The following is a 121,896-nucleotide window of genomic DNA, read 5'->3' as shown; positions in this document are numbered from 1 at the left end:
GCTCTAGTAAAAGACACAACTGACCATAAGTTGCAGGCAGATGTCAGGACCTGAGGTGTTTCTGGTCATGAGTAGAACTTTAGGCATCTAGTTGATTTCACAAGCATCCAGGCAGGCCCATGCAGATGCTTAGAGTAAATGACATGTATTTCTAGGGTGCCCTCAGAATTAAAGCACCATTTTTCAGATTGTAGCACTGGTGAAGTTAGCAGGATAATATGGAAAAGTGGCGTACATCTGAAACTGCCCCAAATTATCAAATGATCTCCCTCAGTGCAACTTGTTAAGTCTGTCATGCACTGCATCTGTTTTTATTTAAATATTGAAGGTAAATGAGAGAAGAACTGACAAGAAAGCAGGAAGAAGATTCACAAGTATCTGAACATTTGTGGTATTTTCCCAAGTGATCTACTTACTGAAGGGATGCTCTGCTTTGACTTGGAACTGTACTGACAGAAAGTTGACCCTGGCAGCCTACCAAATTAAAAAACTAAAGGGAGCCTTGATGTTGGCAATGCTTGACTGCTAAGTCCCAGTATATACAGATCTATATGCAAATATAGAACATTTAATTAAGTAACAGAAAAAATATTTTACTTTAGACACATGATACTGATTCATGCTGGGAAAAATCCTGGTGGCTTTCTCAAATGATTCTGATATTTGAACTGTGCTGATAATTTGTGTTTGAAGAATGAAACAGCAACAGCACCTTTGACAGCTGCAGCATCTTGTGCTCTGTAATCATGTTTACTCTTCATCAAAGCTTAAAGACAGTCAACACACATGAGGCTTTTAACGTTTTGTTACTCAACAGCTATGTTTTACATATTCCAGTGGAGACCATCTAACATATGTTCATTACACCTGTAGCAATCAAACAATGGAGTCGGAAGCATAGCTATTGAACATGATGGTCCTTTTATGATCTGTTCTTAATTGGTGACATTGACAACATGATCATCATCATCATCAGCCACACACGTTAATGAACAAGCCCAGGCATCAGTACTATGCTGGTGGCCACCAAGCTAGAATGCAGCTTGGCAAAAAAGGGCCAGGGGGTCCTGCCAGACACCAAGTTGAATGTGAGGCAGCAATGGGTGTAATGGGCCAAGGGCCTCCTGGGCTGCATCAGGCAAAGTAATGGCACCATGTCAAGGGATGAGATCAGTCCTTCCCCTCTGCTCAGCACTGGTGTGGTCACACTCAGAGTGCTGTGTTCAGTTCTGGGGTCCTCAGTACAAGACAGACATGGACGTATTGGAGAGTCCAAGAAAGGGCCACAAGGATGATTAACAGACTGGAACAACTCTACTATGAGAAAAGGCTGAAAGAGCTGGGACTTTTTAGCCTAGCATCCTGGAGAGGAAGGCTCAGGGGGGTCTTAACAACACATATGAGCACCTGGAGGGACGGTTAAAAAAATAATGGAGCCAGACTCTTTTCAGTGGTGCTCAGTGCCAGGACCAGACAGTGGCCACAAACAGAAACACAGGAAGTTCCCTCTGAACATCAGCAAGAACTTTTTTACTGTGAGGATGACCGAGCCCTGGCACACACTGCCCAGGGAGGCTGTGTAGTCTCCCTTTGTGGAGAGATGTTCAAAAGCTGACTGGACAGGTCCAGGTGGCTTGAGCAGAGGTGTGGACGAGGTTCTTCCAACCTTTATCACTCTGTGGTTCTGTGATCCTATGAAATGCCATGGAAAATCAGCCTCTGGACCTCCTTCCAAAAGACTTGTCATGATAAAAAAGGCAGGCTGTCCCACACATAGCTAGGAGATGTTACAAAACCGTCCCTGATGCAACACACACGAAACTAATTCCTTCTAAAGAAATGCAAATATAAGAGTCTCCCAGCCTGTCAACTGCATTTTTTTAAGTTGATGACCATTAAGATCCTGACATTATAACAGCACCTTAGGACATTCAGTGCTTGGTATTTGTACCAATAAAAAGCAAAAATAGGAATCTTGGAAATGGGCCATTACAGACCAGAATGCTGAGCCTAAGCTACCTGTGTGAAAGGAAGCTCACAACTGTGACCAAGGACTTGGAAAGAGGTAGAGATATATGCAGGTTTTCATGTCAGTGAGGAAACGTCAGGAGTGACTGCTTTTTGACACGCACATAAGCAACATGCTGCCCAGGCTCTAATGAAATGCAGATGCCTTGTGCATATTCGAGGTGATTTAAAGATATGCTGGTAGAAGCCAGTGACATCAATCTTGGAGCAAAGCCAATCATTTGCCAATCAGACCAGACCAGAGTCCACAGGTGGGTGGCAACAAAATTGAGGTCTACCAGTGGCTCATTAAAACATCATGCAAAGTAATTGCCCTGTATCTTAGCACCTGAGTGAAAGTTAAATACAAACGGCTATAAAAAGCAGTAGAAAAAGATGTAGGCAGGAAGGTTTTTGGTACTTTTGTATGTTTGTTGTTCTGGTGTCATCATATGTAAATGACCACAGAAAGGGGACATTTATGACAAAAAAAACATGAAATGGCTTCTCTGCAAGGGGAGGTCGAATGGACTGACTCTTCAACATGGAGACAAGATTGGAAAGAGTAGGGCAGTGATGGCTAAAGCACACAATGACCTGCAGAAGCTCAATGCAGCGATTATCTTTACAAAACTAGGGCCTGTCAGAGGGCTGCAGGCACCAGGCTCAAAAACCTTTTGGCACAATTCACAAGCGCCAAGAGGCCCCTCCAGCAGCGGGGACCTGCGGGAGGGCAGGCCCTGCTGGCGGAGGAGGAGGGGCTCTGGTATTTTCACAGAATCACAGAATCCTAGGGGTTGGAAGGGAATCATCCAGTCCAACTCCCCTGCCAGAGCAGGATCACCCAGAGCGCATCACACAGGAACGTGTCCAGGTGGGGTTTGAATGTCTCCAGAGAAGGAGACTCCACAACCTCTCTGGGCAGCCTGTCCCAGGGCTCTGTCACTCTCACAGGAAATAAGTTTTTTCTGATGTTTACATGGAACCTCCTGTGCTCCAGTTTGCACCCATTGCCCCTTGTCCTATCACTGGACACCACTGAAAAAAGCCTGGCTCTGTCCTCCTGACACTCGCCCTTAACGTATTTGTAAACATTGATGAGGTCACCCCTCAGTCTCCTTTTCTCCAAACTAGAGACCCAGCTCCCTCAGCCTTTCCTCATCAGGGAGATGTTCCACTCCCTTCATCATCTTTGTGGCTCTGCCCTGGACTCTTTCCAGCAGTTCCCTGTCCTTCTGGAGCTGAGGGGCCCAGAACTGGACACAATACTCCAGATGCGGCCTCACCAATGCAGAATAGAGGCGAGGAGACGTTTCAAGGCGGGTGCCCAGCGGGGCAGCGGCACGCGCGGGACAGGCCCCCGGCCCGCGCCGCCTCCTCTCGCCGGCAGGTACCGATGGTCGCTCCCGCGCGCCGCGGGCCCGTGCGCATGCGCAGTGCCTGGCCGCGCCGGCCGGCTCCACCTCGGCGGAAGGGCGAAGGCAGAGCCGGCGGGGCGATGGACGGCGGCGGCCGGGAGGAGCTGGGTGAGGCCCGCTGGGCGGCCCGGCGGCGGCAGCGGCGGCGGGGCGGTGGCTCGCCGCGGGGCAGGGAACGGGGGAGGCTGGGTCTGAGGAGCGGCCGGCTAACTCCCGCCCCCCTCCCGTGCGGGCGGAATGGTTCGGCCCGCGGGGGACGCGCTGCAGCGCTCAGCGCGATGAGGCGGGCGGGACGAACCATCCCAGCCGGGAGGGGGGGTGGGGCTGGTCCTGCCGCCCCGCGGCTGCGGGCCGGGTCTGGCCGCGGCGGGTGGGCAGGGCCGAGGCCCCGGGGCGGCCGGCGGGGCCGAGCGGAGCGGGGCGGGGGCTGCGCGGGGAGCGAGGCCGGGCCCGGGGCTGTCACGGCGGGGCCGGCGGGCTGAGGGCGGGCAGCGGCTCCGCCCCGCAGGGAGAGCCTCGGCTCGGGGCGGCAGGGCCGGGTGTGCGAGGTGTCAGTTCGCCCGGGTGCTCCTTGGTGTCACTGGGGACTCACGGGCTTGTTCAGGAGATAATTCTTCTTTGCATCTCGTCGATGCTTTTATCTACGATGAAACGCTGTGGGGTTTTACTTTGTGTGTGCTGATTGCAAATTGCTCTTCGGGCGTTTTACATCTGGGTGCGTGAGAGCACGTACGTGTTTGCTGCTCGCTGTATCTGTGCGTAGATGGACAAGAGACAACTCGCAGCAGGCTCAGTTGTAAAGTGTAGCTGATTCTGGGCAGACTGAAAGTCTCGTCGCAAAACCGTGTTCCACTGTAATCTGAAGCATTTGTCGTGCCTAGCGGTGATGATGGGAAGCAGGAGGCGTGTTTCAGGTGCTGCTGTCCCAGAGGCTGATCCATCCTGCAGCCGGAGATTGCTGCCACCGAGCAAAGGTGGCAGGAATTTTTGGTTTTTTTTTGCTAAGGCTTACAGATCTTGCAGAATTCTTCTGTCAGAACCTTTAGAAACATAATTTTTTTTAATGGAACTAACTGTTTAGAAGTGCAGGTCAACACCTGATAAGATTTCAGAAGTTGTTTTATGTTGTTTGACCTTATTGAGTACCTAAAATTTAAATCTTACCAATGTATCATCACTTAAAGGTGTGTTAATAATGTAAAAATGTGTAGCTTGGTCTAGACAGAACAGTGAATTATTTAAGACTAACATCTTTCCAAATAAATGTTCCATTGAGGGTTGGGGTAAATGCACTCCTCTGAGCATGTATAATAAACTGTGGAGACCTGTGTATGCTTTGGTTTAATAACTGAACTGTGTCATTTTATTAGTGTTCTGGGTTTGACAGTTATGATGCAAAAGCAAACAGTTACTCCTGCTTACTGAGTGGCATTATTGACTTTCAGCATTTGTTTAGCAATAACCATTCTCAGGATTAATAAGTTCTATTTATAAGGCAGAATAAATCTACTTTATTAAGTTACAGCTTGTAATGGAGAGAAATAAATGACACAAAGATATATTTTCCAAAGAAAAAAACAATACAGTTCTAGGGCCTCCAATGTAAGAAGGAGGTGGAGCTGCTGGAGCGAGTCCAGAGTAGAGGTCCATGAAGATGATCAAAGGCCTGGAGCACTTCTCCTATGAAGACAGGCTGAGAGAGTTGGAGCTTTTCATCCTGGGGAAGAGACGGGCCCAGGGAGACCGTAGAGCACTTTTCAGTACTTGAAGGGGCTACAGGAAAGCTGGGAGGGGCTTTTTACAAGGGGGTAATGGCTTTAATCTGGAAGTGGGTAGATTTAGGTTAGATGTTAAAAGAAATTCTTCACTGTGAGGGTGGTGAGACACTGAAACAGGCTGCCCAGAGAGGCTGTGGATGCCCCCTCACTGGAAGTGTTCAAGGCCGGGTTGGATGGGGCTTTGAGCAATCTGGTCTGGTGGGAGGTGTCCCTGCCCATGCAAGGGAATTGGAACTCGATCTTTAACGTCTCTTCCAACCCAAACCATTCTGTGATTCTATGAAGCTGAGTATCTACAAAACCGCCTTTGCCCACTGCGGTTTTGCCAAGCATTTAATATACATGTGAAGTGGTGCTCCAGCAGGACCTGTATATTCCTTCTCCCATAAATAAGTAAAAACAGCTGATATAGACAATTATAAGCTATATGCTGTTCCTCAAAACTTTTTATGCTTCTTTGTCAAATCCAGTTCTTTCTGTTTGATGGTACTGACTTAAAAATCCTCAAGAAAAAAAAACAACACAACAAACAACAAACCCAAGGCCAAACATGATACAGCTAAACTGGATTTGGAAAAGGAAATTTAGATAGGAGTTTGTCTGGGAGGTGACCTTCTCTGTAAGAAAAGTAGGAGATCATATTTGGCTTTGTTCTTAATAGCTCCTTTGCCTGGAATTTGCTGTGCACCTCTGGCAAACTGCTTCATCCTTTTGCCTGTGTTTCACCCATAAAATTAAAATGTTGGAATTTAGTTTTATCCCTTGTGGTGCAAAGGGGTTCAGTTAGTTATGGAAGTGTTAATGGCCTGAGGATTATAGAAAAATTAACTGAAGTTCTCAGTGAAAATTCATTTATTTGCAGAGCTTTTGAACCAAAGGATTAATTGAGTGTGCTATAAAAACTTTAGAATTAAGTATATTTAGTAACATTTGAAAGGTTTCTTTGGCTGTGTGTCCATAAATGTTGGCAAGATGCTGGCAAATTCTAGCAGATGATAAACTACACTGGAAGATACAGAACTGGAAATACTGATTTAAGCACTATAGACTTTATCTCAGACTAGTGATTGCATCCTCAAAGACCTCGTAAGAATTTCCTTGTTGACATTTATGCATGATTATAGTGTGATGTGTTGCTGTGATGAATCATTGGTTTCCCTCTTCAGTGGGTTAAGGAATCAGTTTAACATTGCAGTGGTAATTCTGGGAGAAGTTGAAGTGTGCTTTGTGTTGCCTTGCTTGATAGAAGCAGTACTTGCAGAGCTTTTTGGCATCCTGCTTACATGAGTGTTCGCTAAAGAAAGCAGGAACAATGGCAAACTTTTGAATAACTGTGAAAGACACTGAAGACAGCATTTGATCTCAAAAGATTTTTGTGATGACACAAGGAGAAAAGAAATTCATACTAGCTGAAGGAAAGACAGGGCTGAAAACTGCTGGTACTTTGGCTAAATGAAAACAGAAGGCTGTGTAGAAATGAATTTCGTCATTCTTAGTTGTGCTGAACAACGATTATGCAGAATTCTCAGTGGGTCTTGTGACTGAGCACTGGATTAGATGATTAATAGCATACAGTGCCAATCTGATTGTGCTGTTCTTTGTTGACAAAGAAGTAGGTAACTTCTTTGGTGTCTAGTGGAATACCGGTAACTAAGAAAACTAGAGTTGTACTTGAACTTCTTTGAAAGTTTCTAACTATCATTAAATTTTTTTGCTGGTAAAGATTTTGCTACTGAAATCTTGATCTGCAGTATGATATTTTTTTGTGTGTTTGAAGATGTTTCTAGTGTGAACTACATCTACCAGTTATTGCACATATATGTATCTTACCTTGGGCTTATTTGGAGTAATGTTTCCTTTACACTTGTGGAAGGTACTGAAATAATAGGGACTATTACTTAAATAGATGACAGAATAAACCATAAAAAACACTCAAAAGTAATCTTGTTTAAGGGCAGCTTACTCTGAAGCAGCCCTTCAGTAAGCTACAAAACCATAGGAAAAGTTAAAAATGTCATATGGTTTTAAAAAAATAACACAGGTGAACTGAGGATGATTAGATGGTAAACTCTCCAGGGCAGAGGCTGTTTTTCTTTAAGTTTCTGCAGAGTAGTGAGTTGCTTAGCACTTCTAGACACAACTGTAAGTTAAGTAATTTTTAGAGCTGGGATAGTAATAACAATAACCCTTCGATGACTAGATGGCTTTAGACATGGGCAAATGAATTTTTGAGGGAAAAAATAGCTTGTCTTAGAAAAATTCTTCTTAAAAAATGAGAGGAGTGCTTGAGTATGTGTAAATCCATTCTTAAGGGACTACCTGTGTGATCAGAAGAAGGGTCAGGAATTGGCAGAGAAGTAAAATGGAATGTCTGTAAAATTCAGTCTTTAGAGTGTGATCTGGTTGTGTGGTAAACAGTGTGGATGGGTGTATATATTGAGTGTTTCAATGTCAGGTTGCAATGAAAGGAAGAAGAGCAATTCACTTTTCTCCCTTGACTGAAAAGCTGCTGATACTCCCCAGTGCTGTTGGTCCGAAGTGTCATACCGGTCCCCACATACTGCTAAAGAGGAGCCTCATTTCCTGCATCCTGCAAAATGTGATGGAGTCAAAACTGGAAAAGTAGTTTAACAATTATTTGGGTCAGTTCATCACACATTATCTCTGGTGCTGCTTCCTCCCCCTCTTTCCCTTGCACTAGCCTGGGGTCTCTCCCAGGAGAGACAGTTTCTGTGAGCTTCTCGAACATCAGTCCTTCCCACAGGTTGCAGTTTTGCACAAACTGCTCCAGCATGGATCCCTTGCGTGGGGTGCAGTCCTTCAGCAACAGACTGCTCCAGCGTGGGTCCCCCATGGGGTCACAAGCCCTGTCAGCAAACCTGCTTCAGCATGGGCTCCTCTCTCCATGGGGCCACAGGTCCTGCCAGGAGCCTGCTCCAACATGAGCTTGCCATGGGGTCATTGCCTCCTTCAGGCACAGCCACCTGCTCCCTCAGGGATCTCCATGGGCTGTAGGAGGACAGCCTGCATCACCATGGTCTGCACCAGGGGCTGTGTCGCAGGCTGCATGGGAATCTCTGCTCCAGTGCCTGAAGGACCTCCTGCCCCTCCTTCTTCACTGGCCTTGGTCTGTGCAGGGTTGTTCCTCTCACATATTCTTGCTCCTATCTCCTGGTGCTGTTGCACAGCAGTTTTTTCCTCTTCTTAAATGTTTTCTCATGGAGGTGCTACCACTGTCACTGATGGGCTCGGCCTTGGTCAGTGGCAGGTCCATCTTGGAGCCAACTGGCATTGGCACTACTGGACATGGGGGAAGCATCTAGCAGCTTTCCACAGAAGCCACCTTTGTAGCTCACCTGCTGCCAAAACCTTGCCAGACAAATCCAACACAATGGCTAATGTTCTATATGTCCTGTATGGTTTTGTGCATGTGTCTTGTTTTCAAATTAGGTAGTAATTTTGATCAGATTGAGCATGACAGCTCTCCAGAATAAAACTGGTATTTGACAGGTTCATAAGCCACTATGTACTTTAAAGATGTTGTTTGTCCATATCTTCTTTTAAATGCTTCTGCAATCTCACTGGCATTATGTACTTCACAGATATTCAGTTAGCATGTATATTTTTCTTACAAAATAAATAAGCTTAATATGATCCAGGTATTTAATGTTCACTCAGTCTTTGAAATATTTTTGCTTCCTGAATAATGAAGCATGTTTTAATGTAGCCAACGTCTTTTATGGTATTCTTCAGTGTTTTCAGTTCTTTAAATAGTGATAATTCTGCAAGGTGTGCTCTTCCACACTTGGAAATACTCAGTAATTTATTTTTTTTAATAAAAAATGTGACAACCACAGGGATTTCTTTTGGTGAAAATGATGGAAGTTGTGACATCCCACATGTTTTACGAATGGATGCTGTGGTAGGCAAGTGTAAGGTAAATGATCTTTTTGCTCTTGGCAGGATTTGTTTTGCTCAACTCTAGTAATTTAAGAATGGTTATAATTTAATCAACATTAATCTGGTGTGAGTTATTAGTTGTGCCTGCAGTGCAGTTCTGTTCCCTGCTGACTGTTGCTCCCTGAAGTGATTTAGCTGGATGCTGGAACTGCATTTGTTGAATGTGGTGGCAGTTTAGGCAACTTGAAAGCTGACACTGCAGCTTTCTAAGCGTGCAGCGTAATTTATTTATCTTGGTTGATACGAGTGACTGGAGACATCTTCTCTGGTACCTGTTTTACCTATCCATTTTAGGATGAGATGACTCTGGTGAGTGCCCTTGCTCTCCACTGGCAATAGTAGACAAAATGCTTACTTTTGCAGTAGCCGATGGTCGATAAGATGAATCCTGTGTTTTTGTAGCAATGGGTGACTTTTCTGGTTTTCTTTATGTTGCATTAGCTTGCAAAATGACCTAAACCATCAACATTTTGATGATTAAGAGTTGTTTTTCCTAATGAAAAGCAGTAATGTTTGGCCATAATGATGATGATAATGGGATTGTGTGCCACTTAAAAGAGAATTTCTTGTGCAAAGCTGTTGTGTGTGTATCTTATCTGCCTACATCAGCTTTACAGTGAGGAACACACATAAACCTCATGGCATGGGAAGTTTAAATCATGTTTTACTTCTAAACTGCAAGTTTGTTTCTAATGCTAATGCATGTCTGTTGTCCAGACATGGAAGTAATGAAGCCTTTAATTGATGAACAAAATTTAGATGGCATCTCAGATGAAGAGCATGAAGATAATTTCCTGCCAGCTGAGAAGCATTACCAGCTTGATAACGAAGGTGGCATCACGTATGTATCGCTCTTCAGTGGCAGCTTGTTAGAATTTGTTGCTTCTGACTTCTCACGAGTAGTTTACTGAGCTTTTGTGGTTATATATCAGGACTTTGCATAGCCCAGCCAAAAAGCAGCCCATTTTGAGTAGGGTCTCTATTCTTTGGAAGTGAACAAAGTACCGCCTATAAAATATTCTAAGGTGCCCATTTGTAAAGTGATTGGGTCACTCAAAACCCAAGCACTGTTTAGAGAAGTTCTTGTTTGATATATTCATTAAAAAAAGGTCAGACTTTGGAAATAATCTGTTTGTTAAAGTTTAATTAAAAGAGCTTGAAAATGTTTTTTTCTTTTCATAAAGCCTTGGCTGTCAGATTTGTGATTTGCAGCTGGTAATTGTTTTGAATGTTAATAATTCTAAAATAGCACTGATGATACTTGGTAATTAAGACTCTGAGACAAAAAGAAAATAAAATTGCATGGAAAATCACCTTTCACAAGCTGGAGGAAAGAACTGAAGATCAGAATTATATGTTCTAGTTGAGGAAACTCAAAGTTTAATATTTTTTTAATGTCCTGACATACTTTAAAGTATTTAAACCACCTTAAAGTAGCTGAAGCTCACAATTTATCCCTTTGTTAATACATGACAGAGGGTGTGGTTTTGATATTTTTACTTTCTTTCCCCCACCCCTACCAATCTCAGTGTACTTCTAATGTGACTTAATATTTCTGTCCTCAGGTTTGCACAAACACTTACACACCTCCTCAAGGGAAACATTGGAACTGGGCTTCTTGGTCTTCCACTTGCAATAAAAAATGCTGGCATCGTGGTAAGAATTCAGTTATTTTGTGTAGATTATAAAAGTTATCTCAAAGATCTACAGGTATGTGTATGAGCCTGAAAAACTAAAATCCCTTTTCTGTGTCACTACCAACTTCAACAGTTATGTTCTATTTTTCCTCTTTAGTCTGGTGAAGTTAGTATAGAAGATTTGAGATTTTTTTATTTTTATTTTTAAAAGTTACTGCTTCACCATGGAGACTTAATAGAATGTGTTCTATTTGTGCTTAGCAAAAGTGATTTTCTGGTGAAAACAAACTTTATCAGAAAAAGAGATTTTCATTCACTCAGATTGCTATGATGTCTCATGGGAATTGTTATTATGAGGTTGTCTTGTCTTTGTCCAGACTTCTCTACAGCCAGATTTTATGTCCTAGGATGCAGCGTTGGCTTATTAAATCAATCTTGTGTTTGTGGAGAAACATAGTATAACACAGCTTGTTTATATCGGGTAACCAACACTGCATTTCCTAAGAAAGGCTGAATTTAACCATGTGAAATTTTCATCTTACCAATAAATGATTCTGTCATTCTTTAAATAGAGGATGTTCAGTTTAGGAATGGGAGTTCCATGTAAAAGCAGTTGCCTTCTATGAAAACTTTTGGTTAAGCTTTGATTCTGAAAGAAATTATTTAATTTGAGAATTATCTGTAACTTGTAATAGTAGAAGTTATCAGTTGTGCTCTTTTTTTTTTTATGCTGCACATGATCAAGCCTACTAATGTAAGGGAAATAAACTTTTATTGTTATTCTCACATTAAAGTGGTTCAAAACACTGTTTAGAATTGTGCAGTAATTGCAGTCTTCTCTCCTGACAAATTTTTTAGGTAAAAATGAAGCTGTTAGGGGAGTGAAGTTGTTCACACCCATTTATGGCTTGATTGCCCCTGAGTAGCTTTTTTATTATGTAATGAACTAAAAGTAAGGAATGGCATAAAACATCAGATCCCCCTTTGAGAGAGGGAAAAAAAATCTAGATGCATAACATTTTTAATACTTAATTTATTTACTATGATAAATTTGTGCATGTAGAGATTTCCTCCCTGCATATTTTAATGAAAATTTCTGTTTATCTCCCATGTTCTCCCTCTTTTTTTCCCATACCAGATTGGACCAGTAAGCCTTGTGTTCATTGGAGTTATATCTGCTCATTGTATGCACACCTTGGTACGTTGCAGCCACTGTTTATGTCAGAGGTAAATGTGGAACTACTTATTCTATGCTGAGTTTGAGTATTATTTTTTTCTTCTATTTCTGCTTTTTGGCCTACAGAATGTCCTGATGCTGTAGCAGTTTGTTTAGTGTCTTGCACTTCAGGGAAACAACACTCAAATTCTTACCATGTAACTATAAGTGATAGCTATGCTTTGTGCAACACTGCTTTAGTGCATTGAAAAAATTGCTTGTTCCCTGCTCATACACAAAATGAAGTTGGTTTAACTTGTGTTGCCCAGTATCCTGGTCCCTCTCTGCCTTTGCTGGCAAGTAATCAGGTCTTTCTCATTGCAGTTTTAATTGCTTAGCTTCAGTCCATTACTCCTTCTTCATAGCTTTCTAAATAGCTTCTAAATCTTCATAGCTTTGAAAAGTGTCCAGTTTATAAATAGTCAGTTTATAAGTACTTTATAGGAATAAAAGACAATCTAAGAATTGCTGTTAATGTCTTTCATGATTAGAAGTGAGCTCTTTCACTTGGATTGTGACAACTTAATTCTTTGAAATTGTAGTGCTGAAGGAATGTGTTAAAATGATGCTAGTGAGCAGCTAAACACTAGATACTCCTCCAAGTGAGATGTACAATACTGAGGGGAAGCAGTTATTCAAATTTGACTGATAAAGTATTTTGATTAATAATGACTTTTATAAAACATTGTTATCTTACTGTCAGGTGTTAAAGTCAGTGGGAGGATATTGTATTAAAAAAGTACAGCGAAGTTTTTGATGTGAATAGAAACACAAAACTATTCATGTCCCTATAGCTGGAAAAGCTATCTTACATGTTTAATGTAATACTGTACTGTGAAGGGATCACAGAATCGCCGAATCTTAGGGGTTGGAAAGGACCTCAAAAGATCATCCAGTCCAACCCCCCTGCTAGAGAAGGATCACCTACAGCACATCACACAGGAACGTGTCCAGGCGGGTTTTGAATGTCTCCAGAGAAGGAGACTCCACAACCTCTCTGGGCAGCCTGTTCCAGTGCTCTGTCACTCTCACAGTAAATAAGTTTTTTCTGATATTCACATGGAACCTCCTATGTTCCAGTTTGCACACATTGCCCCTTGTCCTATCACTGGACATCACTGAAATAAGCCTGGCTCCATCCTCCTGACACTCACCCTTAACGTATTTGTAAACATTGATGAGGTCGCCCCTCAGTCTCCTCTTCTCCAAGCTAAAGAGACCCAGCTCCCTCAGCCTTTCCTCATCAGGGAGATGTTCCACTCCCTTCATCATCTTTGTGGCTGTGTGCTGGACTCTTTCAAGCAGTTCCTTGTCCTTCTGGAGCTGAGGGGTCCAGAACCGGACAGAATACTCCAGATGCAGCCTCACCAGGGCAGAATAGAGGGGGAGGAGAACCTCCCTTGACCTACTAAACACCCCCTTTCTAATACACCCCAGGATGCCACTGGCTTTCTTGGCTACAAGGGCACATTGCTGGCTCATGGTCATCCTCCTGTCCACCAGGACCCCCAGGTCCCTTTCTCCTACACTGCTCTCCAGCAGGTCAGCCCCCAACCTGTACTGGTCCATGGGGTTGTTCTTCCCCAGATGCAAGACTCTATGCTTGCCATTACAGGCATCCTGTAATTCCTGAATTCTTTGCTTTTTTCTCTGTATTTGGGAGTAGTCTTTGAAGATGTACATTAAACTAAGATTACTGGAACATCTGGGATTGCTTGCTTGTCCAGAAAATTCTCTTGAATCCTCTTGGAGTTCTTTGTGACTTTTAGGTTTGAGATGAATTTCTTAAGCCAGTATTATAAGCATCTGGTTTTGGTTTAATTTATTAAGAAAGTTGTTCTGTAAGACACTGATTTAGTACTGTTGAACTAGGGGGAAGCAGAACTGTGGTTCACATGCTTGTTGGGTGCTGAATAGCCCTTCTTGGGGGAAAGAAACCCAAACTGTGCCTCTGGAATTCAACAGCTGCAGGATGGTGCCACAGATTATTTTAATACTGGGAGGCCAGAAGTGTTTTAAAGGTAGGAATCTAGGCCCTCATAGTTTCTTCACTCTTTGATTTCAGGATGAAAAAATCCTCACTGGGGTACAGTGATACAGTTAGTTGTGCCATGGAAGTGGGACCCCTGACTGCCCTTCAGAAACGAGCTTCTTGGGGAAGGTAAATTTGCATTAGAATTTAATTTTAAAACTTTGTTATTAAAAACTAGTGGCTGCACTTGGAATGATTAAGAGATTTCCTCTTTGCTGAGATGTTACCTGCTTTAAGAATGTGTTCTCTGTGCTTGAAATAATTTTATTCAGTGTTATTTGTATTCTGCTGCCAGCTAGTAGTTAGTTTTTCTTTGCTGTTTGTTGCTGTAAAGCTACTTATGGAGCATATGCTATCACTACACAGTAGTGAAACTCAAAAACGCAGATATGTCTTTCAACCTTAGTGTTGGGGGTTCTTTTGTCACTTGAGAAAGAAATTTTTTTGGTCCTGTATTTTCAAGGATGCTGCATATTGCATCATGTGTTTTGGCTATCACTTTGCTTCAAATAGGAAAAAGGTGAGCTAGTCTTTGAAGGTCTTTTTTGATGACTTCATAAGACTGGACTAGAGCTCAATTAGAGGGAAAATTGGTTTGTAGTGAAATATAATGACAATTCTACATTGCACCAGAGTTACAAGCCACAAATGGCAGTTTGATTTCATTGAATCACAGAATGGTTAACGTTGGAAGGGATATTAAAGATCATCAGGTTCCAACTTCCATGCCATGAGCAGGGACACCTCTCACTAGACCAGGCTGTCCCAGGGACATGACTGCAAGAGATCCTCTCTGAGGCAGATCTCTGCTGTATGCCTGAATCTAGCAGAGTTTCATTACAGCATGTCTCCAGGCCACCATTGTGTACAACATTTTCCAAAAACAATCTGACCATAGTTTAGAGTGTTTTTTCAATGAAATAGAGTGTCTGAATGTGCATTTGAATACATTGGTAGACACCCACTTAGTAAGATGTGAAATGTTTGTTACCTTGAATTGCTGAAACTTAGAGAACTCAGACCATATGAGACATTTAAATTCTCATCCTGGTGGAAAACTGCTGTCAGGGGCTAACAAACTCCAGCAGAAATTATATATGCTCTGAATATGTATGTCTGTTGTTTATATTTCTACTACATTGTTAAGTCTTTGAATTTCATTTTATGACATTTTAAAATACCTGAATACCTTCTTTTTTTTTTTTTAAATTGCAATGTTACCTTAAAAAACAAACATACAAAACCATTGTACCATAGGAGGAACCTGCACTGCAGTGCTTGGGAGCTTAATGTGGCATTTGAATCTAGTTTGATTGCTGTAAGAAGAGCAGTAATTGCATATTAGATAGAAATGGGTTAATTGTTTGGATCCTAAGTATAATGCATGTTTGTTTTTTCTTCCTCAGGTGTATTGTGGACTTCTTTCTAGTGATAACACAGCTGGGATTTTGTAGTGTTTATTTTGTGTTCTTGGCAGAAAATGTGAAACAAGTGAGTAGTGTTGCTGTATGGAAACAGTTATAGTTATAGATTTTTTTTCCTCACTATTATTTTCTATCCTTATAAAGTCCAGCAGGACTATTTGTAAAATGTGAAGTTGGGAGATGCACAGAATGAGTTCTACCATGGTTGCCACAAAGACCTTTTAATAAAAAAGGAGCAGTGTGTAAAGTGAACTAACTGAATTCAGATCTTGTGCAAGTGTTTGTGGCTTCATTGCCCTCTGATTTGTTTGTTGAATTTAATAATTAGTTGCGGAAGTGATAGAAAATAAGGCTAAAAGTAGTCTAGGAACCAGTTGTCCCTGTTGTTTGGTTTTGGGTTTTTTTGTTTTTTTTTTTTTTCCCCAGGCCTTCTGCTGTCTTCTTTTTCCCTTGTAATGTCACTGAAATCTTTCTTAGGTTCTTGTTTAGTCTCTTTCCTTTTCTCAAATAATCTAATATGCCACAGAATCGGTTGTATCTAAACCAGCCCTGATTTTTGTTCTTAAAGATGCTGGACATTGAAATGTCCACAGCCTCCTCAGTAGTCAGTGCTTTCTTATATGTTAGACAGTGACTTCTTTGTGGAAGCTTAAAATTTCTTATCATTTTTTAAAGTAATTTATTTCAGATTCTAGCTATAACTAATTGTTCTTTTCTGTTTTTGAGTACCTTTTATATTCTCCAATGTTGTTATGTCTCCCCTCTAATAGATGATAGAATCATAGACATGATAGAATCTCATACTTCTTGCTTTTCTGTGAATGCTCTGCAATTAGTCACAGCTCTTTTTTTTTTTTTTTTTTTTAATGTTTTAACCCTGAAGTTGATTATGCTACTGTAGTTGAAGCTTTGCTTGTGACAAGTAGAGCTGAAGGGTTATTTCATGGGTCTTACAGATCAAATTCCAGACTTGACACTTCAATATAATGGTTATTTTGCAGGAGCATGTCTCACAACTGACTTGTGATCCACTGTGATCTCTTGATCCTTTATTGCAGAGCTGCATTCTAGACAATTCTTCTCATACTTCTGTCTGTACAGATGGTTTCTGCTTACCTATGTAATCCTTAATTTTTCCTTACTGGATTGATTTTTAACAGTTCTCAAGGTTGTATTTTAATCCTGTTCTTTAATATTCTTTCACTTTCCATCTGATACAGATGTTTAAACAGTGCTTACTACATCATCTGTGTTGTTATTGAAAGTATTAAATAGTATTGCTTATGTTTTACTGTAAATACACATAAAAATATAATAAACCCACAAATAACATGTAATAAAACTACATATAAAATGTAGCATTAAGCATATGCGAACATATTTAAATACATTATAGATTTTTTTAATAGGTTTGCTATTAATTATTAGATAAATAATATGAAGCATTTATGCAAGTTGATTTATTTATGCATGTCTAAAAGTCAGTTATTTCATCATGGCATATTTATGAAAGTCTCTGTTTAGTGGTCAGGGTGAACCAAAACACAGAGGACTGAATTGCTCTCTCTTACTCCCCCCCCACCTTCCCAGGGGAAGATAAAAAGGGAGTAAGAAAGAGAGGCTTAAAGGTTGAAAAACTAGAACAGGTTTAATAGAACAGGGGAGGGATGGTAGCATGTGAGATAATAATGAAATATATACAAATATTTACAAAACCTGCTTTCAGTGGTCACTGATATAAGTGTCTGAAAGTCCCTCATGGCAGAGCTGATGCGGGAAGAGGGGCCAGGGCCCTTCCCAGCACCCACTGGAGTCGGACTCTGCAGAGCACATGGCAAGCTGAAGACCAAGAGCCTCTTTCCTAAATGTTGGACAAGGGAAGGGAGGAAGGAAAGCAGGGGCTGACTTTCCTGCGTTAGCTTTTATAGGGTATGACAGGAAATAAGGAGTACTGACCCCTCTCTGTTCTGCCCCCTTAGATCCACCAGGGTTCTGAACAATGCCCTTTTTCAAAGTCCTCATATTGATACCATGAAATTAGCCTGTGCCTCCTCAAACCAGAACAATAAAGTAAATTAAAAATTGCAAATGCATCACCACAACCGCAAATGCCTGTACATCTCCCAAGCAACCCTTAAAACTTTCAATAAAACATAACTATCCCTTTTTTCCCTCACAACTAGCCATCACTGACAAAAGGAACAGACCTTTGTCTATCTCTTTCATAGCAGGTTCTCCTGCTTTTCTTCATGTTTCTTGTGTCTCATTCTCCAGCCCTTCTAAGCTCTCCTTTTTCCATTGAGATTTTTCTGTTGACAGGGTCCCTGCTATCTGCTGGTCCTTTCTCTTTGCACACTTGGACTTGCAGTCAGCAGAGTCTGCTTTTGAGCTGGTGGCCCACGGGACAACAGCCAGCACAGGTTGGCTGCTCAGATAGGAGGAGCCCCTGGTGCTTCAAGCTTGTGCTCTCTCCTCCTTGGCCTAATTAAGATGCCAGGACTCCACCAGTGTACTCTGCTGTTTTTCTGCTCATAAGTTTATGGTTAGTTACTTGACATAAAGCTAATGAGGATGAATCTGAGCCTGTATCTAAATGTGTGCTGCTCTAATTAGTGAAGTTGGTGAGGAATAAAGTATGGCAGGCTACTGAGAATTAATCATACGTATGGCCTCTTTTTCTACCCAAAAGGTAGAAAAAAGGCATTTGGCATAGCTTAACTTATTTTAATGAGGAAGAAGAGTGTCTCCTTGGGCAGTTAGTACATAGAAGATACTATGGCTCTTTTCCTCCCCTTATGCATGAGAATTTATAATTGTGTTCAAAAAGTGTTGCAAGTTATATAAATGAAGAGCTTGTGAAGATGAGGCAAATTTGTGTATTTGGCAGCTGAGTACTCTGTAGTTTGTGTCTTGGGAGAGAAAAAAATCAACCAAGTTTAAAGATTACAGTCCCACTGTCACAATCTATCTCAATACCTAAAAATCTTATTTTTACATCTGATGTCCTTTTGCTGTTTTTTTTATTGCATCCTTTGTAATGTAAGCTGGAATTAAAAGCTTTCCTATCAGGTACATATCTAATCAACCAGTTGTATATGTGTTTTGACCTTAAGCAAAAGGAAGACTGAACACTTACTGACTTCAGCTTTTGTAGATTTTTGAAGAAAAGAAAACCTTGACATGAATCCAGTTGCTGCTTTCTTGAAAAAGGGGTCGAAAGATCTTACGGAAAAGCAACCTCTGCAAAAGCAGTGGCTGCAGAGACCCCAGACACGTACCTTGTGGAAGAACAGGAGTCCTCAGCAATTCAGAAGTCCCACTTCCCAGTCTATTTGATTCAGATGGCCTTGTGCTCTTTCCTCTGGGAGGGAGAAGGATGTTGTTTCTTCCTGGCAGCTTCATGTTGCAGAAATCTGTCCCATAGAGGGCACCAAAGAACACAGATTGTTACTGCGTTAAATCTAATCTTTTGCCGTATTGGAAGGATGAGCCGGGTGAATAGAGGAAGCGGGCTGGGGAACTAAGGTAAATGAGGAACACAGTAATAATGCTACTAGTACCGCTCCCTGACCAATACCTCTGTATTATGTTCCATACTCTTCTGATGATGTTTATGTGTTGCTGTGTGCAAATTCAGGCCACTGGAACCAGTAGGAATTTCCATTGAGATATTTTCTTTGATACTCTTAGTTAAAAGGTAGTACCAGTCCAAATTTACCAGTCTCTTACTTCCCTTTATTTACTATTTCAGATAACTAAGATAAGGCAAAGAACTTTACCATGGTTCTGGCACCTGAATGAAATATTCATGAGTCCAGATTACTTTGAAGTGAATATTTAGTTAGGCACACACTGGTGCACATGAGTCTAAATATTTATTTAATCTGTTGAATTCTGCAAAATGTTTGATATATACTTCTCATTGATGTATATAGATTCTGGTGCTAAATCTTTTCTAATTAGTGTTTGTGGGTTTATAACAATGTTGACTGCATAACATTAACACTTTCCAGACAGTTTGTGCTACAAGACCCTATTTCTAGTTATATCAAATTTCAAATGAAGCTTTTCCTAAGGAGTATTTTCCTGGGGCACTGAAGAAACAGAGGTTGCTGGTGAGAGTTCTGGTTAAGTCTGGCAGCATGCAAGTAAGGGGCTTACAGGTGAAGGTGTCTGAAGCTGGAGAAGAATGGTGAAACTGGAACCAACAGGTGGAGGCTGACTGCAGCAAGACTGGAGCAGGAATCCACTGGGATAGAAAAAAGAATCTGTACCCATAAGAGCATGGTCCCCTTTCATGTCATGCTTTTCCTGCTGGAGCAATAAAAGACCTTAAGCCAAGGGTTTTATCATTTGTCAGCTTGCTGGTGAATATTTGCTTAGTTATCTGGAAAAGTGTCCTTTTCTCATTTTTTGCTGATGAAGCTAAAAAAAAATGAAAACCTATTCTTGCTGTGTGGGAGCTTTTTATTAGATCTTTAGCACTTTGAAAATGACCCATCAGTGGGATGCTAAATAATGGATTTTTTTTTATTTTGTTTTTGTAAAAATGGAAAAAAAATACCCCAAAACTTAGGAAACTCCACTTAGACACGGAAGTGTTAATATTGCAAAGTTGAGTACTGAGTAATAATGAAATACCAGGATTAAATGAACTGTGAAGCATTTATTTGGCCTTTTCATGCTAAATTTTAGTATTACAATATAGTCTTCATCTGCCTGACAACATACTGGTTTTGTGCCAGATCTGGCCTTGTCTGTTGTGCTGGGTGTTGCTCCAAGTTCAATAAAGAGGAATTAGAAAGAACCAATGAGCTCAAAGGCTACTGTTTAGATCCCACTAGATGTTGGAAGTTCCTTAGACTGTGTGACAGAAGAGAGAGAGAATTATTTCTTGCTTGTGAGGTAGTTCTTCTAAGGAGTGTGTTTATCAGTTGAACTGAATTTTCTGCAGTTACTAATTGTGTATTAGTCATTTTCCTGGTGTCTGACATCAGGAATCTGATAACCAAGTGTTTGATCTTCATGGATACAGATGAAGTTGGTGAATGCTAAGCTTGGGTTGTGTAAATGAGATATTAGGTGAAGCACTTCTGTAAAGAAAGCTGCTTGAGACATCACACCATCATGTAAGTTAATGCTTGAATAACTGAAGTGACTTCTGGTGAAGTCACATTATGACAGGGGACATAACTAGCCTTCATAGTCATTATGCCTAGTGACTTGAATCGCTGTATATGTCCCTTTTTAAAACCATAAAATGTTTCCTCATGTGGTTTAGGGAAGTATTTCTGGAATTCCCAGATATAGTTATGATAAGCACAGAAAAAAATGTAGATAATGTGTGTTCAGATGGGAAGTTGAACAGTATTCACTGGGATTTGTGACATACACAGAAGAATGTGTACATATACATCTGTCAAGAACAGATCCATTGGATAGATAAGTGAAAAGATTTGTTTGAATTGTCTGATGTTCTGATGATATGTCAGATTATGTTGCTTTGTTTAGGAAAAAGACAGAATGTCTGCTCTTCTTGGCCTGGCATGACTGCTGTGTGGAGTGATAGACTAGCAGAGAGCAGCAAGAGGTCGAAAGTGATAGTTGTCCAGAATGGGGATCTGAGAGTAATATTTAGGAGACTATGTTAGACAAACAGTGAGTCACAGTCTGCCCTAACACAATCAGCAGTAAACTTGCGCTGAGCTAAATGGCATATGAAAGAGTTCAAAAAACAAACCAAAACGAACAAAAAAACCCTCCTGCTGCTCTGTATTTTGTTCTTTCTTAAAACAGTTTTACGTGTTATCTGATTTATTTATTTTTTTTAAATCTAGTAAAACACTTTCAGTGTGATGGTAAAGTTAGCCTGCACCTGAACAAATTGGTACAATCTCATCTTCATTAGAGTTTTCCTCCGCTGCTCTTTACTGTCAAATCTCCCACAACCAATTGCTCCACTGAGAGACAATAGTGATCCTTACTGTTTATAATTTTTGCATTTTACTTTCCAACTCAGCTTTCTTCCATCTGTCAGTCACTGTTGCCTGTTTGTTTAGCTCTCCCATAAGAATAACTTTTGCTGGATCTTTTCTGGTCGGCCGCTTCTGAATCAATGTGCAGAACCACTATTCCGTCATGTCTCAAAATGCCCCTCTGTGTTATGGCTATTTCCTGTGGTCTTGCCTGAACTTGTCAGTGGTACTGCCCTCACTGACATTAAGGCTGCTTTATTGATACCGAGTTGATTTAATATATATATTCAAAAAAGGGAATAAATTGTCCTGTGCTGTTGTATTACTATAACTGTGTCTGAAACATGAGTTATACAGTATATGCATGTGTGGGTATGTGTACATAAAATTCAAGGCCAAAATGTTTTAGTAATTCAAAAAGCTGTACATAATGGATGTAATGAAACCAACTTTAGAGTCAACAGTTGAATTTAAACTTTAAGAAAGTTTCTTTTTTAAAAAATAAATTGCAATATTAATTTTGAAGTAATGGGTTTTACGTTTTGCTGCATACAATAGCTAGTAAAGAATAAATTTCAGAAACCTCCTCCTCACCCAGACAACACTGCTGTCTTTAGTAGTGATACAGTTCAGAGTAACCTCTTAATCTGTTGGCAAGTTCATCTCTAAAATACTCTGCCTGGAGTAAGTGTGTGCACTTTATGCACTTATTAGGGGATAAGTGGACCCTAACTAAGCATTTGACATGTTTTTTCTCTATACAAAACTGTAATTCTCCATAGGGTAGACTTCAGGAAACAGGGCTGTTTCATGTAGAGCTCTAATTTCCTTTTTTTATTTGTCTAAACACTTACAGCAGAATAATCCTCTGAGGTTTTTGCATGGCGTAATGGAGAAGACTTGAGAATACAGCGTTTTCTGTAGTAGATGGGAGACTTGACAAGTGTCTCAAATGAGAGACAGTATGGAAGAGAGGAAGGGACATCAGGAAGACTGAATTTTGTGGAACTGACACTTATTCCAGACCTAGAATTGCAGCTCTTGGGTTAAAAAACATACAAGAGGCTGGTGCTTTTCATAGCTGAGTTTGACAGCTGTGATTGCAAATCTAGATTACTCAAAATATTTATCTACGTTTAACAGATTCGGAATGTAATCTTTTTTCTTTTTTTTCCCCACCTAGCTAGAATATCTTTGCCCTTTCTTCTTTCTTTAAAGTGCATTTCAAGAAACAGGATCTGATGCAGGCTGCTGCAAGTCAACACATTTTTGAGAATCTCTTTGGCCTTCATTTCCTTCCTCTGGTGAATACTGGGGCGAGTAAGAGTGTGGGAAGAAGGGGAACATGCCTACAGTATTGTAAAGCAGGCTACAGTGTTGTGGTTTACTGTAGGATTATCACTCATACCTTGAATGTATAGGTGGGAGATGGGAAACTAGGGTCAGGGAGTCACAGTCTGATGGATTTAGTTGGCTGTGTTTTGCCAATTCTGCATCAATATTCATCTCATGATGGTTGTGGAGAGTCTGTGTGCAGCTGTAGTGTGTTCTGTGCTTTCCTCATTTTTCTGAAAATAAAAGGCAGATAACAATAAAGGCTATTTTGAATGACCACTTTTACTTAACACATTATGGAGGGTTATCTGATCTTAAGCCCATCATTAGGGTAGCTGATCCCAGTTGACCTAATCTTGAATAGAATTATACAGAGTATGGTTATACTACATTGTCCAGTCATATTAGCCAGTAAACTACAGTGGAATGTCTTGTTGAAATTTGGTGATGTTAATAGGAAAAAAAATGGAATATTTTTTCTTTTATTTGGGTTCGTGTATAAAAATAAAGTCTTAAGTGAAAACTGAAGTGGTTAAATGCTGGAAATTAAATTTGAGAAGAAGCTGGTGTATACTGTAGTGTTTTAAAAATATATTTTAGAACCAGAACTGTATCATGCCTACACTAATTTTTTTTGGAATTTTTTTTAATTGCCCATCAAGCTTATAGACATTTCTAGAAATTGAAGTCACATTAGGTTAAATATTTATTGTAGCTGAGGTTTTCAACGGGACTTACATGCTCAAATCACACTGTAATTCTTGGAAAACCCTCTTTATGTGTCCTTTTTTGCACAGTAGCTCTGGCTACCTATGAATCAAAGCAAGTAAACACCGGACTATTCTTAAAGTTCAGGGCTGTTTAAGTGTTTGCTCTGTATTTCTCTTCTATGTATGCTGGAAAAGCAGGAGGCTTCTTCAGAGAGCTTTACTTTATGTGCCATTAGGGAAGTAATTTGGTTAAGTGTTTGATGTATTGCTTGGCAAAACTGAGTTATTTTAGCTGTGTGAATTCACTGGAATTCAGCTTTAAATGTATTTAGCTCTTTATCCTAGCTTTCTGACACTGAAGATTCTAGCAAGGTGGAAACGCTCAGTGTTTCTGTAGTGACTGATGTCCTTGGTTTTAATTTAAAGTGAAATTTCTGCAAGATGCGTGATTACAGAATTGTATATTTTATCTTTCCCTTTTTCATAATGAAAAGTGCTTTTAGTTACAGAAAATAATTTAAAGTTAATTCTGTGTTCCTGAGTTTATGGATTGTTTGAAACTATGAAATAAAGTGAATTGTCAGATTTTTTTTTTCTCCTAGACTTGTAAAGTCTGAGTTTTGGCAAACTTGCCAATTTGAATGACTTGGTTTGCATACACTTGGATTCAAATTACCAACTAATGTCCTCTAACTTACGAAGTCTCCTAGTCCCAATAAATAAAGCCATGTATGCTGCTGTGATGTGGATGTAAAAGGTATAAGGTTATTAGGAACTGAGCTCAGGTACACACTAGCTGTTGGTCATCTAACCCACTTACTCTCCTTAGGAAAATCCAAACTCTAATATTAATGCCTAGCTCTATCTCGCTTGCATTCATTTTATCAAACTCCCTTTCTGAAAGAAATCTGATCTAAACTGCTCTTGGCTTTCTTCTTCAGTCAGTGGTGGGATAAAGACTCAGATGTTTGAGGTCATGATTTCATAATTTGTCTGAAGGATGAAACACTTGCTAAAAATGCCTTGTCTTCCCCTCTGTGCTGAGAGGACAGGGGTCCTGAAAGGCCTGACACTTGGCATGTAAAACAGAGGGACAAATTCCCCTATAGAAAAACACTTCTGTATGTACAGAGACTCAACGCTGCCACTGTTTAACACATTTTGTTTTTTTCTTCAGGTCCATGAAGGATTCTTGGAAAACAAGACTGCCCCCATAAATGTCAGTGCCACCAACAGTTCTTCTGAAAAAAGGAGCACTGATTTACGAATATATATGCTGTATTTCCTGCCATTCATGATCCTCCTGGTATTTATTCGTGACCTTAAGAGCCTGTCCTTCCTTTCATTGCTTGCCAATGTGTCCATGGCTGTCAGCCTTGTCATAATTTACCAGTATATTGTTAGAGTGAGTATAAAAAAAGTTTATTATTTTTTTTTTCAGTGTGGCAAGTTGTATTTGTTGCATGTGGCAGCTGGTCTCTGATAGATACTGCCAATTTCTGGAAGGCAGAATTGTATTTAATTGAGGTATCTTAACGTAAGGTCGTGCCTTGAAATTTGAGATAGGCTTTAAACATGGACTTTTATAGTACTTTTTGAAAGAAAGGTGAATATTGCTGTACTTTAGATAACAAAAATAGGTATTGTAACAACTTGGAGCCCTTGAGTGGAAGAATATGTAAATTTTTATGGGTTGCACACAGAGTTTGCAAGGTTTTAACCTGTGGTCAGTCTTTTTGTTGTAACAGAGAAACAATTTCAACAGCAACGTTTCTTTCTGGTGTTTCTCCAATACAGTCAGGAAAAAAATAAGATTTAGCCTTTAAGAATACATGTTACAGACTTCTGTCTCCTGAGAAGTTGAACAGTTGCTGCAGTTCTGGGTTGCTGCTGTTTTTCATATTTGGAGGCATTTCATAATGGAACAAATTAAATTGATGGCTGAAAAAAAAATATGTAGAAACCTCTACATTTTTCTTTCTTAGGTTTTTTAAAAAGTGGTGGTAGACACTGTTGCGCACATGGTATAGTGATAAGTGGTAGGTGCCATTATTGTTTGAGAAGGATTTCACATGACTGTTAAGGCATGAGGGGTGATCAGAGGATGGAGAGGAAGGCAGAAACTCCAGTGAGAGGTGCTGGCTAGGAAAGGAGGCATGAGAAGTTACGTAGAAGAGATTAGAGGAAGTAGAGAATAATTTTGCTGCGGGAGCTCAGTTTGTATTAAAATATTTTATTTTTACTGCTTCTTATGGTTATGAAGAATATCTGTGCAGTATGAAACAGATTAGAAAATGCAACACTCTTGGAAAGTTTGGAGAAGATGAAGCTTGAGGTGTGAGCTTTCCCTGTTGTTTTAGTTGATGCTCATTCATATACACCACAGTGATACTTTAAATGTGAAAATTTCTAGTGTCAATAATATGAACCTAGAATAATTATATCTGCAAGTGTGTGTGTGTGGGAAGATGGCTCTAAATGTGTGAAAGGAATAGGTCTGGGAAGAAAACCAGGGATTGTAAATAGCACTGTATATACTGTCCACACGTACTGAGTTTTCTTTCCTACAGCATAACACATTAATGAAAAATTGTAGGAACACCTAACATGCTTTACGTAGTATCGTTTTGCTTTGTTTTCTTCAGGATACACTAGATCCTCGAAAACTGCCTCATGTGGTTGGCTGGAAGAAATACCCACTGTTCTTTGGGACTGCAGTATTTGCTTTTGAGGGAATTGGTGTGGTAAGTGCTTTTTACTAACTCTTCAAAATGCCTGAGTCTGCTAGATGATGTGATACAGGCAGTTTTACTCCTTTTGTTGTTTCATTGGTTTTGTTAAAGCACTAATCTCCTATGTTGATAAGGCAAAAGTTTAGGACACAACATCCCCATCAAAGGAGAGTTTGTTGCTTACTGATGGCTACTTGAACACTTAGCACCTTCCCAAATTACTAGAATGTCTTTAATTCCAAATAGATTGAGGCAATAGTGTGATAATCACTAGTGACACAGTATGCTATATAATAATATAGTATTCTTCTAATAGTATGATGATACTATAATTGTGAGGATTCTGCAGCTTAGTTTTAGGTGATGAGTGTGTAAAAACAGAAGAGCATTCAGCATCCTTCTTTTCCATTGGGATCACAGAGGACAAACAGATTTATTGGAAATGTATTATTATTCCTGCTTCAAAGTTGTCTGTAGATGTGACTTGGTAGAGATGAAGATGATAAGAAAAAGGATAGAAATTTCAGAATATTTGTTTTATTTGTGGCCTGCTGACAGTGAACTTCAGTTCCTCATTATTTCCTGAAAGTTGTCAGTTAAATAGATTGGTCACTCTGAAAATTTGTTTTTAAAAATGCATTTTTAAATCTTTTATTCACTTATTACTGTTTCTGAGGGTTTTCTTACTGCATCTCACACTAGCAAAGCTTGCAAATTAGTAAGTACTTTTGTTCCACATGGCATATTTTAAAAAATAACTGAAGAGGCTTCTGGGAATGGTAGGTCATAATGTCTTTGAACTGTTGGGAAATACAGCTGTATACACTTTATTTGTTACTAACATAATGACATGCTTCAACAAGTGTTACTGTGTACTTAAAAGTAAAAACAAATCATCAACTTCCCCTTTTTCCCCAAACTTGCATGCAGTTAATCTGAAATGATTGGCTGTCATTGACATGACACAGAAGACTTTTCAAATCTCTTTTCTTTTCTGCAGTTCTCAGCTCTGACTTAAATCAGAATATTTTACTTCACTGCTGTTTTATCACTGCCAGCAAAGCCAAACAGCAAAAGCTTAAACTGTTATGTTGCTGTCACAGAGGGAGAGAAGGATCACTGTCTAAGATATTAGAGACCTGATTTTAATGTGAATCTGTAAAAGTGAAACTTAACAGAGTTCAATGGCAAGATTCACTCTGTTACTTACTATGTGGAAAGAATATACAAAGGTTGGAATTGAATTGGAGTGATTTACAAGGGAATCGGGAGAAATAATATCTAAAGAGATAGGGGAAATTGAGTCAGGAGTGGTTTGGAGTGTTCTATACAGACATTGAGGAAAAAGGATGAAGAATGCTCTCCAGTTGAGTCATGAGGTTCAAAGTGGGGCCCCTTGCTTTCTAAACCTCTTCTCAGAGAGGAGCTTAGGTGCAGCTGGATCCCAGACTTAGTCCCACACTTGGTCAGCTGTTCATGTCTAAAGGGATTAAGCATAGGGATTTCTGTGTAGTGGTTCAACATGTGATTATGGGTCTTGTGTAACTTGAGGATAGCAGCACCGTGACATTCATTAGTATTATTATAACAAATCACAAAATTTAATTATATAATTTTCTAGCAACACTTAGTATATCAATAATCAACAATTTGTTATCAACAGACACAATGATTTAAAGATTTAACAACATTTCCTAAGTCAAATTGCGTACACACACATACATGTGAGATAGAGGTTAACCTATGATTAAGATGTTTCTTTCTCTGCAGATAATGATAAATTTTGGTACCAAATAATCTTTGAACATGGTGCTATTGAATGATAGTGAATTACTCACTCTTCCTCAGTCAGTGTTAATCTTGTGTTGAGAAATACAGGGTAGCAGGCTGCTGCAATCCTGGAGAGCTGTAAAGGACTATTGACTTCTGATGTGAACCTTCAAAGAGCTGCCCAGAGCATTGTGCTTGATTGAATCCCTTGTTGTTACTAATGACATCTTTAAGAACTCCAAACTTTTCCTTCTTTTATTTGTGAGCATATAATGTAGGGTTCATTCAGGTTGTACCTTTGAAACATAAAAATGCTGCTTGATATTATTAGATATTAGCTTTATACAGTTATTGCATGTATTTCCATATAGGTTGTCTCAATTTCTTACTTGATCATAATTCACCTATTCTTCAAAGCAAATGAAGACTGAATTTTAGTTTTTTTCACTGTGTTACTGTTATTTACAAACTAATTAAATGTTTATGTTCATTATGGTTTCATGTACTTTGTGTGTGTACTTTACACAAGACCATTAAAATGACATGGCTGCCTTTATAAATTAAAATTAATGTAAAAGTGAAAATCTAGAGCTTAATCTTTATTCCTTATATTCAAAATTATATTAATATGTCTGTACTTCTCAGGGGTATTATGAACATGCAGAATATTTGCTGTACATTCCTATTCTGTAATTGCTTGCACCATTGAGAAGATTTGAAGAAAAACATTATTTTATGGACTTGAATAATCAGAAGTAAACAAAATTACTGAAACATGAATTAAAAAAGATGGGTGAAGCAAAGTGAAACAGACATTTCTGCTTTACATAGTTAGTATTTCATATTTCATACAATTCTTGGTGCTTCCTTTAATTGATAACTAGTTATTTCAGGTCAGTAAGTTACCATCATAGACTGAACTGTGATATATCTCTCTGTGCATTTGAGTCCTCTTGCAAATGTGAAGTGAAACATGTTAGTTTAAAATTCTGTCATTGTTATATAAGATAATGTGTTTTAACTCACATTACAATGGATTAAGAGTACTCCCATAGTCAGCTGCTGTTGTACAGCTGATGTATGATAACTTGTCATTCCCTTATCCATGTGCTTGAATTGTTCTGGTAAGGAAAATACTCCAGCATTTAATTAGATTGGCTCCTTAGTCTTTCTCTGCCTGCCAGCACTCAAAATGGATTTACCTGATCTTGGTCTTGTTGTTAGAGACTTGATTTTTTATTTTATTCTGGAAAGTCTTGCAAATAATGCTTATTACTGTGAAGTTATCTGAATATTGCATTATAAACTGAAGCTTTAAGTTCAACTCAGAAAAGTTGATTTTTGTTAATTACTCTATGCGATAAGTTGGCCTTAAACACTTATGAGGCTGCATTTTTCCTTTCCAAATGTACATTCTGCTAATTCTCATCTGAGAGCTGCCAGATTACTGAATGTTATGAACAGGGACAGCAAATGGAATTTTGAGTTTTTTGGGCTGGTTAAGTCATCTTAAACAGAACCTAACAAAAGAGGAAAAATGCCCTCAGCGTGGTTTGTGTACCACCATTGCTCTGTGTAAAATGATACTTCCTACTAGGAATATTTAATGATCAACAATTTGAGTAGAGGAATAAGTGATCTATAAAGCACATTATAAAACAGTACACATTAGCCATAGCAGTCAGGAGGATCTATTTTCAAAGATGCTTAGTTGATTTTGGCTTTATTAACAAAGGGGGTGGCTAATGTAGACAGAAAATAATGGGCAGTCCATAATGCTGTGCTCAGTATGGAAACATCTGTTATTCTGCTGTCTTTGAACCAAACAACAGGCTGCGGTGGAGATACTCTAGCACTGATCTTCTTTCATCCCATAGTTCCAAGAAGCTTTTTTATATTGATTTTTTTTTTTCCTTTTCTTTTGGTTTAGCAGTTGTCATCACCTAAAGTATGCCCGTATTTCTTCAGTAACTCTGTTTCAATTAATGAGACTAATTGAACAGGGGAGTTTAAAGTTCTGTTCACTGGGAAATGTGATTCAGGGAAGTGCAGTGATGCAGCAGATTCCTAGTAGGATTTTCTTGACCATGAAGAGAGTGTGTTTGTTGTTTTGATGGTAACAAACATGAGTTTTGGTTAAAATCTGTCATGAGCTTAGGACTGATTATCTGTCCCTGTGTAATAAGAGAATCACCAGGATGAAAGTAATTTGAGTATTGTTGCTTTGGCTATAGCTGATCCCTAGCTAAATAGACTTTAAGAACTTTTATTTTACTGACTCGTGTCTGTAATAACTCAGAGGCAGTGTAGCCTATTTGTAATTGAAATATAGACTCTCAAATAAACCAAACAGTGCCTAGAAGCCAGTACTTGTGTGATACTAAGAGCTTGTTAAACATTTCATTGGCCAGTGTTACAATTTTTTGAGATATTTTAATAAAAATAATTAATATGATGAATTGATTATATTAATATAATTAATGAGCTGTTCATATTTCTCTGCAAATTCAATCAAAACTCATTTGATGACAGTTGTTCGTTTGTTGCTACAACTACTACAGCAGAAACAAGGTTAGTGCTGTCAAAGGGCTGGTTAATGTTAATGCATGCTAAGTGATACTTGTAACAGGATTCAAAAGTGCTGCAGTCTGTTGCTGGTAGTGTTCATTTCTTTGCTCCCTGTTTTGAGGTCACCGCTGCAAATTGTGGATGTCTTGGCAGAGAGATGGTAATCATTGCTGGGTACTAACAGGAGGAACTGGCAGCAGGGGTACCCTGTGGTCCCTTAATACCAAGTTAGTAAACACCTACTGGGAGCAGCACTGTCAGTCTGGTGGTTATCATTCATAGTGTAGAGAGTTGTTTTAGAATTTCAACACTTGTAATTTAAGATTTTGAGATCCTCAGGGTGAGCTTGTGTAAATTGCATTGACTGGTGGCATCAATACATTTTGGGGAACAGTTGTAGCAGCAGAAATGCAGTATTCCTATGAGGATATGACAGACTGTTTAAGATGCTCCATTTTGCTTTAAAGGGAAGATTTTTGGTTCAGAAGGTAGTAATATGTTGATTTGGAGACGGAGAAAATGTATACAGCCCTTTTTGAGGACAAGGCTCTGCTGGGGATGGGAGAATTTGCAGCTGCTTCTTTCCCTCTGTGATTTAGCTTGTCCCTGTCAGTGGGTTCCCTGTGCCAGATGATGAATCACGGGGCTGGTGTTCGGGCCACAGAAAAGAGAGTATCAACACTACTTGAACACAGGAGCTGCAGCTGATAAAGTGGAGTGAATGTGTCTTTCACAGAACATGTAATATTATTTTGTAAGAACTATTTGAGAGCCTCATTTGTATTCTAAAGGGGGGACTTAGGTCTGTTATTATAATGAACATGACATTTTTGTTCAGACTTGGCTCTTGAGTATGACCAAAATGTTGTTAAACCTCTTGAACAATGCTTTTCAGAAGAGTAAAACCAAAGCCTTCAGGTTTGGATATGTCTGTACCATTACCAAATGCTGGTAAGAGCTTTGCATAATGTTATGCTTATATAATAGCAGCTACACGTAATGAATATTTTGCAGTGAAATTCTGGTTGGCTTTCTTGGTTGAGATACAAAAACTAAATCCAAATATGGAAGTGGTGTTTTAGTATAACCTTCAGGAGTTACTTTCCAACATTATTTTCATGTGTTGAAAAATAAGGCTTCTAGCCTATTACTTGAAGATGTCTATTCAAAGTGCTTTTCAATTTGGATATCACAGCTTTGCAGTAGAAAGTAGAGTGGTATTTGTATACCAAAAGACAGGCTCTGGAGTCACATTAGGCAGCAGCTAACCAATTCCAGGAGATTTAAAAACAGAGAAAAGTAAGTGGATTATAATTTTAAAGTGTCATTACTTGGATTTTGAAAGTGGATGTAGATCAGCTTGTTAAGCCTGTGGCTTTGAGATAGAAGCATCTCATTGTCAAAAATTATTTTGCCAGGTTTGTATTATCATATAAAAAAATTAAACACATTGGCACTCTTCTGTTGTCTTCTAGACCAGACTGGATTTGTCAGAAACAGACATTTAGCAGGTAACACAACATTATCTAAATCTGCTTGCTGTATCTCGGGCCTAGGATGTATCCATTATATTGGCATTCTTTTGAGATGATGCAAAGGCTTGTATCATCAAAATATGAAAGGTGTGAGCTCTCAGAGGATGTTTTTACATTTGGACAAACCAGGTGTAGGTAACTGGATCTCATGACTGGAGATGACCTACTCGTAAATGTACACGGTAAATGTGGACTTTAAATGTCTTGTCAGCAAGAGACATGCAGTAGCTACTGTGCAAAATCACTGGATTTGGATGTCTTATGAAGATGATTAATGTAAGAGAGGAGGAAGAGGATTACTGTAGAATCATAGAATGCTTTGGGCTGGAAGCAACTTCAAAGATCATCTAGTTCCAACCCCCTGCATGGGCAGGCACATCTCCCACTGCACCGGCTTGCTGAAAGTCCCTTGAGCACTTGAGCACTTCCAGGGAGGGGGCATCTGTAACTGCCCTGGACAACCTGTTCTAGTGTCTCACCACTATCACAGGAAATAATTTCTTCCTAATAGTTTATCTAAATCTACCCTTTTCCAGCTTAAAACCATTGTTCCTTGTCCTCTTGCTATAAACCCTTGTTTGTAAAAAGCCCCTCTGCAGCTTTCCTGTAGAGTCACAGAATCTTAGGGATTGGAAGGGACCTCGAAAGATCACCTAGTCCAACCCCCTGCCAGAGCAGGATCACCCAGAGCACATCACACAGGAATGAGTCCAGGTGGGTTTTGAGTGTCTCCAGTGAAGGAGACTCCACAACCTCTCTGGGCAGCATGTTCCAGGGCACTGTCACTCTCTCTGTAGGCCCCCTTCAGGTACTGGAAGGCTGCTCTAAGATCTGCTCGGAGCTCTCTCTTCTCCGGGCTGAACAACCCTGATTCTTTCAGCCTGTCCTTGTAGGAGAGGTGCTGCAGCCCTTTCATCATCTTTGTGGCCCTTCTCTGGACTCACTTCAACAGTTCCATGTCCATGTGTTGGGAGCTCCAGAACTGGACACAGTACTGCATGTGGGGTCTTAAGAGAGTGGAGCAGAGGAGGAGTATACCCTCTCTTGGCCTGCTGGCCACACACTTCTTTCAATGCAGCCCAGGACACAATTGGCTTTCTGGGCTGCAAGTGCATTTTGCCAGCTCGTGTGGAATGTCTTATCAACCAACAACCCCAGGTCCTTCTCATCAAGGCTGTTCTCAATCCGTTCTCTCCCAGCTGGTATATGTGCTTGGGATTGCCCTGGACCCATGTGCAGGACCTTGCTTTTGGCCTTATTGAACTTCATGTGGTTTGCACAGTCCTGCTTCTCAAGCCTGTCAGGGTCCCTCTGGGTGGCATCCCATCACTCCAGCGTGTCAATAACTGCACACAGCCTGGTGTCATGGGGAAACTTCCTGAGGGTGCACTCAATCCCACTGTACACGTTACTGATAAAGATGTTAATACAGCACATGTCCTACTACTGGTCCCTGAAGAACACCACTCGTCACTCGTCTCCACTTGGACATTAAGCTGTTGACCACAACTCTTGGAGTGCAACCATCCAGCTAATTTCTTATCCACCCAGTAGTCCATCCATCAAGTCCATGTCTCTCCAATTTAGAGACAAGGATGTTGTGCTTGGCATGAGTCCACATAGATGACAACAGTTGCTCTTTCCTTATCAGCCAACATGGTAACCCTGTCATAGAAGGCCACCAAATTTGTCATGCACTTCCTAAGTGTGGAGAAAATTCCTTTTACTCTGGAGAACCATTTGTTTGTGCGTATTCTAACTTTAATGCTTCTTATATGTAAGGCTAATCTTCCTAACACAAACAGAAGACTCCTGAATATAACTTTATTTCAGGTGTCATCTCGTATCTGGTGTTTGCAACATTCAAATGTTTCTTTTTCCTTAGAAGACCTAAGGTACATGTGCATTTACACAAGTAAGAAAATAAAGGCATTTAAGTTTACTGCTGTCTCACCTGAAACTTTTTTTAATCATTATGTGAGTCTGTGACTTTGGAGAAATTGAAAAGAGCAACAGTAACAGTGTGCCAAACTGTCATGTGTTCTGCTTTGCCAGCTTGTGGCAGGTGGGATTCAGGGTCTGATACGTCTGGCTTGAGTGAGGCACAAAAGCTGTTTCTTCTCTTGACATGTGACCCTGTCTTAGATGGAAAACTCTTATATCTTAAGTATATGTGCAGCAGAGCCAGTGTGAGATATACTCTTCTTATACTTCTTGTAATTAAGCAGCATAGTTAAATAATTTCAAGTAGAAATATTTATGTAGTTTCTTTGCTTTTTTTTTTTGGTCAGATTTTTTCCTTCTCCCCAGATCATCATCCTATAATCCTTCTAAGCTGCTGTTCTTTTGCCCTTACTTGTAATGGTTCAGGTAAGATTTCCTCCTCCTTTCCAATCTATTCTAAGTACTTCTCTACAGTGTATGGAATTGTCTAAGTAATATTTAAATATGAGTTTTCATGACTTTTGAATACAGCTGTGAAGGTGCAAAATCATAGTAACTTTTCCTGGAGAGAACAGCTAATTAGAATAAATGCTTTCATCCTTAGTTTTAGGCTTTCATATTTGTTGTTTAATTGGCAGCATCTGAATTTCAACATCTGTAGTAGGTTTTTCCCCCCTCTCTGAACAGTCTTTTTACTGATGAAGGTAGCATTGCAGCATGTGTGTGTATATACATCACAATAAATGAGGTTAAAGTTCTAGTTTACCTCTTAAATATAGTTTTGCCAACACATTTTATTTGTAAATTAAATCTACTGCATGTCATAGAATAATTTGCATTTCTATGATCAAATATGATGGAGACAACAGATTTAAAAAAAAAAAAGACAGTTTTATTGAATGGCTCAAATTGCTAGATATTAATAGACCTATGATTTTTGTCAAAAGACTTTTAAACTCCATAATCTTCTTTAGTGTTCACTGAAGGAATAGTGTTCCTAAGCAAATAAAAAATTTATGAATACGTGTTCTCCTGGATTTGAAAGAGCCCTAATCATGCGCTGTTTGAACGCTTCCTCAAGCAGCAGCAGCTCCCTAATAACCATTGCGGCTTAAAAATCATGTTGATTTGTCAAGAAAGAAAATCCTAAAGGAAATGGGAGAGGTGGAAAGTAAAAATGTTGTAATTGCCACAGCTTGAGAAAGAAGATGATTACAGTAGGAAGTGGAATGTTGTGCATTCTCCAGCTTTTTGTATATTCCTCAACTTGTGCTCGAGATGTTTGAGTGCTGCACAGAAAAAGCGATGAGTGGTTCAGTTGTCAAGGTGCTGTGCTCTCATGTCAAACAAGTGTATGAAACTTTCTGTTTTTCTATGAAAAACAAAGACAGTCTTCAGTGTCTTCCTTCCCTTCTGTTTTGGGTGGATTGATCTTTTTTGGTAGGATGTTAAAAAGCAAGATGTGAATTGCAAAACCCTTTCAATTGCTAGTCCTGTTGGTTTTTAATTGTCTTGGTCCGGAAGTGTGCATGGCTCATTTCAATGTTCCTTATCCCAGGACAGAGAAATTTGTGTATTTAGAGTTACAAAACTTCGTAGGATCCTTAATCCTGTTTATTTCCTGGAGTACTCATTAATCGCAAGAGGAAACATTGTTAATTATTTTTTTCAGGTTTTCTGTTGTAGAGTTTGCTCAGCCCTGTGCAGGACCTTGCAATGAATGCATTCTTTGTCTGGTGTCACCTCAGAAGCTAAAGCAACTTATGGGTGGAAAAGCATTTTGGATAAAATTGAAAGACCTTTTGGGAGGACTGTTTATTTTGAACCATTTGTATTAAAATGGGTTAAAGTTCCTAAATTGTTTTACTCCAATCTACAAAGAAGCAGATACAGATAAGTGAGAGCTTTGTGATCATTATAACTTATTTTAAGGTGGTTTAAATTTTATGTGGGTATGATCCCTGGCGAGCATACAGGTGGTGTTGTTGCAGCTTTGGGAAAGTTAACTTGTGAACCACAGAGTCCAGAAAATTCTTGATGATGTCTTAAACCTCTGTGTATCACTGCAGTGAAATACACTCTTCAGTAACACTTGCTGTGTTTCTATCTCATGGTTTTTTTAATCACCTTATAGAAATTTTGAGAGTAGCATCAATTACAGAGGATATGTTAGAATATAGTATTGTGTGGTCTGTAGGCTACAGCTCCAAATGCAGTGGGGTGGGGAGAGTAAAACTAAATAGTGTGGCTGGAATTGTCTGATTAATTAGGAACATAGTTTGTTGGCTTCTATCTTTTGCTGGATAAAATTGCATAGTGATGTAAAGGACAGCAAAGCATATAATAATACTTCAATGATTTTGACATGACACTTTAAAATACTAGTGACAGAACTATGATGCTGCTTTTTAATGTTCAGTTTGGATTGTAGAGAAGTGTTTTAGATTTCATTAATGAATAACGTAAAATAAGACATTATAGTACACAAACTTGTGTGGCTTCTGTTAAATTCCAGAGTAAGCTAGAGAGTAAATCAATGTCATACTGGAGTGATAAATAAGCTCGTAAGCATAAAAAAGTAAAAAGGAAAAAAGAACCTGTGGAGAAAATGCCAGCTTCAGACGGCAAGCTAAGTAGGATTTATATTTCTTTCAAGGTCATCAGAATTGGACAATAGGTCAGGGTTGTTTTTTGTGGCTATGAGTAGTTATTTTTCCTGGTGAAACAGCTAGAAATCTGCTTTATGGGAATCTGAAAAGGTTGATTTTTTGAGTTACTGGAATTGCTCTGCAAATTTCATAAGGTAGTGTTCTGTAATGAGGACTTGCCTTCTGGGTTTATTTATTTTGTATAAATCTTTTACTATTAAAAAATATGTACAGTCACCATGTGGCTTGCATCTTTCCTTGGGTAATAGTAGCCATCCTTTTATTTGTAGTCATGAGGGATCTGTTAAGGAAAATAAAATTGTTTACTGCACTTGTTACAAAATAGTGATGTTCTGTATCTTCCTCAAGAGAGCGAGTTTAAAAATGGATCTAGAAGTGATGGAATAAAAGCTTGGTGCTCAAAATATTGCATAAGACTCTTTTTCTGCACAGTGAAAGGAGATGGACAAGGACAAGCAAGCAAAACATAGCAATGTAATAGATGTGTGTTATGATAATTAATTGATGTGGAGAAAACATACTTTTTCTGCAGACAGTTCTCCCAGGATGAGGAAGGGTTGTGGATCCACCTTTCAGTGAACAAATCAATTACTTGGTGTCTTTTGCACAAAAGATGGAATGGGTCAGGCCTGAGCTGCACTGGTTTATTAAGAATTCAGTCTTCTGTCTTTTGAGGTTAGGTAGTACAGAATTGATGTTTACATGCCTTTGATACCTTCCTCAGCTTTTTTTTTGCTTTGAATCACATGCAGAATCACGCAATCATCAAGGTTGGAAAGGACCTCTGAGAGCTCTTTGAGTCCAGCCATCAACTCACAGAAAACCCACCAAAATTAAAAAAACCCCAAACTAACCAAACTAAAAACCCCCAACCTCAGCCCATAAGAGCATGCCCTGAAGTGCCATATCTCCACGTTTCTTGAGTACCTCCAAGGATGGTGACTCCACCACCTCACTGGGTAGGCTTTTCCAGTGCCTGACCACTCTTTCAGTAAAGAAGTTCTTCCTGATGTCCAATGTAAACCTCCCCTGGTGCAACTTCAGGCCATTTCGTCTGGTCCTGTGGTTATTTACTTGGGAGAAGAGGCCAGCACCCACCTCCCTACAAACTCTTTACATGCAGTTGTAGAGGGCAATGAAGTCTCCCCTCAGCCTCCTGAACAGCTTTATTTTGTTGTTGTAGGACACAGAATCATAGAATGGTTTGGGTTGGAAGGGACGTTGAAGATCATCTAGTTCCAACCCCCCTGCATCGGCAGGGACACCTCTCACTAGACCAGGTTGCTCAAAGCCCCTGGTCTTGAACACTTCCAGCCTGTTCTTGAACACTTCCAGGAATGGGGCATCCACAGCTTCCCTGGACAACCTGTTCCAGTGTCTCACCACCCTTACACTAAATAATTTCTTCCTATTGTCCAACCAAAATCTGCCTTCTTCCAGTTAAAAGCAGTGATCACACATGGATAATAGGTTTTTTTCTGAGCAAATGTTGATGAATGTGGTGGTTTTAATTTTCCAAAATTCTTGAGTTTTCTCAAGAAAACATATGTGTATCTGTCTGTTCCACCTGAAATATCTAGTTTAAAAGTGTAAAGGATGGAGGATTGTTTCATTGTTGCCATTTTAGAGGTATTTCCTGGAAAAGGGAAAGATGACCTCGTGTCTTTAGACATAAGACATGTCTACTACTAAGCTGTCCATTATAAGGTTAGATTTTAGTGGCCATGACAATTATCTGATTATCTGCAGGCTGAATTGTTTTCTGGGTTTTTTTGGTCCAGTCATATGAAATGTACAGTAGAGATTTCTGGTTAGAATTGGATAGTCCCCTGCAGCTTAGCTCTAGAAAAACTTGAGTGTAGCAGGATAGTCAAGGCAAGGGATGAGGAGGCAATGTATTCCTGGAGAATGTTTGTACCTACTGCATACAGCTTGAAATGAAAGTGAACATACTTTGCATAATGGGTGATGACAGATTAGCCATTTTATTTCAAAGATCTGATTATGCTTCTTTGTCAGTAAATTATGGGTACTTTTGAGTTTATTTGGTGGATGAAAGGAAGATGTATTATGCTTGTTTAGTAAATTAAGAAGCCAAATTTTCAGGAAGGTAGTAGCAACATGTCCCAGTGTCTCAAAAATGACAGAAAGATCTCCATGAAGAAGACAGAGAAAAAGATGAAGAATTTATTCAACTGAGGAAGGAGGAAAATTATAGAAAACCAGAAAATACAGAAAGGATTAGTTTTGTCTAAAATACCAGATTTCATAGGTGTTTAGGGCTATGACAGGGGACTAGTGTGAACTTGGAGGGAAAGAGCATGAATGACAGAGAGCATGGGAATCAGAAGCAGGGTAAAGACTCTTTAGAAAAAAAATTAATTAAAAAAATCTTCAGAACTGTGAAACTTATCTCATGGATCTCAGAGTTTTCTTGCCTTCAGCATTCTGCCCCTGTGACCTTATTTGAGAGAGAAGTCCCCATAGTTTTCCCTGACCATAGTACTTCCCATCACTAGATTGTGCAGTGATTGTGTATGTGGTGATAAGTTATAGGTCTGAAGAGCATGGGAGGTGTAGGACCAGATTAATTGTACTGCCTTTTGAAGCAGAAATGGTTCTTTGAACACAAGTGTGGAGCAACAATGAAGTGTGAGATACTGAACTGATGCAACATTCATTTTGAGAGAAGATATTATGATGCAAATATTGGACAAAAAGAATTGGAGGTATGCCTTTTTTTCCCGCCAGACCTATTCAGTCATCTAGGTAGGGTGTGAGCTTTTTAAGAAAATAATGTAAAAGTATTGAAGAGTGAAATTAATTTCTGCCTCCAGAAAAAAATGACAAGAAAGCATGTTCAGCTTCATTGAAGCAACAGAGCTTCAGTGTTCCGAAAAGGAAGAAGTAAAACCAAAACTGAAAAGCATGTGTGAAAAGAACATTATCTCTTTTGAATTCAGTTAAAATATGAGTCTTTTCTAAGTTGCTGCAACACAGACTATATAGGGACTGCAAAGAAATTTAGAGTGAGAATCTATCCAGCAGCTGCCAAAGTGTCAAAGTGTCAGAACAAACACTGGCTTGTGTCATACCTCCTGTCAGCCTCTGTCTCCTTATGAACACTTTGCCAATCTTTTGGATCCTGATGGAATTTAGCAGTTTAGGGAGCAGGGAGTTTGTGTAATTGGTTGTTAATTGGCTTACAGAACTTTTCAGCTTGTCTGGAATAGGTGACACTGTATAAAACCTGGCTCAAGTTTGTTGTGTAATTTCTATGAGGATCAATTCTGCCAAGGGAAGCATTTCCTGCAGTGACAAAAACTGGCTTGAAATGCTTCAAGCTGCTCAGAGTTCCTGACCAGGGGCAGGCTTGCTGCTGAGGCTGGGAGGGGACACTCCCACCTGGACTGAGTGATGCAGGGAAGGCTGCATTGGCTTTCTCATCTGTGCAGTCTGGAGGTGAATCTAGTCCTGATACTAACTCAAGGCTAAGAATGGAGAAATTAGCATTTAAAAAATGTGATTTCTCATGGCTGCAAAAACCAATGCTGACTAAAAGCGTGGAAAACTGTATTGCTTGGTAACTTGGCACCATTCCCCACCTAAACCAACAGAGCTACTTGTTAGCTTGGAGTGTGCTGCATGCTTCAGGATATAAATGTTTTCATGTTTAGTTATCCTGTATTTCTTTTTGCAGATAATTTCCTTAAATTCAGTATAAATGAAGGCTGTAATGTTAAAGGGAGGTTGATGATGTGAGAACATGTTTAGTATAGTATGTTTTATTTTGATTTATTCATTATTGTATATGAAGTGACATCATTGATTTTTAAGATTAAACTTTAGCAAATAGATAGTTTAAAAGCAAGAGCTAATATGCTTAAGAGAACTGTCCTGTAGTGTTTTAATTTTTTTTTAATTTAAAATTTTTTAATTAATTTAAGTTTTTTAATTTTTAATTCTTTGATTTGTTGGAGATATGTGGGTCTTCAGACTGACTGGGTTTTTACATGCAAAAGCTAAAAGACTGCAGTACAGGTAGAAAGTAAAAAAGAATTATATTTCCATGCTTCCTCTGGAGTAAAGCACATTGAACATAGTATTGTCACTTCTCCTTTGTTTTCCTTTATGAACTAAGTTTCAGATAGACAATTGTGTGATAATTTTGTCTGCCTGTGAAAAGAAACTTGTTCAAATATAAAAAGATAAAATAAAATAAAATAAAAATAAAATCCAAATAGCTGTTAATAGAACAGTAGCTGTAGACATAAAAGGATCTGTTATGCTGATGAAATTCAGGGTGGGAAGAGCAGCATGTGAGCTTGTTACTCGGTATTTTGCCTGTAAATACTGAAGTTGGGACTTACTAAGTGTGTGGGAGGTGTCCCTGCCCATGCAGGGGTTTGGAACTAGATGATCTTTGAGGTCCCTTCCAACCCAACCCATTCTATGATTCTATGATATGCTGCATAGTACATGTAAAAGGCAATCTGCATGCAGGAATGGTTGTAATGCCTTTATCTTCACTTTGAAGTAATGACAAACCCAGCAAGGTCACCTGGCTCCACCTGAGGCTCAAAGCACTTTGTTTAGGGAAAAACAGTGTGCCTGGCCCTACCTCTGTCAGCAGAATGAAGAGCATGGTTCTGTCTTCTGGTAGTCATGGACCTCAGCTTCTCTTCCAGGGAGAGCTGAGGCTAACTGCTGAACATGGGCTTGCTTGTCAGCCATGTGCATGGGAGGTTTTGTCTGTGATGGAGACTGACAGCACAGATATGCCTAATAAAAATAGGAGATTTACCCTTGGATTCTGAACCATTCTGTTACAAAAAAAAAATAATGTTACTCGTTGCCTGTGTGTTTTCATCCAGGCATGGTAAATTTCTCTGGTCAGGTTTTCTAACCTATAGATACTGATTTATGTTTCCACACAGATGCTGTTTTCCAGCCAAGATAGGTGCTTCTCAGTAATTTATTTCTATTTGGTGCATAAAATATTGTGATCTTCCAGACTATAAAGCATTATTGTAGAGTAATCTCATTTATTGATAGAATCACCTAAATTTTGGAAATGGGCTTTGAAACAGGGGAAAAGTAGTAGTTTTAATATGAGAACATAACATTTAATTGATTCTCTATTTCCAGGTACTCCCACTGGAAAACAGAATGAAGGACACTGCACGTTTCCCACAGGCTCTGAACATTGGCATGGGAATAGTCATGACCTTGTACATCTCATTAGCCACTCTAGGATATCTGCGCTTTGGGGATGAAATAAAAGCCAGCATAACTTTAAACCTGCCAGAAGATAAATTGTAAGTGCAAAAATGTTGCAAAGTTTGTTCCATGCCTCTGTGCTGTCATGCTTCTAAGGGATTTGTGCTCAAAACTCTTTTAAAAGTGTACTGCATAAGTTGTGTCTGTGCCTTCTACAGCTGAGCTGTGATCCTAGTCAGCAGCATTTTGCATAGTAAAAGGAATTGCATGTGGAAACAGATTAATGAGCTTTACAGCAAATTTCCAGCTCTAGCGAGGCCCAGTTTCCAGTGTATTGCAGGAGTGAATATGTGGTTTGTAACCAGCTATTTTGTAGTACTGAAGCCAGCTAGTTTTAACTTGGGGATCTTGGTAATGTAGTGGCCCTTTTTAGTAGAGTCACTGACTTAAGCAGGCAAGCAACTGGAATAGAAGACAATAAAGCTGAATAGGTTTGTAATTTAGATGCAAGTCTATGGATAAATCATAATGATGGCTTCCTATCAGGAAAATGAGACTAAAGTTCTTCAATATGCAGGTGATGGGTCACTGGGACAGGTTTCCTAGTGAGGTCGTAGGGGCCCCATCCCTGAAGACTTTCAAGGTCAGGCTTAATGGGACTCTGAGCAATATGTTCTAGTGTGAGATGTCCCTGCTTATTGTAGGGGGGTTGGACTAGATGACCTTTATAGGTCCCTTGCAACCCAAGACATTCTATGATTTTATGCATGCCAGTGTCTCAGGGTATTATAATTTTTATTTAGAGATCTTTTTTTAATGCTATGAGAGCTACACATGTCACATGCTGAAGAAGCACTGAAAACTATTTCAGCTGGTGGGAGTTGAAGAGTATTTCAACAGAGAATGGAAGCAAGGTCAGGTAGCTTGGGGGGAGTACAAAGAAATTGTCTGCGCAGCCAGGAATCAGGTCAGGAAAGCTAACGTCCAGATAGAATTAAATCTGGCCAGGGACACTAAGGGTAACAAGAAAAGTTTCTATAGGTACATCATGATAAAAAGAAGACTAGGGACAATGTGAACCCTCTCCAGGAGGAAACGGGAGACCTGGTCATGTGGGATATGGAGAAGGCTGAGGTGGTCAATGAATTTTTGCCTCATTCGTCACTGGCAAGGGCTTTGGCTACACTGTACAAGTCACAGAAGACAAAGAAAGGGACTGGCAGAAGGAAGTTCTGCCCACGGTAGGGGCAGATAAGGTTCAAGACCATCTCAGGAACCTGAAAGTGCACAAGTCCATGGGACCTGAGGAGATGCATCTGTGGGTCCTGAAGGAACTGGTGGATGAACTTGCAAAGCCATTTTCCATCATATATGAGAAATTGTGAGAGTCTGGTGATGTTCCCACTAACTTGGAAGAAGAGAAACATAACCTCCATTTCCAAAAAGAGAGAAAAGGAAGACCTAGGGAACTACAGGCCAGTCAGTCTCACCTCTGTGCCTGGCAAGGTCATGGAGGAGCAGATCCTTCTGAAGGGTCTGCTAAGGTGCATGGAAAATGTTGGACAAGGGGAGAGCAAGTGATATTACCTACCTGGATTTGTGCAAAGAGTTTGACACTATCCTGCATGACATCCTGGTCTCTAAATTGGAGAGATAAAAATTTGATGGATGGGCCACTCAGTGGATAAAGAGTTGGCTGGCTGGTCACACTCAGAGAGTAGTGGTCAAAGGCTTGATGTCCAAATGGAGACCAGTGACGAGTGGTGTTCCTCAAGGGTTGATGCTGGGACTTGTGCTGTTTAACATCTACATCAGTGACGTGGACATGGCATTGAGTGCACCCTCAGCAAGTTTTCTGATGACACCAAACTGTGTATTGAGTTCGACACACTGGAGGGAAGGGATACCATCCAGAGGGACCTCGACAGGCTTTTGAGAGGTGGGCTCATGCCAACCTCATTAAGTCCAATAAGGCCAAGTGCAAGGTCTTGCACATGGTCCAGGGCAATCCCAAGCACAGTTACAGGCTGGGCGGAGAATGGATTGAGAACACTCCTGAGGCACTGGGGCTATTTAGTCTGAAGAAAAGGAGGCTGAGGGGAAACCCCATTGCCCTCTACAGCTACCTGAAAGGAAGTTGTGAAGAGGTAGGCACTGGTCTCTTCTCACAAGTAACTGGTGATAGAACAAGAGGAAATGGCCTCAAACAGCACCAGAGGAGATTTAGACATTAGGAAGAACTTTTTCACTGAAAGGGTTGTCAGGCATTGGAACAGGCTGCCTGGGGAGGTGGTTGAGTCACCATCCTTGGATGTGTTTAAAAGTCATCTAGGTGTGATGCTTGGGAATATGGCTTAGTGCTGGACTTGGTAGAGTGGGGTTCATGGTTGGACTTGATGATCTTAAAGGTCTTTTCCAACCTAAGTGGTTTAATGATTCTGTGATCAGGGGGCTGAAGGACCTCTCCTATGAAGACAGGCTGAGTGAGTTGGAGTTGTTCGGCCTGGAGAAGAAAAGGCTCTGGGGAGACCTTAGATGGGACTTCCAGTATCTGAAGGGCTGCAGGAAATCTGAGGAGAGACTTTTTGCAAGGGTGCATGAAGTGATAGGAAAAAGGGGAATGGTTTTAAGCTGAAAGAGGGTAGATTTAGGTTAGATATAGGAGAAAATTCTTTAGTGTGAGGGTGGTGAGACACTGGCACAAGTTGCCCAGGGAGGTTGAAGATGCCTCCTCCCTGGAAGTGTTTCAAGGCCAGGATGGATGGGGCATTGAGCAGCCTGGTCTAGTGGAAGGTGTCCCTGCCCATGCAGGGGGGTTGGAACTAGATTATATTTAAGTTCCCTTCTAATTTAAAGAGTTCTATGATTTCTCTGGTGCATTGTTAGGTCTGAATCTATCTGTGGATAGATACGTACTCTAACTATTAATTTAAAGATTATTTTTTTTTATTGTACTACTTTTCTAGCTAGTGGGTCTAAAACCAGGTGTATCAGCAATGCACAAGTGTAAAAGCTGAAACATATTTTAATGTTTTCCTTCTATGTCTTTCATACGTGTTGTAAGCTTGCTCCTCCTTTTTGTTCAGTATCTGTTGTGGTAGGATATTGAGGTAGTGAAATCTCAAACTGTTTATGTCAAACAAAAACTTTGCTGAACTGAATACTGACCCCTTTTTTTTATTCTTTGAAAATGAGAAGAACATATTTAAAGAATGTTCTTAATTTTCAAGTGCTACTTTTTAATTATCTTTTTTCATTTTCCTTTCTTGGGGCCAGTGTGAGTTATGCATGTATAACAGTTTTAAAAAGCTTTGTTTAATTGTCTGGCTGATTGCAATGATAAATATATGAAATGATACTAAACTATTTCTTGAAAGAGGATTGTTTTTTTTTAAATAGAATTTTCACTTACCTGGTGTTGCAGATTTGCTTGTTTTGTTTTTGTACTGCTATTGTAAAAATGGAAATTTGGGGCCAAATTTTTTCCTGCTTTTGTGGCAGGTTTTTCTATTTTTTATTCTTGTTCTGATTTTTGGGGCATACTGTTGATAATACTTATTTAATTTTGTCCTTTTGTTAGACATAATCCATACTTAAAAAAAAAAACAACATAAGTCTTCAAAGACTTGCTGTATCAATTTCTGTCAATATCATGTGTCTGAAAGGGAACATGCTTCTATTGGTAATTCGACATGGTATTGCTCATTGTTGATATGATTAATGAAAAGTTCATTATAAATGGTAGATCTGGGTTTAATTGTGTCTTAAGAGAAGGGGTATTAAAAGATGAGGAGGGAGAGGAATAAAGAATTGAAAGTAAGGTTGTTCACTCACTCTGTTGCTTTTCATTGTCCTCAGGCAAGCAAGAGGATGAATTTTATTCTGCTGTAATATTCTGCTTTATTCTGCAGCCCTGCTGACTAACAGGACTGTCCAAATAAGGGTTTTCAAATAGCTTTTGGCTCCAGTGCAGATGTGATGATAATACTTATCCTGATGGCTTTAATGACCTAATGCAAAGAAAGAGATAATAGAAGAGATGGAAACTGGTGTTCTGTAAGGTGGAGAACTGGCATTAAAAGTTTAATAACCTCAGAGCTGCTCATGGCACATATGCAGAGATAACAAAGTAATCTGTTTTCATCTTACCCTGCATAGGATCCCAGAGCACCAAACAATAGGAGAAGCAGCTCAGTGGTCCACCCATGGGCTGTGATGTATGATGCTGTTGCTGTGCAGTACTGTGGCTCTACCTGCTACTGTACTGATGAGCAAATGCCTGCAATTAACTGTGCCAGCAAAACAAATTGCCAGTGACCTGTATGATAATTTTGTGTTGCTTGGTCCTCACATAAAAAGCCAGGAAGTAGCTGGATTGAACTAGAGAAATGCAAGGAGTGGACAGGTTTTTATAAGCAACCTGTCATGTGGAAGAGCCTGGAATGTAGCTAAGCAGTGAGACTTGGCTTATGTGTTTAATTCCAGCTCGACAATCCCTGTCCTTAAAATAATCCTTTACTGTGTTAAGTCACATGAGAACGTGAACGTGATACCTGAAAACCTTATACTGAAAACCTGTTATTTTTTATGTAAAATTTGGCAAGGTAGTACCAATATATGGTTATTTTCCAATATATGTAAGGAAGCAAGATGCAGAAGCCCATGCAAAATTATATGGAAGTTAGGCTGCCAACCCATTCAGGCATTTATTTTATTTTAATATCTTCTTTATTTTACACATAAGTCTCACAGCTATTTCCCACTGAGATATAGGAATATGAGGGTAGATTTGATTTTTTTTTTGCTTTATTTTTGTCTTCGTCTTTGATGTAACACTTTTTTTCTGATTTTTTCCTTTACTAACAGAGCAGAGTTTTCTGGTTCTGCACATGTCAGAAAAAAATACATGAAGATTAAAGCTGGTTGATTCAAAGTAATATTTTTCAGAACAGTACAGAGTATTTTTAATCAATTTAGTCCAAAATAAGTTAAATTAACTGACTGTAAGTGTAACTATATTGGTTTAAAGAAACTGCCCACTATGTTGCATTTTCTGAGCATTTCTGTCTATACTTTGGTGGCATGCAGTGTTGAATAACATTTGAAAGGAAAGAGATAAATGAGAATAGAAATTTTTCCCTCTTCTTAGAATGTGTCTTGTGTCTTTTACCAGTCCGTTTAGGGATAATTTTGCTTTTTATGGAACTGAATGCTTGGAATGGTGCAAGGCATCAGTTTGTCTTTGGCATAGAATGAAAAAAGATCTTAAAGTAGCTTTCCAACAAAATAGTGTCTCTTAAAATTGTTCCCTAAAATGTGTGTCTAGTTACAGCAGCTCTAGTGCTGTATGTTTGAAAAGACATGCCTGCATCAAACACTTCTGCACGAGCACACCTCCTTTTCTCAATTTCTTTTCTTAGTAATGCCAGTCCACCACTGGTATAAGTTTGGCTCAGTTTGGAGCAGTAGAACTTGGTACTCCTTTGTGTTGCTATAAAACCTATGAAATTCAGGTACAGCACAGTGGGGTTTTTCCATCATTACTGACTTCAAATGTCAGAGCCTATATTGACACTTCCATGATCTCTTATCAGACACAACCCTTCAGTAAAGTTTGTGTTACTCCTTTTTCATGTGGCACAGTAATTTAATGATGTGCTGTACCTAGTGAAGTTCTGAACCTTTTGAAGAGGAGGTGTGGACAGCAAGCAAATTTGGTTGTGGCCATTTGCTAGCCTTGAAGGTATTCCTTCCAATTTTAATAAATAAAATTTCCTGAGATGCCCCTCTTCCTGTTAGGAGCACTTTGTGACAGTGCAGAAATCGGGAAGATATTGGCTTTGGCCTTAAACATGGCCAGTGTTTACTGCCACTGTGAAAGGTTTGTCAAAGTGCAGAATATATTTGATTTAAATTTGTAATTTTATTTTCCCAAATAACTGCCTGCTCTATAATCTGCTTTTCTTTAAGTTTTTTTATTTATGATTGCATTATATTGATTTTTGGAGGGTTTTTTCGGGGGGTACATATTTTGGCAGTATGCTTACCTTCTGCAGTTTTATAGGCAGTTACAACTGTTGCAACTAGATAATGCTTTTTTGTTTACTGGGGAAAAAAATAATGTAAAAATATCTATCTGTTTCAGTGATGTCCAGTGACAGGACAAAGGGCAATAGGTGCAAACTGGAACATAGGAGGTTCCATGTAAATATCACCAAAAAAATTCTTTACTGTGAGAGTGACTGAGCACTGGAACAGGCTGCCCAGAGAGGTTGTGGAGTCTCCTTCTCTGGAGACATTCAAACCCTGCCTGGACACGTTCCTGTGTGATGTGCTCTGGGTGATCCTGCTCTGGCAGGGGGGTTGGACTGGATGATCTTTCGAGGTCCCTTCCAGCCCCTAAGATTCTGTGATTCTGTGATCTCCTTAGTGCCATGTGGCCATAATGATACTTGGAGCATCAGACAGAATCCTGCTACCAGTCATGAAAGTGCCTAACACATTGTATATTTTTGCACTTTTCCTTTGGTTGATTGGGATCATCATCAGCGTAACTGAATTTCCACATCTTTTTATTCTATTGAACTTCATAGCAGAGTATGAAACCAGAATGAGAACATAATCTTTCATAATTTAGCTTTCTATAACAGAATGACTAGTTTGGCTCTGAAAACTGGAACTGTGGCCTTCCTGAGTGCATATAGTTTTGGAAGCAATAATTGATATAAAGAAGGGGCATCAAAACTGTCTGGAAACAGAGATTTCTCTAGGATTTTCTCATACAAAACCCCCATACTGCTCGAGATGGAGACTTCATAGGCTACATCACAATTGTAGCTATTCATCTTCAAATAGATCTTTACTTTTCCATGTTACTAAGTTGTTGGGTTTTTTTGTGTTAACAACCTGATACTCCATTTTGTGTTTGATCAATCCTTATCTGTAAAAACTGATGATAAAAATGGTAGTGCATCGGTTTTTATCTTACAGTAAGAAACACAAGTAAGATTGCTTGAATTTTTGTTTTTTCACACAGTAAAATGCCTCATTTTGTTTTGTCCATTATTGCTGTTCTTCTATTGAAGAAATAATTTGGCAAGACAGCAGTGAAATCCATGTTATATGGCTTTTATTATTATATTGAATTGTGTTGGTATAATTAGTTAATACAATTAGTATAATGTCGATCGCTGAATGTGTCTTGGCCTATCTCTTTAAGTCATTAGTGGCTAATTTCTGTGATCATGGCCCTCAGCCTATTACTTAAGGACTCTGTAAATCACATTCTGGCTCAAGGCAAGCCTGTAGGAACAGAACTGGAGTTTGTGGGGAGGCTGGGATGCTGGAGTGTGTGGGGTAGCATTGGATTTCTCCTTTTGTTTATCCCCCACTGTGAAGCTGGGACATTATCACTGAATGCTACTAGGTCTCCAGGCTTGGAAGCTCTAAATACAGCTTTGTGGGATTTGAACTGATTTTTAGTTTTGTGGAGGCTGACCTAGTGCTGTTTTAGTTTTGTTGTCTAATGTGCAGGAGGTTCTCAGAGCAAGCAGGAAAATCCTGGCATTGCATGGGTCAGAAGCAATATTTGAACCTGTTGCTCTGAAAAGCCAAATAATCCTTCTGTATACATCTTCCTTCTGTTTGGAGGGCGTAGTTATATTTACCATGTTTTTTGATGTGCAAGTTTAGAAAAAAGGCACCATTATTAAATGAAAATAGTCTTAGGGAAAAAAAAACTAGTTACTTTACCAGTATTTTTATTTCACAGCAACTGTGAGGATTTTTGTAAGTCTTAAAATGGGGGGAAGAAAAAGGCACAGAACAGATTATATTTTAGTCAGCCTTAAAGATTGTTAAATACTCTGAATTTACATTGAAGGTAAAGAATCTGGATCATCTGGATCTAATTAAAAACACAGGAATTTCCTTGTTTAGGCATTGATAAATTCTCAAATATCATATGATAGAAAGTGCCTTAAAAAAAAAATCCTTTCCAAATAAAGAGTTTGCAACTGATATGAATGTGTGTAAATCTTTTGAACAGGTTGTATCAGTCTGTAAAAATTCTGTACTCCTTTGGGATTTTTGTGACCTACTCGATTCAGTACTATGTCCCTGCGGAGATCCTCATTCCAGCTGTCACCTCCAAAGTGGAGCAGAAGTGGAAGTTACTCTGTGAGTTTGTGGCGAGAGCACTACTGGTCTGCTCAACCTGTAAGTATGTGCAGAATATCCATTAAAAAGCTTGCTGTTACACCTTGTTGGGGCCTACTAGTTCAGTGTTTTGTTACTGATTTTTCTGGAGGCTAATAATTCTGAAATTACGTTTCAATGGGTCTGTATGTTTTGATTTTCATGAACAAGTCAATTTGATGTTGTATTTGTATTTTAACCACACTTTTTTTTTTGGTAGATGTGACCAATTATTTGGCAACCACATCTTTTGCCAATAGTGCTCTGAAGTTGGCAACTTGAAAATAATTTTCTTAAATCAAAAGTTCACAGAATAACAGGATAGTCATGTTTGGAAAGGATCTCTGAGATCACTGAGTCCAACAACAAAAAAAAGAAACAAACACAAAACTCCAGAAAACCACAGCCCATAAAAAACAACAACAAACAACACACAACACTGGACTCCAGAGCGTGCCCTGAAGTTCCTTATCTACACGTTTCTTGAATACCTCCAAGGATGGTGACTCCACCACCTCACGGGGTAGGCTTTTCCAGTGCCTGACCACTCTTTCATTAAAGAAATTCTTCCTGATGTCCAATCTAAACCTCCCCTGGTGTAACTTCAGGCCATTTCCTCTGGTCCTGTTATTTACTTGGGAGAAGAGGCCAGCACCCACCTTCCTGCAAACTCTTTTCAGGCAGTTGTAGAGCGTGATGAAGTCTCCACTCAGCATCCTCCAAACTTAACATCCCTACTTCCCTCAGCCACTCCTTGTGGCCTTCACCAGCTTGGTAGGTCTCCTCTGGACACACTCTAGCCCCTCAATGTCCTTCCTGTACTGAGGGCTCCAGAACCGAACACAGTACTTGAGGTGTGGAATTTTAAGTAATAGAGTTTAAGTAATAGAGACACACTGCAGTTTCATGTCAGTGTTTCTCTATGTGATCTGCAGTACATGCTTCTTGTGGAGAAAACCTCTTTCTGTTTTGTTGGTCTGAGGATTCAGCCTAAGGTGTGCTGCTGTACCCATAAATAGCTCTGGCAAACATGGGTGCCTGGGCAGAGCATCCATGAAGTGCCACTTAATTTAGGTGATAATGCTCCAGAATAGTTTTTTATCTCTGCCTCCAGTGTCTGTTACCACTTTTGTTTTTCTCAGTTGTCCCCTACTATTTTTGTCCTTCCTACTGTGTCCCTGCATTTCTCCCAGCTAGTCTATGTACCACAGACAATAGCAGTAAGATCTCACTGAATGGTGAGTGTGGTCTCATCTAGCAATTGATTATCCTGAAGATAATCAACTGAGGAGGAAATTTAGGTTCCCAGCAGCTCCCATCAAAAATGCTGACTCACATAAAAAGCTTTTCTTTAAAGTGTTTAAAAAAAATTGTTCCCAGTACAAAGGTGCTTCTTGACTCCATCATTTACACTGGGATGTGCTGTTTACCTTAAAACAAAATCAAAACTGCCAAACAAAAAGTTAAACCTTGTTTTTAGGGGCAAAATATTGATGAAAAGGTAGAGTTTAGTTTTTGTTTCTCTTGGTGAGTGCTGACCCAGTGGCTAAAGTGCTGGATTGCAGGTAGTAATTATCTGTTGTCAAAGAGAACTTGGACATCCAGGGAGACCTTCTTAAGGTCAAGACTGTTGAGAGCAACAGGTTAATGTTGGTGCAGTTTAGTTACTGCAGTAAGCAAAGGGAAATACCATTGATCTGCTAACTTACTGCTCTGAAAGTATGTATGCTATAAGAAATATATTTATTAAAAAAAAAAAAAAGATGTGAAAAGCTTTCTTGAATAATGAAGTGCAAATGTCCTGAAGCACCGTATACCCTGTGTTATGCTTCAAGTATTCATGGAACATAGTGAACCTTTTAATGTTTTAAGATTGGGTATAGGTGAATAACTCTTATAATACCTGAGAGACATCTAGATGTGATTCAGGATCCAAAATGCTTTTCAGTGTCTCTCCAGGACCTCAGTAAACTCTCCAGTCATAACCATACCTTGGTGTCAGGATGCCTTCAACTTCTCATTCTTTATGGCACTTTATGTGCCCCTTGTAACCTGCCCTGGTAATAATACTGTAATATATTTGAAAAGCTAGAATTCTTGTAGATCCAAACTGTTATTTACAGCTGATGGTTTTGAGGGTTTATAGGAGAAAAAGATGCTGTCAGAGATGTGTCTGATGGGAAGAGCCTGTGCTGAATAGGTTTCAAAGCACATTTGCCTTTGGAAAATTACAAATGGCTCCATGATATTTCACCCTAGGTGGTTTTTTCCCCTCAATTTTATTATTGAACTTTGTAATTACTGGGTAGTCTGGGAAGGCAAAACTGAGGAACAATTTCCAAGAAAAGGAAGCAGAAAAAGGAAGTGAATTACCTTTAAAATCTGAAAGAGGAGTCTGTAGAAGGTAGAATGAAATGGAAGCAAATCAGAGGGCGGGGTACCTTGTGAATGGGACTTGAAAACAGCAGTTTTCTATTAGATATAATTAACTACAGTTGGGTGCATTGGGACAGAAGGAGTCTAGTCCAGTATCAGTTGTGATGGATGCCTTTTCCCAGAGTTATGTTGACATGTGCTCTTTCTTCTTCTGGATTTCATGCAGTTGTGCATTGTGATTTTTTCAATATTTTTTTTCTTTATAAACCAGCAACTAATGACCTTTCTTATCTGAAGGCACAATAAACACTTCAAAATTATTCACTGTAAAGTGGATGCTATACCTTTATTTCTCTTTTAAAATGTATGCAGTAAATTGGACCTGGTTTGTGCCACTGAAACTAATATGTAATGCAAATCTCTAAAATGGACCTGCTGAGGTGTTACAGGTGCTACTGGGATGTTTGAGAGTGCTGCATTGTTTGCTGCAAGGCACAGAAAAGTAAAACTAAAAGTTTGCTCTTAAATTTTTGACATTTGCCAGGGTGTTGTGCTTATCCTAGTTGTAATTTCAATTATTTTCAAGTAATTTCTACAAATTCTATGTATGCAATATCTGGAATACTTTTTCACCAGCAATCATGTGTATAAGTTCCCATCCTTACACTCATTTTCTGTTTGTCATTTTTCACTGAAGCATTGGTTATAAAGCAGAATTGATTGAAATAGTGCTTTGTGTTCAGTAGATGATCATCAGATCAGTAGATGCAGACAATGGTTCCTGAAATGACTCAGAAAAATGTTTCCTTATTAGAAAGAAAAAACCCAAACCCTTTTAAATTGAGTTTTAAAAATAAAATGGTTTTGGTATCAGTGACAGAATATGTTGTAATGTCTGGACTATTCAGAGGTCATACACTGATTAAAGGGCCTCTGCTTACTTGAAAAAAATTCTCTGAAAAGAGACTCTTTAGCTGTGTTACTAATATGACATTAGCTTATTAAGAGAATACTTGAAAAATCATTATTATGAATTTCTGGGGCTTTTGCATTTCTCAAAAATCAATGAGGTAATTGTTTTGTTGTTGCTGTATGTCAGAAACTTTGCTGGGTAAAAGCATATTCTGGAGTGTTTTTTTTGTTTGTTTGGTAAGTTTTGTTTTAAGCAAGAACTTGACAAACTACTGGAGGTGTAACTTGAGTCCAAAAGAACTGTATGCCTTGCTTATGGTTTCTATTTATTAACTGGTCCCTTTTGGACCCTTACTGTTCATATATATTATGGTTTTATTTACATTTCTGCTTCCTTTGCTAGTGTTTCACAAAAAAGACTTTATCTGAAGCATGGGATGAACAATGCATTTGACCCCAGATGGCACCAATCTGAGGCAAACCTTCAAGTGTGGGGCAGGGGCAGGCATGTACCCATTTGTGGCTGCTTTGGTGACTTGTCATTCTGGGACTAGATCAGTCTCGGCTCACTGGGCAGTTCCTGAGGAGCAGAGAAATCACCTGAACTTTTGCTAGACAGAATTGGTAGTTAAAGGTGTTCAAAAGACAATTTTTTAGCTATATTGGAAAAGAAGTTGCAAGTAGATTGAAGAACAATGTTTGCTGTAGCTGTCTGAAATTTCATATCTGTTCTTAGCGTTTTCAAGACTGATGCACTATTATTGAGGTAAAAGCAAATTCTAAGGAGTATTTTTGCTGGGAAAGTGCTAGACTGGCAAAATCAGGCCTTTCCTTTGGTTATAGTCCCTTGTTTGTTCTTTTTGAACAAGGAAACGGTGACTGTAAATAACTTGACAGACCTTCGTTCTTTTCTTCACTCTTCCAATTTAGTTTAGTGTTAAAATTGCATCTTAGTATTGCATGGCCAAAAGGGCAAGTCTGATACTTTTGAATTTTAAGAAAAGGAGGTAAAGCTTCTGCTTCATTTGATATTGAACACTCTCCGCATTTCATTTGCAAGAGAGATGCATCTCCTCATCTTTGCTTACTAGCTAGGCAGAAATATGATTGAAAGCTGGATGAAGCATCACTGTGAGGGGCAAAGTTAGAAATTAGAATCATAGGATCATTAAGTTGGAAGCGACCTTAAAGATCATCAAGTTCCAACCCTCCTGCCATGAGCAGGGAACCCTACCACTGGATCAGGTTGCACAAAACCTTGTCCAACCTGGCCTTAAAAACCTCCAGGGATGGGGCATCAACAACCTTCCTGGGCAACCCATTCCAGTTTCTCACGACCCTTATAGTGAAGAACTTCTTCCTAATATCTAACCTAAATCTCCCCTCTTCCAGTTTAAAATCATTGCCCCTTGTCCTGTCACTATCTTCTCTGATGAAAAGCCCCTCCCCAGCTTTCCTGTGGCCCCTTTCAAGTACTGGAAGGTGCTATTAGGTCTCCCCGAAGCCTTCTCTTCTCTAGGCTGAACAGCCCCAACTCTCTCAGCCTGTCTTCATAGCAGAGGTGCTCCAGGCCTTTGATCATCTTGGTGGCCCTTCCCTGGACCCTCTCCAACAGCTCTATATCTTTCTTGTGCTGAGGGCCCCAGAACTGTACACAGTATTCCAGGTGGGGTCTCACCAGAGCAGAGTAGAGGGGCACAATCAGCTCCCTGGCCCTGCTGGCCACACTTCTTTTGATGCAGCCCAGGATGCAGTTGCTCTCTGGACTCCAGCACACACTGGCAGATCATGTCGAGCTTCTCATCAACTACCACCCCCAAGTCCTTCTCCTCAGGACTGCTCTCCAGCCATTCTCCCCCAGCCTGTATTTGTGCCTGGGGTTACTAACCTGTTAGTGAGCCCTGTGTTTGCACACAGGGCTTCCAGCTCTTCCTCTTTGTTTCCCATGTTGTGTGCATTGCTGTAAATGCATTTGAGCTGGGTCATCGATTTCATCCCTGACATGGGCACACCACCCCATGGCTCATCTGTAGCAAGCTTGGCTTTATCCCCCATCCGCTTCCAACCTATTGTAAAGCCCTATCAATAATCCCCATTAATTCCTGCCCTAGTACCCTTTTTCCCCTGTGGGACAGGGTCTTCCCATCCAATGTCAGCAGGCCTGGTTTCCTGTAAACCAAACCACGATCAAAAATCCCAAAGTCCTGTTGGTAGCACCAGTTTTGGAGCCAGGCATTGATCTGTGTGGTCTTTTTGTTAACCCATTCATCATTCCTCAAGACTGGAGGGACAGAGAACACAACTTGTGCACCTGATCCCTTGACCAGTCATCCCAATGCCCTAAAATATTTCTTTATTACCCTCAAACCTCTTTTCTCCACCTCATCACTACCAACCTGAAAGATCAAAAGAGGATAATAGCCTGAGGGCCATATCAAACCAGGAAGTTTCCTGATTATGTCCCTTACCCTGGGCCCAGGGAGGCAGCATACTTGCCTGTGAGAAGGGTCTGGCTGGCATATGGGACCTTCAGTTCCCCTCAGAATGGTATCACCTATCACTATCACCTTCCTCTTGCTCTTCTCAGAAGCAGACTTAATATGAGGAGCTGGTTGCTTTGGCAACTTCTTAGGAGCAGTCCTATTGTGTCAAGCTGGCTGTTTTGGCAGCTCCCTGGATGGGGCTTTGTCAGCATCCTTGTTTAACTGGTCCCCTATCTCCAGAGCCCTGCATCTGTTCTGTAAGGGCACCTGGAAACGTGGGGAGGGTCCGGTGAGAACTCTTCTGCTACCCCTAGCAGGGACCTGCTTCCATTGCCCCCCGTCCTCTTGTAGTTCCTGTCCTTCCTTCTGGTGACCAGAGGGCTGGGGATCTTCTACCTCTTGTGAAGCTACCACCTGCTGCCTTTTCCACAAGGATGGCAGGGTGCAGCTCTACCAGTCTATTTCCCTTTCACAGTCCCATATGGTCCTTAACCTCTCCACTTCCTGCTTAAGCTCAGCAACCAGGCTGAGCAAATCCTTCACCTGGTCGCAGCGCACACAGATGTTGTCTTTACTGTATGTGCTCCTAGGAGCACATACAAACAGAAGGAATGAGATGAGAGTCACCGTAGGATTTGGAAAGCACTGAACAGATATGGAGGTTCAGTGCTGTGTGGATACTTGCTGCCTGCCTTCAGGTCATTCTTGGAAGTTCACCAATACAGGAGTCCTCCAGGTACCTAAGGACATCCAGCAGCTGCCTCTCTTGCAGCCTCTGCCTGATGATTTACCAGCTTTGTCCTTTGGTGGATCAGTTCAGCTCATCATAATAGTTAGAAGCTCTCTTTGTAAGGCATAAGAGGACAGAAAATCCATCTGATCGTGCTCAGATTGTACAAACACATCCTTGTGGTTTCAGTAGGTTCTGTTACTGTTGCATATGCATCTTTATTTTAAGTATAAATGCTTTTGATTTATTTTTCTCACAGTTTTTACTTAGTGTTTGTGGTATTTGAGTGTCAGATAACTTCAGTACTTTGAAATAATTGTCAGGGTGGAATTTCTATAATGTTGAAAATATTTACCCTGATCTTAGATTTTTGAAACACGTCACAAAACCAGTTTGGATCCGTGTTCAAAGCATCTGCTTGGTAACAACAGGTTGGGGATTGTGCCCGTGGTTCAGTCCTTGGCTGAGCCTGTTATGTGATGGGGTTGTGCTACTGCACACTGGGATTAACCATTTGAGTGTGAAGCTTTCTAGTTTGCTTCTGGAGGAACTGGACCATCCTGGCTGATTTTTTATAAGCTTTATTAATATCTTTACATCAAACAGTATATACATTTTACTTTTATCTTTTCAGAGACCAGTTTGTCTGTGAGAACAAAATAAACCCACCTTCTACCCGAATTACTCCTCTGTTGTATCTTGTTTGAAATCAGCTGCCTTTATATCATGAGTTTTTTACCCTTCCCTGCTCTACCTGGCACTGAGATCATGGCAATCCTGGAAAGGGAGTTTAGAGAGGTTTTGTAGAGCCTGAACAGTTAATAGCTTCAAAATATGCTGAGCACACATCCACTGATGCCTCTCAGTGAAAATTCTGATTAAGAAATTTAGTATGGGACAAGAATATAAGTTTCTTGTAGAGTTCAAATGTGAATTTCTTGCTTTACTGTCTATCAAAGACTTACTCATGTCCAACATTAAATTGTACTTGCTGGATGTGTTGGAATAATTTAAAAAAATGAGAAAATCTTTTCATCCAAATAGTGACAGCAAATCCATGAAGAAGTAAAGGAACAAGATACAAAAGAAAATTTAACCAGTACTTTAGTTTTTAAAGAATAGGCTGCATTTGATTCAATAGTTTCAAGATAATAGTTAATTTCATTTTGATTTTTTTTTTAAATTGGTAAAAGCTGCTGAAGAGCATCAGCAAATATAATGGAGAAAATGGGAGCGAGAGTATCTTTCATCCATACAAGAAATACAGATTTTTATTATTTTTTTTTTTAATAGCTAAATTCAGGGCTCTATTCCTGCAGCCACAGTGCTCCTGTTAACTGAAAATGAAGAAATACTGCATTTGAATGTGGATGTGGAGATATTGCCTGAATTATCAGCTGTTTTGATTGTTAGCTTGAAATGAAACAAATCTAATTGAATGGCTGATCCAGATGAGCATGAACTGAGCAGTTAGTGGGTCGCTTTCCATTAAAAAAATAGCCTGAGCTTAGTGTGTAATTTTGCCAAGAGAATAAATGCATTATTCAGTTATCCTTGTCTAGATATTTTCCCATTTAACTGTACCTGGTTTTAGGAAAGACCAGTTCTTGATGCTGAACAATTAGACACAAGATAACGTGATGTTTACCAGGTATCTTAAACTGTTTAATCACATTGTGCCAATAAAATGCTTGGTTAGAGTAGCTGCAGCAGAGGTAACATAAGTGAGTTTTAAGATCTATATAGATTTTAATACATGCTTTTAGGATGAATTGTTCATTATTTATATATAAACGGTTTGTGCATCAGTCATCAGACACAGATTTTTTTTTTTTTTTAGTAAGAGTTTCTTTACTTTAAAGAGTAATAATAATGATAGATAAATTGACTAATTAACTTTGTGATTTAAAAAAATTCCAGATGGGTTTTAGAATATTTCTGTGGAATATTAACAGGTCCCTTCAAGTAGGCTTAAATACAAAAGAATTGTTTCTGAATAATAAAAGGAATAAAAAATATTTGAATAATTAATTTGATTTTTTTTCAGTGTGAGTTTCTGTATTTTTTAGTGGCTATATATGACTGATGAGCATAATTCTCATTTCCTAATGGAAAATCCTGTGCTGTGGTTTTTGATTGAGAGATGAACAGCATTAGGTGGTGTTTAGGCATAAGTTTTTACATGAGAACTAGATATTTGAAATCCAAGCTCTTCCAACCTGTTGGAGTATCTTTTCAAGGATGAATATCTATAAACACCAGGGTTATATCCTGATTATGATTTCTTCCTTCTGTTGTGTGTTATGAATTATGGCACATCTGATGAGTTGCCAGTGGTGTAGGTATCAGTTTATATATATACAATAACTAATGTTCTTTCTAACAGTACAAATATTAAACTTTTTAAAACCTAGTTTAACATATGGATACTGAATGTCTATGGATTACGATTAATGGTTAAATAGTATGGATTATTTTAATGGTGCTGGAAGTTTTTCTTATTACTGGTAATTCTAGAGATGTTAACTTGTGAATATAAGATTTATGAGATAACAGGTTGGGGGTTGTCTTTCTAAAACTACCTCTTCTCTGGAAATAACTGTAGGGTCCAGCAGAATGGCCTAATGTATTCCCCAAAGCCTTAAGAATCCAACTGGTTTAGCTCTTCCTTTTAGTCTATGAATTCAACTGACATGAGATCTTTAACAGTGACTGATGTGGACATAACAAGGTATTACTTGCAAGTGATTATATGTTTAAAACCTTATACAGAAAATTAAGTTTGTGAAGTAAAGTCCCAAGAAGTTAAAACACATCTTGCTTATTTTTAGATTTTTTAATTACGTTTGTGTACGTTGGACCTCCTTCCATTCGGGAGTTAATTAGGATTCTGTGAATAAAATCAGATTTTGTAGTGCAGCTGTTTTCAAATTATTATTTTTTTAATAGGTATTGGACAGAAAGAAAAGTATGGGCTTTGGTAAGGAGGTGGAAAATAGAAAACTTGTAAAGATTTGTAATAGGAAAATTTAAAAATAATTTTAAATAACAGCAATGTCTTTGTCATGAAATCTACTTGCTTTTTCTTTTTGAGACATATGTTTTGTTGTTTAAAAAAGCACTTAAGAACAAATAGCTTAGCAATGCATTTTTGTACTCTGGCAGCAATTATTTCCTAGCAACCAGACCTTATTAATTGCCACAACTGATTGATTGCATTAAATATGTATGTTCAACCTCTGCAGGAATTCTCCGTGAAAAACATTACGATACTTTAATTGAAAATCAGATTATAGTAGAGCCTTTAAAGAAAAAATAAAAAATTGTTCCTTTTTACATTATTCCTTGCAAAATTTTAAATTTAATCTATTCAAACTTGCTTTTGACACTTTTTGATCATGACTTTTGGTGTTTATTTTTCTTATTTCTAATAATAAGACTACCTTTTCTGTGATGCTTGATGGGTTTTGTGCCAGGCACTGCTACTGGCTGGGTTCCTTGGGACACTTGGTGACAGATGGGTAGTGATGGCAAGGCTGGGATGAGCCTGGTCTGTGCACTGCAGTGAGGGCAGAGTTGTGTAGCACCATATTCTTACATGTGTAAGTTTATCTTGTAGATGTGTAATTTTAAATGAGCTGAATTTTATTCTCTGTGGTTTATACCAGTTTCCACCTGACAGGTTTCAATGTCAATATGATTTCAACCTATAAAATCCAACATGCAGTTTTCCTCCCTAATACCACATCAGTATCTTTTTGTTTATTCCCTATCCAGTATCTCCTGAATATCAATCTTACCAATTTTCAGTGACAATTCATCTGTAAAAAAATCCATGGATCTGGTGTTTTCTATATTGTAAGTTGAAGCTTTGGGAAAATTATGGAAAGTTTAACTTTGTTTTCTCCTAAAGGAAATTATAACACAGCGTGTTTCTTGATACACTTCTAAACTTGCTTAGAAGGATTAACACCCATGCTCAGTTGCCCTGCTGCTATTTGAGAGAGATGGGTTCAGTTTCAGGCTGCGACATTCTGTGTTACTTGAAGAACTCTGCTGATCTTCCTACATATAATGCTTCGTATTTAAAAGGGTTCCAAAACCATGTACACTTATTGACTGTGAGATAGTCAAGTACTGCAATGAAGGGGGTATAATAACAGAAGTGGTGCAGCAAATTCAGATGCCAGTGTGTAATACTGAAATTATATATTATAATATCACAGAGTCACAGAATTGTCATGATTGGAAAGGACCTCTGGTATCACAGAGTCCAACTATCAGTAGAAAAAAAACCACCAAACACACAGAACCACATACACTCCACCAAAATACACCCACAACAAACAACCCACAACCTTGGCCTCTAGAGCATGCCCTTAAGTGCCACATCTACAGATTTCTTGAATACCTCCAATGATGATGACTCCACCACCCCCCTGGACAGGCTGTTTCAGTGCCTGATCACTCTTTCAGTATAGAAATTCTTCATAATACCCAATCTAAACCTCCCCTGCCACAACTTCAGACCATTTCATCTGGTCTTGTGGTTATTTACTTGGGAGAAGAGGCCAACACCCACCTCCCTACAACCTCCTTTTAGGTAGTTGTAGAGGGCAATGAGGTCTCCCCTCAGCCTCCTCTTCTCCAAACTAAACATCTCTAGTTCCCTCAGGTGCTCCTTGTATGACTTGTTCTCTAGACCCTTCACCAGCTTGATAGCTCTCCTCTGGACATGCTCCAGCACCTCAATGTCATTCCTGTAGTGAGGAGCCCAGAACTCAACACAGCACGTGAGGTGCAGCCTTACCAGTGCTGAGCACAGGGACACAATCACCTTCCTGGTCCTGCTGGCCATGCTGTTCCTGATGCAGGCCAGGATGCTGTTGGTTTTTTTGGCCACCTGGGCACACTGCTGGCTCATGTTCAGCTGGCTGTCAACCAGCACCCCCAGGTCCTTTTCTGCTGGGCAGCTCTCCAGCCACTCCTCCCCCAAGCCTCTAGTATTGCCTGGGATTGTTATGACCGAAATGAAGGACCTGGCACTTGGCCTTATTGAATCTCATACAATTGTCCTTGGCCTATTGATCCATCCTGTCCAGGTCCCTCTGTAGAGCATTCCTACCCTCAAGCAGATCAACACTCACCCAATTTGGTGTCATCTGCAAACTTACTGTAGGTGCACTCAGTCCTCTCATCCAGATCGTTGATAAAGATACTGAACAAGACTGGCTCCAAAACTGAGTCCTGAGGGACACCACTGGTGTCTGGATGCCAACTAGATTTTTTATTTATATATATATGGGTCTCATTAAAAATTCATTCATAGGACATAACTTCTTTAAATACATTAACAAGATGGCTTCATACATGATAAAAAGAGTTTTATGTATTGTCAAAACTAAGACTTAGTATATGTTTTTGTATTTTAGATGTTAGTGTAAAGGAAGCCAGGAAAAAGGATGATAATTATATGTTGCTTGAACAGTGATTCCTATCTAACTCATCCCTTCAGGAAATCTAGTGAACAGAAATTACCAGGCTATGCTTATTATTTTCAAGTCTTTTTAGTTACTGCTGCTACAGCGACACTTACTGTGAAGTGCACATGGAAGCTGTAACGCTATTCACAGCGTCAGCCTACATGGGCAGTCTGTGCTCTCAGGATTTTAGGTGGCACACGGCATAAGATGCAAGGTGCTACATGGGTTAAGAGTCCTCTAGTTGAGTGTCAGCTCTCTGGATCTCTGCACACCTGCAATGGTCATCCCAGCTGGACTCGCTGTAAGCAAGGGAGAGAAACAGGTATTTAGAAGGGCACAGTTGAACTGGGCCAAAGTAGTGCTTGTTTCCTTCTTTGGACTATTTGAAGGAGCATGGGTGAGAAATACATCTAGCGTTTGGGATGATGAATCCTTGTCCGGAGGAGTGAGAAGTGATGCTGAATAATATCATGCTCAGTTGCCTGTAATTCAATCCCATCTTCCCTTTCTAACAGTAATTTTAAAACTAATAAAGTCTGCTTTTATTTTTTATTCCATTTTTTATTTTCCATCTGTGTGATTACAAATCTAATAAAATGGTTATATGAAAATCCTTTGTCCAAATAACAAAAATACATATATTCTTTAACTAATGGAAAGTGAATTTTGTTTGTAATATGTTTGTGACTTCGTTTCTCTCCATTATTTTTTCCATTGTATTGCTATACATTAATTGACTTAGAGGAAAAGGTCATTTATTAGGTGCCTTCTTAAATGTCATACACAAGCCAGTGATTTCCTATCATACTTATTGAGTGGAGCAGCTATTTTTGCATGTACTCCTGATGCAAAGGACTCCTTATATTCCTTTTACATCTATCCAGTGATTCATAGGCTTGAAATTTCTGTAAGATCCAAAGATTCCTAAGGGAGAAGTAAAAGAAAAGGCAGATGGAGAAACACCTCTTTTTCCTAGTGCCCAGTGTAGATGTAGTGATAAGACCAACATTGACTTACAATTTCAGGAAGTCTAAGGGAGTCGTAGCACAAGCAATTCCCATTAATTTTTAATCTTTATATTTTCAAAGTCATACTCAGGGATTCCTTAGTTTATTCTTTCCTGTGGCATCCTGTAAACATCTTTTTTTCTCTTTGTTTTCCTTTTTTTTCTTTTTCTTTTTTATAACCCAGAACTTTTCCCAGACCTGACTTGCACTGTGTCACCCAGACCTTTATCCTGGCACAACCAGAGGAGCTGCATTCTAGAGCTTAGGAGATGGAGGGAGAAAGAGCAATATGTGTCCAGTACAGTTATATGACATGAGTCAAATGAACAGCTTACTGCTTACAAATGTAGGGTATCTTTCTTTTTTTCTTTATCCAACCAGCTTGTAATCCTACAGTCTTCCTTGTGCTAGCTTGAGCATTCAGTCAGAAAAAAAGCAGATTAGGTTCACTAATCAGAAACCCCCCCCATGTTCTGTGTTTAACTGTTTTGTGTATTTTCAGCAAGTGATGGATTGTTTTGTGTTTTGGTTTGCTGTTTTGATCATTGCTCATTGATCAAAGCTGTTTTGCAGCACAGCAAAATACAAATTCTGTCTTGTCTTCTGAAGTTTAATTGTTTTTTATTTCATGTAGGCTTTTCTGATAAGATTACCTTGATTATAGTTCTTCCTTCTGTAAAAAATATCTTGAATTACGTTACTGTCCCATAATCTGATAACTCATTAGCAAAGTGCTTCAGTCTACTGTAATAAGACAGGACATCAAAAGTATGTCTCTGCTCTGCTAAAAACTGCTGTTTAGTATTAAAGACAGTTTTGTAGCAAAAAAATCTGTAGACTAATTTTCAGATTAGAGCAGCATTGATGTGTGATGGTTTCTGTTCACCACAGTCCTGAGGAAACAACCTGTGTATGTTTACAGACCTTCCCAGATGTTGCCAATAGGTAGCCACAGTAAAACTGAAATTGTTCTTCTAATCTTTTTTTACCTTCTGAAGCTTTGTCCTCCAGTTGAATCTCCTGAGGTGTTTGTGACACTTAAGTTGGTATCTAGTATGTTCTGTAATTGCAGATAATGGTATTGCTAACCATAGGGAATGAGTCCTACATCCCACAGAAGAAAAAAGGGGAGGGGGCGGCAGTTTGGGATACAAGACTGAAAAAGTACACATTGTTTAATTCCGTTTCTGTGTTCTATTGGAGCAAGCAAATCTTAGAATTCCCTTAGCAGATACTCTTATTTTCATCCTAGTACTTTTCCTAAATTTCAGACCAGTTCTATAAATATAATGAGTCAAGTTGCAGAAACAAAATTGCTTCAATTAGGACAAGTAGTTTGTGTAGTTGTTTTTACAGAGCATGATTCACAAAGGCAAGATGACAAACTGAAGTTTCTACAATTTGAGTCAAAAAATTAACTTAGCTTTCAGGATAGATCGCTCTGTCTTCTCACAAGTAGGAGGCTACCTTCTAATACATATTCTGCAATTGAATGGTATGAAGGAGGTAAAGTCACTGCTCAAATTACCATTTTCCCTATAGCTCTTGGACATTGCGAGACCGTTTATATGTGTTATGGTATGTATTCAGATTTTTGTTCTCCTATTGGCAAGTTTGTTCACTATTGGCAAGGTTTTTGATACTTTGTGAGAAGTATGACCTTTTTGTTAGTAGTAAATCCAGGCCTCTTGTATCAGGATCTCACAGTGAAAGCATTCCTTCCCACTTCCCTGGCTCACAGTGTTGCTTCTCATGCTCTAAGTTGGCAGAATTCCTGTCTGCTTGTCACACTTCTTCCTTTGTAGCTTTTGCTAAGATCTCTCTGTCTTTGCTGGATTAAGATCTGATGCCACATTTCTGTCCTTCTGCACAATTCAGCTCTATTTGTGTGAACTACTGCTTTTTCACTCTAGTGCTGCCTGTCCATGATCTTGCTAACTGCATCTTCCTTGACCTCTCAGATCTCTACCTCCATTTTTATTGTGTGTTGGTAAAGCCGCTGACTTACTTGTTTTGTGTTGACCCATTGTTTATCCACCATCAGAAACCTTTTGTTTTCTAACTTTCTTGCATTTTTTTTCATTTTTACTTGTATGCCTTTCCCTTTATGCTTTCATTGTCTGACATAAATAATCTGTAATATCAGACAAGAAGCCAGGGGATTATTAGTATAAATGCATGGAACGAGCCATTATTATTATATGACAAGTAATTGACACAATATATTCCAGATCTGAAGTCTAAGTGGTTTGGCTAAGAGAGCTGCAATTACCTAGTTTATGTTTCCTTTAATTACCCCTATTTGATAGTTATAGACTATATTTCTTGCTGGAACATGGAGGCAAAACAATTGCAAATACTTGCTGCAAAGTGCACTGCTGGAAACATGGTAAGAATTTAATTTTAAGACCTGGTGCTTAGATGTATAGACTAGGCTAAAAGAATTTATGATTCAGTTAAATGTGAAAGGATACATTCTAAATATATGTGCAGTTTGTTTTTAAATTTTGATCTTGTTTCATTGTTACCATCTAGAAGTTACATATTTTGTGGAAATGTCCAGTAGAGTTAATATGCAGCTCAGAGACCTGGATGAATTTTGATTGCAGAAGAACATACTATAAATTTGTCACTCTTGGGAAAACAGGGTAATAATTTTGAATATCATTGCTTAAATTAAAGCCCTGTCTGTACAGTGAAGTAATTTTTTAACAGATTGAATCTGAAATAATATTTAGTCAGCCAGAAAGAAATTGCAAGACAGCTAGCTGAGGTTAAGGAAAGGTTAAAATATCATGAATGAAAAGTGAAATAATTAATTTTTGTGGCTCCATTGAGCTGGATATCTTAGACCTAATTCTTATTCAACTTGGTGCCAAATAAACTGTGTAGTAGTGATAAATTAACCTGCCTTGTGAGGGTACAGCAGTGTGGTGTGGTATTATGAGAAACTGAACTGCTTGGCAATGTTAACATTTGATCAGTAGAAGAAAAGGAACCAGAACCCTTTGTATTTTGGGTCTTGCTGAGCACCTTTCCATTGGTCGGTTTTTTTGAAATGGCTCTTTCACTTTATAGCATTTTTTAATTGCTAGGAGCTTCCATCCCATGTAACTCTGGTTGTGTCCACTTCAAAGTGGAGAATTGAATTGTCAGACCTATCCACCCTGATTATAAAGATTAATTTAGTGACTACTACCCTTGCTGTTTTGATTCTGTGTTTAAAAATTTTCCTTTTTCTGTGTTGCATTTATAAAGTTTCAACTTTAGCTACTCTGCTTGCTTATCTTTTGTCTGCTAGGTATTATTTCTTACTGCATTTAAGCAGGCTATAATTAATTTATACTTGGTATACTCTTTGGTAAACTAAATAGAGTGTAGGAGGCATTTTCCCATACTTTTTGTTTAAGATAATCTTTCTTTATGCAGAGTCTAAAACAATACTAACTCATACAGCCTCTTTCACATCTGCCAAACCAGAAATAGTTTTCAGTACAGAGCACTAACTTTCCTGGTTTTACTTATATTCTTTCATGTTTATTACCATGTTATTGCTTTTGGTTGTTCTCCTGCGTATCTGCCATGGTTCCTGGTATGGTGAAGCCAAGTCCTTCATATTAGATTAGGAGTCCTGGGGCTAGATCCTGTTCCCAAAGTGTCAGGATTGCTTTCTCTGCTTCCCGGTTTCCTACAGCTATTGTCAGCTCTGAGAGTAAAAATTTTTTTTTTCCCCTATTTCAGGACAGAAGTGCTGGATGAATGAAGTTTGAGAACTGAATTTCATTGGAGAGGGCTGTTGAGTAGTTAGCAAGGAAGATACGATCACTAACGTATCACTAATTAGCAGTTCAGGGCTCTTCTGTTTTGTGTTTTGCTCAAAATGAGGCTTAAACCAGAATTGTTTCTTTTTGAATGCAGGAGTTTCTGGTTAGGACATTCTCATAAAGCAGCTACTCCAGCTACTTGCTCCTTACAGAGCAGCTACTTCAGCTCCTCAGCCACCCTGGTGGCCTCTGCAAATGCTTCACTGAACACAAATGTCCACCTTATGCCAAGGAGGCCTAAAACTGAATTCCAGGAGTGATCTTTGTTAATACAATGACATTGTCACAGGATCACTTTGCTATACATTGTTACATCTTCTCTCAAGCTAGAGCTCCATTTTGTTGCTCTGAATGTGAGACATATGCACATCTAGGACACTGTAGGAATAGTGGTCACTAATTATGAGAATTACATCTATTGGACATTCACAAGTTGTCATGCATAAAATTTAAAAATTAAAGATGTCAAGGTTTTGACTTACTTATCCCAGCTTTCACTATACAGTAAAATAGTAACTAAATTAAATACACTTTTTTTTCCAAATAATTCTTTCAATATCAGCATTTGAAGTGTCATAGACCCACTTAGCTAGTCTATTGGTTTTACATACACCCACTAAATTTTATTGTTAGCCTATGACAGTCCTGTTTTTCAGGAACACAGAGTTTATGCATGTCTCCCATAAATGTAGGTGAGAACTGTGCATGTAACTCCCCATGTTCTCAGCAGAGAATAAATCACTTCCTTGTGGATGTGCTATTCCAGTTATGTTCTCAAATAATGCCAGTTGTAACCATTTCTTAATTACTTAGTGGGGAAGACAATTCTTGTTGAACGTGTGTTGGTGACAATTACTGAAGTGTATCAAGTATGATTACTTATTTGTAGGACAAAAACAATTACTACTGAGTTCAGATGTGTTATTAATTTCTGGAAAAGTTATCCTATCAGACACACTTGGTGTTAACTCTAATTTGATCTGATCATAGCTCTGCTGTAATATTGTTTAACATTCACATTGAGTTGGATTTGTCATGTCAGATGCTTCAAACTGGTTTAATGCTGCCCCAGGAAAATGTAAATCAGATATGGCATCTTCACTCTTGACTTCTAATACATTTAAAAAAGAAATTGTTTCATAAAGGCTTGTTGTACAGCTCAGTCATATGAAATATTAGGGAAGAATAATACTATTTTATTTTTAAAAATAATATTTGTTTACTCAGCTTGTGTTCCTTTTGGTTATGACTAATTTAATAGGTCATACTATGGAGTATGGAGAAGATAATATATTGCTTGTGTGCCTTTAAACCATGACAAGCTGCCTCTCTTAGCTTTTAATAAGTGAGTTAATAAAGGCCATGTGATGTGACAGACTCTCATGGTCTTTCTGGTAAGTCAATCTGGATTATGATTTTATTTTTCATACAGAAACTCAGTCATCTCTGATTCTACATAGATACTCTTATCATAGCTACTTCTGATGTCCTTTGACTCAACTGTATTTATGACACCTGGAGTTTTGAGATTGTACATTTTCTATAGAATATTTCCCTTATTTAGGGCATAATGTAGATGGTGGTTTAGTAAGAAACTGCAAATCATTATACCCTTGCCCTTAAAATCTTGTCTGGAAATGGAACAGTTTCCAAGGTCTTTATTCACAAATGTGTTTCCAGAATTTCTACAGGTAAGCTAACAAATGAGAGTTAAGATGGAAAAACTAAGGTCAACGATGTTCAACCAAGTGTTGATTTGAAATGTTTAGAGTAGGTTTTTCAGAATACTTGGCATTATGTGATGCAATGCAGCTCTTTGTGTGGGTTCAAAGCAGATTTTATTGCACCAGGTGCATCTTCAAGTGCTCTGCTCTTCTTAAATCTCTTCTCCTTTCCCTGGAAATGCTTTTGCTATGTTTTGTTTGGTATTTAAGTTTTCTGGTATAGGTTACCATCTGATGCAAACAGGTGACATTTGTTCTTGATTGAATGAAGAAGGAGCTTAAACTCACAAGGCAAGGATGGGTATAGTAGTCTAGGTAGAGTCTCATGGCCCTCATTAGTTTTACATGTACTCTCATGCTTTAGTGACAGAGATCCTACATTGTTTTTAAGTATCAATATCTTTAATTAAGATGTAAAGGATAAAGTTGTCATAAATAAATTCAGCCATAAAGCAGAAAAGACTTCTTAACCAGTTTTAACTATCAGAAGATTACATATCTGGGAATGCCATTTGACTTGCATATCTCTGTGTGTGTTTACATCTAAATTAGTTCTCTTAGCTCCTGCTACCACAAAGTTAGTTTTATTCCATGTGGCCACTGGGTTGTAAGGGGATGGTGTCTTGCTCTCTGAGAAAGAATTTAATGTTTGGTTAGGTGAATGGAACCCAAAATTTAATTTATGGTGTTGACTAGATCTTTACCTAATATAAGGAATCTACACAGCAACTTATCTGTAGGCACCCAGATTTAGGTGAGAATAATTCAGTTCTGTTTTTTGATGTTTTTGTCTGTTTTCTCCAGAGCAAAAGGTGATCTAGCTTCTCCAGTATTTCTCCATTTACTTTATTCACCTGAGAGTCCTGAAGGAACTGAGTATTAAAATGCAAAACTGTGTGTGAACGAATGTTACAAACAGCTTTCGTGCCATAGGGCTGGCAGGCTGCCAATCCAATTTTGGTGTATTTTAAAAAAATAGAGGATCTACTGGGGATGGGGATGATAATCAGACCCTGTGGGTTGTAGAATGCCATGCCAATTATATGGAACTGTTGAAGGAGCTTGCAAAGGTGAGAAGCTTGCAAATAGCTGGCAGATGAAACTCTGGAGATAAATTACCAGGTAATGCATCAAGGAGAAAGTAATTGAAATTGTGCTTACATTAGTGCTGGGCTTAGAAATACCCATTAAAGCTTGGGAAGGGATCCTAGAGTCATTGTCAAGATGTTTCGGAAACCATCATGATCCACTGGCAGCAGAAAGGCAAATGAAATTGTCAGAGAACAAGACAGAGAACATTGTTTTGCTGCCACATAGAACCTGGCTTCTCACAGCTTTAAGTATTTGTGCTGTTCTGGTCTCTGTATTTTGACAAAGAGGTATTGGTGTGATAGTGTGTGCAGAAGCAAAATCTGGTCGTGTAATAAAAAAATAAATAATACGGTAGCTATTTTTTCATGTTACTATTGCAATTTTCATTGGCAATTATCAGAGGAATAAGAAAATAACATTATTTAAATTTACTTTTTCATTCTTTGCATAGTTTTTTTGGTTTGTTGTTGTTTGGTTTTTTTTTTAGTAGGTGGTTGAGCCCCAAGAGAAATAACAGCTTAGGTATTAAGTGGTCTGTAAATGCAGAGCTTAGAGTGCTCTGCTCTTACAGTGAAAGTGCTGGAATGACAATAATAACAATAAAAATAAACACACAAATTATTGTAAGCAATTGTTTTAGCTCAAATAACTGTCATTCTATATAACATAAAATTACAGGGGGTAAGCACAATAGAAATAATTGCTATAATTAAGTATGAACAAGGTCCTTGATAGCAAAGTAAGGGAAGAATACATTGCTACTGATTTGGTTAGCAGAGTGCAGAGTAGCATTTTAAATTCACTACAGATGATCAGCCTTCAAGTTCTTTGTAACAAAGGACTGTATATAATTAAAAAAAAAAATAGCATGGTAGGTTTTCTCAAAAGGATCTTGGGTCCTGTGGTTGTTGGTGCTGCACCTGGAATCTAAAAGCCATGGATCTAGTAGCATTCACAGGGCAAGTTTGGATCAATTCACAGTGCTGAGTATTGCCCATCTTACCTTGCCAGGATATGGAACATAATAACAAACTGTATCCTTAGGCAGGCAGACAAAGTAATTCCATTTTGTATTGAAGGCCCTTTCTTTAATAAAAAGGAACAAAGAGAAGTTAATGGCTGACTTTTAATAACATTTCTTCAGCTCTGTCACACAGAAGAGGTATGCATTACAAATGGAAGATCCTCAGAAACTGGTATGGTTATATTCAGCATAGTTCATCTAAGGCTGATTTTCTGTGTTGTATTAGCAAACACTGGACATGCTGAATCTCTTTTGATGCTTCAGAGAAAACTGGAAAAGGAGTTCCTATTTAGGATATAATTAATATTTGTTATTCTGAAACAGGATATTTTGATAAGGGTCAGCGTTCCCATAAAGCTGCCTCCTGGCTTATGTACAATTATAAAGTTATTCCACAAGCTGAGAATAAAAGAAGTTTCTCTAATAATATCACAGTGAAAAAAAATTGTGAATTTTTTTGGTGATGGTTTAATTGCATGTATTCATCTAAATTTCCCCTCTTCCAGTTTGAAACTGTTACTCCACATCCTATCCATACATGTCCTTGTAAAAAGTCCCTCCCTAGCTTTCCTGTAGCCCCTTCGGGTACTGCAAGGCTGCCATGAGGTCTTTCTGGAGCCTTCTCCCAGGCTGAACAACCTGAACTCTCTCAGTCTGTCTTCATAGGAGAGCTGCTCCAGCCCTTTGGTCACCTTCATGGCCCTCCTCTGGACTTGCTCCAACAGCTCCATGTCCTTCTTATGTTGGGGTCTCCAGAGCTGGATACCGTACTGCAGGTGTGTGTGGGGGGGTCTCAGGAGAGCAGAGTAGAAGGGAAAATCACCTCCCTTGACCTACTGGCTTTTGATACAGCCCAGGACACAGTTGGTTTTCTGAGCTGCAGTGCACATTTCTGGCTCTGTAAGAGTAAAAAAAGTGAATGGCAAAATTTACTTTTAAATATCTGGAAATAACACGGTCCTGATACCAGAAATCTCTCCTGTGGAGACAGGCTCATGAGAAGAATATGCCCCTTGGTGGCAGTGGTTCCTTGGTTGAATCAGGAGCCGTTCAAAGTCCTGGTACTGTTTCTTGTGTATGCACTCCAAAGATCTCTGAAATCAGAGGACTTCAAAGAGACTTTACAGATACTGGTGACTGACAATATGGCCAAAGAAGGCTATTGGATATTTTAGAGTTGGATAATTGATATTACATGTTAGTAATTGCTTCAAGAATCTCTTAAGTCTTTGACTATGAAGAGTAATTCCTGCATGGGGATATTTGACAGTAGGAGAGTATTATCTTTGTTTTGATGCAGTTCACTGGACTGCAGGAAATGAAAAGATTAAGGAAGAATTCTACTATTACTGTTCTTTTCTGCATGAAAAAGCCTGCTTTTAAAAAAAAGCTGTTACACTTTTGTTGTCCTCCTCTTGGAACTCACTTGCGGTGATCTCTGGTGTTGACTGGGCTATTAAATATTTCAGCTGGTTACTTGTATGAATTGAGATGGCTTGGAAGAAATTGTGTTTGTATGTCCTTTCAATACCTCTTTTATTACCAATTTCTTTGTTTCCTTTTCTTTTTTTGGTGATAAAGTTAATTTCTTTGAAAATCTTACATTGCACAACAGTTTAAAATCTTCTTTCATTTCTTTTATGTGCATGGAACCATGGAATATAGGAGTTTCACAGAAGTGGTTATCTAATTTCAATTTCCTAATACAAAACCTCAGTGTTTTCTATTAAAAAATCCACCATAAATAGTGTTAAAATAAAAGTACATGGAAAAAAGTAGTTTTGAAGGAGAGCGCCTTTTAATATTTATAGATGTTTTACTTGCAGAAATATTGGGACTAAATGATTGGCAATAAGAATGTGTTATTAAAATTATAAAAACAAACATAATTTTCAGCTTCTGTATCTAAACAGTTCTTCCATCTTTAGTAGTTGTAGGTTTACAAAGCTAAATGTAACTCTCATTTGCTTTTTTCCATCTTGATAGATGTCCTGTGTTGATTTAGTCTTGTATTGGGGTATTTTTGTGCAGAGGATACTGTATAAATTTTGAAGCACAGGAATTGCTGTGATTTGAGTGTATAATCTTTTGTTTGTAGATGATTGCAAACTTTTTGAGGTTGAGAATTGAATTATTTAGTTAGGTACTTCTTGAACTCTAAGGTCTCATAGAATCACAGAATCACAGAATCTTAGGGATTGGAAGGGACCTCAAAAGATCATCGAGTCCAACCCCCCTGCCAGAGCAGGATCACCCAGAGCACATCACACAGGAACGTGTCCAGGTGGGTTTGAATGTCTCCAGAGAAGGAGACTCCACAACCTCTCTGAGCAGCCTGTTCCAGGGCTCTGTCACTCTCATAGGAAAGAAGTTTTTTCTAATGTTTACATGGAACCTCCTATGCTCCAGTTTGCACCTATTGCCCCTTGATTCTTGGAACTTATTTAAAGTCAAAACCCAATTAGTTACTTAAAATGTAAATTAATTTGACCTTAAATTGATCTAAAACATATGATGAAGTATGTTATAGCTTATACAGCTTATAATTTAGAGTTGAATGTCTTACCACATTATAGCTTTTTTAAATAACAAAACTGAGTAATTGAGTCTATAATTGTAGTTCCCTTGCTTTCATAATTCCACAGCCTTTTCAGAAGATTACACTTTGGGTTTGAGTACATCCTTTTGAGCTGTAATGGAGCAAACTATAATGTAAAGGAACAAGTTTCTGAAAAAATGCTGGTAATTAAATTTGTTCTCTAATAGTGGGTTCTGGTATTGCCTGCAGCACCACTGCAGAGAGCTGCAGAGTAGGTAATATATTTGCCTGACTAACTTAGTGAGGAGAGATGGTGGCAAAGCTTATAACAATTTGTTGGGGATTTGGGAATTTCTGGAGCTTAGGCAGGGAAGGAACATTTTACAAGGAAAGGTTGTGAACAGAGAAGTGAGGGCAAACATTTGAATGGCAGAAGATGATACCTTCATTTTTTCCTGGGCACATGTTAGTTCCAGGAGTGTTGCAGTGCTTGTGGTGCTGGAAATCTTTCTTTTTGATTCCAGTGAACTCTATTCCCTTGTAATCAACTGGTATTTACATGGACAGAGAGAATAAAGCAGTTTAATATTACACTATAAGTATTTTATATGCAAGCTGGTCAACGTGTTAACTGATTATCTCGATGGATTTAGCTTCTTTCTTTACAAGTTAAAATCTTTTGTTGTTCTGAACAAAAATGATCATTTGTTTTTGTGCTTGTGCACTCCAAAATCTAATTGCATTATCTGCTAGGTTTATTTGGAGATTAAGATGCAACTTGCACCATCTACTTCAAGGTTGTATTTATGCTTCTGGGGACAAACAAATTTGGACCTTATATTTTGCAACTGCTTATCTCATTTAAAAGTGTAGGCTTCAGGGTCTGAGCTTTTCTGAAGTGGGAAATGAACATTGTACAGTTGGGTAAATGATGGTTAAACTTCTGTGATCTGTTGCTCTTTTCAAATAACTTGTTTGACAGATAAAGGCAATAGCTTCTTACCCTTCTGAAAGGCAGCAGAGGATTAAGAACTATGCAACACTTTTCTTTGTAATGGTCAGTTGAATTGACTTTTCAGCTGCTCATGTTGGGAATATGATTAGACTTCATGTATTAGAATTCCTTTCCAAAAGGTGTAATGCAGAGATTAGTCCAAGGAATCTTTTTTTTTTTTTTTTTTTTTTTAATTCTTCCAGCTTTCTATGGTTTTGCACATTTCTTTCAAGCCTTACGCTATCAGTGCCAGTAAGTTCCATCCATTCCAGGTTATTCAGAGGAATGTTATGTACAGCAGTTCTCAGCTTTTATTCTGAAATGTCAAATGCGATAGTAGTGTTGATATAAAGTCTCTCCATGTACTTCTAGTGAGTGACTCCCAACCTGTATGAAAAATACATGAGGAGCACCTCGACCAGGGCACAAGTCCCATTTGACTCCCAAACTTACGGTCCTCAACAGTACTGTCTGCATCTCCAGGGTTTTAGTGCAGGGCTTTGGTCTCTCCTGGTTTGTCTATAAGTGGCTGGGTGCTACTACAATCCAGCACATGTGAGAGTATTTTTTTTTATTATTATAAGAAGAGCCAATTGTTTGAAAAGTGTATTTTTCAGTATAAAATAGAGTTCTTTGAAAGATGGTGCCTTCACAGTACAGAAGTGAAGGCACAAAAACCAGTTGAAACCAGGCTACACTGCACAATGCTGGCAGTGGCAGAGTTGCTGCAAGATCTGAATTATGTCTTGTTTAATACCAGTATTTATACTGAAGTGCTGTATAATTGGGTAGTAATTCTGTCCTATGAGTCAAATCACAATTATCTGTCAGTTTCCATCTCATTCCAGTGATCTTAGTGTATGAGAAAGCTGAAAGCTGTGTAATTGTAGGGTTTTTGAGTTCCATAAATGCTGATGCTTAGTAATAGATAGTAAAAAACCTTAAATTGAACAAATGAAAATTTTCATTAGTTGTTAAGCAAAAGTCAGCTTTCTAGCTATTGATGTTGATCCCAAGCAGATGAACTGAATCAAGGGTTTGGGACTGGGGCTCAGTGTGTCTTTTATAGATCCTGATGGATCACTAAACGTGGGAGCTGTAGCAGTTTCCTAGGAAGGAATGGGAAAAGATGAATCCTTATGTTAGAGAAGAAAAAAATATTGTTATGTAGGGACTAGAGTCATAGGGCATATAAGATGGTATATCAGAAAGAAAAATACTTAGCTGCTACTCTAAGTACAGATGTTGAAGTGGACTAGTGCAACTGGCAAAATGCTGTTGATCTGAATTAAATTCTCTCATTTCTTCTGAAGCTGTCAGTATTTTAACTTTGCAAAATCAACATACACTATATTAAGACTGGAGTTTTGTGATCAATGACATGACCTTTATTGATGCAGAGCACATACTGATGGATGGCTCAAATCTCAGTTGGGTTTTATTCCTAAATTTTATTTCTTTTTTACACTCAGAATTTTGCTATGGACTAATACAGAATACAGTATACACAAATGCAAGGATATATTAATAAAGGTAATTAGGTAGTATACAATGCAGTTGTTATTAGTTCAGTTATAAAGATACTAACACTCATAGTCCAAATGAATTATTCCAGAAAAGCTACAATGTTAACATATATTGTATTCAGAGAACTAAGCTACAACAAGTTAGGCAAAAGTCAGTTTGACTATTCGATGGTTTGACAATTGTTCTCACAGCTAAAATGAGCTCAGGCTAATACAGGTCCAGCAAGTCCACAGACCCTGCAGTATTAGTTGTGTACAAAGCCCATAAACTTTTTCTAGTAATAAGAAAATAATATTTAATGGCTTACACGTTTAATGAAATTATTTTATATTTTAAATTATCATTATGGATGCTAACTAATTGCATGCAAAGCTGTTGAAGAAAATTACATATATCCAAGACTTTAAAGACTAAATACTTTTGTTTCTTCATGCCACAATTCTATACCATATTTTTGTAGCAACAGAATATTCTCTATGGTTGAATGAGAAGCTTCACTTTGTCTTTTACTGACTTGAAAATGTTCTTCCACATTCTCATATTGCAATATTCTGTTGGGTTATGAGATATTAATAAAAATACTGAACATTACATCATCCTGCTGGAAACCAGATGTTAGTTTTGAGGCTTCATCAATGTTAAATCTCATTTTCATGTTTTTTAGTGTGAACAAGCAGTTATTTCTGTTTTCCCTATTCTACATCAGTAGTATCTTTCCTCCATGAAGTTGCAATTCTAGTGTGTATGTTTTTGTCTAGTGGAGATGTAAAACATGGTGCTTAATCTTGTCTTCATTGTGCCTTATTGGCTCTGTAGAGGATGGCCACTGAGCTGGTGATGCATATACATACTGGGAAAATTAGATGTTCCTTTGTTAACATCTTATATTATTGCCACCTACTTGTTTGTCCAAGTTCACTCAAGAAATATCCTAATTATTAGGTACTTTGTAGTGCTATGGAGTTGGTGCCATTTAGCACACATACGACTCATTACAAACGCTCTTTCTTTCAGTGCAATTAGTCCTCCTTTCTTCTGTTGCTGGTTGAATGGTTCAGGCTCTAGAGACAAAGGGTCACGCTTAGGTCATTTACAAATAATCTGTATTGAGATAATAAGACACAGGGTGTCTAGGATAGTATAAAATACGGATTTTTATTGTATTAATAATACTGCTATTCACAGTTCCTGCCTTTCAGAATTACATTTGTGTTACAGCCATCCAAGTTTTTGAAGTCTTCTAATAATGGTGCAAAAGCCATTATTCCAATATGGCAATTTCCTTTTACTCAGTTTTTTATAACTATACAAAACTCAGGTTAGAGAAAACATGCAGCATGTTAAACCCTCATAGCTGTAATGTCACACTGAAAAAAGTTAGTGCTTATATTACCAGGTTAATGCAAATACTTCTTGTGATCTTCATTTTAGACTTCATGAAGTTAACCTTTACTCTGTCTTACTTTGTGTTCAATATTACCATTCAAGTTACTTGTACTATTCTCATTTCTTCGTGTAACTCTATGTACTTCATATGGCAAAATTATTTTTGTTCTAAGGTGGAACAGGTTTTTTTGCTTTTGAAAGTATTGATCTTCCAAGTGTTCATATATATATATATATATATATGCGCATATATGTGTGTATACAGTGTGCATGATATATTATGCCTCTTCCCAGGCATTATTTCTAACAAAGAAAAAAAAAAAAGAGGAAAAATCTGGGAAAAGTGAGATATATAGCATGGGTAGGGATGAATGAAACTTCAAATCCCAGAGGGGCTCATCTCTGCTTCAAGGGCTGTGACTGATCGTATGTACTCGGCCAAAGTGGTGGTTGCAGCAGGAAGTTGCAGAAACAGGTAATAATTAAGAAATACATGACTGCAGACAGAAAAATACACAAAGATTTCATTTAAAAAATACATCTAAAACATTCCCAAGCTTGTTTTCTCAGTATAAGCATGTTTCATGTTTTTGAAATATCTGATGATGAGGCAGATAGTATGTATAGGTTGAGCCCAGTTAAACTTGCTGCAGGAATGGACTATGTGAAAACTTCTTTCATCTTATGCTAGTTTCTTAGTGGGACTAGATCTTAATGTGGTCCACTTTTCATTGCATGAAGAGTCACTTCTGCTATTTTGTCTTTTTTAATGAAGTGTTCTCATTTTAATTATTTTAGAAATTACTGGGTTTTGTCAGATGGTCCCAACACAACAAGAGGATAGTTCATCTTGCTGAAGCAGTACGTGTTGGAGTGCCTCAGTCACAGATCTCTGTAGTTAGTTCTGCAAGAATGTGATGAAATTATTTTCCAAAGGCATTTCCAATGTGAAAAATGGGTATTGTGCTTCACATGCATACATAATGTGTGTAGAGCACCTTGTAAACATTAATTAGGTAATCCACACTCTTACAGTAGATAAAGCATTTGTGAAAAACATTAGGTCTTGCAGGTTAGAATGCCCTCAGAAAATAGTGTCAGTTGAAATATATAATTATGTTGATGCTCAGTTACCAGAAAATTGTCCTAAAATCTTATTCTGTAGTAAACCATTTGTTTTGCATTCACATCCATGCGTATCTATCTTAAATAATTATTAGGATTAAATATAGTAATGCTATAATGAAAATACATGTGATTATATACTGCAAATTTTTATAGAGGAAAGAACAAAAAGCTATGATGTATGATCTCTCTGTAAAGGGAACAATTTGTTTCAGCCAAGAAATTAAAATAACTTACGGCACTTTTTTAAAAAGGTGGGGAAAAAAATTGACACAAAAATCTAAGTACAATGATGATTTATATCCAGTTGCTCAACTTGCAAGAACACTAAGAAGGGGAAGCAGAGAGGTGAGATGTCCAGTAGTGTGTGGGAGCAGAGTTGTGTTGTGAGCTTCAGGAGCAGAATGGATTATCAAGGGGAATAGTTCTCTGGGGAGAGTTTATTGTGAAACTGTTGAGAGAAGCAGACTCGTTGCATTATTTCATAAACTTGACTGAATGCTATTTTAATATTTCATAGTGTTATGATTTTTTCTTAGTGTCCTGAAAGTCTCCATTGGCATGATTTTTGTGATGCTCAGATTGGAAGAGACATTTCTCATTAAAGAGTATTTGTGAAATGTTTCATTGCACTCAAGTTAGAAATGACTATGTAGCAAGAAACATATTATGTAAAGCAAAGCCATGGCATCATTGTTGCATTTCTAGAATTCAGTCTTGAACTAATAAATAAATCTGAAAATCTTCCCCAGGAATTTCTTACTGATAATCATGATTCTTAAGCATAGCTACTTTATCCGATAAAGGACACCCGTGACATTGAAGAAGTTATGGGCAGATCTTCTTTTCTGCGCACACACACGCACAACAAATCAAACCAAAATAATTTTCACATCCTTTCCTGCTCCTTTTAACAGCAAAGAAAACTGATTTTGTGAAGTTCTGTGAGTTGGTAGACAAAAGGACCAAATAAAGGGATGAAAGAGAAACAGGGTATGTGCATTGAAGTTAGTCATTGACAACAGAAATGCTTCTGAAAACAGAGAGGTTTCTTGGGTTGCTTTTGTAGAAGAAAATTATGAACAGAAATAGATTTGGTATGCTGCATATCCTGCACATTCCTACTGAGAAAAAAACAAACCAAAACAAACCCCCAAAAAACAGTAGAACTATGACAGCCTGAGGGAACAGATGTGTATTTGCATAATATTTATCATAACATAAATTTAAATTGAGTTGAGGTTTCCATTTACATTGGAAAATATGGTAGAAACTTCATTCCTCTTACCCTCGGATCAGCAGAGAATCTCTGGTTTCCCTTAGCACTGGCTTCTCAAGGTACTCATGAAAGGCAAAACCTATTGTAAAATCTAGTGGACCTATAAAGGATTTTTATGCATTGCTGGTTCGGGTCACTTTGAAATCCTGTGAGACAAAGTTTGTTGTGGGGTAGGATTTAGTGGTAGCAGATCTCAAATGCACATAATTAAGTTCAGAAGGTAATTTACCTGTGACCCTTAGAAATACAATACAACTATGGTATTGTCTTGATGGAACTTAAAACAACATGCAGTGAATCAGCTGCCATTTGTGATGGCTAAATGAAGAAAATAAAAAAGGAGAAAGGAAACTGGCTACATGAAGTGCAAGTCCCTGTCCACAGTTAGCAGCAATCCTGACTTTCTTCCTGGAGGAAAGCAGGGAATTGTGGTACAGAGCGAATGTCTATGGCATCACGGGCAGCATTTTTCAATCTGAAAGTTTGTTTCTAAGTTGGCCAATTCCTTCTGGGCTTTGGGTCTTAATTTTGTTTGATGAACTGTCAGAATTGCCACGCCTAATGGAATGCTATGCAGAACATAGGCCTTGCTTTATTTTGAGCTGCTAAAGTTAGGGTGTCTTCATCTGTCCCTGGTATAGCTAATAAAGATAGGATTTTTTTGGTCTTCTAGTAGAGTGTTTCATATTAATTGAAATGTCTTTCATTGAATAGGATTGATACCATAATGCAAATAAAAATCACAAAAGTCTATGGGAGTAAGGTGCAATATTCTTTAATTTTAAGGAAAGATTTATGAACCAAAATAAATAGGCTGGTCAAGCTTTATTTTTCACTTCCTGTCCAATTTTGTCTGGCTTTTAGTTGTTGAATTTTGAAACACCATCCTCCAAAAAATCTAAATGTATTTCTATATTTGAGAAAGTTCAGATGCTTATGAGAAAGGTTTTTCCTAATGTTTTTCTGTTGCTATCCTAGGGTATTTCAAATACCTGAGGATTTATTTTTGCTCAAGTCACTCTTCTGTATTTCTGACACTTAGGTTAAATGCTGTCATTCAGATGCTTGTCTTCAGTTATCCTTCTGCTAATACATGGAAGTAATTTTAAATTGCAGTTCATCTGTAGGAAACAATTTATGATTTGATGAGGGGCCTAAGTGGTATTTAGCTTGGGCTGTATTAAAACACTCTGATGTTCAGATTTACACAGCTGATATTTTTGTGCAGTGAGCCAATAAGATTTATTTCATTAGTTTGTCTTACGCAACTGCAGGTGATCAGGCTGTGATGAAGACAGTCTGCTTATTTAGACGTCATAATGCAGAGATACAGTACTGTAGGATATTTAATATTGACTATTTTTGAGGACCTGAGTTTGAAAGTTTGGCCACAGCAATGATGTAGTGTGTAATCATGATACATTGATAGATGTTGCAAGACAAGGTTCATCCCTAAGGTAATAACTAAGTATTGAATTAAATTTTAGAAGAAAATGAACAAACTCCCTGAGCTTCACAGTGGTAGTGGTTAGTCTTTTTTTCTGTCTTTAACTTTGTAGAAACTTGAATAATGTCCAGAACTTCCAAGTTCTGCTGTACCATGTTTACAGTTACTGTGCCAACACTTCTGATGTAAAAAGTGTGCTTATTTGGATAGTATTTGATTGTCACTGTTCTGCAGCTGCTACATCAGTATTGTCTAGTTAAAATATAACTAAGCAGTGCTATGATGTTGTTTGCAGCTTGTCAAGCATTTCAGGCTGCTCTTCTATACTTTAATGAAGTAGATATTTTCTAAAAGTATGGACCTCCAGCAACACTGCTAAATTTCAGAAGTTTATCTTTTATACCATTTTAAGCTGTAGTATTATACAGAAAAAAGATTTTCTTTAAATTGAGTTTTGTTTTCTTGAATGGAAAAATGAAATTGGTTTGGATCCTTTTCAGTGTAATTTCTGAAAGCTTTAATTTTTAGTGTGCAATTTTATGGGCAGTTGAACAATAATATATTCTGACACTGTAATACAAGTCTAACAAAATACAGAAACACTTAGCATTGAAGTAGGCAGCTATTTTTATCCTAACATGCAACTACTGTACCTCATATTTAGCTTTTGGTTTGATTATAAATTCTACAGGGCAGGCGCTACTATGTAATAGGTGTAAAGTGGCTTGTGAAAAAGAGCATGATTCTGCATCAATTTTATTTTATGATAGAATTAAAAGTAAAATTACCTCCTTGCAGTCTTACCATGTTTCTCTGTTGATATCTGTTTACAGGAAAATTGTACTGAAGTCAAAAGTGAGATTTTTGTTCACTTGAGGGCATGAGAGATTTTCTGGAAGGAAATAGAGGTGTATGAAATAAAATTGGTAGCATTTTTGTATGGCATTTAGCACAGTGAGCTCCTGCTGTAGTGATATTATAAATGTCCAAATATTAATCATCACAGTGCCTTACCTTATTATTGCATTAATTATCACTCTCATATGTTTTTCGTTGAAAATAATTACTTTCTCTTTTGTTTCACTTCTTCCTATCTCCATTTCTTTCACTGCAGCTAATTCAGGGCTTCCAGAAAAGCATTATTTTGGCAAGATCCTTGATCAGTTGGTGCACTGTTGTTTTCAACTTCTCAGACAGATGTAGCTTTGTTACTGTTTGGCACTCAGTACATTGAGCTGAGAGTGATAATTCTGCCAGTAATAAATGTGGTGTCTGTTAAGATCAAGAAGCAAAATATGTTTCTTTTTACCAACACTGAGAAAAAGTGAGCAGAAAGCCATTTAAACTGCAGTAGAATTGCACGATACAGTGCTCTTGACAGGCTCACTGGGTGCATCAACTTGCTGGCTCTGCAACTCCTCCTCACATGCTTTCTCCTCTTTGCTTCATTTGATTGCATATTACCTAGGGAGGAATTTAAACCATGTATTTTTGTCACATTCTCTTATATTTTCTTTTGAAATTTCAAGCTGAATTGTTAAAGACACTTATTTTAATCTGTTCAGTAAATTCAGTAAAAAGATGGCAAGAAAAGCTGGAATTTATTTGCTTCCTTTTGATATTATAGACAAACGATAGTAGATGGAATAATGCAGCTGATAAATAATTAAATCTTAAGTTCTGTTTGCCAAAATGTCTTTGAAAATTAGTTTTGTTACATTCCTTAATTGTTTGTTGCTTCATATATTCTTAAATTACAGGCAGAGATTGTACTTTACACAGAAGACTTTACCCACAGTACTAGTTTGCACTTTCCAGTAATGCATTTCAGTTTAATTTCCGTTTCTTACAGCAGGCCAAGAAGGTTGGTGTTGCCCACCTATACCTTGAGTGGCTGTATTTCCCTCTGAAAATTAGGCTGCTATGTTAGAATCCTAGTGCAACTTTTATATCTTGTTTAAAGAGAAAGGAAATGCTTATTTAGTCTGTAAAAAATACATGTTTTATCTACGTTTCCTTTTGAAAAGCTGTGATTTTATTTGCAGTGTGACAACTAAGAATAAGATGCCAAATCACTTTGAATAAGTAGCTAAGTTGTTTTTCTGTTGAGTTTCCAGCTTGAGACGCCAGCTCTTTTTATTAAAAGTCTGCCTGTGACACAGCTTTTGAGTAATTGTGTGCCCTGCTAGTCCTTTTATTAAAGCCTGGGCCATTAGGTTGTAGCTTGTGGACAAATTTGGTCGGACTGCAGAGTTCTTGCAGAGCTACAATAATCACTTCTTCAACAACCTGCTAACTTTTCAAGGAGTTGAGTAAGAGCCTCCTCTCCTTCCTTCTGAAATGCTGTGTGGGTGAAAGCTGCCCTTCATCTTGGTGATGAAGAGTGGGAAAATCTCTGCTGAAGGATGATCGGCGTGCTGTCCATTGGAGAAAGAATTGCTGAACTCTTCACTTGGAAAGAAGCATAAAGCAGCACAGTAACACAAGTTCTAGTGTGATCTGTTTGCCTGAACTTGCCTCTGTAATATGGGGGGGAGAGAGGGTGTGTGTCTAAAATTGTGATGCTTTTATTTGTGTAGAAAAATTAATTGAAGCTTCTGGGAGTAAATTCTTAAAGATTGTCCAGTTGTCAATCAGGTATCTTGAGTTCCAAATCAGACTTTGTCATCATTTGTCCCTTGTCAGAAGGTTTCTAATTGTCCAGACTTTCCTGCTTTCTCCAGCTCTATCAGCTAGACTAATAAAAAATACTGCTTTCACCACAGATTTAACTTTATTTTAGGGACTATCTGGCTGCAGTTATGAACACTCATAATTCAGTAAATTCAAAAGTTAATTGATTAAAAAACATGAAAGTTTTATTTCTGTTTTATCTTATTTTGTTTATTCTTAGTAGATACTGATATCTTAAAACCTCAAGTTATTTTCATCCCTTGATATAAATTATTTGTTTGCATTCCTGTCCCTACACATTATACCAGACAAGATTGTTAGTTGATCAGTCTGAATTAATATCACTGGCTGATTAATTGTATTTCTTTTTTTAGTTCAGCAATCTGTGTTATGTTCACTATATTTCTTGAACTAGCGTGCAGCCCTGAACTGAAGACAAGATGGAAATACTGTATTAAGAAGTATTTTCCAGACAAATATAGCCTTGGCTTCTTGCTGTTGGTTTTGTTTATACCAGATTTGCTCACAGAACTCTTGTGTGCCCACTTCCCCCTTCCCTAGTCTGAGTTATGTTGTGCACAGAACTAACATTTTTTATGTTCTGACTTAAAATTTTGTGTGCATTTGCAGTGACTGTAGTAGCCTGTTGTCATAGTATTATTGGGATTTGCTCTCAAGTTACTTGGTCAGCCTAACCTATAGGTACTTCTCATGGTTGCTGCTCTCCTGCACCGTGTTGTCCCATCCCCACGGGCTCAGGGAGGTTGTTTTTGATTCTCTTTGTGGAATGAGGAGGGACCACAAAATACCCTCTGAACATTTCAATAAAACAACACTTTACTCAAAACCTCTACAACATACAAGGAACACAGCTGACAAAAGGTGCAAAGCAACAACAATCTCAACAAAACTTATAACATTTCCCTCAGATTAACTGTTAATGATGAACTAATAGATTGGCAAAACTTATCATGGTGTTATATATAACCCATGAAACCCAGAGTGAAGTTGGAAATAAGAGGAAAAGAAAAGGTGAACCAGGAGGCATGTGGGAAAGAGAAGGGTAGAGAAAGAGAGAGACGTGAATGAGAAAAAAGGGGGAAAGTAAAAATACCACCACCCTCAGGATCCCACGCTCGTGGTCTTTCTGGTTATAATCTTAAGGTGGTGAGCGAGAGAGAGCTGGAATGATGGGAGGAGAAGAAAAGGAGAAAGGAAAGGGAAGGGAAAGGGAAGGGGAAGGGAAAGGGAAGGGAAAGGGAAGGGAAAGGGAAGGGAAAGAGAAGGGAAAGGGAAGGGAAAGGGAAAGGAAAAGGAAAGGGAAGTGTGGGGGACTGTGCCAGAGCTTCTATTTGAGACATTAACCTATGCTGGTACTGCAGTTCCATACATGTCACCTTTAGGTACGTCAGGGTCACTGCTCTCTGGCTTCGTGTTATGTTCTCTAACTAGTGCCAGTGTTCCAGATCTGAGGCTTCTGTTCTAGTTAAAGTCATGTTGGGGCTTAGTGTTGAATACTTGTGCTTTTCTAGAAAGTTTTGGGTTTTCTAAAAAACAGTTTGAGGAAACCATAGAAAATCTGTTGGTTTGTGGTTTGTTTTTTTTCCTTTGGTTTGGTTTCTTGTTTGTTTTGGGTTTTTTTGTCATGTTTTAGCTTTGGTTTGGTTCCTTGTTCTTGTTTTGGTTTGCTTTTTTGGTTTTGTTTATTCTTGTTTTGTTTGTTTTTTATGTTGTGGGGTTTTTTTTTAATCAAAGTTTTAAGTTGGGAATTGGTACAACAGTAAATTGTCATTAATTAGAGAAAACAGATTAAAGATTGTAGCAAAGATTAAAGCCATTCTGGGGCAAAACCTTTTTTCCCAGTATTTATCAGAGCTAAAGCACGTAGCTGAGGAGGAGGTTGTGCTGAACTGGTTTTAGAATGGAAGTTAAACATGAAAACAAAATACTTCCATTTTTTAATGGAGAGATTTTGAAAATTTTTAAGGGCTCATATTTCAAGAAAATTAAACTAACATTAATAAGAATGAAATCACCATAATAATAGAAAGGAAGAGCCAATAAAAGAATAACTGCTTTCTGAAGACAAAGGTATCTCAGTCATAATGTAATTTATATAGTGATCTTTTAGTAATCTCTGTTTCTTAGTGTTTGAGCAGCCAGCTGAAGTGATTGTGTTGATTATAGCTAAAGCTGCCCTTTAGGTTTGGTTGGGTTTTGCCTTGCCATTAATTCTCAGAGTACTCCTGCTGAGGAGCTTCCTCAGTGAATATAAACATTTTTAGTTAAGGAGTAGTTCAACTTTATGAAAAGGAGGTACAAAAAATTCAACAAAACCAGATAATCTGTACTTGCTCAAATAAATTCCTCTGACTGACAATTGAGTCTTTTGACATCATTTAGATAGATTACGATGTTGTTTTCAGATACATGCTATAAATAAGACCTATCAAGCATGCTACTAAGGAAGGGAATGAATATGACTAGGAAGCAAAGTAATTTTATGAGAAAAGAAAATAGAAAATTATTGTCAAAAACATTGGAAATGTTTGTTTTCTTTCAGGAAAATGTGTAAAATACGGAGTAAAATTCTAGGAGATGTTGTCTTTGCAACTTAGATACAGAAGCCACTTCTGCTTTGGAGTATTGGCTTTTAGCACAAGGAAACAAGACAAAAAGGGAATCACAATCTAGCTGTTGTCTGTGGGATTTAATTTCTCTTTGGATATGCTGTTCTCACAATAAGCTTGTAGAAGAAAGTGATCTTGCCAGTAGAGCTCTACTGTTTTAAGTATGTGCACAAGTTTTAATGTTTTAGCCTACTCAGCTAAGGAAATTACTCAGCTAAATGTATCTGGGTACAGTTCTGGTTTACAAATTGTTGACCTTTTATTTTAATTTTCTAGTGGTAATTATTTTCCCTATCTGCAATAGTTGATCAGAAAGATACTCAACTGTGGTTCTAGTAGAGGCAAGCTGTGGTCCAGTAAGCTCCCTGCTATGGGCTGTGTGCATGTAGGGAGATTGTTGGATAAATGTCAGACAGACACTTCTGTGCATTACATGTGTGTGCCGCTCTGGGTATGACTCAACTGACAAGGGTCCTTTAGATAAGATTTTGTTCAAATTTAAGAGTGACAGGGAGTCAAAGTGATTGCCTTCCTTTAGCAGCATAACTTGGTAGAGAGCAAACTCTGCCTTCCCAGGCAAGGCAGGGCAAGTGCGGTCAGCATTATGAGCTCATGTAAAACTGAGTGCTTCTTACTCATCTGTATTGCTAGGTTAGGATGAGAGTGCATTTCAAATTTGAATAATGAAATACAGTATTTAATATATACTGAGTCAAAAAGTTTCAGAAACTGATGGGAAGTCTCTTGAAATGAGCCCCAGCAGGACATCAGCTGCTGAGGTTGGATTGCAACTAGCAGGAGGTCCTGAATGCAGACTTGTAATTAGAAAAGCTTTATATTTTCAAAATAATTTCCTAATTTGTAGATGAGAAAAAACATTTTCTTCTTTCATGCATAGGTAAATCGTTGTGCAGACAGCCAACTGTGCAGAGGTTTTTTTGCTAGAAATGACAGGCAGATTACAAGTAAGCCTTTTGCAGACTGCAAAGGATAGAGGTAGCAAATGCATTTCTTGAAAGTATTTGAGACTTTTTTTCACTGTATATTGAAAACAATTAGCAATAAACTTAGGGCAATCAAAGCATAATTTTTCTGCCAGTTTGGATGCCAGCATCCTAGCACTTCTTTTTCTTTTTGACAAAAGTGAAACATTGGTTTGCTTTAAATTGTGTCTTAAAAAATTACTTCATAGCTGGAATTAGTCACTCCAGACATTTTCTTTGCTACTGCTTCAAATAATGAATGATGTGTTAGTGTTATTCATGATAAGTGGCTTGATAAGCTGATCTTCTCAATAGGCTTTCAAATGTCTGTCTTTTTTTAATAAAGGACTGTAGAGGGGATTGGTGGCTGCTGGCAGCTTGTTCTGTCTCCTGAGCAGCCATGGGTCAATATTAACAATTGCTTAACTTTTCTTTTGTTTCCTCTACCCTTATCATGTATAAGGGGCAGCAAAGTTAAGTCCTGAGATACATATGGAACTGTGTGAGAATTCACTCCTCTGTGACTTCATTTTTTTACTGTGAGAGTGACAGAGCACTGGAACAGGCTGCCCAGGGAGGTTGTGGAGTCTCCTTCACTGGAGACATTCAAAACCCACCTGGATGCGTTCCTGTGTGATGCACTCTAGGTGACCCTGCTCTATCAGGGGGGGTTGGACTAGATGATCTTTCGAGGTCCCTTCTAACCCCTAAGATTCTATGATTCTATGATTCTAATGACTTCACCATCCTGCTGGTGAGTTTAGAATTTAAAGATTGCTTGTCATAATAAAGGTATAAAGCCTTAAAATGTCAGCCCTTTTTGTGTTAGTTTATGCTGGTTTTAGTAATACGAAGGTGATAGACAGCAAGCATACGTAATAATTTCCACAAGAATAATCCAATACATTTTAATTAATGCAAATATTTGTCTCAAAATATAAAGACAGTATTGCAGACTCTGAAGATTTTTTTGTTGGCTTTATTAATCGATCTAATTAAGCTGGCTAATTTCAGGCTTATCAGAAGTAAAATAAATTTTATCGGTAACGAGACAATTATATTTATTGCTATTTGGAAGTGACAAAAGTGTTAACAGTCATGCAGAAAGGACATACTAGTTGAGAGATCTGTTAGCTGGAAGAAAAAGATGAATATATAATTGCCAGCAATCAAAACAGTTTTGTGTAAAGTGTATCTTGTGAAATAAATCAGGATATCATCATCACGTAGGAAGTGCTAACTGGAAGAGAAGCACAGTGGTTTTTAAAGGCTGCCTGAGTAGGCTCTGTTCTTGGCTACGTGCTACTGAACCACAGTATTTTTTTCCTAATTTCAAGAGAGAATGTTCTCTGAAAGCTGTATCCAATCCAAGCCCACATTGAAACAGGTAGAGTGAAGCCAGAGGCTACATGCTGTGTCTTCTTTCACATCTTTTTAGGTTGACATTGAACTTTGGAGTAACAGAGTAGTTTTTATAATGGCAAATAAAATCCTTTTATCTTTAATTGTTTATTGTTTAATTATGCTGCTGAACGAAAGCATAATAGTTAAAGTTTATTTAATGACTTTTACCTTTTTTAGACTTTTGTTGTTGATGTTGAGAACAGGAGACAGATTGAGTTTAAACATTAACTCAACAGCAACTGTTGGGGAGAAAAAAAAGTTCTGGGTTTTTGCCTGTGGAAGGTTAGATAATGAACATTTAAAGAGCTGTAAGATAGACATCAGCACTATGCTTCACACTCATCTCAGATGAACTGAAACTGCAAGCATACACACTTGACTTGCCAGGCTTCCCCATTTTTCTTTGGAGTGCTACCAGCAAGCACCATTTTTGCTTTGGATTCGGGTACCTTCAAGGGTGTTGGCAGTGGAGGTTGTAATGCCTGCTATTTAAAAAATGGCATTACAGTACAATAATACCTTGTGCTTGAAACTTAGTATTGCCTTTTATCCTCCACTGCTTTCTTTCTAAAGTATATTTATACAGTGCATTTCACTGGCCACTTAAAAGCACTACCAAAGGATTATGGTAGAGTTTGGTATAGGAAGAAAACCATCCCTAAAACAGAATACAAAGCATTTGAGGATAGCCAAACAAGGGTGTCTGATCACCTGACACAAGCTCAGTTCCTTATTTACCATTTGTCTTGCAAGCACATGGACAATGAAGAGTAATGCTCTTTGATATCAGAGTTCAAGCATAAGTATTAAAGCTCTAACAGCTACTGCAGTGATATGAAAGTTTATTGTTTTCATATTGTTTTTATCTATCACTGTCAAAGTGCCTTACAAATGAACTCACTATTATTCTTGCCATCTTGCAGATAAGGAGGCTGAGGCCTGGGGAGGGGAAGTGATAATGGTCAAAGATACTGAGCAGGCCAGCATGAGTAAAATGCTGAAAACAGGTTTCCTATGCACAGATTAAAAGCTTTATTTCTAAGGATGTGGTGCCTTCCCTTTGCTTATGGAGGTAAAATGTTACCTGCAGGGACCTACAGTCCCAAACATTACAACCGTGGACAATTTATGAGCTGTGGGAGAGATACTGGTTCTTCTGCAGTGTTGAAAATCATTCTCATTGAACATTTCTTTAGACCAGCTGCACTGCTTGTCTCCTGATAGGCTAGAAAAATGTGAATGTTCCAGTCTGTAATCCATCAAGATGCCTTCTGCTTCTTTGCCACCTTTCCTTCTTAAACAAGTGCTTGTTTGGGGTGCTGCTGTTTCTGAGCAACCAGCATCCTGTGACTGTATCCTGTGCAGATCTGTCAAATCAGGGGCTCTTACAAGTTCTGTTTTTAACAGATTTCTTGGCACAAAGACTGTCTGCTGTTATATGATGACTGTTACAGGGTAGGAAACTTCATTCTTCACTAAAAAGCTGATTTGAAATGTAACTTTAAGTTTGCTAAACTGGGGAACAGTAGAAAACTTGTTTATTTCAGAAAACTGTTTTCTCAGAAGTCATAATGAGACTTTGACAGATAGATCATTTGTATTTTGATAACACAGGCTTGAAAATGTGTTTTTTTCCTTTAGAAATATCAAAATGGAGCTGTGTTTTAAAAACCCTGCAGAAAATCTAAGAATCCCTCTGGCAAAACTTAAATGAATCAGCAATTCAGGGATCTTTAAAAAAACAAAACACAGCTTGAGTAATCTTATGACTCAGGAGTAAAATTATTTTTTTTGCAAACTTCTTTGGGAGATTTAATTAACAGTATTATGTTTAGAAAAAAAAAAAAAGGAAAGGATTTTTTAATGTGAAAACTATAAACTTGGGCTTTGGGACATTTGAAATGGGATTTAAACCTCAGCTCCTTGACGAGAGCATCGACCCAGAGTCCCCCTATTCCTGTGTAACTGCTGTAAGCACTAGGTTGTTATTTTCCCTCTCACATCATGTTGAAAAGATGACTGTGAGCTCTTTGAAAATTATAGCTAAAATATAGTACGTATATAGTGATATAGGCTTTTGATATGTGCTATTGGGTATTGATTTACCTGGGTTGCAGGAAACTGAGAACCAATGCTAAAGAGGGTGACCCCTGCGGTCGGGCATGCAGAGCCCACAGTGGGGGTTTGCAGACCTGGCAAAGAGCGAGGTGCACAGGGAGGCCCAGGCTGCAGCCAGCAGACCTGAACTAACCTGACCTGACCTGCCTGCAGGACAGGACGGTGCTCGGGGCACCCTGCACCCCCCTTCCCAGGGCTGAGCCACAGGCAGCCAGGCATGTGGCAGCCGAGTTCTCCTGCATGAGGAAGCAAGCCACTCTTTCTGAACTTCACTCTGCAAGGTGAAATGCCAACAAATTAAGATTAAAAACATCTGCAGATGACTGCATTTTGTGATGGATTTGGACTGCAGGCCATGATTCAGTACTTAATCTAACCTAAGCCTGTCAACAGAGGGAGCTGAACCTCAACTAGCTTCTGCACGTGATTCTCTCTGGGTAGTCAAGGCTCTTGGCAGCAGGTTTTTGCTGTATCATCAGTCAACACAGCGGCTTTAACTAACTCCTGCCTGTGACAACAGCTGTTGCAAAGCATTATGCTTTGGTCATCCCACTGCACTGTGATTCTTGTCTTTTTATGGGCATTATTTTTTTATTTACTTTTGATATGTTGCAGTAAACTCAGAAGTTGGTTGTTAGCATGTCAGTAATAATACAGTATGTGCCATTTGCTATAGGCATTGATCCTACCAAAAACCTCTGCATTTTCACAGCTCAAAATAAGCAGACTAATTCAGATACTGAAAAACTACATGAGAGTTTAAGTATTTGCTTCTCATTAAAAACATTGTATGAAATCATAGTGTGACTTCCCATTTGAAAGTGGCAAAAATTACTCTGGGGACCAAAGTATTTGGTTTGTAAGATACTTAGCACTGATATTATTTAAATATGACATATCATCTGAAGTTATAAATAAGCAAGAATTAATATATCTTTAACCCATTTTATTTAAGAAACGAACGTGTGAATTATCACTGTTAAAACATTATTTTCATCCTGCTTTGAATTTTTAAAAATCAAGTATTTAAACTAATTTGGACTTAAATGAGATGCCAGCCTAATTTCAGTACTGTTACTTTGTGCTACAGGGGTGTGTTTGTGAGAAATTAGTATTTTAGTGTTCTGAAACAAAGAAAGTTCACCTGACAGTCTAAGTACTGTTCAGTCGGTATCTTTATTCATGGTGCTGGACACACAGGGGTGAGCTCCTCCAAAATGTGCACCTTTCAGGGAAAGGTGTGAGATAGATATACAGCTGATACTTAATTATGTGTAATATTTCTAAGAAACAGTTTACATATTCATTAGTTTCCCAAGAAATCATTTACATAAGTGTCCGCCCATCATCACATGCATGTTAAGTCCATTAGGATCTCCCAGGGGTCGTTTACTTCATCCTTGAGTCTTCCTCACAGGAACCTTTGGCCGAGTTCAGTCTCTTCTCCCATTTATCTCTGCTGACTCCACAGTAGAACTGGTTACAGCAGGCATCCCTAGTCACAGCTGAATGGCTTTTTCTTCTTCAAGGGCCTTTGTATTTCTTCCCTAAAACTACAGATAAGCTCACACAAAAGGTTTTTACAACTCACTAGAAGTAGGCCCAGATGAGAGATTTACACCCTACAAGCAGTTGACTATTTGAAGTCAGAGTTTGGTTAATGCTCTGTTTCAGTTCATACTACCATTTTCTAGGCTTAAAGAACATCATTCATGTCATAGATGTAAAAAGAAAGTCTACAGAAGGTGAAAGTGAGAGCAGGTAGCCTAGCAGGAGTACAGGGAAGTTGTCTGAGCAGCCAGGGATCAGGTTAGGAAAGCCAAAGCTCTCAGAGAATTAAATCTGGCCAGAGACATCAAGGGTAACAAGAAAATCTACAGGTATGTCAGTGATAAAAGGAAGACTAGGGAAAATGTGGGCATCCTCCAGAAGGAAATAGGAGGCCTTGTCAGGCAGGGTGTGAAGAAGGCTGACTTTTTTACCCCAGTTTTCACCAGCAAGGACTCTGGCCACACCACCCACATTACAGAATACAAAAACAGGGACTGGGAGAAGGAGGATCCTCCCACTGTAGAAAGAGAACAGGTTTGAGACCATCTGAAGTACCTGATCTTGGCAACTTCCAGAGTTGTCTTGTGGTCTGGGCAGGAAGGATCTTGGGTACATTTCCCAGGCAACAGGGGTTCCAGGTGTGGCTGTGGAGTGCCTGATCACACCAGCTCACTGTGCTTGTAGAAGGACAAGAAGGTGCCAGATCACCTCAACTCACTGCCCCAGTAGGCAAGATCAGAAAGTGCCCCATTATCACAGCCCACTGCACTTGAAATTGAAACAAGAATGATGTTGGGCCCATTGCCCTTGGAACTAGAGCAGGAAAAATGTTGGTTGGTGTTGACATCACAGTGCAGCTTGGGGTCGGGCAAGGTCTGCACCACCACAGTTACTGAAGTGTCTTTCCACACACGGGTTGTGTGACTCTAGTGACTGTGAACTTCCATTTCTCAAGCTGTTCTCGACTGTTTCTCAAACTGTGAACTGACTGATGCAGATGTTTAGCTCCTGTATATCTGAGTGTATCTGAACATCTTTTGTCATCTGGAATTTCTGTCTCAGGAGATGACAGAAGGGCTGCAGTTCTGGAGCCCTCAACACAGGAAGAACACAGAGCTCTTGGAGAATGTCCAGAGGAGGGCCATGAAGATGGTCAGAGGGCTGGAGCACCTCTCCTACGAAGACAGGCTGAGAGAGCTGGGGTTGTTCAACCTGGAGAAGAGAAGGTCACAAGGAGACCTCATAGCAGCCTTCCAATACCTGAAGGGGGCCTGCAGGAAAGCTGGGGATGGGCTTTTTACAAGGGCATTTAGTGAGAGGATGAGGGGTAATGGTTTTAAACTGAAAAAAAAAAAAAAAAAAAAAAGAAGAGGGGAGATTTAGGTTAGACATTAGGAAGAAATTCTTTTGTTTGAGGGTGTTGAGACACTGGCACTGGTTTTCCAGAGAAGTTGTGGGTACCTGCTCCATGGAAATGTTCAAGGCCAGTCTGGATGATGAGGGTTTGAGCAACCTGATCTACGGTGAGGTATCCCCACTCATGCAGGGGCTTTGGAATTAAATTATCTTTAAGGTCCCTTCCAAGTCAAACCATTCTATGATTCTGTGATCTGAAGTGATTATTTCATATTTTTATCAGTTACAGGAAGCTTTTACTTTTCCTACCTGCTGTAGGATTTTTATGACCCGTTAGCCACTATTGTTTTGTCCAGTGAGTTTTTTACCCATTTGGTTTCCCTCCATCCAAATACAAAAATATTGTGGGAGACAGTGTCAAAGACCTTTCTGAAGTTCAGTTAAATTACATCTACTGCTCTCCCCTCAGCCATAAATCCATTTATTGTGTCAGGCAGTGAAGGCAATCAGCGTGGTCAAGCATGATTTATCCTACGTAAATCCGTTTTCTCTTTCCAGACACCTTTATCTTCTTCATGTGCCCAGAAATGTGCTCCAAGATGACTTGGTCCATGTTTTTTCCAGGGACCAAAGTGAAGCTGACTTGCCTTTATTTTTCTCGATTATTCTTTCATCCTTTCTTTATAACATTTCTGTTCCCCCAATCACCAGGCATCTCCATGACCTTTCAAAGACAGTAGAATGTGGTGTTAGAAGGAGATTGGCCAGTTCTCTTCACTTTTGGATGTAACTCATCATGTCCTGTAGACCTTTATGGTTTGAGTTCTCGTAAGTGATCCCAGATTCAATCCTCATCTACTGATGGTAGTTCTTCTCATTGAGCTCTGTCATTGATCTTCAGAGACTGGGAGACCACCCGGGAAAGGTAACACTTGAGTACCTCAGCCATACCTGTGTGTGCTGTCACTAAATCTCATACCCTGCTCAGCAGCAGACTCACACTCTCCCCCCTCAGCCTTTTATACCAATGTGATTGTAAAAGCTCTTGTTACTGTCCTTGGCATCTGTTCAATGTCTTGGCTTCAAGTAAGCTTTGACTTTGCTGAGACCATCCAGACGTCCATGTGATGTTTCTAAATTTGTCTTTTGTAGCATATCCTCTTTCCACCTCCTCTATGTTCTCCTTTTAGGCTAGGGGTCTATCAAGAGTTCCCTCCTTAGGCAAGCAGGTCTGATACATCTTCCTTTGAAATTTTGCAGATTAATGTGTTCCTACTAATGGAGGCTGTAGAACATACAACCTCCTCCAAACACAGGTTAGAGATGCTTAGCTCAGAAGTTTTGTTACAGTTACTCAGAACAGAATCTCCTCGTTCTGCAATTTATTTAATACTTGGGGGTAGGAGGGAAAGCTGACTTAGGCTGTAAGTTCATACATTTTTTTAGTCCTTGGATGGTAATTAGAGAAGATAATTTCTCTGGCACAACTGTTACGATTTTATAGCATCCTGATGGATTCTAGTCTGGCAAAAGGACTCCACAGTAACATAGGGGGGTTTTGTCATACTGATCAGCTTTTCCTTTAATTATCTCTAATAAAGAAATGTAAAATTTGATTATGAAGTAGGACAAGAAACTTGAAAGATAAAGACAAGCAATTATTACTATTCCTAAAGGTGTCTTCAAGACTTCCCAGCAGCATCAGAAACAGCATGACTGGCTCTTCAAGGCTTTGTTGCTGCTCCTAACTCTTTCCTCGTCTCTGCTTCCTGTAGCAAGAACAGTCTTGTCCTTGGATGAGCAAACATTAATTTTTGCTTGCGCTGCTGGGAGCCCTTCAGCTGTCTCACAGTTTAAGAGGCTGAGATAAAGAGGACTGAAGTTTAGTTGCAGACTCATTTCTGGTGGATCAATAGAATCGTGTGTCTGAAGGAGAGTGGATGGCAGTGGAAACAGCATCAGTAGTGTAATGGTGCAGGGCCATCCGTTTAGAGCTCAGTAGGTTGTGCTTTACAGTCATTTGTTGAATCTAGCTACATATAGCAGAAGTCTACATTATTTCACTGAAGTATGTCTAAAAAGATTCGTATGATAAATTATCGGTAGCAAAGCTCAATAAGTTAACCACTGAGACAAATGAATAAATAAGTGTTTCAAATGTTACAGTCTAACCAGATGTCATTTGTGAGCCTGTGGTAGTAGTTAATTAAATGGTGAAATACACCAGCATGTGCTGCACCAAGCACCTGTGCTGGCTGGTTTTATGAAGATCACTTGGTACTGCAGCTCTGGGCAACCTGCAGCATGAGGGACTTCCTCAGTGTCTCTCTGCCTGGTTTGCTTTTATGTTTTGCTATGCAAGAGGAGTGCTTAGTAACAAGACATTAATTCTGAACAGGGCAGACAGAACAAGATGAGGAGGCCAAGCAGTTTATTAACTACCACTTTGACATTTAACTAGGAGTGAGCAAGTTACTCCGAGTGGTCCTGAGGGGAAGGACCTTCCTTGAGAGGAAAGAGTTGCCTTATAGCTGTGTCACTGCTACTTCATCCCCATAAATCTATAACTACTCACAGAGGCTCCTTCTGCATGGAGTTGTTGTGACACCATATTCTGCTTACAACAGGTGCAGATCCTGGAAGCTGAAGTCTGAATGAATTGCACCCCCTGAATTTTTGGGTTCTATAAAGCACAGACAGCTAGGGTGAAAAGATTGTATTAGTGGAATGCTGTCCTGGAGGGAGGCTGTCATACCAGGGGTATGTGCTAGTCCTTAGCCTTACCTCTAGGTATGTTAGGTAGTCTGGTAAGAAACCTGTGGACTTGATGCCTCTGTTACGTCTCTGTTTGCTCTGATGTCATTCTTTGTGCGTCTTCCTGCATAAGAAATAAAAATAATGGAAACAAAAAACCTGTTATGAACAGCTTTGAAATCTCTGCAAAGTGCTGTAAAAGAATAAATTAATTCCACATCTTTGAGATACTGGTGGGGAGGATTCTGGGGAACAGATGGATCTGCCCATTCTCTCGACACGAGATTGTTAGGGTCCTTGGTGACCTTTCACTGTGAAGGGTAAGGTTATTTCAACCATCTTCTCTTGTATGAGTCTCAGTCTTTCCTAGTAACACAGGACAGAGCAATCATAAACAGTGAGGTGTAGTGTGAGGGCAAATGATGAGAAGTATCTTCTGTCTGTTTATACTGTATGTTGCAGGAAGACAGTGATGCAAGAATTTTTCATTCCATAGGGAATACAGCCAAACCATTTGGTGTGTGTGGTTGTCCTGTGTGTGAGCTCTATCTTTCTTTCCAGTGTGAGAGTAGAAATTGCCACCTCATAGTATAACTGTGATTTGTCTTCTGCTTTGTTTGCTTTTCTTTTTAGTTTAGGTTTTGAGATTGAGCTGATATTTAAAGCATTCTTTTTAAGAAGTTGGATTAAAAAATTATTTTTGGTGAAGACTGAATCTAAATAATTTTAAATAACTTACTTTCTGTGTGTATCTTGCACTCTTTTGATGTGAGCTAAACAAGAGACAACCTCAGACCTTATCTTAATTAGCATTTTTAGCCAGAAAAAACATAATTCTCTCATTCACAATCATGTAATATTTGGATTGTTATCTAAAATCCTTTTATTTAAACTGCATTCATGAATATCTGGATTTCTTTCTACCTGTGTGCAAAGCTCAGTAAATTATTCAGAAATGCTTGTAAGTGTTTATTTGCATTAATTTATCTTCAGAATAATCACAGTTTTCTATTTGGTCTTATGTTCCTTTATATATGTATTGAAACAGATTATTTTCTACTGTGGAACTCTCAGGGAGGGCATTATTTTTGGTTTTTATTTGAGTGAACTGCTTTTTCTTGAAATATTAAGTTCTGTTAGATTTAATAATTTATTTTTATAATGGGAATTGTTTTAATGGTGACATAGTATGTTACAGTTTTACAAAGGAGAGATAAAATATTTATTACTGTTCTCTAAATAAGTTTTCAGTGCCCAGCTGCTCTCCAAGAGGTAGCACACACATTTTTGCTTGCCTTTGAGCCAAGGCAGAAGATATAACTCATGTACGGAGCATGGAATGCCATTTGCACAGAAAACACAACACGGATCTCCTGGTCAAATGACCACTTGAGAAGACCCTGACTTTATATTGTTCAGCCTTCAGATGGAAACTCCCCACAGCCAAACCTGCTAAGCTTTCTGGGGTAGTCTATAGCAGAGAAATGGTTTTCTATTCTTTTGGGGCATAAAGGAGAAAAACCTGGGCAATGTGGAGGAGATTGTTGCAGAAAAGGAGGAGTGAGTTGGAAGAAAATATGAAGGTGCTGCACTGGGGAGGGGGATCCAGGAAACAGTACAGTTGGGTGAGGGGAAGAAGAGGATGCCAGTTTGGCTGAGCACTACTGCAGTAAGGAAGGATGGGCAGAGGGCACAGCCTGCAACATTAGGAATCAGAATTCAGACTGATATTCTGAAGTGCTGTTTTGCCTACAGCCAGAATTTTTTGGCAAACATTTAATTGAAGGCATTTTTTCTTCCCGGAGCAGGCTGTTTCTTTGCCAAATCATAGGCATCTGTCTGTTAAAAATACAGTTTCATTTTATGCTTTTGGAAAGTGGTACGTATGTCAAACACCTGTCTTTGATACAGCAATGCTTCAGTCTTCCTAATTTGGTTCTGAAAAAGTGATACAAAGAATAAGTTTGGGGTGTGCTGACCTTCTGCAGAACAAGGACCTCTTCAGTACTGTCACTGGCTTTGAAGAAAACTGGTTGTACATTGTTTGAGACAATTATTTTACTCTTCAACTATGTGAAGTTATCTCTCCCTAGTAATATCCAACATTTCTCATTGTTTAAAAGCCCTCAGTCTTTGTGGCCATGTAGATTTATAAAATCTTCTGTTAGGACAACTTGCTTAGGCCATACTACTGACCTGATAACGTGTATCACTTCTTTTCTTCAGATGCACATGTATAAATACCACTGACCTGTTTTTTCTCAGAATGATTTTTGAATACTTAAAGAAAATATAACATCTGGTACTATCTGGAAAGTAATTTCTTTTAATGATTTAGTAGAGAAATATTAAACAGCTTTCTAATTGGGCTAAAGGAAAATTTAGTAGAAATTATCAGTATTGTTAGCCTTTTAGATTTCAAATTGCTTTCGGGCTTCCTATAAGATGCTTATAAATACATTAAGTCCTACTAGAAACATGAAAAAAAGGCTTTTTAAATGATCTGTATCATTAAAATCTCCTGATTAAGTCATCATATGCTTTGCTTTTGATCTATGTACAGACAGGACCAAAATCAGAATTGAATCTTTACTTAGATCCATAGATCCTAATGTGCCAAGACAGTGCCTGTCTTCCTCAAGGATTTAGCATGGCATAGGCATTGCTTTTTGATAGAAATAAAGTCACTCAATATTTGATTACTAGAGGAAGTGTTGGAATATGGCAATCACATATTTGACTTCATTTAGAGAGATGGCAAAACCTTTTTTTATTTTCCAGAGGTCTCTTTGAGATTACTTCAGCGAGCAAGTCTGGCTAGTAATTTGCTGATTTGGGAACAAGGTGAGAAAGTTGTAGCTGAAGCAGCACTGTAATTCAAACAGTAAATTTAAGGGTAACTTTCCACTGGGGTGATACGTCCCTGAAGAAAACAGAAACATTCTGCTGCCGTGTTCCTTTCCTCAAAAAGCCCCAACTGACACAAATGGGTGACTGCTTAGCTGAGACAGGCTGGAGAATCCATGATTAATGGTTTTTGAGAGTAGACTGTGGAGTCAAGGTAGAATTAAGATGTTGCAACCTCTCGTGATGTCTGCAGGATGCTTTGTTCTTAAGGCTCTTGCTATTTCATTCAAGGCTGAAGACAGTTTAACTGTTGGCCCAAAAAAGTGTCATATCAATATTGTAGGATTTATTTCTTCAGTTGAGATTCCTTGAGCTTCCAAATAGGAATGCTTCAGGACTGAGATAAAGGTTCAGAATTACTTCTCAGTGTTGTGTTTTTAAAATTTATGTATTGCTGGGAAACTCAGACTTCCTACCTGTAGGGGTGCCCCTTGTTTAATTATCCTGGAAGCTGGGCTGCTTTAACACTCGATGACATTCTTTGGTAGGTAATAAAGATGAGTTGTTTTTCTCTCAGATTGTTAGAGACTAAGTAAGACACTAATTAAAATCATGAAACACGTTTCCAAACTTCCTCCCACAGCAATATCCAGATTCATACAGATTTGTAAGAGCCAGACAAATGTTTGACAAGTTGTAAACCAACAGACAGCATTTTGCTTTTCTATAACCTGAAGCAATTATAGCTATTTTTTGCCAATTCAAAAATGTATGAAAAATATTCTCATTATTTTTAGTAAAGCAGAACTTTTCAAACAAATTAATGAGTGTCCACTAAATTGTGGACACATGGATTTGAAAGAGGTCTATTACAGAACTTGAAAATCTATATTCAGTGAATTCATCCACTGCTTCTATTAAATTGGCAAGATAATAAATGATTAGCTCTCTCTGTTGCTTCAGAAGAACACATTCAACTTAGTAATTAGCTGAAAGTTTTACCAGTCATTGCAAATATATGTCATCTGCACTTTTAAATTACTTAAGAATTGTGCATTGGTGTGCACGTATCAAGCAAGCTTGCCAGTCAGTTTGGTCTGAGCCTTCTGTTGGGTCACTCCCAGTGCCTGCTTTTATGGCTTGAGTGAAGTTATGGCCACAAAAGTTAGAGAGATGGGTACTTTGTGACTTCTTATGACTTTGGCATAATTCTTTTCTCATTCCATTCAGCTTTGGCCTAGAACATGCATAAACATGTAGCATTTCCAGTCTTTAGAAGTTGTATTCATGCAATGGAAGAAATTGTTTGTTTGGACCATTGTAACAGTGGGAGAAAAAAAATTGGCTTATCTATTTCTGAGTGTCAGGGCATTCCTAAAGTTTCCTCAAGGACTCCTGAATCTCTGCCCGGTCCAAGGCAGCTGGTGACATTCAGTCCACAGGAAAGATACTCTGCAAATAGAAAGCTCATCTTGAGAAACTGTAAAGCTGGTTTTCATCCTCACGTGCTATGTGGGGATTTCCTTCCTGCTTGTTTCATTGCACCAGGTGAGGTTTAGATTGGATATTGTGAATAATTTATTTACTGAAATAAATGTGTGGTGATGGTTTTGGGTGGTTTTTTTTGCTGGACTTGGTGGTCTCAGAGGTCCTTTCCAACCATGACTATTCTGTGATCCTGTGATTTGCTTATTTCCCTGAACAATGTCCACATAATATTTGGTTGGTGGAGGAGTTGTTCTAAGGCTTTTATTATAGCTTAAGAGTTAAGAAGGGAGATACAGAAGAACAAAAATATCTTATGTGGTATCTTTGGTTTGCTGATGGCTTTTACACCAGTATTCCCCATTCTTTTTCTTCCTGATTGCTTCCATGTCTTGATGAGAAGTGACAGAATACAGCAAGCAAGCAGATGCCATGGTTGTTTATGCTCATGTCTGACAGCTAGAAAGCAATAGATTCATGGAAAAGCAAAAAACCCAGACGTTTCCACCACATCCAGTGGATCATACAGAGGCCTCTGCTCAGCTGGCCTTTGACAGTAGTTCAGCCAAAGGGGCTAAAGCCAGAAGTGGTTCTGGTCCAACGTAATGGATTCTGTTTCTGTAAATTCTGTAGTTGCAGGAGGTAAGACCAGCTCTGCCATGAGCAGCTTAGTGGGGCCTGTGTTCAGCCTTGTCTCTTCGCAGAGTTAGTTCTCAGTTAGTTAACTGGAGAACTGCTAGAGTGGCATTTTACAAATTGAACACAGTTGTATAGACCAAGATTTTTTGAGAGGCAAGTTTCTTGGTAAAAGTGACTTAAATTATTATGAGACTGCCAGGTGGCCAGCAGGTTTGGTTCCTTTAGAATAATTTTGTTATTAGTAATCTATAGTAATTAATAGTAATATATTTTTTGCCCACTGTCTCCTGGGCAGCATGCAACAGCCCCCTTCCCCTGCTCTTCCTGAACTTTATTCTTCAGTCTTAAAAACCCAACAACAACCAAAATAGTAAAACATCTCCATATAATTCTGTATTTCTCTTTTCTCTGTTATTCACAGGCCAAGTGTTTTTACCCTGTCAGGACAAGGGGCTACAGGAAAGCTGGGGAGGAGCTTTTCACCAGAGAGGGCAGTGATAGGACAAGGGGTAATGGTTTTAAACTGGAAGAGGGGAAATTTAGGTTAGACATCAGGAAGAAATTCTTCACCATGACATCAGGAAGAAATTCTTCACCATGAGGGTAGGAAGGCACTGCAATAGGTTACCCAGGGAGGTTGTGGAAGGTCCCTCTCTGGAGGTGTTTAAGGCCAAGCTGGATGAGGCTTGTGCAGCCTGGTCTAGTGTGAGGTTTCCCTGCTCGTAGCAGGGAGGCTGGAACCTGATGATCTTTAAGGTCCCTTCCAACCTTAACCATTCTGTGACTCCATGATTCTATACAAGAACACTTTCACTTGAAGCTCTGCCAGCTCATGCAGTGATTCAGCATTGAAACTGAGTATTTCACATGAGCATGAAGATGTATCTCCCTCACAGATGCACGCGATAATCTATAGTGTACACCACTTGCAGCTGGAAAAGCAGAGAATGATAGAACTTTTTAGAAAGCCTGAACCACTAAATGATGTGCTTGTTGTGGTTTTGTTTTCCATGGATGTTGAATCTGAAGCCACTTACTTTTCTGTTCTAGGTGCTATAGCAGCTTTGATCCCTCGCCTAGACCTGGTGATTTCTTTAGTTGGAGCTGTCAGCAGCAGCACTCTGGCACTGATTCTGCCTCCCCTGGTTGAAATCCTCACTTTCTACAAGGAAAACTTAAGTTTGTGGATGATATTTAAAGACGTTTTTATAGCTGTCATTGGAGTTGTTGGATTTCTAACAGGAACGTATGTGACGGTTGGAGAAATAATTTCCCCTACATCTACAGTTCTAGCTAATGCAACAGAGAGCATCTCTGCAGATTTAAATGCTACAGACTTGGTGGCTGGTTTAAAGTAATAACCAGGTGCTGTGAACTATTTTGTTCCTTAACAAGAAATCCTACATGGATGGCAGACCTACGTGTGGGGCAAATTCCAATGGATTTTAAATAAATTTTTGAAAAATAGTATACAGCCCTTCTCACTCTGTTTTTTGTTCTTTCCTTCATTCCTACCCATCTGCTACCTGAATTAACCCCATTGCTCTCAACCTCTTCTCATGTAGTGAAAAACTGAAAACTGAATTGGTGTCAGGATTTTAAATATATACATGAATATATGAAGAAAAGATGACTTCAGGTTAGTTGCAAGAAAAAAAGGAATTTTTAAGGAAGCCAAGTTGCCTTCTTCCTTAGAAAAGGTGGAGGAAGTCAATCCTTCATATCCACCATATCCAGCACCAGGTCTAGGCACTGCTGTTGTCACTCCAGCTCTGTTGTAAGGGTTGGAGTGGGAGCTCAGTGGTGCATAGATCTTCTCTTGGCTGTCCCTGACGAGGTGAATTGGACCCCAGTGAACCAGAAACACTTTAGTTTTAAAAAAGAGCAGCTGTGTTTTTCATTTCCATTCTGGGGACTTAGATGTTTGCCGTGGAAAAGGTTTTGGGTAGTTGCAGTTGCCTGGCTCTGGTTCCTGGGAGTCAGTATGTCTAGAATCAGAGGGCACTGTGCAGAATGACTGAGAGTCTTGTTCAGACTTTTCACATTGGCTCCAAGGGGAGTTTTTCAAGCAACAGGAAGGACCAAGCCCTCCCTACTTACTATAGCAGACCACTGCTGGTGGTGGGTCATACTAAGCAGAAAGGCATTTTTTCATGCTTACCATCTTAACATTTAAGCTGAAGAGTGTTCGAGACTGTAAGGTAAGGGCTGGGACTTTTATTAGACCAAAAAGGTACCTGATTAGGAGTGTTCTTGCCATCTTGCATGTTCTGTTGTTGTATGTTCCTGTACCATGAGCTGTTCAGCATGGCCAGACCCCTGCTCAAGGGAAACAGAACTGGATGCTCAGTAGAGCCACAGAGGTCTGACTGCATGGACAGAGCAGCATAAATGTTATGTTAGCTTCTGTCTGAGAAGAGAAAGGATGCTTTCTAAATTGGAGCTTGTGCCATACTTTGACATGTATAAGCTGTGAGTTATTTCTGAAAGAATTTGTGATTCCACAGCACTATGAGCTGAGGGGCACCTTTGAAGCTGTTTCTCCTGTGAACACACCACCTGCCTGCAGGTTGTCTGAAGATATGGGTTGTCTCAGGACTGGTACTTTGTAGAGAGGTACAGCTTATATATTAAACATAGAGTATACATGTGAAAATGTTTTTTGTTTTTTTTTTTTAGAAAGTAATTATATATCCCTTTTGGATTTTGAATGAAAAGATACAGGATGTTGTTTATCCGAGCAATATTACGTTCTTTAATGATGCAAAAACATTCAACACTGCAAATGACAAGTAGTTTATTTTTGTATATTTTGGTAACTGCTGTCCTGACCCATTTTAAACACCATTTATTTACCTTTTATTTCAACTATACAAATGTATGAAATACTGTGTTTTTTTTACCTATTGCTAGAAGCCTGTAGACTGCCTATCTATATTTCTATTGGAACATGTAATACATTTTTTGCATTCTTATATTCTGCCTTAAATAGGATCTAACATGCCCTTTACTGATTTTTGCCTCTTTTGTCCATTTTGGAAAAAAAAACCCAAACTAGTTGGGAATTGGGTAGAAATTAGTTTTATTCAGAAAAAAAAAAAAGAAGTTTTGTTCATTTGGTAATGTACCAAATTTAACATTGGTACATGGTAATTTAACATGACAGTGCTAGAGTAATATACTGCTAGTTATATCTATATTTATATTGTCTCTTTTAAATATTTCCACAGTCATCTGCCATGCAGTGATTGTGTTTGAGCACTTTCTTCTCCATGTTGACGAGGGCATTTCTGACAGGAATTTGCTATAGCATGTAATTCAAACTGCACGTGTCTGTTCAAGCAGTAGTTCTGAGCAATGCTCTTATTTCATTTTAGTGCGAAGTTAAATACTTGGCAGGCACTTGAAAGGATTAACATATTTTGTGGAAGTGCCACAGAGGAGCAAACACAGGCAGTGAGCAGAGAGGCAAAAGATATCTTCAGTTTTTCATCTTAATGTTTTGTTAGTCTTTAAGCTGTTTTGAAAAACCTCTAATCTAACTGTTTCTATCTGTTTCATAATGAATCTGTTGTTTACTTAAACCATACGCTACATGCTGGTAAAATATTTTTTCTGTGCAGCATCTTTTAGTTGACTTTAAATATTTCTACATGGAACATTTTTAGTAGGACAAATAGGATTTAAAATAAAGTTGCTTTTTCCTGTTAGTTTTGCATCTTTCTATCCATGTGTGTTTGGAGAATAAAGGACTGTCAAGTCGATTCCTGTCATCTGTTCTGCATCAACTGTGTCCTAGCAAGCAACTCTGAGAAGGTGCTTCTGCCAGGGTGTTAAGAGACTTGACCAGTTCAGAGTTTGGTGGTAATTTTTGGTCAGTGCAAATGAAAAGTGACTGGGTACTATTAATGAAGATTGGCTCAGCTGGGTACTTAGAACCTGAACAGGTGATCTTGGTACCCGGGTCAACACAGTGTATCTTTTTGAAAGTTAGAAGAACTGCTTGGTAAGTTTGAGGAATCTCATCTTAGCCATCAAACTTTAGGTAACCTGGCCCAAATACAAGCCCTTATATGTCTTGCTACTGTGTCTGACTGGGGAGCAGCCTGTCAAGGAGCAGGTTTTCAGTCTGATGTACTGCCACTGACTGACCAGGGATGGAGCAGTGTGTTTATGCCATGGGCCAGTGCTGCCATGCCTAACAATGTTGTATCTTTTGAATCTTTAAAATGGTTATTAACAAATTTTGCACAATGTTGATTTTTCACCTACAGTGTAGAATTTTTGTTATTTTAACACTCGTATAGTGAATTTGTGTGGCCTGTTCTTTCAAATAGAAAGAGTCAGCAGTCAGAGTGTCTTGCTTTGGGTAAGACTCAAGTCTCATGTAACAAAAACTACTAAGTCTGGTTAATAAGAGTGTTCCTGTGAAACATTACCAAAGATTTAAAAGATAGAAAATTCTGACAGAAACATATTCTGAGTACTAAAGAGTGTTCATTCAGCTTTTAAAGTACTGTAATATAAATTGCAAGTTAAGATGCAGGGAGTGAAACTGAGAGGTTTATTAAGTATGTTTTACATTAATATATATTTAAGATGGAAATGTACTTTAGCACAAGCTAAATTAAACTGAAAAATATATGTGATTTGTTTATGTTCCTGACAAGGAACAGAAAGCTCTTGTATTTATATACTGTACATGCACTTCTATTTTACAATACAATATTGTTAACCGTTTTAATGTAATTTAATCATTAGCTGCACTATAAGTAACTGGATTATTTTCTTGTCTGTAACTGTTCATCCTCAAATACTAGGCAAGTAAGAGGGTGGGTTTATTCTAATGTTCTGTAAATTAAATATTCTGTATCAATAAAGACTACAATAATATTACCCTGCTAACTCACTGTCATCCAGCCTGTCACCACTGCTATATCACCAGTGGGAACAGCTCTCTTAATGCAGAATTTGCCTTGGGTTTTCAGTTGAAATTATCAAAGGAATGGCAAGTGGCTTGAGACTGTCAGATAATCTTGAGAGCTGACTTTTCATTGATCATAAGTCTCACTTCAAAGTCACAAAGGCACTCCTGAAAAATCCAGCCTCCTCTCCAAGGTTTTTCATAAGAGCACACTTGAAGTTAGGCTTCTGTATCTTTTTGGAGGTGCTTCAGTAAATAAGTTCACCTCTAAATGTACAAAGACAGCCAGGAGTTTCCACTTAAATTCCAGTTGCCATTTGGAAAACTCCAAAGAAAAAGTCAGACTTTTAAAAAATGTACAAGCCCTTGCATACTTGCTATGGACATGCCCTTAACTTTAAATATAAAGTTTATCCAACTTTAAGTGTGGGATAATTAGATACCACAGAATCTTAGGGGTTGGAAGGGACCTGGAAATATCATCCAGTCCAAGCCCCCTGCCAGAGCAGGATCATCCAGAGCACATCACACAGGAACGTGTCCAGGTGGGTTTTGAATGTCTCCAGAGAAGGAGACTCCATAACCTCTCTGGGCAGCCTGTTCCAGGGCTCTGTCACTCTCACAGTAAAGAAGTTTTTTCTGATGTTTACATGGAACCTCCTGTGCTCCAGTTTGCACCCATTGCCCCTTGACCTATCACTAGACATCACTGAAAAAAGCCTGTATCTGTCCTCCTGACACTCACCCTTAACATATTTGTAAACATTGATGAGGTCACCCCTCAGTCTCCTCCAAACTAAAGAGACCCAGCTCCCTCACCCTTTCCTCATAGGGGAGATGTTCCACTCCCTTCATCACCGTTGTGGCTCTGCCCTGGACTCTTCCAAGCAGTTCCCTGTCCTTCTGGAACTGAGAGGCCCAGAACTGGACACAATATTCCAGATGTGGCCTCACCAATGCAGAATAGAGGGGGAGGAGAACCTCCCTTGACCTACTAACCACACCCTTTCTAACACACCCCAGGATGCCATTGGCCTTCTTGGCCACAAGGGCACATTGCTGGCTCATGGTCATCCTCCTGTCTACCAGGACCCCCAGGTCCCTTTCACCTACACTGGTCTCCAGCAGGTCAGCCCCCAACTGTACTGGTCCATGGGATTGTTCTTCCCCAGATGCAAGACTCTGCACTGGAAGAGATTGGTATGAAAGTTATCTACTTTTGATCTAAATTTGAAATTACTAGTTGGAAACAAAAGTGTCAGCATAAGCTTTTGTGTTCCCACCAATTACTGGATACCAGTTTGGAGATCTAATTTTGCAAAAGTGCTTGTATTCAATACAAGGCCCTTTGAAGTTGTGCTCAGTGAGGCATTTAAAAGTACCCAACCCATTACTGAGTTGCCTGTGGGAATACGATTTAGACACAAGTAGGATACAAACATCCTGGAGACTGACCCACCAAAATAACTGGTTTGTAAGTAAGAAACCTGGAATGGTCTGAAAGTCCTCTAACACTGCCAGAGTGACTGTAGCTGCTAGGCTGGAAAGTTTTATTTCATTTGACTGTAATAGGTAATGAAGTAGTAATTCTAAAAGGTTAGACAGAGGCACACATTATAGCCAACACTTCACATTTTAGGTATTTTATTTATCTTAGATGTCTGCAAGACAAAACTACTATTTATTAGGTATAAAGCACAACATGAATGCAAGAATGTTGTTTTCCTTTTTGAAATACATTTATTAGGCTGAAAATGAATACTTGGAAATTCTAAGATATGAAAAGCCTATGAGAGATTTGGTTGCACATAAATGAAGCAGCAATCAGAAACAAGTAAGATAACTTAATAATTTTCATCCCTCTCCAGTATCAATCCATGATCTTGCAATAAACTTGATGCACGTGGACAAAACAGTGAACAGCTGTTGCACTGGACTTAAGAAGCATCAATACGAATATTCTGGCATAAGATACATTGTCCACACATTAGCACATCTTGTCATTTTAGTCACTATGAGTTACCTTGCATGATATTCACCTGCTGTTGTCCAAGAATGGCTTAGGTAGATCCTGTAGATCCTGTGTCATATTGACCTATTCCTTAATTACGGATATCAAAGCTGCTGAAGGACACTTCAAACAGCAGTAGACAACTGTGGTTAGGTACCTGAGTCCTGGTCTCAGAACCTATCAGTATGAACTTTTAGAAAGCATATAGGGCTCAAGTATGTTGGATAAATGTAGGTATTGGTGCCATTTGAGATGCATGAGAGCATCAAGACATCCATCTGTGGTTTGTAGATGTGACATGAGGCCTGAGCCTTTCCTGATGAGCAGTAGGAGATGAGGCAAGATACACTGTGGTATCCCAAAGGGAAGTGTATGTCTGGGCTTGGCAGCTGGCCTGGGACTCTGGACAGCACAAGTAATGGATCTTACAGTAATTCAGCTGAGCAACCACAAGGGGGGGTATTAATTTGTCTAAATATAGTGCCTTGTGCCATCTTCAGGTGCAACTCCAGAACAGCACAGGTTTCTCATTGGGGATACCTGTGCATCTCCATGCAAACATCCCAGAAGTGTGGCATCACAAAGGATGCCCAAGGCCTGTCCTGAGGCTTGGTCTTGATCCATTTCTATGCATCTTAAGTGTGCTGACTTGCTGTCCAGGCTTCAGTGACTGTTGTAGGAGCTTTGGCATGTATGGACATCCATGTCCATGTTATGCTTTCTAAATTTAGCGTATATCTGAATACCCCCAAAAGTCATTCTGCTGAAGGTGACAACAAGTATCTAACTGTGAAATGCTAGTGATGATTTGCCACTCTATCTTGCCTTGTTTCCTACTGCTAGTCAGGAAGGACTCAGGTCCCTTGTCATATCTGCTAATCACAAGTCTTGATGCTCTTCTGCATTCCCAGTTTCAACCATTGCTTTTGGCAGTAAAGATTTGCCTTTTTTTTTTAACTGGTTTTTAGGACCCTTCTTTCACGGGGTGGTGATGGGGGTGGATTTCTGAGCTAGAGCTATAAAATAAAATCCAACCTTCATCATAGTTAGAAAAAATCCTTATGAGGATTAGTTAGTCTGTCAATGTAATTTGTGCTACATCTTCAAAGCCCCTCACACTACTGCTGTTAATGGGTTCATGTTGATGTAAAGTATTGGAGCAATTCTCCTGGCACACAAGGGAGAGGATCCCTTTGTTCCCACAGCTGGGCAGGCTCTGGAGGGTGTCAGCCTGGGGCTCAGCAAAATTGTCTAAATTATTGACATAATTACTTACTGAGTAAATATGACAGGGCTGTAAACAGGGAGCAAGTGTCAAGTGAGAACTTGGCCTTTTTCACCTTGTTGGACTTACAGGCCACCCGTGGAAGAGTACATAGCCTGGGGGGTTCCCTACATATATATTAGATTTTTCAAGACAGGTACTGCTTTAATCTCCATAACTTTGATAAGACTTTTGAAAATATTTGCATGAAGAGCTGGATCAGGTTCATCTCTTTGCTTTTCCCTCTCAGCTGACAACTCTTTGTTGCCTCAAGTGTCTGTCAGAACTGCTGGTCCTATGCCACCTCTGCAGGGTTATTGTGTAAGACTCCTCCCCCTCCTGAGTCCACTGTTACTCTTGTGTCTTCCCATCCTCATGTTTCACCCTACCTGCCATTTGGGGACTCCCCTACTTACCTAATTTTTATCTTGAATTCTCTGCCATTAATAGTTTTATATTGCTATTATAATTGCTGAACTCATGTCAGCTTGGGTGAAAAGTTATTATCTTTTATATATAAATATATATTAACAATATATATATTATACATAAATAAATATATTTTATATATAAATAAATAAATTTCACAGATATTTATTAAAAATGCCCATTCTCTTCCTGTCTAAACAATTTCCTTGCAAGTCACTGTTATGCCTTGCATCCAGTGATCATTCCTGGCTCAGGGTGCAAGGCTTGCTCTGTCCCTGGCTCTCAAGTTCGGACTATGTCATGTTGCTTGTCATCATGGTGTGGGCTGTTTTTATGTTCTGCTTTATTCAGTCAGAACACCAGGGTATCCTAAATGCATATCTGCATATTACATTTATTCCAGAATCTCAAATTACTGGTCGTTTTGTTGAACCCAGTTGGCACAGCTGATTTTAGAAGATGAGAATCAGAGTTTAAGGACTCAGTTGGCTGTGATGCTAATAAGAACATGTTTCTGTGTTCAGTGGAGTTATGTTCAATTGTTGTGCTTCTTGCTTTGGGTGTGAAATGGTAAAATTCCTTGGAAGGCTTCCTGAGCCACATGTACTCTTTGTGTTAAGTGGTGCCAAAGATCTCACTAACAGTGCTGTCCAAAGATCACACGCGGCAGTGGCACAACAGCCCCAGCCAGCCAAGGGACCTGTGTGCTTCCTGAACACGGGCAGGGTGGTTACAGGCACAGTAGATTCCTAGTGAGGTCCCGTTGGCTTGATGACCCAACCAACCAGGAGACCACGTGCCTGCCACCCACAAGTGTCATGGTTGTAATCTGGATTTGGATCTGGACACAGGCTTTTATCAACTAACAAGATGAGAGCTTTTGCCCTACTCAGTTCTCTCACACTGTTCCCAGCACTGTATTCACCAGCTCCTGGCTTTCCCTCCCAGCAGGGAGGTCAGGCACAAAGTTTTGCTGGTCAGTGCTGCAGTTACTAGTCCTGGGCATTACTGGCTGAGGTCCTTGTGCATACCCCAGAGTTTGTATCCATGCATCCCCCCCATCTCCAGGATCTTCCCCACTTCCAGGATCTTCCCCACTTCCAGGATTGTTCCTCCTGCCAGGATATTCACCTTCATCATGTTTGCATGATTCTTCACAGAACCATAGAAACATGGAATGGTTTGGTTTCACCAAGCCTGAAGCTGATCATGTGTTATGCTTCTGCAGACTATTCAGATGGGGAAAGCTAGAGAGCAGTGGTGGTAAGGAAGGCTTCCTGAAAATAAGTTGTCTTAGAAAAAAGAGGACCAGGGAAGTGGTGGATGGACCGTGACTGGAGAATTTGAAGTTTGCTACTCTCATTTATTCCAAGTGTTAAGAAAATTTGCAACCAGCCCACACCAGTTGCAGCAGGCAAATAGCAGTTTTCTACTTCAGAGCTCAAAAGCTCAGTTTTGGACATGCAGTCCCCAACACACATAACCTATTTACCTGCTGCCACCTCTCTGGTAAGGAGTTTGGAACAGCTTGTCTAGAGCCTAAGCTGAAAAAAACCTGCAGTTCTGAAGTAGCCCCGACCTCAACGCTGCGGTGAAACAGGAAAGTGTTTGTTTCTTACCAGGAGCAGCCTCATGGGAAGCCAGACTTTGAGAACCACAGGTTGCATTTACACAGCTATTACTCATAGATAACTGCAAAATAAATGAAAATTAAACTAATTCCTAGGTCATACATTTACCTTTCTCAAAATGAATAACCTAGGGGTCCGTAAATATTGATGAGAAAGGAGGAAAAAGAAATAGTCATGTAAAACTTATAACTCATTCCTTTGGAGTATTGAATAATAGGCACTATTATTTGCTGACTGACTGTGAAATTTAGTCTTGTCTATCTTTAGGGATTACCTTTCAGTTCCAGAGTCTTCTCTGTTTGTCTCCCAGATCAGAAAGCCTGAGAAATGAGAAATTACTAAGTCCAGAAAAAATTCCAGTCTGCCAGCATTTGGCCAGTACATCAGGATCTGGAGTCTCCTGCAATTTGCTACAGGAATTGATTTAATTGATTTAAAATGTGTTGAACCACACATGATATGAGGAAAGGATGTACTTACTCATGTACTCATAGCTAGAAAGAAGCAGATACCTTCTGTTATCTCTATTCACTGCTATCAATCAAGGATAGAAGTTCTGGGACCCTCTGGCTGGGGTTAAAAAAAGCTAAGCAGCAAGTGGAAACAGATGCTTGGGACAAACAAACATGAGGTGATGGTTATTCAAGATTATATGGTGGAAAAATTTGTTTCCTAATGCAAGTATTTGCACCCATCATGTGTTTTATACATCAGCAGGAAAGAAGGAGGAAAGGACTGGCCAAGATTTGCGGGTGTTTGTCCAATGCATGCTCAGGGCTGTGCTTGGAGCCCCTTGTGTTGCATTGCACTGTGGAGGGAGGATAAAACATTGGCAACAACATCTACTCAGTGTTAGAGATTCAATGGGAGGTGGTTTGGGGCAGCTTGGAGCTGACACAGCCCATGAGTCAGAGTTCCACTAACTGTGGTGAGAAGTTAGGCAATAAAAGGCTGGTCCCTGCCTTCCAAATCTAACTGCTAAACTACACAGAAAACACAAAGGATGGAACTTGAGAGACAAAAAGAGAAAATATTTTTGCTTAAATATGCAAGCAGGTGAACAGCAGAACTGCTAGTGAAGCAGAGGTCATCTGTCTGCCAGACTGGAGAGGCTCTTGGGTATTGTTGAGGCATAAAGTAGCAAGTTCCAGTGTTTTAGGAAAATCCATTGGGAAAATAAAGACTTAGAGAGTACTGGAGTTTGCCTTGAATTTATATGGAAAAGTAAGTATCCAGGGATTATCAGAAGGTATCTCAAAAGGTCTGGCACACTAGTAAAGATGTATATGTTAAGATGTAGAACTTTTAGAAGGCTGTTCATGCTCCTTAGATAATTGCAGAGCAGGAACTTTTTTTCTAAAATAAAGCCTCAAATTACAATAATAAAACGTGAATCTTTCCTGTTTGCTCGCAATGATCTTTTCTCTCTCTTGCTTTGTTGGGGTTTTTTTTGGTGGTTTTGGTTTTTTTGTGTTTTTTTTTTTTTCAGATCTTAATAAAATTAGTGTTTGCGGAATGGAATGTTAAATATCAGAACTTTCCTGCAGGAATTCTGACCTGTTGTCTCTGAATGTGTTCATGATCTGTGAGCTGAATACAGGAAAAAAGGAACATGGAGTCATGACCTGTGTACCAGCCACAGCAAGTTCCCAAGGGGAATCACAAAACATCCATCCCCAAAACTGCCAAGTGCCTTCTGGAGTGGTGAAATACTTTACCAGAAATGAGAGCATAATTTGGAACAGTAAATACATTCTATCCTTTCAGTATTTTCATTAATCACTTGCAAAAAAAATAAAAATAAGGTGGAATACAACTAAGAAATAAACCAGCACAGTTGTCTTTCTTCCACTCCTTGTGTAGGTGAGCAGAGCAGCCTGGGAGGAATATTTTGTTCTGCTGTTAGATCTATAGTCAGTGTTAGGGTTAGAAGAACAGGACACACATAAGAAGATGGAGACCTTTGGGAGGCAGCTAGAACAGATGACCCTGAGAGGCCACTCTAAAGTTCATGTATTTTCTCTATCTTTTGGAATTAATACACACACACCCCAGGCTGCCCTGTGCTCTTTTGCAAGAGACCAGTGTTCTCATAAAACCTTCTTAAAGGCTCTTGTAGCATTTCCTCCCTTCTTCCTCCTTATTTCTTTGATTTCTTACCTCTTGTTTTCCTTTTTATTTCTTCTTTTCTTTTTTTTTTTTTTCCATTTATTTTTTTCTTTTTCTTGGCACTTAAAATTTGAAGTTCATCACTTTCAGAATTTTCTCTCTTAGGGTCATAACACTCTCAAATCCTTCAAAAGAGGAGCAATTGCTGAGAGGGATGTTTTAGAAAGTGTTCCTGATTTCCTTGCTTGTCATGGACCTGACTCATGCCAGTGTCACTCTCTGATGCAGAGGGAAAACTGGCGGTTCTCCCTTTGTGTAGTGGAGTGCCCCTGTGACTGCAAAGATTTTTGACTTGAAGTCTGAAAAATAACACAGATTTGGGTCCTCCCATCCTATTAGACCTGAATTCAGCTCTTTAATAAGCTTAGATCTTTCTAGGTCTTGGAATGATTACTAGTTAGTGAAAACAGCCAAACAAGAAAGCCCTGCCTTGCCCCTTGGAAAAATATCATTAGCTACACGTAGCACCTCCCACCATCAGAGCTGGGATGGGTTAGGACTGCTGCAAATCCAGTTCTGATGGTTCCTCAGGAGAGCTGCTCTTTTAGCAGCCATGTGGCCCAGTGACAACCATTTCCTAAGCTTTTCTGACATCCTTTCTTCAACAATTACTCTCAGTGGACTGCATTCTCATTCACATGTCGTACAGGTGTAATTCTCATTAGCAAAAAAAATTGGTAATTCTCTTTTGCTTGGAGGCTCGTGGCCAAGTAATGCTGTTTATTTTAACTACAGTAATTAATCATTTGCTTTCCCTTTGTTCCTCATGTTTTCTGTGCCTTTATGCCCCCTCTAGCCAGACTCCTTTGATCTCTGTCTCTACTCTGCTATTTGCTGGAGCAGGGAGAGGCAAGATCAGCTGATCAGACCCGCTCCTCCCTCCCTTGCCTGCACCTTCCCTCACCCTGAAACTCAGCTCCAGGCCTTTTTTTCTGGCACACCATAGAGCATCATGCACAACCTCGTCCTGCAAGCCAAAGGCTCTGTGGGATCTATGTCAGCTAATGCAAAGTGGTTTATCTCTGCTGTAGCTGTATGCACACCATGTGTGGAGCTATCTGAGACCCACTGAGATCCCTGTTTTCTTTTAAAAACAAGGTTCAGATGGAAGTGTTTTCTTCTTGTTATTGCAAAAGCACTTGTGCATAAAATATCTTAGGTGTTATCCTGCAAGAATTGCCATGTTCACTTGTTTTCACTCTTAGGCACTTGGGCTGTGCAGTGCTAGCAGCAAGAGGAGTTGGGCTCCAATTGTATAACTACATGCTAATTGGCTGCAAATCAGAATTAGATGTAAAGTTGTCAATGAGTTCCCTTCTGGAAAAAAAAATAATGAGAGCTATTCTCTTTAAAAAAATTGCTGTCATTCAATTTGACTGAAATATTCCCTCCTCCACTGTGCATTATGTCTAACCAACCAGGAGTTAATAGTATTCCACTGATGTAGCAAATTAAAGTTATTTTCATTGGTGATGACACAGCATGCTCAAACCACTTTGCCCCCACTTTCATTTTTCCTGTTCTCCCAATGTGATTCACCCTCCCACATCTGTTTTTCCATTGTCTCATCAATAATTTCTCATTATCTGCATCAAATAAATGTAATGCTCTATAAAAGCTGGAAACTGCTGCTTTTGTACTGTAGTTACTATTAATAAGACTATGATGCTACCAGTTCTCTGGTTTTTCCCTCGTGAAATGTAACATTAACTTTGTAAAAACTGGAACAGACACAAAGGAGGCATTTATCACTTCTCATAACTGGAGCACGGTGTCAGATATGCCCTTCTCTTTAGTTTGTCATCAGTTAAGTAGATTCCATGTGCATACCCTTTTCAGAGGTAAATACCATTCCTGCTCTGGAGCAATATTGTTGGCCATGTAGTAGAAACAGTATGAGAAGACACACCAGTGGACATGGCATGTATGTTCCCAGCTTTGTCCCCAGTTTGGGACATGGAAGGGATGTTCCATGGAACAATGACATGCAAAAGCCTGCAATTATCTGAAGGACAAGTTAGTTGAGATATGTTCAACAAAGTCTGGCAATGTAGTAGCAGTTGGTTAACAGGGAAGCCACTTATGGGCTATTTTCACCCCATTTATTGGCAGCCATCTAAAAAATAAATATAAATCGTAATTCTCCCTTTGTTGTCAGTGGAAAGACACAGGCACCTCAGAAAGCAAATCATGCAACCAATGGGTAGGGAAACCCTGTTGAGGTGCCTGTTCCTCTCCATTCAGTATAAGAAGAGTGCAGACAACTGTGAGTACTTGCACAAAATTAAGCAAGAGCAATTCTACTTTGCACTGTAGAAAACTGAGTAACGCCTACTGGAATTTCTAGAAGAGCTAAACTGGTAGCCAGTTTATATAAATGCTGTACTTTTGCTGGACTAAGTGAATGAATTCATCTCACCTGTCCTAGCCCCAGGTTTTAGAATAAGAAAAGATGCCCTCCAAAAATATTCTCCCACTTGTTTTCTCTTCTTGGCAAGTAGGGGAGGGAATGAGCTCCTACATACCTGTTTTAGACTGTTTTCACAGACTTGAAGATGACTGTCTTGAAAAACAGTTCAATACTTCCTCTCTGGAAGAGAGAACAAGTCCAGCAGGGGAAGCAGCACTCTGAGAAAACTCAGCAATGGCTTGTGGAACCACAACAGTTAGATCAGCACTTCAGAACATACATTGCAGGGGTGGGAAAGAAGAGCAGTTCCATCACCCTTGTAATTCAGTTCTCTTTGCAGTAAATGTGTGATGGTTTTGTTGCTCCTATGAAGTCCTTGGAAGCAAAGCCAAAATTGGATGGCAAAAGATTCCTACCTCATTACTGAAAAGAAAAGCAACAGAATGACTGTAAGTGCCATAAAATTGGGTTATGGGGAGGGATAAAACTTCTTAATGAACCTTAGATTTTTTCTGCTTCAAACTTAACTGGGTTATCAAAACAATTTCAAAAAGGTCAAAGATTCACAAAGAAGCCATGAAGCTGGGGAAGGGCCATCTGCTGCTGGAAGATCTGGAGTCTCCTTCTAAGGTATAGTAGCAAGTGCTGCAAGCAAAATTACTTCCATTTGTTGCTCTGAAGAATCTTCCGAAGAACTCAGGTTGTGGATCCCAGGCTGAACACAAGATATGTGAAATCACCACTGTGCCAGAATTCTACTTCTGCTACATATTTTATCTGCTCTGTGATATTATCTTAATTCTAGGCTATTGATGTCCTGACAACATTTCTCATCTTTAGAGATAAATTTAACACATGTTATATAGAGAATTTCTAAATTATTTCTTTCTGATGAGCTATTATTTCTCACTGGGAGCAATCATTGTCCCTGCTTGAAGGAAAGCAACCCATTTTTTCCCCGAAAAGGGTATGCACTACTTTTACTATTTCTCTCAGCTTTTTACATCATGTGCATCTTTTGGGGAAGATGAGGATCTCAGTGACAGATTAGCACTGGTGACACCACAACATGTTATTGTGAAATGCTAAAACAGATGAAACTATTATTTTACTATTAAGCAGTCTTTTCCTTTGGGATGCTGAGCTCATTCAGAGACCAAAAGATTTTTAGTCTCTCTCTCCATCCACCCATCTCTCCATATTTTAAAGAGCTGCTCTAAAGCAACTGCAGAACTAACCTTTAGACCTTGCCCTGGGTGGAGGTGTTGACAAATGCCACGAGCTGCAGTGAGGGTACCAACACAAAGGGAGTGTCTGACTGGTGATGAGAGATTGAATATCAAATGGCATCTTATCCTAAATAGCTGGTGCTCCTGTTGCTCTGATCCAGTCATCACCTTTCCCTAAAAGCCTTAATCAAAATAAGGCAAATTAAAAGTAAGACTGACAGGAAGGGTCAAAAACAGAAGTGAGAGCTGCAAAGGTTCAAAAGCTTTAAATACTTGACACAAACGTGAAATACCATTTGCTTCCATTTCCAAGAAAAGAAGAAACTGCAACTAAATCCTTAACACCATCAACTTTGTGAGACTCAGAACGGAGCCCAAACTAGCAAAACAGCAGTACTGAGATGAGTTAAACATACAAAATTCATATAAAATCATACAATGGTTTGGGTTGGAAAAGTTCATCATGGGGGCTTGGGTTCATCTGTAAAATAAGCTAGACAAATAAATCTTGTAAAATCTGTTTGCTGATTGCCAAAGCAATCTCAGCACCTTTTGAGAACCTATGGAGGACAGATGAGTACTAGAGAAAGGCAAACATGCCTCACCTGTACAAATGATAAATTTGTAAATCTGTGAGGAGAGAAGGGAGATAAGAAAGAGACAGCACACTTTTGTCAACAGAAATTTATGTAAAACTAAGCCAATTTCCTTTTTTTCAGTGTAATTGGCCTAGGTGACAAGAAGGAAGAAATTATTATTAGATATTTTAGCTTCAAAAAGGATTTCTTCTTGCCAGCTCCCTGCCCTGTGTCTGGGCAGTTCTGTGAAATGAGTGACTGAGCTGAGCTGTAACACAAAAATGATTGAGAAAAGTGTGAACATGAGCCAGGAAATAAAAATGAAGTGATAAGGGATAATAATTTATTTTCCCTTAGAGGTGTGTAGTTCTCAGAAAGGTTTTATCTTTCCATGGGAAATAGTCTGAATGCAAAGGATTTTCTGCTGTGTTTGTGTTTATCTATTATACTGTTTATAAATAGAACATATATTAACACATTTAATAGGTGTTTTGCAGAGGGAAGAATAGATCTGGTTTTCTGCTACAAAACTTTTGCAAAGTATGAGTTTAAGAAGTGTATTAAAATCAATAAATGATGATACTATATACCATAATATATGATACTATAAAAGCAACAAAAAAAAGGGGAACAGAAAACATTATGACAACAAAGACAGGACTCTGGAAAAGGTAGAGGGAAAATTTAGAGAAAGAGGATGAAGAGGCAAAGTGAAATGAGAAAAACAAAATAAAAGGGAAAGCTCAGAAAAAATACAACATGTCAAAAGCAGCAGTGAATTTGATACTGTTGGAAGGAGTGCAATAAGGAAAGAAGCAAAACTGATTGTGGCTTGGCTAAAGGTTATTGCTTTGTTTCAAGTGTGAAATACTGCAATGCAAGGTGTGTTTTCAGGACTGACGTCTCCAAAAGTGGTATCCCCACTAGAATATAGTGCTGACCTCTCATCCAGAGCCAGCTAAGTCAGTGGAAAGACTGGGAGGGTGGAAGTCATTTGACCACACTTAGATATCCACATCTAGCGGGTCATAGGAGACTGGCTCTGTGTGCCACAGGGAGCAGGGAGCCCTGTGGGACTGATGCATCTTATATTAAAGCAGGTGACTAAAACAGGCTCAAAGAATCATGATCTGAAAGGGTGTTTCTCTCCATCATAAGTGGAACCTAACATACCTACCTGAAAATCTAAATTTAGGTAAAAAACCTTACTGCCTTGATTTCACCAGGCTCTGGCATTGTTTGAAGGGAAGGATGTGTGTGACATTTTGTTAAAGCCTTGTTAGTCACTGTTGCCTTCTGCAAGGGCTGCTATAAGTGAGCCATTACTGTATATTTATGTGTTAAATTAAAGCACAATTAGACTGCTGGGAGGCTGCATCTGTAAACAAATTGTGAATGGCTTACATTCTTTCTACTTACATACCCAAGGATGAGGACTGCAGTACATTTCTCTACGAGATTTGTTTTGTGTTTTTTTTTAATGGAAATGCACTTGTTCAGTCAAAATGTCTTTTGCATTAAGTGCAGAGCACTGTTTCACTGACTTCTCTTGAGCCCAGAGACTGCTGGCTCTTCATAGGAGACCTTGGGGAACATTTAGGTGAGAAAAAGTTCAATTTCTTTAGCAAATATTGAGGAAGAAAGAGATTCTTTTTCCTGTTTTGCTTCTCTGCAATCCTTTTGTGGATCCAACGTAGCTTCTGTTCCCCAATATCTTTTGTAAATTTAGAGATAGATCCACTGGAGAGAGGTGGACCTCTGATGGCAGCAGGTTGGAAAGCTTCTTGGCCACTCCCAAAGTTTATTAGCAATGCAGAGACTGCAACCAAAATTCCCTACTTGGTCCATGCTGACCATGAAGCTGGTGTTGAGGGGAAGGCTGGATTAATAAAACCCTGACTTAGCTCACATGGCACAGACAAACTGGTGTCGTGTGGCTGAGAACAAGGGTTTAACTTCAGCACAACACAGGGATAACTCATCTGATCTGCACCTTGCTTTGCTCTGGGTTTTCATGACACTGTGTGCCTGTGGAGTCACTGGCTTGTGTCTTTCCTAGGTTACTTATTTCTGTATCGCTTTCCTTTCCAAATGGTGGACAAAACCCTCAGCCCTAACTGACCAGCAGGAGCAGGGATGTGATCCTCCCCCTGTGCACAGCACTGCTGAGGCCTCACCTCGAGTCCTGTGTCCAGTTCTGGGCCCCTCACTTCAAGAAGGATATTGAGGTGCTGGAGCAGGTCCAGAGGAGAGCAACAAGGCTGGTGAAGGGACTGGAGGGAAAGTTTTATAGGGATAGGCTGAGGGAGCTGGTGTGTTTAGCCTGGAGAAGAGGAGACTCAGGGGGGACCTTCTCACTCTCCTCAGCTACCTGAAGGGAGGTTGTAGTCAGGTGGGTGCTGGGCTCTTTTTCCAGGTAACTAGTGACAGGATGAGAGGGCCTGGCCTCAAGCTGCTCCAGGGGAAGTTTAGGTTGGATATTAAGAAGCACTTCCTCATGGAGAGGGTGATTACACGTTGGAATTGACTTCCCAGGGAAGTGGTGGAGGCACCATCCCTGGCTGTGTTCAAGGAAAGGCTGGATGTGGCACTTAGTGCCCTGGTCTGGCCGACGTGGTGGTGTTGGTCATAGGCTGGACTTGATGATCTTAAAGGTCTTTTCCAGCCTTGGTGATTCTGTGATTCTGTGAACTGGAGGCAAACATCAAAGTACGTCCAGAGAGTCTCTGTCAAATCTTGTTGGGTGGGCAACGCATTTTGTATCTGAAGTTGCATTTATAATGTATTCCCTGCCTTCGAATACAGAAACTACAGACAGGTAGCAGAAACTGTTGAAAATATAAATGAAAGGTATTTATTTGAGTAAGGAGTACTGTGCTGTCAAAAAGCAAGTGGCATTTTCAGCTGCTCTTCTGCAGCTCTTTTCTGTGTTAGGCTGTGTTGACTTCTACTGCAGCTGAAGTGGCAGCAGTGAGGGGACCAGGGGACCAGAAGTGATTAGAGGTTTAGGAAAAGGTGGAAATTATCAAGCATTGTAAATTTTTTATCTCTCTTTTTTTTTTTTTTTTTTTCTCATGCAGACAATCGTGTTAATAGTAATTAATATTTGTATAGCCAGCAGAAGGCATATTGCTGCTATTTTCAGTTGTTTCCTAGCAATTTAAAATGTGTCAGACATGAGAGTCATGCCCCAGTAGCCTTTGCTCACCTCTACAGGGGCTGATGAATCCTGGTCTATCTGAGAGCCAGGCTGTGACCAAGCACCAATGGGAAGCACTGTTTTTACCTGGAAACAGGCAAGGCTCAGAGCAAAGCCAGCCTATAAATCCCTAAAATGAGAGTATGCCCTGTGACACTGAATTGCTCCTTACCCTGGCAGAAAAGTAGGTTTGCAACCTGCTCTCCAGGTTGGTGACTTCTCTTGCATGTGTGCTATGAAGGAGCTTAGACTATTAAAGAGATTAGGCACTAGGTTCTTAGCAGAGAGGTTAAATGACCCTTAATTCTTGTGTGTATAGCACTGCAAGCATCCTTTGTGTGTCTCTGGTGAAGAGAGGAAGACAAGGAGGCATAAGAGCTGCATTGCAAATAGGAATGGGCCTGAAAAAGGCTGAAAGTGACTCCTACTTAGTATCTTAACAAGCCTGGTGTGGCACTTCTGAAATGCTACTTGCAGATGAGTCTGTCTTATTGGAGGCTTCCTCTATGACCCTGAGTGTCTTGTCCAAGCCAG

At 39.0% G+C, this 121,896-nt stretch overlaps 1 protein-coding gene across 3 annotated transcripts; it reads left to right on the top strand.

Annotated features, from left to right (window-relative positions):
- Positions 1-3,479: 3,479 nt before the first annotated feature.
- On the top strand, positions 3,480-102,988 carry SLC36A4 (solute carrier family 36 member 4). 3 transcript variants are annotated; one of them, XM_051621499.1, is made up of 11 exons: positions 3,480-3,533; positions 9,881-10,004; positions 10,729-10,819; positions 11,939-12,027; positions 14,082-14,177; positions 15,455-15,539; positions 24,670-24,897; positions 26,138-26,236; positions 41,859-42,028; positions 49,978-50,147; positions 102,569-102,988. In XM_051621499.1, exons 1-11 carry the CDS (start codon positions 3,506-3,508, stop codon positions 102,874-102,876), a joined length of 1,488 nt encoding a protein of 495 aa, XP_051477459.1. In that variant the 5' UTR covers positions 3,480-3,505; the 3' UTR covers positions 102,877-102,988. The 3 variants fall into 3 exon arrangements, with proteins under 3 accessions (XP_051477459.1, XP_051477468.1, XP_051477476.1); XM_051621508.1 differs by lacking the exon at positions 3,480-3,533 and adding an exon at positions 7,491-7,845; XM_051621516.1 differs by lacking the exons at positions 3,480-3,533; positions 9,881-10,004; positions 10,729-10,819 and having other exon boundaries at positions 11,968-11,998.
- The last annotated feature ends 18,908 nt before the right edge of the window (positions 102,989-121,896 follow it).

This window comes from Apus apus, chromosome 1 (assembly GCF_020740795.1).
Source record: "Apus apus isolate bApuApu2 chromosome 1, bApuApu2.pri.cur, whole genome shotgun sequence".
NCBI lineage: Eukaryota > Metazoa > Chordata > Aves > Apodiformes > Apodidae > Apus > Apus apus.
The sequence above is the reverse complement of the archived record's forward strand: the minus strand, read 5'-3'. Positions and strand labels throughout refer to the sequence as shown.

What these genes read in the sequence shown, in the direction of transcription:
- SLC36A4 (XM_051621499.1), top strand. Translation starts at nt 3,506, where the DNA reads ATGGACGGCGGCGGCCGGGAGGAGCTGG. An exon ending in TAAAAAATGCTGGCATCGTG is followed by an intron (nt 10,820 to 11,938) that starts GTAAGAATTCAG and finishes TTCCCATACCAG; the next exon opens with ATTGGACCAGTAAGCCTTGT. An exon ending in ACTACTGGTCTGCTCAACCT is followed by an intron (nt 50,148 to 102,568) that starts GTAAGTATGTGC and finishes TTTCTGTTCTAG; the next exon opens with GTGCTATAGCAGCTTTGATC.